At 39.5% G+C, this 114,415-nt stretch overlaps 1 protein-coding gene and 1 long non-coding RNA gene across 2 annotated transcripts; one reads left to right on the plus strand and one right to left on the minus strand.

Annotated features, from left to right (window-relative positions):
* Positions 1-22,320: 22,320 nt before the first annotated feature.
* Positions 22,321-42,639, minus strand: LOC148329563 (uncharacterized). Its single transcript, XR_015845605.1, has 4 exons — positions 42,581-42,639; positions 41,934-42,041; positions 39,903-40,003; positions 22,321-22,514 (listed from the first exon to the last, which is right to left on the minus strand). It is a non-coding gene; the product is annotated as an uncharacterized LOC148329563 (long non-coding RNA).
* Positions 42,640-44,122: 1,483 nt separating this feature from the next.
* On the plus strand, positions 44,123-107,240 carry rspo2 (R-spondin 2). Its single transcript, XM_088306915.1, has 6 exons — positions 44,123-44,642; positions 44,877-45,201; positions 73,687-73,875; positions 82,475-82,618; positions 82,846-83,034; positions 105,738-107,240. The coding sequence occupies exons 2-6, from the start codon at positions 45,102-45,104 to the stop codon at positions 105,851-105,853; spliced, it is 738 nt and encodes a 245-aa protein (XP_088163041.1). The 5' UTR covers positions 44,123-44,642; positions 44,877-45,101; the 3' UTR covers positions 105,854-107,240.
* The last annotated feature ends 7,175 nt before the right edge of the window (positions 107,241-114,415 follow it).

A 114,415-nucleotide genomic window follows, 5' to 3' on the forward strand; every position in this document is an offset into this window, starting at 1 on the left:
CCCGCTGCGATTTGATTTACCAATTTATACTCATCTGGTACGCCCCTTGGTTGGCCAAATGCATCCAAATAAGTCATATCACCATCCCTCCAGGAAGCACTTCGTCTTTTCCTGGCGTAATAATAGGGTTATTCGTCGGCTTCAACTGCCTTCCGAATATCCCTTGCTGTGGATGGAAAAATAGACACTGGTAAGAGAAGTGACACCAATGCACAAGTTCCAACTGCGTCCTTTAATGAATCAAATAATTTAGTACCCCGCACCACCACCACACATCGCTGCGTGGCAGTAGTGTACCTGCTTGGAGTACAGTTGTCTTACACCACTTGTGTTCCTGTGAGATTAACACAAGTAAAGTTAGCCACTGCCACATCGGTAGAAAAGATAGGCTTATCTTTCGTTGCCTTAATCGCAGCGTACACATCATTCCAAGCAATGCAGTCCGCATTAGGTGTTAATTTCATCATTACTTCTAAAAGGCATGTTGATGGAAGAGCTGTTGGAATTACTCATAGTAATGGTCTCGGACACATGCATGAAACACAGCTTTTAGTGCAACCAAAACTACACAACACAAAATCTCAATTTTATCCACGCGAAAGTCATATCGGCCGAGAGACCCCTAATAGGGTAGGGTGGCTTATAGTTCTTCACTGGCCTAAAATGTTTTCAGATCCTATTGATCTGCCCCCACCTAGTCACCAGGCTTGCCTACCTTCCCCTTGTCGAGTGTCTCGGTTGAGATGACCCTCTTACAATGCACAAGGTGTATGTTGCTTGGGGAAACTGTCCTCGTTTTGGGCTTATGTTTCCCTGACAATTGTGTCGAGCACAGATCATACAGGCTCTTCAAAAAATCTTTTGAGAAAAAATTAAAACCCATATGTTGTATAAAATTGGTTTGGTTTGTCTTACCATACCATCCCTCCTGTTTGACATGTGTGTCAACATGTGTCAATATTGCGAAAAATATTTTTTGGAAGAATTTTTTTTTTTTTTTTTTTTCCCCTCTGAACTGACATATATGCCATTAGTCAAAGTAGCTCCTTTTTCTAGCCATAGATTTTCTCTTGCATAAGACTTTGTTGTTGTATGTCTGCAATGATGTTGCCTCGCAGAACGTTATCTATCAGCGCACACACAGCCACACCTATGAATGGCTTGGTAGCTGCTTCTTCACCTCTTTTTTTTTTTTTTTTTTTTTTTTTTTTCTCTCTCTCCTCTCTTCGTTTTATTTTGTAAGTCGACTATTTTTTGTGTACTAAGCTGACCAGCGAATTTATATTTTGTTATCCATGAGTTTAAATGTTTTACTTTTTCCGGACATTGGCTTTCTATAAATTTCCAGTCCTTACACGTCAATTGTTGTTTCGGATCCTTTTTGCTAGCTTTTTTACTGTTTGATTTCCCCATGTTTCCCTAAACTGTTCTCCAATCCCTGAACAGGCTGACAATTACTCTGTTTTAGGTAATTCCCAAGCTTCTGCTTCCCAGACAGTTGTCAGTTAAATTTCCTGTTCCAAAATGAGGTTGCAAGCGTCCATGCACCCTTTTACATTCACACTATTTTTCCCCCTTCTTACTTTTTTCCCGTTTTCTCTTTCCCATATTTCTCTTCCCTTTTTTTTCCCTCTTCAAACGCGCGTGGAGGATACACCCCTGTTATCCTCTATCAGTTTTATAGACTATCTCTGTCTCTTCACGTAACATTGACTAGTATCCTTACGGTTTTACACAGTTTTAAAGACTTACTCTGTCTAGTCCCCACAATATCCCCACGGAATTTAACTACTTATTTGCAGAGGAGTCCGCCCTCCTGTTAATGCAGAATTTAACTACGTACCCCTTCAAATGCCCACATTTATCACACTCATTCATCACATTCGGACTTCACACACTCACCCAAGATGAGCTGAACGTCTCTCTCCGCAGCCTCCCTTCAACTTTCAGCATCCAGTAGCAAAGTCGAGGACCAGGTCCAAAAAAAGAAAGAATCCTTATCTTGTCGTGGCCACGATTGTCCCCGGTCGTCGGCTTCGCCCCTGGACGCCTCCAGTATGTTGGGTTCACGGCTCTGAAGGACCAATTGTATGTCAGGTTCGCCAATTTGACATATAGGGTTCATAGCTGAAAAGAGAGACACGCAGCCCAAGTGGAGACAGAAAGGTTAACAAAGTTTATTTGGCAACTTCATCTTCCTTCTGTTCCTCGATGCTTTTCACACATTCCCTTTTATAACATCGGGGAATCAGATTACACTCAAGGGTGGTACAGTTCGTCTTCTCAAAAGCTGGTTTGGTCCGGTTCATCATTGGTGTGTCGTCGTGGGTCGCAGCTGACTTTGACGTCAGCATCTCTTATCAGGACCTAGCACGATGTTGCTTGCTTCAGACTCACTTCTGAAGAAGTGCCACCGCCCTTCTTTTCAACATGATATGTGCACCATGTATTGAAATAAAGTTGCGTCATGGCAAATGTATAATAACCTCCAAATATTATTCTAACACAACTCAATTGTTGAACAGTGGCGCTAGAGATTCACTTACTGACCAAATTATTAAATAGTGCCTTTTTTGTATAAATGTGAACGTAAACTGAAGATTCTCGTTTGAGTGCATCGATAAATGCAAAAAACATGTTTGGTAAGTGCAAGATATACACAAACAAATAGTGAAATAGTTATGATTTTGGGACAGCTTCAGAAGCCATGGTTTGACTCTATTGTGAAGAATAAGAACTGGACACCTTGAGGTTGAATTGGCGCCGAATTATTATTATTTCACAGAGACAAACAACATTAAAAACAAACAATAATCATTTGGAACAAATAATTCAGTAGCTCGACTAAGTAATCTGCAATAGAGGTTGACCCTTAGTGCATCAGTTCACAGCTCCAAGAGTCCCTTGAGTTTTTTGGGTGATGTTCTATCTTTAAGCTGGGCCGGATATCGAGGCAAAGAGGTTGACAATTGGGCCAGTATACTTACACTACAGGTGTTGAAGAAATTGCAGGCATCTTCACGCAAGTATAGAGGAAGCGCAAAGAGAAAAAATGCACCGCCTCATGTTTACTTCACGTTACTACAAGAATTAAAAAGAATGGCCATTAGAGCAGTTATTACATGAATGCAGTGCATTGTTTTTGTTTAATCAAAGAGTTTAAGAGCTCCATGCTCTAATACTGGCCATTTGTAGAGATCATCACTTGGTATTGTGGGTCACCATTTCTTCATTCCAAAAATTTTCTAATCAAGAGAGAAGTTATAACTTGGCAAATTACAAAACCAATGGCAATTCTATAAGGAATGAGTCAAAGCCAAAAAATTGAAGATTAATTGTCAGAACTGCCTATTAAAAAAATAAATCAAACTAATATTTGCATGATACTTTGTTAACTGTGAATAAAAAATATCAGATGTAAATAGCTTGAAATGTTTTTTCCATAGTCAATTTATGTAAGATGGAATGGTGTACGACTGGTTAGCAGGTCCGCCACACAGTTCAGAGGTGCAGGGTTCGTCCCGGGGTCCAGCCAACCTGTGTGGCGTTTGCATGTCCTCCCCATGCCTGCGTGGGTTTTCTTCGGGTACTCAGATTTCCTCCCACATTAAAAAAACATTCATGGCTGGTTGATTGAACACTCTAAATTGTCCCTAGCTGAGAGTGCGAGCATGGGTGGTTGTTTGTATTTGCATGCCCGAAGACAGCTCAGATGGGCTCCAGCATGCCCGGCACCCTTGTGAGGATAAGAAGCTTGGATAATTGATGTTATGATAGCAGCATTAGTAGTACCGTTATGTACAGTATGCAATTTTATCAATAATAGTGATTGCTCAAGAATGCAACTTGAACTTTCTCACATTAATCACCATATTGTGGTGTATTTTAACCTAACCAATTCGTGGCTTTTCCCTGCAAGTATTATTGTTATTATATTATTTATTATTTGTTCCCTGCCTGTCGTCTACTCCTCTGCAATGCTGTTAAAATTCTTCACTCACTGTGGTACTCGTTGCTGTCTTTGCCTCAACTATGTTATTGAGGCATGCAATCATCATAATGTGGATTGATGCGTTAGAACCATAAGCATGGTGGTTAACACTATTGTCTCACAGCGAATAAGTTTGAGATTATGCCAGATCTAGTCTTTCTGTGGAGTTTGCATTTTCTCCCTGTGACTGGGTTCTCCCCACTGGTTCGTTCTGCAGTACATGTGAGAATGAATTTCTCATTGGTGTATATAGTACATGTATGTATGGCTGTCTGACTACATGCATCAACCTAGACCAGTCACTTCTCTTCTTATCGATACTCTTTAAAGTATTGCCCAATACACAAAATATAATGTCCAAATATTCATTGTGTGGTTAGGAAAAAAAGTATAGAAAGGCGATTAGTTTTCATCTTTTTCAGCCCTGTGGATGACTCGTACTGTGATGAGCATTTAGACAGTATTCAGTCAAGCGATCAGTATTTGTTTTTGATTGTTTTAGTCCCAACATTAAAATACCACAACAACAAAAAAACAAAAACAACAACACAATTGACATGATAAAAACCAACATACACAAAAACACAAACAGTCATATGTTTGTCCACCATGTTGGTGGTCCAGATACAGAGGATATGCTGCGCTGGAAATAAAAACATTAATAGACCGACTCATGTTTATTTTTGTTTGCTCAAAATAAAAATATGAAGTGCTGAACCTGGAATGCAATAAAACAAAAAACAATTAAATCTCCAAACTGCAATGAGTGAGTTTGAAGAAAATCCAGGTCTTGGACATTATTTATTTTAGCAAATATTTGGCTCTGCATTGTGTCAAAAAGATCAACCTTTTATCCTTTACGTTAAAGGAGAGATGTTGTGTATTTTTTTTAAGAATTAAAACATGTTTCATAATGTGTTACATTCACTTTGCACTTTAAGTTGCATTTCTGCACATGGTCTTGCATTTTTATGTATGGAAAGTACTATATAATCAATCAAATGTTCATTTTATTGATTGATTCATTCATTAAATGACTGATTTAATGACATGCTTTCATCATTTTTTGGGGGTGATGTCACATAACAATGGGGGCTCTATGTTGAGCATAAAAACAAAAAAAGTTCAGCTCTGCTTATCTTTTGCTTTGGACATAATGTTTAAGGAAGTGTAGTCAAGCCGTGGTTTTGAAAATAGCAGTTGGAAATCAGTTTATGATTGTGATAAAAGGTTTTTAAAAAAATACATTTTTTAAATTCCAAATAGCTATGATTTTTTTTTTGGACAAATGTGGAATAGGTAACTGAAACCAAAGCAGCAAAAAATATCATGTGGTAGTACTCCACCAAAGCAAGAGTGTACTAATGACCGATGTGGTGCTACCATGACATGGATCTGAATATTGTTTTTGGCACCAAAGTCAGAGAGAAAAGAGCAAGACAGTGATGAAGGCCAACAGTGATGTTCCATCAATTCTTGCTCAGGGCCCCTCACTTGGGATATGGGAGAGGTCAAAGGTGCACTAGACGGAGTCTCTAAGCGTGCTGAAAGCATCTGTACAGAGTTATTCGCGGTGAGGTGAAAGCAACTTGGTCAGACAGGGGACCAATCAGATTCCAATGTAAACATTATGGCGCTGGCTCCAGAGGGCTTAGTCCAAACATGGTTGCTAATTGCATTCATCGTCATTTTCCGCAACTCACTGTATAACACCGATGAAAATGAAATCTAGATGGAACAGGAACTATTTCAAAACCACAGGGAGCACCTCAGTCTTACCTCAAATTTTTAGTAACTGTTCATTTTAGAGATTGCCAACCCTGATTGCTTCTGTCAGAAATCAAAATATAATGCCTGTGAAGTGATTCCACTGGAACATTTTTTTCAGGGGCTGCAAAGCAAAATATACTTTATATATACGCTACACTTGTCCTGTGTGTGATAGGTGTGGAATCCTACTAAGTACCATTCAAGCAGGACAATTTTGATTTTTAGACGGCTATGAAAAAGTATTGACCCGCTTCTCAAATTCCTATTTTTTTCACATAGTTTCACTTGATGTTTGAAACAATCAAACAAATGTAAAGATGTTTTATAGAATCGGTAATTAGTCTTTCATATCTCTTCGGATGTGTTTTGGTCCACTCTTCCTTGCAGAATTTCATTAATTCAGCACCATTGAAGGGTTTTTGACCATGAGCGGCCTTTTTAAGCTGTTAGCATTTCAATCGGAATCAAATCCAGTCTTTGCCTGAGCTGGGCACTTGACCCTTTTTTGCCGGTCAGTCCCCGGCCCTCCGGCTGCCATCTGGTTAGTCTTCTGGCCTCGACCCTCCGGCCTTATTCATAAAAGATGTCGGCCCCGGACGCCTTTCCGCCTACGCCCCCTCCCAAATAAAAAAAGCATCCGTGCATGACGCCACAGAGTGAGAGATGCTAACGGCAGAAGTTTATTTAAAGATCATTAGCTGGCTAATTTACGATTCAAATGCGCTTACCTCATTATGGCCTTATTATGGTCTTATTCATCTCCTTCTTCTTCATCTCATTCTTCTTCTTTCTTCTTCTCCACGAACATACCCAATGTGTCAACTGTGCTGCTTATTCAACTTCTCTGGCACAACTACTCCGCATCTCACGTAGAACAACATTTCAATCACACCCCACAGCACAGAAAACATAAACTCAAATAATAGTACACGACGCAAGTAAGTACGCACAGTTGGTCGTGGCGCTTTTCACGCGTTCTGAGGCAATTTTTGTCAGGTTATGTTTGTTTCATATTTACATTTGTTTGCTCTTAAACATGAAAGTGAGGAAACTAAGAATATGAAAGGACATTAACTTAGTCTTTTACATCACTCCAATCTGCAATTTTGTGACGTTTCTCCAGCTCCAATCTACACAGGCACCTTATGTCCCGAGCCTTTTATTCTGCATGCCCTCTCCATTCTCAGCAAGATCTTAGACAACTTGTTCACAGAGCACTTGTACGTGAGGTCTGCCGGGAAGTGTTTATTACAGATTATTATTTATTGGGGCCTTCACCTTCAGACTCTCCTTGGCACCTTCCATCTTAAAGGTCAATGTAAGAATGTTTTAATATGATTACGTTGGTATTTGGTGTTCGACAATAAATTTAACTGCAATTCACTTACACTGCTCTATGTACTGATGTGAAATTACAAATTGCCAACAATATGAGTCATTCAAACTCTGCTAAAGATGTTATTCAGTGCTACGCTTGCACCTACAAGTGCGAGTGCACTTGCACATGCACTTGGCCATTACTGTTTATGATCAGATTTTTTACAGTATCCAGTAATACCCGGAAAACGATCTTCACCTCTCTCTCTCTTCATAGAGCATTGGACAAGTAAGCCGATGGAGAGGATATGATATGAGAGCACTAAAACTGGAATTGTACGCACAATTGTGGCGGAGTCCACATCAATATGTAATGTGGTAAGCAATAGATAAGGTCCTCAGAAGGTTTCAAATGGAAATCCCAATCAAATGGTGGACATTTGGACAACAATTATATGTTTTTGACTGATAAAAAAAGCATGTTCGTGGATGCATGGCAGGGCAACTGATTAACACATCTGCCTCACAGTGGTCATGGGGTCAAATCCGGGTTGGATTTCCACCCACATTTCAAAACCATGCACGGTAGGTAAATTAAAAATGCCAAGTCACCCGTAGGTTTTTTTCAACCATACATGATAATGCTGTCACAGTATTATTGAATATTGATTGTTTGAACAACATACCGTGAAATGGTTGAGACTTGAAGTTGGACTTAACTGATCAAACAGAATACTTACCTTTTACTGAACTTTATTCAAAACAAAAGTAAAGTAATGTAGTAGAGTATAGATTGGTTAAGATTTGAACATAAAATTAGAGTTTATTAAAGTAACAACCCAGTTTGAGAATTATATTTTCCAAACTAAATAATAGTTGAAAAGGAGATTGATAACAAAAAATTCACTTGACAGAAGAGGAGAAACATTTTCCTTAGGGTCAATTGTGTGTAAATTGTATGTCATTTGTATGTTAACTGTTATACACTAAATTAAGCCAGCAGTTCTATTATTATTATTATTCTATTTTCTGTGGTCATTTAATAGTCGAACTTAGTACTTGTCTATATTGTAGTTAACTGTAATCACTCTAGAAGTGTTACACTGGCACACACAATCAATAGTGTTGAAGGGAGTACTGCCTTGAGTGCTGAATTGTATGTCGAGGTCGCAAACGTATTTGATGACAAAGTGAAACGACCTGTGAAGATGCCTCATTCATTTGTTGTTTGGAGATGTAGCATCATGCCATGACTTATTCTTATTATTGTTATTATTATTATGGGAATGGTGGCGCCATGACTCATGAGATTAAAACTGGACAATTTATTTTTAATTGTATTACGTCATTCATGGCCACATCCAGATTATGCAGATTAAGTTCAGACAAAATTGGAATGATGAATGTCATATGGAGCGTCTCTCTTAATTGAGCGAACAGTGGCCGCTGTCGAGCATATGGAATATTTGACGTGTTCATGACACGATTTTTCTCTACTGAAGGAAAGAATATCCTTCTTGAAAATCTGAGATTCAGACGTACAGAGAGAAAGCTAGATAATCTATGTAGCACATGAAAGTTTATGGAGACCTGATACATAATGTCAGCAAATGAAACTATCAACCTCTAGTAGGAGGTAACACATTAAAATAGTGGACTGGTCAGGACAGAGCAGGAATCTCCTGAATTTCACCAATATTTGTATACAGTACATACAGCAATTATAATTAATGAAACCAGTTTATTCCCCTACATTCTTGTATTGTGTTTAAAAACAATCCATTGTTATTTCTTTCTTTTTTTTAAACATGCAACAAAAACGGTGGTCTTTTTTAGGGGCCTAGAACAGATTTATGGCATTCGGATGAGGAAACTAAGTTACATGTAAATTGAGTTACAAGCTTGGTCACAAAATGAATTCCACTCCTAAGTCACTGTACCACTAAAGTTGACTGTTGTATAACAAGTCACATAAGTGTTGAAATACAATCGGGATTATATTTTTAGATTAAAGTGTATTGATTAGATTATATCTTGGATGGCGCTAAGATAATCATATTCCCACTGTCTTTACACCAGATGAAAACACAATTGTAGTCGACCCAATCGCTTAAGAAATTGTATGCATTTTTATACAGCTCTCAGTTCAGCACAAGTGCGAAAAAGTATATGCATCATCCAGATTCAGTTTCCTCTACAATTGCAACTTCCCCGCCCCCAGAATCGAACAGATGTTGTCTGATTATTGGGCAGAAAAACACAATGTAGTTGGCCTGCCTTGCTGACTTCTCACTTCTTTACTGCATTTCCCATGGCTCTCATTTGACCCCGTGGTTGTTTTATGGCCACACACAGAAATGTCGGAATTACTTCCCAAACCCCTCAACTCATTTTGAGGATTTCTGTGTCTTGCACAAATTCTGTGGATATTTACATTCCGTGGTGAATTGTTAAGAATAAACACAAATCTGGGGGCCCGTAGACAGAGCCGCAAGAATGCTCAATTTTCTATTTTTAACTTGATGTTTGACTTTTTGCCTTCTCTTCAATGGTCTGCTCTCATTTCAATATCTTGTAGGTATTCTCTGTCTACCTCCGTGCAGCATTGTAGAGCAAATCATGATGAAATACAAAAAAGATTGTGTCACTCTGAGCGAATAGCGAATAGCAACCGGGATTCATTCATCAATCAACATCCATCCATCAATTCTCTGTACCGCTTCTCCTCACAAGGGTCGCCTGCGTACTGGAGCCAATCCCAGCTATCTTAGGGCAATAGGTACACCCTGAACTGGTTGCCAGCCAATCGCAGGGCGCACATTGATGAACAACCACCCACGCTCACACTCATACCTAGGGGTAATTTAGAGTGTCCAATCATCCTCCCATGCATGTTTTGAAATGCGGGAGAAAACCAGAGTACCCGGAGAAAACCCACGCATGCACGGGGTGAACATGCAAACTCCACACAGGAAGGCCAGAGCCGGAATCAAACCCACGACCTTTGCACTGTGAGGCCACCGTGCTAACCAGTCGTCCACTGTGCTGCCATCAATCAACATATCTTTAAAAATAATTTGGGGGGCGGGGGGGAATTTGATTTTTTTTTTCATCTTTTTGGGGAAAACTGTGGTTATTTCTTAGAGTTATATTGGCACAGACAAAACTATATATCACCAACAGAACACCTTACCTTACCGTACCTTATTTCTTGAACTGGAAATGGGGTCTCAGTTAATGAACAGTCCAAAATGCCAGACAGCAGTTGGCACAAAACATTCCAACATCATTTGACCTATATTTCAGGTTAATCAGAGGCACTTTAAATGGTGGCAGGTGTGAGTTGCCTTCCATTTCACATGAGTTTGAATCCGATTGGTTCATTCTGCACACAGCCCGAGGCCTTTGTGCATACTTTTGTAATCACATGATCTCATTTGTTTATTTCTTCTCGCAAATATGTTTCCCCCAATTGAAATGTATCCTACAGGTTATATATCAAATTAATCCTGGAAAGTGTTTTGTCTTGTCATTAGTTTAAATATATCAAAATGATATCAATTTGAACTGAGGTGTGTAGACTTTGCATATCCACTCTTTATGTAAAGTAAAGAAAGTGGCTGGAAATAATATCTTTATTCACCTTTAATTCACATGAACCACTTATTGGAAACCTCATTACAAACACCCACAAAAAAAAAAAAAAATCCTCTGCCAAAATACCACCAATAGTTGCGGTATACCACACACAGTCTAGTCTTTCTGAATTGATTGATTTGGTGCCCTAAACCTGAAACATGCATTGAAACAGAGTTTATTTTTGGGCTGCTGCATTCTTTTCCCAAGCTACAACCATATCCAAGTATTGTTGAACTAGAACACCACACATCTTCCCTAATAATGATATTGCTGCTGCTGTAGTGCAGGATTTTATTTTCCAGAAATAGTTGGACAAATAATCCAAGTCTCCGTATGGTTGTGAAGACTTCTCTGCTGCCGTCAAATACAGAACCCCGACTTATACTTGAGTTGCTAAGTATTGGTTGCAGTTGTGTTGATCAGAAATTGGCAGGAAACATCTCTCGCCAACTATCCACCTCAACTCAGGATTATTTCATCATATTTATCTGGGCATTCGAGTGTTTGCCAGATCACTTTAATTCTTTTGAAGGCCAGTGCATGCATAGAAAGGGAAAAGAACACTTAAACATGATTTAATGTTAAAAGCTCATGGCTTATTCAATTTCCTGCACATCTGTTGCATTATCAGGAGACTTCTGCTCTAGGACTACATGACTACTCGCTGGGTTTAGTGAGTTTTTGCCTGCCTGTGCTCTTCTCATGGACTGGCTTTATGTGGTTACTGAGGGGCAAGGGGTGGCAGGCATCATCTATACCAAATGCCATGCTACTCCCATTTCCACCCTTACTGTTGGCAATGATTCTATCAATAATAAATTCGCAATTTTATTATAAATATTGCTGATATTGTCTCCACAGTATATATAAACATTTTAATCACTGGATTAGAATTCAGCCCCTCCTGTCCCCCATTGAATAAAGAAACAAACCCACCGATTAAATTAGATAAAGCAAGCCATAAAAATGGGTACACGTTAGACTTGTGACTAACCTGAGGCTTAGCAACCTCAAATATAATCGTGGTACCGTACACCACTATGTTTGACCATAGGTATCAATAAGATTTTAATGATACTTGTCCTCTTCACGCTACTGCCAATCAATCCGGCAAAAGACCGAGTGTGAAGTAATTTCCAAAAATGTCAAATTAAATCAAAGTTAAGTAATTAAACATCAACAAAAAAAATAAAGCATGAATACATCATTTTTATTTTGTATATTCGACAAAGTAAAAATTTTCCGGAAGTAAGATTCTGTAAGCGACAAACCCGGAATGTGATGGCTGCGGTTATTGGGCTCTGGACAGTGGATAAGAGAATGTTGCATGTAGTTTTCCTCCTCTTGTCTGTCTTTACTGTCTGTTATGATAGTGGTCAGTTTTGACCGGGTGGAGGAGCTTTATTTTGAAAGTTTCAGCTGCTTTTATTAAACATGTCACATGGAAGTGTGACAGCTCTGACAAAGGCAAAAGTGAGAGCTGAAACTATCAGCCAGGTAAGAGATTTTGCTCTTCACTGTAAAGTAGTTATTTTGTCTGAAAACAAGAAACTCAAAACCTATTTTAAGGAAAAAGACAAGATGAACACTGTAAAACTATGAAACTGATCAATTTATGACTCCTATTCCCTAGTCTTTTAGCCACTCAAACAACTGTTGACCTGAATGAAAACAATGCATCTCACAGCATTTCACCCAAAAAACGTCGTAACAATGGCTAAGAGCAGTTCAATCCTGAGACAAAACTTTTTTTTCAACTTCAGGGTCAAACATTTTGTTCCTCTAAACCACAGGTGGCGAACTCCACTCCTGGAGGAACGCTTTCCTGCATGTTTTCCATCTCTCCCAGCTGCAACACACCTGATTCGAATGAGCAGGATACTTATCAGGCTTCTTCAGAGCTTGCTGATGAGGTGATCATTTGAATCAGGTGTGTTCCAGCCAGGTAGCGATTGAAAGCATGCAGGACAAGTTTGACACCTATGCTCTAAACCAGGTGTGGGCAAACTACGGCCCGGGGGCCACATGTGGCCCATTAAACATTTTAATCCGGCCCGCCGAACTTGAAAAAAATTTAATGAATAAACCTTGTCAATGTTTGATTTTCTAAATACTGTGGTTTTTCAAAGACATATAGATTGTTGTAAAGCTTTTTTTTAAAATGAAATGTATTTTTTTTTCTCCGATGAGGTGGGGTGACCAAAACACTCCATCAATCTGCTCCTGGTTTGGCCCCTCTGTCAAATTTTAGAACCCATTGTGGCCCACCAATAAAAATGTTTGCCCACCACCACAATTAAATATTACTTGTGTTCTCTGTGGCCCGTTTTTTCTATTTTGTATTTTTGCTCTTGGTCTTGTTGCTTTTTTTTTTTTAATTGCCAATTGAAATGGAAGGAAGGAATCTCTCCACACGTAGTTGGGATAGGTTCCACCACCACATGAATCAAATGTGTTTGGAACGCTCTTACATCTGTCTTAAATTCAGCATTTAATTTTCATAAACTGTAGGGCGTAATACCCATAGTCAGTTTTTGAGGTGCATTTCATCTCTTGATCCCATAAATAGGAAAATGTTGCCTATATTCTTATACATTTGATACTTCTTTTTTGGGTCCAAGCTAGTCCGCACATTTGTGGACCAATCATTTGAAATATTGAGAATGCAAGAGGCTTTTAAAAGAGGGAGTGTGATGGTGGAAAAAGGATTTCATTAGTGGAAGTCTGTCCACTTCACTCTGGTGGTCCCATCCTCACAGGCCCCTTGTCTGTGTCACCCTCCTGCAAGGGAAAGGTGAGTCTCCATCAACTCATTTAACGTGGGAAACCCAGTCAATTAAACGAAGGAATGAAAATCCATGCCACAGATCTTGTTACCAAGGACGAAAAGAGCTACTTATTTATATCGTCACTTAAGGCAGGGATTGGATGTTACGAATAAAGATCGGGTAACCCAACCAATCCCGAGCACAGTAAATTTATTGTTGCTGGTCACTCAGTGAAAATGTACCCATTTCACAAACCAATGGAAACTGAAGGTAAGTGCTGGAAAAAAAGCCAAGATATTGAAACTTTTCTCAGGTGCCCACCAGTGAAAGCCTCACAGTGAATGTGTAGAAAGCTGTTGTAATAACCAGGGGGGTCACCCCAATGCAGCATGCAGATACTTGAAATAAGGATAAAATAAGCTGAAGTGTGCAATTGCAGATAGTGGACTTGCAATAAATCTGACAGTTTTTTTTTTGTGGGGGGGGGTGTTGTATTTAATTTTGCTAATTTGGCGGGTCACAATGGAGAGCTGTTCTTTTTCTGTGTTTCCTTGCATATGCTGTGTCTCACTGTCGACTTCAGTGGCTGTTTCATGCGCTATGGGGGAGTGTGGTTAACATCTATGGATATTTGGTTGCTCAGCAGACACCCACTCTTACTTCCTGCTTGACTCATGTCACTGCGCCTGGAATTTGGTGTTATCATGTTAAGTTTCCCATGGGATCTTTGAGTGTAGTCCAATGTGATTGGCCTGCTGAACTTCAGAGACTTCCTCAACCTGTGTTTCATTACCTGAGTCTTTCTCTGTTTATGTTCTCTGTTGCAGAAATAAGAAACAGTAGCCATCTACAATGATTATCCTCACTAGCTTGCAACTTGTTAGCAACGGTTCAAATTTCAGGCTAATTACACTTGGATTACAACAGAATTGTGCACCGTTATTTAAAGTAATGGGTGGAAACAAAGGCAATTATCACTCCAATGATAACTCCTGAAACTGTCATCTTTCAAAAATTGTTTGAACATTACTTTCCTTCTCTCAGTAGTTGTCCTTGCACTACAGAGAGGGTCATGCAGGAATTTATATAAGGTAATTGTTGCCCAGTAATTGTGTAAAGTCAATTTGACAGTATCTTGTGAAACCATTTAATCTTAATGGAACCATCAATTTTCTTCGGCTTATTCAAATCACAGGGCAGCTATCTGAGTAGAGTTGGATTCCCTGTCTTCAGCCACCTCCTGTAGCTGCATCAGGGAGCCCGTCTGCTCCCAGACCCACTGACAAAGTTCCTCTGTCATGTCCCTGGTCTGTCATGAGGCTTCCTCTTGTCAGAAAAGTTGCCTGGATTTGGAGGAAGCGACACATTCAATACATTTAGGATTGAACTTTGGGTATCATACGACCGAGGGTGATATCAAAAGGGGTGGCATGGCTCAGTGATAGAATGGTCGTCTCTCAACCCGAAGGTTTTGGGTTTGATTCTGAACCCTTGTGAGCATGCCGAAGTTTACTATACTAAAACCCTCAGTTGCGCCTAATGCTGCGTCATCAGTAGGTAAAATGAGGGAACGGCGTTAAAGTGCTTTGAGTACCTAAGGTAGAAAAGTGCTATTCAAGTGAAAACCCATTTACCACAAACAATGTAAGTGATAAAGTAGAATATTTGTATCTGAAATGGTAGAATAGAATTGATAACTTTTTACCTCTTAGGATGTTAGTTTTACTTGTAATCTGTACTGATAAAAGTTCTCATAACAGCGGCACTTTGAGCCTGATTTGCCATGGAGGCGGAGCCGGGCTGTCAGGTCTCAAGCTGCCATGGAGCCGGAAAGTGGGCCTTGCGCTTGAGTGGATCAGACAAGGTAGGAATGAACAAGAGATACGGCGAAACAGATCATTCAAAAACCCATTCAACACATATTTGAGAACTGAAGAAAGCAGAAATGACCTGTTTCATTTTCCAAACCAAAGAGAAATAAAAATGCACATCATGACAGAAAAACATACACCATGACAGTTTTATTTTCGTTTACTGAAAGTCATGTGTTTTATCGGTAAAGTTATCTATAATTTTGCATTGGAGTATTGTTATATATTTTTATGTTTTTTTTAAATTTTTTTTATTCCACTCTACATGATTGAGGACATTGGCGGTTTGGCGGCAAGGGATGGCCGCTGACACCTCTAGCAAATAACTTTCTATTTCATCTATTTGTTTTGGAGAAATCTGTGAATAAATAATGAATTTTTTTTGTCCCATCAGAATCATTGTAAATACGTCGCCAATAATGTGAAAATAACCGTAATTTCACTTATGTTTTGCGCAACGAATGAGAGGCGCGGTGCTTTTTAAGTATTTTTTTTTAGGGCTATCACGAACAAATATTTTTAGAAGTAGAATGGATCACCCTATCAATTATCCTGTTGATTGTTTGAAAAGAGGACATCTTTGCTTTTTATCCATTCATCATTTTCATTGCGATCCAGATACCCAAACAGTTTGCATTAACTCAAACAGCAGTTATCAAAAAAATAAGGATCTCCATAAAGTGTTGGCAAGATTTGATGGGATCCGGTGAAGGTCAAGCAGCAACTGAGGATTTTTTTTCCTTTTTAATATTCAGAACAATTCAGAATTACATGGCATGGACATACCAAATTAATGTTTAATAATTTCCATACAATTTGGCAGCTCTGCGTTAGCGACAAATTTTGAAAACCGTCAAAACCGATCGGTTCAACCCAGACATTCCAAAAACATGCATGGAAGGTTGATTGTACCTTCTAAATTGCCCATAGGTATGAGTGTGAGCACGGATGGGTGTTTGTCTATGTGTATCCTGCGATTGGCTGGCATACCGTTCAGGGTGTAATCCCCACCCCCAAAAACGTATAACAGCCCTTAAAATCATGATATATAGTCTAAATAATACAGACCCCAGTCACCGATCTTTTTTGTCACTTTTCTTTCTTACTTTTTTTTTTTTTTAAAAAGCACATCTCCCCGCGGTACTACAAATGTCCTTTTATTGACCTTATGTACGCAACAAGGAGACCGAGCAAGCTGGGTGGTTCCAAAAATATTACACCACACTTTTAATACATTACCTGTAATGCCCTGCAATATTTTCCACAAAATTGTCCCATTTCAACCCAAGACATTTAGTTTCGTTTTAAGCTTCTCACAAAGCCTTATAAAAAACCTTGTGGTAACAGAGGTAAAGGGAAGTTTCACAAAACATAGAGGGATTGATGTAAAGTGATACTCCATTGGGATGCTCTTGTCTTGATGAACCCTTGAGAAGAGTGGCACCCATCTATTTACTGATTACTGTAATAGCAAGATATGGGTATTGTTTTCAAGAATGCTGTCTTCAATTCACTGGACCCTTCAAAGAGGTGGAAGCCAAGTTTGCTTTATATACATTTTCTTTTCCATCAAATCTAGAATTACTGGCAGATGTTAGACAGCTGTGTGTATTTTAAAGTATATGCCATCTATACCTGTAGTGGAAACATTTGATTCTGCATGAAAAAGGTTTTAAAGCTACAGTCACAATTTGTGTCTATTGGTCTGAATCCCCGATGACAGTAATTAGGGTAGTCAGCTGTTTATCAGTTTCAGTCCGATAAGCATTGTCATTGCCGAGAAGTGCGGTACCAGATAGTGTCATGTAGATCGGAGTTATTCATGCAGAACTGAGCAATTTGCATACTTGCGCAAACACAGAACTGGCTATCTTCAAACTTTTGAAGGTGAATGTCAGATGTGAGACGGTGTTCATTGAAGAATAGAACTTGGCATCGTAAGCATTTTTCACTCTATTATCTCTTCGGCTATGGCTGGTTCATGACCCAGTAAAATAATCGAATCAAGATGTATATACAGTACAGGTTTAAGTATGCAAAACATTTTAAAATAGGCCAAAATGGTGGATCCTTCTTCAGGGATGATTGTTTTAGCTACATATTTGTCAAACGTTGATGAAACTTAAATTATCTGGAAAATCATCCCAACGTCATGGTAGCATCCCAATCCATGCACATTGGCCAGGTAAAAAAAATGAAACATGATTTTCCCTCTTGCTTTGAGCCCTTTAGGTGTGTTGGCAAATACTATGTGGGCTGCTCTTGCCTTGTACTGAGGAATGGCAAAGGTTTGGTCATTACATCTTAAAGATCTGATGTGTGAAACTTGCCCAGCTCAATGAACAACACGTTGTAGCAATTTGAATTTACTGCAGGAGGACTTCAGTCAAGTTACAGAAACAGTTTAAGAATAATCACCAGGAACACCAAAACAAAATCTGGCAGTATTTTTGTACAATCTCTTTGTTGAGCAGATATTCACTACACTAGCAACTAATATTTGATTTACTCTACTATTTTTCACGGGTACAAGATCAACATATCGCAAGAGTCTTTTTTAGTCCTTCTGTCCATTTTCTTCTTCCGGGGTCAGGTTAATGCGGCACAATCTTAAGACTGACACTTTAAAGCCACTTTGACCAGCTCTTCCAGTGGCATCCTGAGACCATCCATCCATTATCTGTACCGCTTATCCTCACTAGGGTCGCGGGGGGTGCTGGTGCCTATCCCAGCTATCTTCGAGCAGTAGGCGGGGTACACCCTGAACTAGTTGCCAGCCAATTGCAGGGCACAAATAGACGAACAACCATCCGCGCACACACTCATACTAGGGGCAATTTAGAGTGTTCAATCGACCTGCCAAGCATGTTTTTGGAATGTGAGAGGAAACCGGAGTACCCGGAGGAAACCCACGCAGGCACGGGGGAGAACATGCAAACTCCACTCAGGAAGGCCGGAGCCGGGATCGAACCCACAACCTCTGCTTTGTCTCACTGTGAGGCCATCGTGCTAACCAATCGGCCCACCATGCCGCCCCATTCGGAGACCATTTGGGAGAAATGGTCTTTCCAGCGTGTTCTAAGTCATCCTCAGGGCCTTCTCCCTTGTGGGACAAGCCTGGAAAACATTACCAGTGATGCATACAGAAGGCATCCTAAACAGATACCCAAGCCACCTCATCTGGCTCCTCTCAATGTTGTAGGCCCCTTCAAGATGCCCAAGCCTCTAACCCCATCTCTAAACAAAAGACCGGACTCCCTGTGGACACTACTCATCCCGGCTACGTGTATCCGTGACCTTGTATTTTGGGTCACAACCCACAGCTAAGTGACAATCAGCGAAGGTGGGAATGAAGATTGACCAGTAAAATGAGAGCTTTGCCTTTGGGCTCAGCTCCTTCTTCACTAGGCTACAGAACCAAAAATACTTGAACCTCTCTACTTTGGACAGGATCTCATTACGACCGCTTCACTATTTCCAACTAAGTAACTGAGCCTTAACTTTGGGAGTGCTAATTCTCATCCCAACCGCTTCACGCTTAGCTGTGAACAACTTCAGTGAGACTTGCAGATTGCAGCTTGATGAAGCCAATAGAAACACAGAATCTGCAAAAGCATTACTGAGGCCACTGAACTGGACCCCCCCAACACCTTGGCAGTATCTAGAAATTCTGTCCATAAAGGTTATGGGCTGCCTTGACAGAGTCCCGCCCTCACTGGAAATGCACACCTGCGCCTGGCCTCACCTGCACCATGGTAATTTCTATTTAGGCATTATTTTTTTTATACTATTTTTATATTTTGAAATTATTCTTATATTATTTTTTGAGGGGTAACACCTCCTTTTAAGTCGGACCACTTTCTTTTTCTCGTTCTGTCCTGCCTGTCGTGTTTTTTTGTATGTTGCCAATTTAGGTCACCAAATAATATTGTATTTCTTGTTTCCATCACGCACATAAGCATATTGTCGTGATGATTCACCTTTTACAAAGCGTTGGTCTGCATTTCTCATTCATTTTCACGTACTGTAGAAGAATTTCTACAAAAACAATAGGGTACTTGAAGCCTTCGCTGCTCGTGACCTAATACATCACATACTGATGGCACGGCATTCTTTTTTTTTGTCGTCTTAGGTGGTACCTGTCTGAAACTATATTTCCCACGGGGTACATCAGTGAAAAATGGTTGAGAACCTGTGTTTTAGGGAATGACTTGGATCCCTTGGTGACCACCTGGATGAGTCGCCGCTGTGCTCTAGGGGTAATATTTGTAAGCTGGGCATTCCTGGGAAGGTTCACCACTGTTCCATCATGTTTTCTCCATTTGTGGATAATGACTCTTGCTGTGGTTCACTGGAGCAACAAGCCTAAATGCCTTTGTAATCTTTTCCAGATTGATGGATGTCAATTCCTTTATTTGTCATCTGTTCTGGAATTTTTTTTGAGCATGGCATTTTGTTGCGGCTTGTTGAAATCTTTATCCCGATTACATTTTGTCAAGCAACTTCTTGCCTGAAGATGTCAGACGGGTGTGGTCAGTAAAAATGAACTCAGCTTTCCAAAAGACACAATTTCCCACAGTTAATTCATATATATATATATATATATATATATATATATATATATATATATACATGGAACGTACACACACACACACACCAAGAGGAAACCACTAATTCTGGTCATTTTAATGAAAGAAAAAAATACCCAAAAATGTCTTTTAAGGTCTCTAACAAAAATGTTACTTGAAATGTGAATTATATATATATTTTTTGAATAAATCCCTCCGAAAATGCACACCACATGCACAAATCACAACTCGTGTTTGTCTGTTTATTGAACAAATGACCAATGGTAAACCTGAAACAAAACAAAGATTATTTCAAAATGATACCATATGTTATTTTCTAATGAATTACATATATTATAAAATATTGACTATTGTACAAGATATTTATAACTATTGCCAATTCATTGTCAATGCTGAATATGAATAGTATTGTCTTTATTTTAACACCACATTTTATTTTAATGACAAAATCGATTACCAACTTTAACTAACTACATTAACCATTATTCGTCGTACTATTGGCGCTCAGTCGGTAATCATAGATATGCGCTACTTTCAAGATTACTCACACAGACGTCAGTAAAACGTTGCAACAGCATCAGTTACAAAACTTCCGATACACCACTATTGGTACTGTAATCGAACGTAAAACATCTCAGTTGGGTTTTTTGTTACGATTGATCGCGTGAGCATCTCAATGCCGCCCATTGCTCAAGTGTCCGCGACATATTTGCGAGTTGCCAGTACTGACACGGACACACAATAGTAGACGCTAAAGCTAAGAACGTGCAAAAATAGAAAGAAATTGCATGGCAATCTGGGTTAGTTTCACAGGTTTATAAGAGGAATGAAACCACAAGCGAGTGCAGAAGTCTCACTTTTGATGTGAGACTGATGTTTTTGTCCTTCCATATGAGCTTGGTATTTGTCAAAGCAGCAGTCAGTTTGTGCAATTCTCGCAAGGACTTCCCGTTTGGATCCGTCATCGGACACGTATCATGGAATTCGTTTTTAATTAACAATTCTAATTATTAATGATTTAATTTATTTGCCTCAAACCTGATTTTTATTCTTTTAAATTCTTGTTTAACCATATTCAGCACCTGAAATATGACTTACCTACAAAAGAATAAATATTATTTATCTGCACAAACTGCTTTTCTGTTTTCTAAATAACTTTTTAATTTAAGTGCAAGTCCTCTGAAACCACATTTGCTCAGTCTTTTTTACAAAGTATGATACGATCCGAGGAATTAAAAGCCTTTATAAGGTCAACAAAAACACTTACAAAAATTGTTTCTCATCTAATGCAGCGAATATTTCTTCCGTTAATTCCATAAGTACCATTGATGTGGAGCGTGTAGTTCTAAATATTGTATCACTCTATGGATTTATAGAATCTAATTACAAACAATTTCTCGAATTTCTAAAATTGTGGATGCACAGAAATTGCCTGTAGTTTGAAAAGGAATCATATTTATCTCAATTTTTATATGTTAGAATTGCCTTGGCTATTTTAATTTCGCCTGGAAACAAACTCCAAAACAAATGATTGACCACAAATGTACGCAAATGGCTCAACAACCAGTTCAGTATCACTCGTTACCAATATCATCACTTGCACAACATTCAAAATTCTCCCCTGACACATCCCCCACCCATCCAACTGCTCCTGTCTCTTCCCCCCAGCCCCCTCTATGCACTACTTGCTTTGAGTTTATTTTTTCCTACAACCCCGTCGACCACCTCAGGGGCTCCCGACAGTCAACTCTCCTCCTCTTCGAGTCTTCGTGATGGGCTTCATATACTTTTCACCTCACATAAGCTCATCGCCAATCATCACCCAGAATTTTATAGCCAATCTGATTGTTACACACCAACAATTTCCCCATTTTAAATAAAAAATGACAACATTTGCAGCAAGCGGTACGGAAATCTCTCACACTCTTGTGCGATGTGTAAGATTTTATTCAGATATGTACGGGCAACTTACAACTTTTGTAAGATTTTGTTGGGTTTAATTGCTTTAAACGGAAGTTTACCCCAAAATATTCTCCTCAATAATATGTTCTATACAGGCCCACAAGTCAAAACATGGCATTCTGATTCATAATGTGTTTGTGGAATATGAGTTAAGCGGTGAAATTGACTAATAACGACTAGTCATGGCTCAGCTTCAGAAAACAGGTTAGCCGTGATTGGGTGTTACTGAAGCCCTGAGGGTTGACAGAAGTGACAGAATGGCATCCCACTCAGATGTTTGAAACAGGTGTATTTTGATGCTTAACACACATTCCACAAACGTATTACTAATCAGAATGCCATGTTTGAACTTGTGAAGGCACATAGAAAATACTGCAAATATTTTTTTTTATGTTCCCTTTAAGGATGAAATTATATGTGATAACTTGAATATATGCTTTGTGATTTCATTTGATTATTACTTGCAAATTAATAAACAACTGTGGCGGCACGGCGGACGACTGATTAGTACGATGGCCTCACAGTGCAGAGGTTGTGGGTTCGATTCCGGCTTCGGCCATTCTGTGTGGAGTTTACATCTTCTCCCCGTCCATCTGAGAAGACTCACCTATGAAAGCCCAAACGCATGAATCAAAATGCATGTTAAGACCAACAAGATAATATCCAAGTTAAATATTTTTCAAACACTGCATCTCTATTCTTTGCTCTTCTGTTTCAAGACCAAATGTTTAATTATTGGCCAGAAACACCGGATGACACTAATGTCTCACAGAGTGCTGTGAGTGATAACCCAGAGAACATCTTATCTTTTTCCACAGAAGAGGAATATCCCAACTGTGAAATGGTAATTGAAGATTTAATTATCTGACCAATGGCTGTGAAATTGAAAGCGAGTATTCACAAATTCTATTATTCTTTTACTTCAATAAGTTACTTTTTTTTTAATTTCAGAAAACTGTTCTGGAAATGTCAACTGAAGATCAACAGGAACTAGAAACAGAAGTGAAAAAGCCATCAATCCACCAAAACCAGCAATTAATCCAAGAAAGAGAAACTTTGACAAACCCTGCAGGCAGCGATTCATATCCCTCAACAAAAGGTGACAATCAAAGTGAAAATGTCCTCAAACACTGCACACCAGCGAGTGTATGGCAAGAAAAATGACTGCCTCTACTGTGAGAAATATTTTGTCAAAATTACAAGACACCTGCTACAAAATGATTCGAACAAAGCTGAAGTGGCTCACCATGACTTCTTTTCATTTGCCTGGTAAAAAATTGCATTCTTATTAGTGTAGACTGAGCCATGTAATACAGTATATTAGGGGAAAAGGCAGTCTGAAAAGTGTTTGTTTATTAAGCAATTACTTAAAAAAAACAAAGCTAAAATTAGTTTGTGCTGCATCCAATATCCCGTTAAACTTTGCAGTCTGAAACTCTGCCTTCGAAGTTCAGTCCGCTGCAGGCTTTGGCTCAGAGTGGGAGGGAGCACCAAACTCCTCAGACCTGCACTCAATTAACTTATACACGTCATACAACCTCCTTTGCACAATATAATCGTACTGTGTTACACTGAGGCGCCTCTAAATTGACTTTAACAAAGTTAAGCCACACTTGTGATCGGGGCCGGGTGCACCCGCGCAATGCGCACGTGTCAAACTTATTGAAGGCACTTCGTACATCTGACTATACTGGCTGTACGTTCATATCAACAACCAAAAAGAATTTTAACCCCCACATTTGGTGGGTGTTAATTTAGAATCCTGCTTATGACTTAGCTCATTCATGTTCTTCTCAGGACTGGTTTCATGATGAAAAGTAATTATATGATTTGGTGCTCGTATCCTCCAGTTTGTCCGTATGTTTGTGCGTCAGTTAGCCACATTAGCCCGCTAGCAATGGCCAAAAGCTGTTTGCACTTATTATGGGCACATAAGAGCGCGTTGTTGACTATTTGCATACTTTAGAGTCACCTAACCTTGTAATGATTGTTGCTCCTTGCAAAGTGACTGTGCGTAGGTGTTAAATTTGTAAAAATATACCTGAGCTTTTGTCAGCTAAGTGTAATTATTTGCAACTGCCACTAGATGGCGTCATTCCACTGGCTATTCTTAAAATTCCACATGTTTAGTGAATGCCAGTAGTGCAGCATACAGTACCTGTATTCAAGGCAGCCCCAACTTTATTTATACGTATGGCACATACCAAACTCAAGGTAACTCAATGTGCTTCACATAATTAAAAGTACAGCGTTTAAAAGCATTTAAAAACAAAATAGGAGTACTTTCAGGATTTGATGAATGAGGAAAATAAAACTCAGAATAGAAGGAATGAAGTGAGTAAAGCTTTGAAGAGGATGAAGCATGGAAAGGCTGTTGGTCCTGACTGTGGAGGTATGAAAGTGCATAGGGTAGATGGAAGTGTATTTTATTTATTTTTTTTACATGTAAAAGGGTGATGCACAGAATTGCAACAACCGTAGAGAAAATAATTACTTTTATTTGATTGATTGATTGATTGATTGATTGATCATACAATGACTACTTCAGAATAAGTGGTGAAAGCCCTGATGAGAAAAGTGGAAATTTGTGAGTGGCAGCAAGACTTCCATCTGCCACAGCCACTGCCAAACTGGAACGGTCAGACGTAGCTGCATCGTGTGTTTGAGGATATCAGAAAAACACATGTCAGGGTGTCCAGAGCTGTGCTACTGTATGAAGAAATCTGGAGTGGTGACATGAGTATGAGTACCGTTGGGACTGCATCAAGGATTGGCTATGAGATCCATCTGGATGGAAAGTCAATGTCTTAATCTCATCACAGAATGTACTATAAGAACAGTACATATTTCTTTTCCCATTTTACAGACTCCGATTCCAATGAATTTGGGATATTGTGTAATACGTAAATAGAAACAGAATACAATGATTTTCACGTCATTTTCAACCTATACTGGCCCGCAGGAAATACGCAGATAGACAGATTAAAAAAACAATTAAATAATGTGTTAATGTTTTTTAATATAGTTCACCAACAGAGGGAGTATCTTCAGAATCAACCACAACACAAATATGTACCCAAACGGTATGCAAAAAAGGTCACCGAGTGACCATCGTCTCTCCTTCTGCCAGTCTCAAAAAGATTGAACCGTATTTAATTATTAACTAAACAACATAGAGGCAATTGGCAAAGCACAGTAACCGTTTTCTCCCATTATAGTTAGTTGACTGTCCAATATTTATTTTCCTTCCACTGCAGTGAGAAACATTGAGTAGGGATCAAAACATCCTTAGTCTTTCCAACTGTCCATGGATCTGAGATTTTATCTGCAAGATTGGTTCCTATACTTACAAGGAATTTATTAAGAACATCAGCCACTTCATTCCTATGACAAATGACAATCATTTTTTATGATATAATCAGCGTGACCATTTAGTGGGGAACAAGGTCTTATGATACTGTTTAATATACTCCACATTTCTTTAATATCATTTCTGTGTACACCTAATATTTTCTTATAATATCCTTTCTTGTCCTCATTATATGAGTAAATTTATTTTCACATCTTTTACATTTATTTTCTGTTTCTTCAGTTTTCAGTCTCACAAATTCTTGGTATACCTTTTTTTTTTTAACAGTAAACAGTTTTTCTTTTTGCGTGCATTTTGCAATCCTCGGTGACAGTTACTATATTTATGATTTTAATTTGCATTCTTTTACTGGACAATGCTTACCATATATTTGTTTAAATATTATCATTAATGTTTCATATGCATTGCCCATCGTTTTTTTTTTCTTGATATTTTACTTCCCAATTTTGTGCCAGTAACTCTTTCCCAACTGTTTCCATTGCGTCTCTGCGTATCTGTGTGCCTGTTAATTTTAATTCCCATAAATTTGATCATAGATAGCAAAAAATGGTAGGTGGTCATTAATATCATTAATTAATATACCATTTATTCATTTTGTTTTAGATTTCATTTGTGTATACAATGTCAATTACAGTGGCACCATTGGATGTAATTCTGGTGGGTTGAGTTATTTTTGGAAAAAATATTAGACTGTACATTTTGTTGATGAATTCATCATTTTATGCTTATGTGGGTTTAATATATGAATGTTAAAATCTCCAAATATAAAAACAACGTTATCACTTCTATTTGAAAACATGCTCTCCATCCATTCCTTGAAGGTATCAATGTTTGTACCTGGTGCTCTGTATTTGCAACTGACAATAATATTCTTAATTTTTACCTTATGTATAGTTATGCATTCCATTATTATTTTGTGATGCCTTCTCATACTTTGGATTTCCGATTTATATATATATATATATATATATATATATATATATATATATATATATATATATATATATATATATATATATATATATATATATATATATATGTATAGATAGATATATATATAGATAGATAGATAGATAGAGGCCGGCCCGGCGGCCCGACTGGTTAGCACAATGGCCTCACAGTGGGAGACATCAGCGGTCGTGGGTTTGATCCCGGCTTCGGCCTTCCTATGTGGAGTTTGCATGTCCTCCGCGTACCTGCGTGGGTTTCCTCTAGGTACTCCGGCCGGTTTCCTCCCACATTCCAAAAACATGCATGGCAGGTCGATTGAACACTCTAAATTGCCCCTAAGTATGAGTGTGAGCGTGAATGGTTGTTTGTCTCTGTGTGCCCTGCAATTGGCTGGCAACCAGTTCAGGGTGTCCCCCGCCTACTGCCCAAAGATAGCTGGGATAGGCTCCAGACCCTAGTGAGGAGAAGCGTTACAGATAATGGATATATATATATATATATATATATATATATATATGTATTTTCCGGATCATAGGGCAGGGCAGGTCTTTGACGAGGGCTCTCAACATCGTCAAAGACAATACCCACCCAAACTCACACCTGTTCGACCTGTTGCCCTCTGGCAGGCGCTACAGATGCATCAAATCGAGGACCAATAGACTGAGGAACAGTTTCTTTCCGAGAGCCATCTCCATTCTGAACTCTCACACACACACGAGAACACCCTTACCTTGCAGAACAGCATCGTGATGTGTTTTTATATACCCTATTCAGTACTAAATTCCATTGCACTCTCAAGTCCCTAATCTTCCCCAAAATAATCAAAGCGCCTTGTAAAGCGACGCGCCTATTATATGGACTAAGCATCACTCACGACCATCAACTCTTTTACTCATCTGGCTGTCCGGAGTGCATGTTAGCACGCCCTGCTGGCCAAAGTCTGTGTCCTCTATGTTTCAAATTGACCGTGACTTATACATTATGTGACTATGGTGTAGGAGAAAGCTGGACAAAAGGGCAGCTGTCCACAATGTTGTAGTCTGTCTTATCATTTATGTTATTGCAAGCAAGAAACGTCCCAGGTTTAGACAACAGACTGCAAAAAGCCCAAAGCACAACAGCACATCTCTCTAAACAGCCATGTGATTGGCTGAATCTGAGTGGCTCCCAAGAAGCCATTGCTGTAATTGGCTAAGGCTGAGTGGCTCCCAAGAAGCCATTGCTATAATCTTTTTGTGTTATTTTTATTTCTTTTGGGTATATAGATGGCATGAGAGATACATGTTTTGTGTTAATCGTATTTCTTTGTTTCATTGTTTGCTTGTATGCTGAGTTTTTTTTTTTTGTTTTGATTTGAAACCATGACTCTAAGGAGTGTCGTGACCAGTGAAGTCCCTCCCCTGACGTTGTCTAGTAAACTAGACACCTTTTATTGGTTAGAGTTGTTGTTATTGGCAGTGATTCCTAATAGTTTCATGACATCTGTCATTGAAATGGAGTGATACCTCTGGCAACGATTTCTTAGGAGATTGAGTCCTGGTGAGCTGACATCAGCTAGTGTGAGCAGCTAAGCTAACGCGAGTAGCTGAGCTAACACAAGCAGCGGAGCTAGCTAGCGTGAGGCAGCTGAGCTAGCGCCTCGTAGTGCGGCGTGCCTAGTATATGCATTAAATGCAGAAATAGCACCCTCAACTGGTGTTGCGCCCTTTGATGCAGCGTGTCTTATGACCGTAAAAATATGGTATATATACTATAACTATCATTGAACTTAACAGCAGTGGTAAAAACTTACTTTCTATAAAAACATTCTTCCATTCTTGCCCGTCTGCTTGCAAGATACGCCAATTAATGGGTACAGTACAGTGGACAATAATCCCAGCAGATTCCGGAGCAAGCATGATCGCATGGAAAACATGGAATGGTTTCTCAGTAATAAGGACATTCAAGCAGAACAGATTGGAACTGGATGACGAACCATGACAAGACCTTTACTGTTCATCCTTCACATTATTATTTAATTATGCTACTTTTAGTCCGTAAACTTGGCACTCCTTGCTACCCAGATGCTAACAGAGGCATGTACCAATGCAAGCATGGTCACAGTAAAAAGATGGACTCGTTTTTCTGCTAATAAGGACATTTACATGTTTTTCTTCATTGGTTTGACTCATTTCTCAAAACAGCATGGACAAATTAATTTCCAAACCATTCTGCAACTGTTCACAACAGAATGACATTTCCCATTGATTTAATTAAATTAAAAATGTCTTTCTATATGTCTCAGTGCATATTTGCAAATGGCAATATAAAAGTAGCCTGCAGATAGCATAATGAACCCACATTTAGCTCATTTTCCAAATATATACATCTGGTTTATTTCAACATATTAGTTGATTATCAGTCCAACAGTTGTTTGCTCCGAAACAGCATGATGTCATTGTGTAAGTCGTCATATGCCCAAAAGTCTGTTCAATTGTCAAAATTAGTCAAGAACACAATACTATAGAACCAAATGAATTCCTTGGAACATTTGATTTGTGTTCATGGGAGAGAGCTACTACCACCGTACTCCCCTTACCTCAATCCGATTGTGGCTTTTTTTTTTTTGCCAGGAGCTTTTGAGTGTATGAACAAATATTTTACGGACATCACAGTAGATTACTGTACTGTACTGTATCAGAACAGAAAATATCCGCTGCAATGTGGACAAAAAAATCTATGGCCAAACTGATCGCAGCACGTATGGCCAAGAGGATGAGGGTGGTTGCCACGAGCGGCGGGATGACAACAGCAACCAGTGTGGTTATGAAACTTTATTTAAAGCACTGCAGGCTAGATATACATTTTGTTTTCTTTGTTTGCTTTCTTATATGTAAAAAGTACAAAATGCTGTGTAGTTTTTCTTGTATGTATTCTACTGTAATGTATGGAAGTTAAGTTACTTTGTGTGTGAATAAAAATGGTAACAATTATCTTGGCAGTGTGAGTGCAGTGAGTGGGGCATTAAACTTTAGCAACTGCTCTTACTGTGAACCCTGCTGAAAAAAAAAGAAAGAAAATCGCAAAATTCAAACCACTAAGACCAGCTGGTCAGCAGCTATGACCAGCTCTTGGCTGGGGCGTTCTGCTGTGCGGCTGTGGCTGAGTTAGAAGAGCGGGTTGCTCAGTGACAGTAGGTTTGGTTGTTCAAAATGTAACTGGTTTGTTTTGCTTTTGCTGCAACTGCTGTTTTGTTTGTTGAGCAACACAAAAACACAACAAAATCTGGTGTTTTTGGGAGGAAAACCATTTTTTTTATCTTTCAGTTTCATACATCATTGTGTTCTATTGACTGGACCGCTGCTGTAGTGACAAAACTGATAAACATTTTGTTTTGCAGTGCTTTCACAAAGCCAAGGGACGATACATTTTAGGGACCCTATTTCAACGTGAGAGGAATTTAGCTTTGACAAATTGGTAAACAGGTTAGGAAGAGATATGAGCGTTTGTTGTTGATCCATGGTGTGGTGATGAGCCATCCAGGTCATTTTTGGCAAAAGTACTAAATAACTGCAAAAGAGCCCTTAGGCAATTGAGAAGGATCTTTGCAATTTTGGTGGCACTGACTTATTAGATGAGAAAGTTATCATTTAATTTGGAAGCATATGTGAACAGTTTCACAAGAAATATGAGCTTTTGCTAATGAGCTGTATTGTTGCGAAAAACTGTAAGACTGACCAGTTTGAAATTTCATTTCTGTTTGAAGAAATGAGCCAAACCAACAGAGAATAACAGTAGTAGTTGATTTTCTATATGATGAAGTGGAATGGATTGATAGACTAGGAAGTAAAGGGAAACCCACAGATTTGATTATATTTACTTGAATAATGATGAGTTAGGTCAATGTTTATTTAATTTAATTTTCTGGGTACTTTAGATTGATTCTTCTCGCTTTTTGGTTAAAAATAAATAATATATTTTTTTAAAGTGCAAACAGATCATTTAAGGGAGGCTTAAGAACATTCTAGGGAGACTACTGGTGGGAGTTAATTTAGTTTACACTGATAGCTGTTATAAATATTAAAATGCACAGGTAATACATGTTTGAAAGTAGCGAAAAATTGACTTTTTAATGGATTCATTTCATTTCCATTGTTTCCTAAAGTAAAAAAAAATGGATAAATTGGTGGTCATTTATGATTAATGCTTATAAATTTGATGTTCAAGCACAATAACAACAAACACTATTGCAGTTGACATAGTCAATATTGCTCACAAAGAAGTAATGAATTCTCTTGACTTGAACATGATTCTTGCATTCGCTGTTATAGTCAAGGTTGAACTATGGAACATGATCAGGGACGTTCAAAATCTTTAAGCTGCATATTGTATGGAATTGATTCGGAGTCCTAGTTCTTTCTGGCACACTTATTGCAATTTGATCCATTTGCTTGTTGAGGGGCTCAAATATTAGTGGTAAACACTGGAAGAGGAAGTGACTTCAGAATGATCTTTTTTCATGTTTTTTTAATATAGCTCCAACCCTGTTTTTTTAGGTATGCAAAAAAAAAAAAAAAGCACAAGTTGTTTCATGGTTTAACCGTGCATTGTTTTGGAAAGTGTTACACAGCTACAGTAGCTGGATGGATGAATAGATAGCTGAGATGGCTAGATGATAAATGAGACAGAAAGCTGGATGGATGGATAGATGGAGAGACAGACGGATAGATATATGAATCCCATGAGGGAAATTAAGTTGAAATAATATTACAATAGAGAGAGCATTATGTTTTCAAGACTTCCAACAGCCAAAGCCTCCTGCAACCAAGCAAATACTATTGAATTTGATGACTGTTTTAATGTGGGTATTTTTACAGCTGTTGACTGTGATGGTTTCAAAGACGTTTAACCAGCTTTTGCCTGTAGCTCAAAATATTGTAGACCAGAAGTTCATGTGAACTTATTTTGTCCAGTAAAATACTACACCCACAAATACCCTTTGTCTAGACTTTGCCGTTGCCACCATGTGTTTCAAATTGGGCTTTGCATCCATCTTTGAAATCTAACATTAGTTTACACCAATTATATCATTGACAAGATCTTTCTGTGACCTCAAAGCACCCTTGTTGCCCCTTTGAACATTTTACTCTTTAAGGAAATGCTTCAGACCTAGTTATTATTTGTTCCAAAAAAACATCACAAGCAGTTTGAGAGATTGTCTCATGTATTTGGAAGTGACTCCGAAGATCTTTCCACCTCACATCTAAGTCATTAGAAAAAGACCGCATGATCATTTCAGTTTCCCTGAAAAATCAATTGTAACCCAAGCTAAAAGCAGGGTTGCTCCAAATGGCTTCACGTACTCCGAACAATATCATATGTTAGTGTTTATCAATGCATTAATTTCAGGCCAGGCGTGCTGAGGGGGGATTATTTTCAGATATGGATGATCCAAGTTCTTCTCTCTTTTAACAGAATTAGATCTCAATGTCTGACCCTTTTTTCTATGTGTGAGGTTGGCATTGAGACTCACTGGAGTCCCCTTGCCTGAAGTCAAAAGCTCTGGAGTGTTTAAGGGGTCGAAATGAAAATTATCTCCTCTCCCCTAAGGAACAGGATCATGCTTTTGTAAAATAAAACCAGTAATGGAGGCTGTCTGCATGGCTTAGGGCACATAGATGTCAATAGTGTACTTTCTTTACCATTCTCTACTCTCTTTAACAAGTTGCTCCTTTCCAGTCGTTACTTTTTCCTCAACTTGCTTGAGTTGTTTGTCGTTACTTTTTCCTCAACTTGCTTGAGTTGTTTTCTGTGAGGTCTGAGTCTAACAGGGACCGTTAGTACAGCTTTGTCTGAAACAATGACATGAAGTAACCCAGCACTAATACACAAAGTTCTTCCTGGGAGTGAAACATTGCCAGACTTCTTATAAATTAGATTACAGGAATATGTTTTGGTACAGGTCGAGGCCGAGGGCACTTTTGGGCATTCCGTGTTCAAGTCGTAGGCTTAAGAGCTCACATGTAGAGGGGTTAAGGGTGAGCTTGGACTCCCCAGTGAGGAAACCAGATCATGTTTGTTTTGATCATCGTATTTGACCTGGACTTGACTGACATGTGCCCCCACTTTACTAAATTGCCAAACAAAACACCCAGTACCACAGCTCCGCAATCATTTAATCGTGTGGCTTGAATCAGAGTCAGCAACACACATTAATCAAATGTAATAATAGAAATGAGTTGATAGTTCAATGAAATACAATATAATAATTATATTTGAGTTGTCATTGATTGTCAATGATTCTGATAGGTCATTTAACAGGATTTGTCATTGTGGATATAAAACAGCCGTGTAAAGTAAAGCCCAGTAAAGAACTACAATAAATGTTAAATACCTCCATTTTAACTAAATACCATAAAAGGGAACATTTCAAATTGTGTTGTGTGTCCTGCCCGTGTTTGATATGCTATGCTGTGAGCGATAGATGCAGCTCCACAAATAGGAGAGAGGGGAAAGCACATAGGATTCAGTCCTGAGGCCGGCTTGTACACAGTAGGTGACAACCGATTCAAATCCAATCGAAAGTTGTTTTTTAACATTCATAATGTTGTTAAAATGTGACATCTCAACCCCCCCCCCACACACACACACATGTGATGGGCCTCAAACAAGTTGTTTAAAATGCCAGCATCTGAGACTGTTGGGAAAAAAAAGAGTGACCTTGACATGTAACAAAACTTCTCCAGTCTTCATGGTGTTAATAGTGTCCTTTTAGTCAAACATGTGTTACCCATCACAACCTAAATCTGAGTCATTTGACAGCTGGTACATTTTCCGTTCTTGTTAAGTCCCCAATAATGATCCATTGTAGCTATTTTGTTGTCATACATCAGTTTCCACATGTTTTGATGCCCTGAGTTAACCAGCTGTAGGGCAGCTTATGTTAGTCACATTGATCAGTCTCGTTGGAAACTCATTCTGTAGTTGGCTTTTGGGCCACTAATGCTACAATTATACTATGTTCCTGGCAGCCACAACAATCAGAATTGAGGCCCCCGTTGATAAAATGGGATGGACGTGCGACAACGTTGCAGAATGGGATGGCCAAACAGGACATGCCGCGATTGCTGTGGATGCATGAAAACGTTTTTTAACTATCAAAAAATTTGTCATTGCAGTCACAGTGTGATGGGAAATCTAGTCGGCAGTAGTAAAACACAACAAAACGTGGCACGACATGACAGGGCATAGCAAAACTACGGACTGGCATGCGCAGTCTGGGCGGTGGTATAAAGCCGGGCCTGACAGGGGAACTTAATCTGAGGCCACAAACGTTTTCCAAAGCTGCCTGGCATTTACTTTTTCCTCCATAAAAAAGCCTTGACAGTACGTGAAAAACGTATCAGGCCTTGATTAGAATGTAAGAAATGTGACCCCATCAGAACGTGATGGGCTGGGAGAGAATGTACTGGCATTCGTGATAGTAGACCAGGGGCGAGCCATATTGTGCCTTGGAGCCTCAGGGAGTCTGCAACCCCTTTTCCCCACAGTGGTTCTGGGTGCCATGTGAGAAAACCTAGCAAGACTTACAGAGAAAAACTGGCCACAATCCCACAGTGCACAACATTTCAGCCAAATGGGGCTGTAGTGGCCACCGGGAACAGTGCAACAATTGCATTACATACAGTACAGGATGGCCATCATGGTTTATTTATGTACATAATTTACCAAATTATTCCATTATAAGTGTTTTGTTTGTATCTATACATCCATGCACTGACATAATTGCATGCTCCGTCTAATGTTTGTCTGGTGATAAATTTGAAAAATGTTAAACTTGTAAATAATCTAATATGTTTTATATATATATATATATATATATATATATATATATATATATATATATATATATATACATATATATATATATTAGAATATATAATGTTTAAAAAGCAGTGGCACTGTCCTATCTTGAGACATTATTTTGCTGAGAGGTACCATGTACTGACATAAAAATAGTGTCTAATATAAATAAAACCCATGACCATGGATGTCAATGGGAGTCAGATTTATGGTTGGTTGGACTTGAGATACTGCGTGAGAGCAGGTACACTGTTCCGGATAGTCCAACCTACACTCTGGCCTGATTCATTCAAACGTACTTTCACCAGATGTGATTAATGAACCAGTACAAGACCATTAGTAGGGGGAATCGTTTCATTATATGTACCCCTTATTATTTTGGATGAACACATAAGCAATATACTATATAATGATGTGTTTGTGTTTGTAAGATTTGTGGGTGTTTTTTTTCCCTGGGGTTGTAAAGTTAAGGGCTTGGTTTTGAGACTAGCGATATGATTGCTGCAGTAATTGTGGGCTGAGTGCAGTTGGATTTGGCATATTTATTGGGGCCCTTATATGAAATGTGGTAGGCGTGTTTGGGTGTTGGGGGTCAGTGAGAAGGAAAGGGCACAGGAAATGTGTGTGTTGTGGGGGATCTAGATGTGGTTAGTGAAGGAGTCTAGCTGTTTTGAAAGCCACAGGGGAAGCCAGCTGCATTAAAGTATGCCAACCACCTTTGTGTCTCACTCCTTCCGATGTGACACATTCATGTTTAGCTGTATTAGTGCTTCTAACCCTCGGCCAATGCCAGGTAACAATATTTTTGCATATTTATAAGGAAACAAGACAACAAAGCAGTTATTGTAAAGCATTATGTTATTATCTGTGTTTTTGTTTAGATTTGTATTTTGTTTCATGTTATGTCTTCTTGTGGTGCATGGTTTGCTTATTAGGTTTTTTTGTTTCCACCTGTGCTCATCAACCTGGTTTCTTGTGTCTACCAATCAGCTCCTTCAAACAATTGTTTCTTGTCCGTTGTCTCCTAAGTTTACTTTGACTTTAATTCATTGTTGCATCTCTTGATGCTCTTGTCAGCTCCTGTCACATTCCAATTTGCGAGTCCATTCCCAGTTTTAGTTGACTATTTTGAATCTTTCTTTTAGGTCTTTTATTTTTCAGGACAGTGCTGACACTGGTCCTTCATCAATGATTAAATGACATGCAACATCAATTCATTGGAAGAAAAACTTACAGGGCACCCACTAGCTGTAACTGCCTATTGTGTTAAGGCCAAGACACGGCCAATATCGATCCAAAGCAATGAAACATGTAACCTGAAACCTGCCTGTCTGCCAAGCGCCTGGTGGTCGAGCCTGCACCCATGGGGCCCAGCCTGGCTCAGCCTAAAGAGGCAACATGGGTCCGCCTTCCCATGGGCTCGGCACCTGTAGGAGGGGCCAAAGGGTGCTTTGCCCATGCACCAAACAGCAGCTCAGAGCACCCACCCTTTTTTGAGTACTTGGATGGTGTGCTGGCGAGCGCTCCTTCTGGGGAGTCCCTCATTCTGCTTTGGGACTTCAATTACCACATAGCCAATGACAGTGAGACCTAGAAGGGCCTGATTGGGACGAATGACACCCCTGATTAGAACCTGAATGGTGTTCTGTTATTGGACTTCTGTGCTCATCAAGGATTGATCATAACGAACACCATGTTCAAACATATGAATATTTCGAATACCTCCTCAATTCCATTGACAGACCTTCTTCAGAGGAAGCAGAGTCTGGGGACTCTGAAGTGGTCTTTCCTAACTGTGGGGTTGAGGACACCAAGGTGGTTGAAAAGTTCCTCGGTGGAAAAGTCCTGGGGGTGGATGAAATTTGTCCGGAGTCCCTAAAGGCTCTGGATGCTGTGGGCCTGTCCTGGTTGACACACCTCAACAACATTGAGTGGACATTGGGGAAGTGCCTATTGATTGGCAGACCAGGGTGGTGGTAAGCCTGAAAGATTTTAGGGAAAAATGATATTGCGTTTTTTCTGACAGATATTGTGATTTTCTTCACAATGTAAAATGCCATTTCCAAGCATGACAGAAAATGCCATTATACCATTAAAAACAATAAAAGTATAATAATAAATAAACTAAATAAAATATTACTGCAATAATGCAAGGACATTAAAGATTTGTGAGGGGCCAGTTCTTTCTCAATTTTTCAAAACTACTTGGCATCAAGTATAATTTTGATTTATTTGTGTATATGAAAATGCATTTTAGAAACCCCAAAATGTTTTACATTTCGGACTAATATACATCTTTTTACATAAATGTAATATTATTTGTCAATAAAAATCATTGTCCATTAGCAAAGATAAATTAATTAAAATATATAATTTTGAGACCTATTATTGTGTAGCTCTTAAAACTCAGTACTCTGTGGTTTGTGGCGCAAAATAGTGCAAATATTATTAATGAGATTATAAATATTTAATATACGTTCGACATCAAACCTCTTTGTTATGATGACGTCAGCTGTTTACGTGTTCTGGACTGAGAGTGTCTGCTAGATTGCTAATGCAGCCATTGTCTTATTTTGTCTAGATGTGCATTGATTGAAGTACAACATTTCTATTCATAGGTGCTGGCTCTCTACCCTAACATGGATGATAATCAGCAACTCTAAATCTGAGACCAAGGAAAGATTGGAGTTCCTTCTCCAGGTCAGGGACGAGATCTTGCCCCAATAGGAGGAGTTCAAGTATCCTCTCTTTTTCTTCGAAACTGAGGGGAGGATAGCGCGTGAGATCGAAAGGCAAATCAGGGCAGCGTCGTCATTGATCGAAACTTGCGAGGTGAAGAGTGAGCTGAGCCAGAAGGCGAATTTTTTGATTTACCAGTTGATGTACGTTCCTTTCCTCATCGATGGCCATGAGCTGTGGGTTGTGACCGAAAAAATAATCTCCCGGATACAAGTGGCCAAAATTAGTTTCCTCCACAGGCTATCCGGGCTCTCCCTTTGAGATAAGGTGAGAAGCTCTGTCATCCGGGAAGGGCTTAGATTCAAGCCCGTCCTCCTCCGCATTGAAAGGAGCCAGATGAGGTGGCTCAGGGATCAATGTGGCAGGAGAGAAGGAAGTCTGGGCTTTCCTGCATAGGTTGCTGCCCCCGCAACCTGACCTCAAATAATCATACATTTTCACCAAATTGGACTGGGCACCTTATAATGTGCCACTTCCAAAATCTGTAAATGTTCTTGTGTGACTTTTATGAGCACACCACTTGACTGACTGGGAGCATTTCCTACCGACACACTGCCTATGTAGAGGAAAGGTGGACGTGACTGAGGACAGCAATACGGACGTTAACGGGGGAAGGGTGTGCGTGAAAGAGGATGCTAAGCGTATGCCCCCAGGCTTGACGAAGAAAATCCAACCGCTGGGCATAGTTGTAAAAAGGGCGTTCACAGTCAAGTTGCGACCGGCAGCAATGGATGACAGATGGCGAACACAGCTTTACTAGGACCGGCAGGTGGATGCTTGCGTTAAAGGGGCTGCTTGCACTGTTGTTCGAGCTTTCGCAAAAGCCGGCATCATTTCTGAGGAGCCTCACAGCAACAAGACTGACTCTGACAATGACTAGAGGGAGCCTGACATATTAAATACTTCAATAAAGTACAATCAAACTCAGTTTTGCTCATGTTGCCTTTTTTTAACCGTATGTTTTACCATGCATGCATGCTACTGTATGTTTTAAGTTAGCGTTTGGTTTAGCATGCCTGCACCCAATAGAGCGGTGAGCTATTTATGTTAAATAAAGAAATTGCTCTCCATAACTGAGACAGCGCCTTTTAATAAGGTATGCCTTTGAATTGATGAAATGAAAAACTACATATAAACTCATCTAAGACCTTCATAGTTGCAATGAGAGGACTTGCAATCCCAATATCAAGTGTCCAAATTGATCAGGTCTTCAACCATTCTCGAATCATTGCCCATGTCTGAATTACTTGCAATATTTGGTCCATGCCTCTATGCGTTTGTTGTTCCACCTTCTCTGTAATTAGTATATCATAGCTCAGTCCTCACAATGACAGAATTATCTAGAAATGCCTGCAGTTTATGTGAGTTGGACGTTCGTTTACAGAAGGTTGTATTTGAGATTTTTTTTTGATCAAGAACATTTAGAAAGTGCATCTATTGTAAAAATAAATAGGTGAACTCCAACATACAGTATACATACTCTACATAATACCAGATTCTTTGCTCCGAGCTCACCACTAAAGGCTACTATCTATACCCTATCTATCTATACTCAAATGACTAGATCAACAAGAACTTTGTTCGAAGACTCATAAACAATCAGTTCAGAAGAACTAGGCTGAAGAATACTGATGAACCATCAACCAAAGCTCTCTTTGCACAAAATAAGCTATAGTAAGAGCAAGTTTAACAGCACTCGTGCTTTCATCCCACTGTTGCTCTTTCAAGGCCTAATGACAAGGGAGAATCCATCCATCCATCATTCGTACCACTTGCGACCGCAGCACAGTGACTAAGCTCTGAAAGGTAAATAAAGTGGACCCTCACATTGTCTTTTGGTGAACATTACTCAATGTGCCGAGTCCCCTGCACTTAGGACTTGTTGCAAATGGGTGGCTTGGAGTCCAGTCATACCATTTAAGTGTGTCTGTGATGTTGACCTTGTGATTTCTAGTGGTATGTAGACCAAGTACTACAACTATCCAGAATATCATAATCATGCACACACTCTGAACTTGACTTGTTACTTCAGACAGCTCCAACACAGAAAACAGGCATGTCTGTCAAAGTTGTTTGATGGGTTGTTGCTTTAGCAGACAGCATCAAGGTCATGTTCTCAACAGACATCTTAAATGTTAACTTTTAACTCTCCAGCTTTTAACCGTCTAAATTTTGATGTGCTCAATTAACCTCCTCCCTATTGTGCGAGTCACAATCACAGCAGCCATAACCCTGCCCTGCCTGCATATATACATATATATATATATATATATATATATATATATATATATATATATATATATATATATATACATATACATATATATATATATATATAACTGCTACAAAATAATTGTACCCTCATTACAGAGATTTTGCAATTAGATAGATAATACAGGCTGCAAACAACACACTGCACTCCATTATATCCCCATGTCCTTAAGGCAACAAATCACTTACACACTGTATAGAAAACATTTACAGCCTGCCATCTGGGCCAGCTGCTCAAGGTCCCTGTCAGCCCACAGCCACCCAGAGCTTACCAACAGAACACACACGTTACACACACACAAGGAAAATGTCTGCGCTTAACTGCTTGCACATTTGTTACTTATTGACATTTCCCACGATCAACAACCAAAACATGGGTTTGATCTCCAAATGGTCTAATTTGATGATTTGTTTTCTTCCAGACACCAAGTTGCCAGGTCAGGAAACCTTTAGTTGCTCAAAGATAAATGTTTCCTAATCAATGTGCTGCATTTAACCAAACCTCTCCACCTCCCAACCCTCCCTCATCCCGCTCTGTGTTTTGTTTCTGCACTTGTTTCAAATCACTGATTCGATTAAATCAACAAAGCCAGTTCACCAATGACTGTCCTATTTCTGGACATTTCTTTCTGCAGCTGAGGTTTGAGTGGTCAGGCTTTTTTACAACAGTTATACAGTACCTGATGAGAATTTAACGTGCATATTGAGTCATTGAGTGGACCGGTTAAAAGTCCTGTGTCTGATACACTTTGTACGTGTGAGCTGCAATGATGAATGTCTGTTTAGTCTATTGGTTTTATGGTGTTTAAGTGGTACTCTTACCGTCTGTGGCAGCCCCCTTGAATTGGATGTTCGCTGAAGGGGCACACAGAAGTGATGTACAGTGACCAGCGGTCACAATCTCTGCCAGTCATTCTGCCCATCTGAGGACATGAGGGAGCCATAAAGAACCATTAGCCAGACGGTCACAATCTTTTTAATGTCGCCCCCACCACCCCCACTTTTCCCTTCATGTGACCTTCTCATAACTCAGTCTTCTGCTACTCATTCCCTCTATCTTTATCACAATTTCCCTAAAACAGGCAATTCTTTCACATTCCTGCTTTTCCTGTGCTTTTCCCATGCATACTGTTTAAGCACTAAAAGATTTCAATTACATGTATATTACACCTGCTGAATGACTCTACATCAAGTCTGGGAATTGTAAATAATCTGTTTTGATGTTGAACCCAAAAGAAAAAAAAGATAGAAAATATTTATTTAGCCAAAGCCTGAAATTAAAAAAAAATATATTTATTTTATTTCATTTGATAAGATGGAATTGGCTAGTTATTGTTCCCCACTTTGGGGAGAAGGAAAGCACCACAACATTGCAGGTGTATAGCACAGGTGAATTTTGAGCAGCTGTGTTACTGTATCCATCCATTACCCAACTGCTTGTCCTCACGAGGGTCGTGGGCACGCTGGAGCCTAACTCAGCTGCCTTGGGCTGCAGTGGGCGAGATACACTCTGGACTGGTTGCCATCCAATCGCCGAAATACAGAGACCAACAACCACTCACCGAGGGACACTTTAGAGCAGAGGTATTCAATTAAAAGTCACAAAGGTCCACGACTAAAATTTCTTCCAATTAAAAGGTCCGAACCAAAGTCCAACTTCCCTTAATGTCTAGCCTATGTCTACATTTTTAGTTTCAATATTTCGTCATTTTCAACAGAGCGCACTCATATACGAAATATTTAGCAATGTTCACATTAAACACCTTTGCCAGTCAAACAAATATAAGGCGTTTATTTCACATTCAAGAAAATGTGGCTCCAGGAACTTAAGTTTGCCACTTCCAGAAAAAAACAGTCAAATATCTCCTGCAGAAATATATCAAGTGCTAAGCATTGAGTTAACATCTTTTACCTATTTTTTCCTCAAATCAAAGAGTTATCAGCCTAAAAAAAACGGAAAGCCTAATTATCCAAGTAAAACAGGTCAACATGTTCAGTACACAATCAATAAAAATGGCTGTCATCATGAAAAACTAATTCAAAATGAGCTTTGTCACTACCTTTTCTTTTAATATTTTTTTTAACATCTCTTAATGAGAAAAATGAGTTTGTGACTGCCCTGCCAGTGACTTAATTCTGGGTTGTAACGGAGTCAGGGCCATTGGGATTTGGTAGATTATTTCACACATCTGGCCTGTGTGTTTTCCTTTAAATAATGTTTGTGCAACCGCATTTAAGCATTTAAGCACTCCTTCACAACTTCCCCATCACTTGAACGTTTTTTTATGTTTCCCCAAAATCCATGATACTTTAATGAACATTCGTTTGCATGCTGCTGGGCTGTCAACAAAAATGTAAAAATCTCTTATACTGCACTCGAAGTTCGATGTTTTTGCGTGCGCTCACCTCAAACTTTCAGCGGATAACTTTGCAAAAAGGGCGGTGCTTTGTTTCGTAGTGGCGCTTCACAATGTTGCGACAGTTTCGGAGCATATGATGCACACTGGTTTTGAATCGGCTGCAGCCAGAACGAAACTAAATTTCTCCGTCCATTCATTTAAAACAACACGCATCGACCTTGCTAACTTTTTAGCAAGGCAAACTGTCAGCAGCACTCTTTTCCGGTCTGCTGCGCAATTGGCAGTGGATCAAACAACAAAACATTTGATTGGCTCAAATCAGTGACGCCTTTTCCATATTAACTAGAATTGCAGCGCCAACGTTTGCGAATGCGCCCTGAAAAAAATTCAGCGTAAAGCGGTCATGGGTCCGGTCCGAACCATCGCGCGGTCCGGATTCGGACCGCGGTCCGCCATTTGGTGATGCCTGCTTTAGAGTGTTCAATTAACTTACCATGCATGTTTTGGGGAAGTGGGAGGAAGGACACGGAGCAATCCCACGTAGGCACCGGCAGAACATGCAAACTCCACTCGGGAAGCCCAGAGCCTGGACTTGCATGCACTGTGCAGCAGATGTGGTCATAAGTCGTCCAACGTGTTACATTTGTTTTCTCTTAAGACTTTTGCAATAAACTTGACCGTTTTTTTTTTTTTTTTTTACTGTTAGTGATGATTAATTATGAACAGTCACCAATTATAAGACGGTGTGCACACTTGTGCAATCACATTTCCTTTCTAAAGTATTTCATTTTTGTTAGATTGAGTGGCAAAATTTGTGGGTATCATTAAGGGTAAAAAAGTTTGAAATCATTTTTCTTGGTCTCATTTTTTATATTGCAAAATCTAGCATTTGAACAGCGGTGTGTAGACATAATATCCATTGTATATGACTGAGTTTGCTGGGGGGGTTTCGAAAGACAATACCTCTTTTTTACAAATAAAATGTGTTGAAACTGAGTTCTCAATATGGCAACAGACAAAACTTCTCAGATACATCAATTTTACGATTGGCATTAAGATTTAATGACAACTTGCGCAAAATAGAAATAAAAAAACACACATTCAGTCTTTTTTTTCTGATGAAAGTATACAGCAGCTTACCTCATTGCTATTATGGCATTGAGGGCTTGGAGCCAGATCTTCCAAATGCTGACGTCATCTCGATTTATCTGTACACTGCAATGAGAGGGAGGGAGGTTGCAGCGCAAAGAAGGCAAAGGGAGACTAAAGTGATTGGCTCGCTATCCCCCCGTCTCAGTGACACATCATGAAAATAAAAAGTGTCTAAGGCATAAATTATCACATTCACCTTAACAATTCAGTCTCAGATGTTATTTTAGTGAGGACCCCAAACTAATCGCACTGCCTGCAGCTATAACATGCCTCCTAACCACAATGTCCATCAGTGCTCTCTGAACAAATAAATAAAAAATGGGACAAAGGTCACTATAGGTTTTGGCAAGAAATCATCTATGGGTCTTATTTTTAAAACAGTGTTCGAGGGTTTCAAGTTATTTTCATTCGTCCCAGTGAAGAAATAGAAACTCACTCGTGGTTTATTGCCGTAGGAGAAAAATCTCAATTAACTGGTTTTCTTGTTGTTTTACGTGCAAACATACTCAAATTTAATTTATTTTCAAATCACCTGTCAATATGTGCTGTCATTCAACTGCTCCTGTGAAAGTTTGTTTGTCATGAAAGTCCAAGTAATGGATGGAGCACTGAAAAACGCTTTTCATTCCTTGAAGTACATGAAAGATTAAGTGCCACACCTAGTGGCTGAATTTGGTAAAGCATCCTTTACCTGTGTCATCCATCAGTTTTCCAGTCTACTGTAATTGCTGGGTTTGCTTAAAACAGGACGGTGTGATTGTTTACTCATCTCCTCGTTTACAACCATGTAAACTGAAAGGTTCTTTTATTACCTTCCATTACACGAGTGCAACACACTACTCGTGAGTCACAATTTTTTCCTTGAAAGAGCTTCAAAGTTGACAGGTTGCCAGAGTTTGAATGTCATTGGAAAGCGGACGAGTGCCAGCGAGCATCGTGTCTTTCCCTCAGCAAGGTGGGTCTGACTGAAGGAGAAGCTGAACGCCCGAGGTTGTGCCCATTTATGAGGTCACACGGGTCAGCCTTAAATGCTTGAACTTAAGAAAACCCTTAAATTACTGAATGATTTATACACGCGCCACAACTACTTCAGCCTCTATAACGATTTACATTAATTTCGGGGACGGGTGGCGGATTTAGTCCTTGGCGTGCAATAAAACGACGTGGCGAGACTGGCAGACTCATCTTATTACGCACATTAGGCACATCCTTCGTACTTTTTTTTACCTCCAACTTCTAATTAACAGTGGAGCAGATTTTAGTCTGAACGTATGTCATTATTTCATTTTTGATCCGGCTAAACTTCTATGGAAAGTATTGGCTAAAACTTAGCATTGAGGAAGTGGGATCCTCTTTGGGATATGGGTGATTGTACAGGAAAAATGTAAATTGCTACCGCAGTCACTATGCCAAATCTAGACAGCCCCCAGATCGACTTTTTTTCTTGCCCTTAAACTGTTTTACATCAACAGGCTCAAAAGGCTCGTTTACGCCCACTAGCACCCAGAAGCAACCTCGCACCCACTAGTGAGCGTGCAAGACAAGGAGGTGGGGGTGGCTGGAGGAGAGCGAATATACGACATGTCATCTTCAGCATCATAAATAAGAAGAAACACCAAAACTTGAAGTCTCCGCGCGTGACATCAGCACGGCTCTATATGAGGAAGGAGGCAGAAAGCATCAGGACCAAACTGGAGGCAGTCACCGCTCAACCTCAGCAGCGCGCGGAAACGCACATGCGACTCATTTGCGGCTCTCAATCCGTCCAAGTACAACCACGCGTGCTTGTGTGCCCATTGTTCGAAGTGACAAACTTTGAAGAAACCCAGGTGGACGGAATCTAAGAATTTTATGGGAAGGGAAGAAATTCTGGTCTCACTCACTTCATGCACGCTGCGACGCGTCCCTGTCGGACCTCTGCTCTCTTCTTGGAAACCCAAGTTTTGTCACACAACGAGTGATGCTGCGTGTTCCCAAGCTGCACTTGCACTCCAGGGGATCCTAAAATAAAAGCGAAACCGGGACGGAGTAACATTTCGTCAAATGCAAGGTAATTTGACAACAAGTTTATGTCGCCGAGCGTTTTGTTTCGCTTTTACGCACAATGCGCGCAATGGGCGTTTTTTTCTGCTGGTCTACTTGTCACCGTTTCAACAAATTACCACACATACCATTTACTGTTGTGAATTTTAATCCAAATTGTGTCACTTCACGCGTCCTTGTTCGGTGTTGATTTTGTCACACTTCAATCACACTAATCTCGTTTGTGATTATATCTCCACAGCGCACCGACGAGGACACTCACACTCAACGGAGGATCATCTCAGTCCATAGAATGATCCCAATTGGTGACCTGATATGTCGCATCTCGTCTGATGTTTGACAAATTTGCAGCTCGACTAAAAGGAACTCCAGGAGAACATTTACAGAGTCAAAAACTTCATCGCAAGCCCACTTGGCACCCCCCCTTTTTTTAAATCGGGGTCCGGACAACTTAATAGCCGTCCAGATGCAGTTTCGACTCTTCTCATTTGCGCTGATAGTATTGAACTGTATGGAGTACAGCAACTGTCAGGCGCCGTCACAACGCTGGAGGAGAAACAAAAGAGGTAAAAGTTACAGCTTCATACCGCCGCATCGACAGAGTGACTATTGGGTTAAACGCATATGATGTTAAATCTTCATTTTCACAGTGCGGTACTGTATTTTACATGCGCCTTTTAAAATGGCGACATAAACAATTTAGCCCGACACTGATTTAATTTTTGGTTCTGACAACGCTCAAGGTGCGTTGAGGCATGACATCAAGGACCAGTCTATACTTTTAGAGCATATGGAAAGTGTGAATAAGTCAGACATTTAGTCTTCTGACATCATGAGATAATCTTACAAAAGAGTTGTGGAGGAGGTTAAGAGGCTGTGTATTTTTTTTTGCCGCTTTCGGTATGCGTAAAATGTGCGCAGATACGCCGGGCACGTGTAGTTGAAAACATGCTCATGTAAAGTGAAAGCATTCTTATTGTGTTTAAAGTATACAACAAAAATAAAAGGCGAACTAAAGGGTCGTGTCCCGTTGAGGACTAAAAGTGAATCCTTCCCAAAAGTTGCTGATGCGCATCGCTCCATAACGTAACATCTCATTGGATAAGAGCGGGCTTTTATGGTGAGAGCTATTTAATGAATGGATACGGAATCCCTTTACCCCGACATATGAATTGCACATCTCCACTCAAGCCCCCTAAGCTGGTTTTAATTGATCTCATAACCACTTTGAACAGTTGGTAGGAAACCAGCATAACAATCGCTCAGCGGAGGCGCAGTTGAGGAGGGGATCAGCCTCTTTGTAAACACTGCTCTATACTCTCAATGAACGAGGAGACAGTGGGATTAGGAGAGTTGGCCCCAGCCAAGTCCTCTTTAGACTTGTGACATAACTCGTCGGATCCTTCGGGCGCCCAATTGATGTTGGCTTGGTCTGTTTTTTTCTTCTATCCCTCTCTCTCTCTCTCCCTCACTCTTTCTCTCGTAACGCCAATTTTTGGGCAACCGGTCCGGTCCCTGCTGTGTGTTAATGTTGTAGAGAACTCATTCAAAGTCAGGGGAGGGGGCTGGTTCTTGTAAATTGTATGGCAATCACAGATTTAATCATATGCACTGCGTGCCAGGGGGAACCTCCACACTCTGAAAGCCCTCCACGGTCCATCTGCAAATAATCAGTGAAGCACTGCGGGGTACTGGCAAACACACACGTTTTTTCGCCCTTCTGTTTGTGTTCCTCTGTTCTTCTGTCTTGAATGACTCTGTTAGATAGCGTCTGGGAGTTATGTTTGTATTTTTGTCCTGTTCAAACATCCTAAATATGTTGGATGGCAACACACCATTGCTTCACTTGCTACTTGTGTGTGCAGTTGTACCGCCAGGAATTTGGGGCCCTGAAAAAAAAGGGATCTTGCTGCCTGAAAATACAATATTATCTGCCCCCCTGTCAGACATGGGCCCTTAGAATCTCATCATTTTTTTTTCCTGTTTACGGAGCCGGTGTGTGTGCGTGTGGGGCGTGCTTGTGCCTGTATGAGAAGTACTTGAACTGACTCTAATTTTATAAACGTATCCTTTGGAGGTCTCATGGCACAACACTGGGGCGGAAGCACCTTTGCGAAAATCACCCCAAATATTTGGTATTTGCCTGCTGTTTTTATTTATCACAACCACACAGCAAGGTGTTTACGGAGAAGAGGGAATATTTTATTTATTTTTTGTATGATTTAAGATTGCAAAATAATGCAATACTTCTCAACATAATGCAATGATTTATTACCGCATATAAACCTTTGCCTTTTTATACAATACCTCGTCCATTTTTATTACATTATTTCACAAAAAAAGATCATAATTACAAAAATATTATTTTAGGACGAGAACAAAATTCTTCCACCTCTGGGTCATGGCTTTAAGTGTACGGCAGCACAGGCAGGCGCATGAATGACAGTTTGGAGAGATTTTTTTTTTTAGATGTCCCAAGCAAGGACATAGTTTGCATACAAAGGGATAAGGTATGTACTAAATGTTAACAGTTAGTTAACAAAAGAAAATTGCTATCCAACTTATTCCTGCGCCCCATGAGCCTTTGCGTGACATAGGTGCGCCACTTCCTGTATTGTGAATCCGGCAATTTGTTTTTATGGAAACAGTCCGCTTTCTACAACAGTTAAAGGCTATTTTTAATGACCTGGAAGTGGAATCACTTGTTCCCGCACGAATAATTTGCAAAACTCATTGCATTCTATTGCAATAGTGTTGAGTTTTAACATAAATATTATTGTAATAAAACGGGTTATATCACAATCTTAAATATTATTGCGATGTCCCTTGGCGGGCTCCGTATGTAAAAAATCGTCCAGTCAAAAAATTCCCCAAGTATTTTTGGAGTCCTCAGCGTACTTCTGACAGGTTTATACACAGTCTGTCTGGCATGTACCAGGAGCTATCCAAATCGTTCAGCAGTGTTGAGTCCCAGACACGCTTGAAACTCAATTTGGCCACACTGTTCTTGCCGAGCACAACTGTTTTATGTGTAACAATAGCAACATTCATGCCTTTTGGAACACGCATGAAAATGTTTTGCCACTGATGTGATGCATGCATGTATCAACATAACCAAGTGCAAGAGATATGCAATCATGTTCGGATTTCATGGAGACAAGCTGAATGTTTTAAATTAAATAGTCAAGACTGTGATTGCAATCTTTTTGATGAAAAATATTTGGAGCCTGCATGCTGCATGACACAACCATGTTTGGTTATGTTACAATCACCAGATATCTCTTAAGGTAGACCAGACGAATCTATTACAAGTGTTATAAAAAAAAAAGTGACTTTTATGATTATGGTTATCAGACAACAAATCCCATCTGACAGGTTACGAATGGTAGATTTAGAATTTATCGTTTCAATCGACTAACCAATCAAGTAACTTAGCTGAGGTAAACTGAAGACTTAAACTCGTCCGTAGGTGTGAATGGTTGTTTGTCGATATCTGCTCTTGCCCAAACTTAGCTGGGATCGGCCCCAGCACACACACACAACCTGAGTGAGGATGAGCGTTACAAACGTATGGATGAATTTTCCAAATGTAAATATAGTGTTTTTTTAAAAAAAAACATTTTTATTGATGTTGTAGTTTTCACTGGTGTCAAAGAAAGTGCACTGTCACATACAGAGAGGTCTCTAGTGTATTCCACTCCTATAAATACGGCACATGAGGTAACAAAACAAATGCCTCTCAGCATGTTTCAGACACCACTGCCAAGCACAATCAGAACGGCAAACACATGAATAGGTCTAAATCTCTCTGACAGTGTCAATTGATATTGAGCATGATTAGCTTTTATTCCGACTGTTTAATACATTACATCTTGTCTCATTTTCAATTTTTTTAGTGATTGTTTTGTCAAGTTGATAACATACCTAATTCTAGAAAAGTGGTTCTTGACAAGACAACAGTTGTTATTTGTATTTGCTGGATAATGATGCCACCTGCTGACTACATAAAATCACACTTGAGTAGCACTGCCAGGAGCAACACAGATGTTATAATAGGTAATGAATATGTAGCAGTCAGAGTGGTGAAAAGTTGCCACGTGATACTGTTAACCCCTTCAAATCTGTTGCCCGGAATTGAATACCAAAACGTCTGCAGCTAATTTGCAATTATTTTATGGTCAATTCACAGTGATGTGTTGCTGAACTGCATCTCCAGATGTTTTAAAGAAAGAATGAAAGTGTTTAGATGAAACAACTGTGGCCTAGCACCGTGTAGGGAGAAATGCACGACATATTTGTACCATTAAGGACAGTCGGTACAAGGATTGCGGGATGTGGTTTGATGCCAAAATCCACAGAAAATAGCGATGACGTGAAGCCGATTATGCACTTATTTCAACAAAGAATAATAAGGCCAGACATTAGACAAGCATTAGAGTTGGAAACTGTTTCAACTTGAAAAACTTGCGTTTTACCCCCGTATGTTGTATTTTAAATTTTTGCCCATATAAGCGCTCATAAGAAGTTGTAGACGTATTGTACACAAACCTAATATAAAATCTCAGACGGTTCCTCTCCATCCTGGCCCTGAAAAGCAGGCCTATGTGTGATGAAAGTTTACACAAAATCCCCAGTTTGTGGTTGGCAGTGTTAATGTTGGAACCCGGCACTTCTGTGCAATATAATATGTTGATGAGCGAGGGAATGCTCCAAGTGGCTGCTTTATAACCCGCATCGCCACTGTAGCCGTTGGAAAAAGGGAAGGGAGCCCTTCAGATGGCTTGTCTGTTGACACTGCTCTCTCACATGATGCTCGTCTAATCCAGGTGATGTGAGAGCCCTGCATCCTGACCTTCTTCTTTCCATAAAACTGTCAAGATTTGTTGACTTTATTCTTGTGTGGCACCAGCTAACTGGCTCATTAATGGCCTTGCAGAAAGGATGAAAAATGATCTGAGCTTTCGATGGGTGAGGAAAAGCAGCAGCCCTCCCTCACTCTCATCACCCTTGCCGGTGAGAAAAGGGTGGGGGAGCTTTTACGGGGTGAGGAAGGCATTTTTAAGCAGATCAGCTGGAACGAGCTGAATGTGAACAGCATCACCTGAGAGGGATTACAGCGAGCAGAGTCTTGACCTGAACCCAAGCCCCAGCAACACAACTCTTGTCTTTTTTTTTCTCTCTTTTTCTCAGGCCCCTCCATTATCCAAATGTGTGTGGGTGTGTTTGTGCAAGAGTAGGAAGCAGTTGCGGAACAGCAGACAAATATAAGGTCATCTTGCAGGTGCATGTTCTTGGTGCTCGAATCAGTGTATCAGGCACAGAACAATGATGCACACTCTCTCTGACAAGCACTCTATTCACCTTCCCCTGACACCTCCTCACTCATTAGGCAATGATGACCACAGCCTATCTTGTGGATTATCACAGTCGATATGACGGACAATGAATCACTTTTGTGCTGTATTGATAAATCACATTAGTCTGACCCTGCCTCCGTACTCTGTCAAAAGACTAGCTCCTTGTTTGACCTACTAACCCGCAAATGTTGACCTTGTCTGTAGCGTCGGCTCCTGCTTGGAGTCACAGCGTATCAGATGAAACTGGTGAAAGGTTCCTCAGTGTGCGCATGCCATACTACGTGGCTGAAAGTTCCGGCAGAGGCCAAACTATGCAGCGGCATGAACTATTTATGAGCGATAGTAACACAGTTCTTTTTTTTTTTAATTATCCATTGTGCTGATTTTCTCAATAATTAAATTATGTCTAATCAAATTAAAGGGACAAAATACAAATTACTATAGGAGGATGGGATGGAGGATTCATATTGTATCTTTAACAATTGCCCCAAGTAAGGCCTACTGTCTTACTGACAAATAAAATGTAGTGTACTTAATTTTATCTGGATTTACAAAACGAAATCATCTGCATGCAGATCATTTATTAAAGTAGTGCTATATTCTACTATTACATTTTCTTCATTGATTGTCATCAAACAACCATATTAGAAGCACCTTTATTTATAATGCACTATACTTTTACACCACTGCAAAGTACAACCACCATAATAAACCAAATTGTTCAATTAATATTTTCTTCTTTACTAAATCATTTGAAATGGGAAAATATTACTATTTTGGCCTAGTATTTTTTTGTCTACCACTTACATTTTTATAGTGTAAGTTTTGAATTTCATTGGATTGTTCAGGTGTACTTAAAGTTATGTCCAGCGAGTTTGAAACAATAAACGGTAGTTGTCTTTGTTATCTTTTTTTGGGAGGGAGGGTGGAGGAGGTACGCAACAGGATCTTCTCCTCCACTCTCAATCATTTTCATGACAGGACTCCATATGCTGAATAAGCTGAGTGCCAAACAGATGTTTTTGTTTTAAGTGACACTATACCACAGTGTAAAACCATATTTTTCAGAACTATGAAATGAAATGAAAGTATTACGCAAACGCTTATGTGTCCCACATATTAATGTGGCTATTGGAAACTCTGTAACTGCTCACAAGAAGTTCAGTGTCCCTGTTGAATGCAAGGAAGATTTGCTTAAATCACACCTACTGTATACTTGCACCCTTAAGTGCGTGCTCCCTTGAGGCAATTACACCTCAATATGTTTCCTCATAAAGCTACTAAGTATGAGCAGCCAATTTGGTTCCAATGTCGCAAGTTTATTGGGCTGTAAAATTTCTAATGCGTGGATCATTACTAACGCATAAAAAAACAACACAAAAGACGTATTTTTGAAAAAAAAAAAAAAATGACTCATACAAGTGTTTCACAGGTAGGAGAACTGCCCAAAGCCCTCAGGCTTGGAGTGAAAGGCACTTCCAGACTACTTTCCTCTCACATTAGTAATACACAACTCGAAAAGAATTCAGGGACGAGCTGTGTTAACGTAATGGTGCGGATACAATAGGCTGCCATTGTGTTTTTCACCAATTAATCTGATCATGGGAATTGTTTAAATCGTCCAATTTCCACCATTTTGCTGTTCACTAAATACACACCTGGACCAAACTAATAACATAAATACATTTGTCTTCAAGCCAAGACAACGGTGTGTCAAGATAACCACTTTGTTTAACTGGAAAAAATGAGATGCAGCTGTAGTCGCTCTTATGCAAGGAAGGAAAAGTATTGCTCATTATAAGTTTTCTAATAGATGCTTGACAACTCCAGGAAGGAACAACCATATATGGGCATGATTACAGTCACGTATAGTATAGCTACATTGACTACATTATGAGCATACCATATCTTCAGGCACCATGGTTGAGTAGTGATTACAGTCAAGAGATATGTGTTCCAATCTTGGAGAGGGTGGGAAACAAAAAAGGAAAACATAGTGTTCATGTCAGCTGTAAAGATGTATTGATAGGTTATCTACGGTGTATTGAAGCGGTCTGAATAAAATGCACGTTTCACTCACCGTGAGGTGTCTTGGTTGAAAACTGCATTGGAATATCTTAGTGTGGAGTTTTCTTTGGGTACTCCTCCCACGTTCCCCCAAAATGCATGTAAGGTTAATTGAAGACTCTTAATCATCCACAGGTGAGCAGTCAAAACCCCCCATTGTCGGGGTTAAATTCCGGATAAGCAATATGCGTCCCAGATTTTTTTAATGTCTCTAAACACACTTTTAAAATAATGCATACACTTCTAAACATAATATATTGAGAGTGAGCATGCGCAATGGATAACAGAAAAATATTGTACAAACAGCCAAAAGTCGTTTCCAAACTGTATTTTACAAAGCACAGCCATCTATTGTGTATGTGGTGAGGGCCGGGGAGTGGGGAAAGACAGAATGGGGCATTGCTGGGTGGCATTGCATGGTAAAAGCACCTCAAATTTGAAAATGTTCGATTCGAGAGCAGCGCGTGTCGTAACGTCAGACATATGCCACCAATTGGATAAGAGGAGGTGGTGTGATTTAATGTTAATTTTGGTGGACTTATTCACAAGTAACAGCATGATTAAACTATCCAAGTTTCTGCCGAGCCATTAAGTTTTCTTTACCACTTGTGTCCACCTCCTCCTCTTTAAATTGATCACTGCTACGTCAGCAAATCCAAATATGGGCATGCTGAAAACCTGTCATTCGCATTGCCACGCGCATCTTTCATACTGAGCAAGTGCGGTGTGAAAAGGGCTTAACAGATGCATCTGTGAACAGCAAACACAATCATGTTTTCCTCAAATTTAAGATACTAACTTATCGGCTGACACCATACATCAGCAATCATGCCCAAAGATTTACATTTATAAAATTCATTTACAGCTGGCACTTTCTGTTGGCGTAAAAAGCAGGTTTAAAGAGGTTGTGACATTCCATAACCTTCAGAAAAAAACGAGGATGAGATGAAATATTTCCAATTGTCATTATTTTTCTTCCAAATGTCAAACCAAATTTGTATATATATATTTATATATATATATATATATATATATGCAGGTGGTATTGTGGACACGTGAATATTCTCTTCTGAAACTGTTTAGTGTCCTTTTAAAGTTGAAGATGTCAGCATTTCAGAAGAAGGAATCTACTGAATTTCATCATAGAGACTGAGTGCATCACTGTGGCAACTCTGCTCCACATTTCAAACGATGGCAATACTAGTAAATGAACGGTACAAGCACATGTGGCAAAGAATCTCCATAACCTGGAGCAATCCAGGCTATTCCTAATCTCCTTCCCAACGCACAAAGATGTTAGTATATTAGTCAGATGTATCACTTCAATCTACTTACTTGACAGGATTACTACCTTGGCACCCTCTCGTGGCATCTTGAAGTATTATTGAATGACCATAAACTGCTTGAAACGAATAGACGAATTTTCAGGAAATAGCTCCACAAGAATAAAACATATCCAATTCATTCAAACATTGGGTGAATTTGTGAGTAACAATTGGCAAAAAGATAGGTGTTCAATGTTTTAAATTACCATGTCACCTTGATCCAATCTAGTGAGCAGCAGCTGTATCTTGTAACTTTAGTGTCTAATGTTTCTAGAAAATGCAATGCATGCTATCTGCTGTTGTTTGCCATATCATTGTATTGTGTTCTTCCGTGCGCATGCAGATAACTACCCATTGCCCATTGATCTGCGAGGCATGGTAATTCTAAACTTCTCGAGGCCCCTTGAGACATTGCATCAACATGGACACACAGAGACGCGCACATCCACACTTTGGCGCTATGTGCTAGAATAATATCAGTTGAGTGGCTTCGGCCCTAAAAACAGTGAGCAATAGGACCCTGGTTGCTAAACCCTGTGCCCACCTCCCTAACACTTGACAGATGGACATGACTCCCTTTCGCCCCCATCTCCCTGCCTTTATGGGACCTCTAATTATGCTGACACACCACATCAAAATACAGCTCAGCATGCAATGCTTTTGTTATTGAGAGGAAGTTAGTTGGTCAGATGCAATAAAAGCATCTCTCTGCAGAGCTCGCCTGTAATTTTGTGACGCAAATATGGCTATTAAGAAAGGTAAGGGCGCATTAACCGCTGCTGCTGCCCACTTGCTGAGTGATGTAGCAGATCCTCATGTGGAGATGTGACAAATCTGTCCAATTAGGTGATACACTAAGTTAATTCTTAAATCTGTGTGGCTTGCTAGTGCCGTGAGTCTAAATTAATCTAAATGCTGGAAGAGTTTAATGTAAATAATAATACTAATCATCATCATAATAATAATAATATAGACTCGCCAGGATACTCCAGTCAGAGGCTGCAAGCAGTTGTGTGTTGTGTCTCGGTCATGATTCAGATAGAGTTTGAGGTTAATGTTGGTAACAGGGCACCTTTGGGCTCGCAGAAAGCTTGTCTGTGGAATTAGTGTTGGGCTAGTTGGTACAGGAGCAATGAATGAAATAGGGGGAGAGGTTTACACATCTATTTCAGCTGTGTTCTCAAAACTCTTGTGCCTTGTGTTGTGAGGGGGCCTCATGGCTGCCTGCGGAGTGCAGAAGCACCCGGCATGTTTCTAATCAGGACTAAGGCTGGGAGTCATTACTGGGCCTTGATGCTGAGCTCATTGTCTCTCTGAGAGTAAGTGGGGGTGGGCGGGTAACAGAAAGGGGAAACGTAGCGTGCTTGTCAGATGTAAAGAGGTCTTGGAGGGTCATTTGCTGTAGCTTTAAGTGGTCATAATAAAAGGCACATTGGGAACGTGCGTTATTATACAAAGGCCGTATCAGTGGGAGAGGCAACTGATGAGACATGCATCAGTCTGTTTAATGCACGGACCAGTCTCAAACTCAAGGCCTATTTTATGTGGCAGGCTATACAGCAAAATGTGCATCACTTTTAAAAAGATGAGAGATGAGCATTCGTTACGTTACAAAAACAGCATTTTAAAATGAAATGAACAAGAACTGTTTTCATTGACTTTTTAAAAAATATTTATCAAACAATTTTTTCGTGTGCATTCAATATTATGAGTCAATAATACATTTATGTTCTGCCTTTCAGGCAAGTTTAATCTTATTTGTTTTTTTAGTTTCACTCTTTCAATGGTGTCAAGATTTCCCATTAAAAGTGAAAAACAACCAGAGGACGTCTTGCATCATTCAATAGTTTAGCTTGCTGTCTAGCTTAGACTATGCTCACCCACGTCTTCGCGAGGACAGTACAATGTATATGCAGGAAGAATGAAACACAATGTTGCCTGAGACAAAATATGTTTGACACTCCTGGTTTGAAGAGGTACCGTGCAACATTGTTGGATCAATAATGTAATGAGACTGAGTAGCCTAAAGTGTATTCTGCCAGAGCACCTTGCCTGTCAATGCTTTGTTTTTACAACTCTGCTTTGAAAACAGCTTTCAGATATAGTGGATGTATTATATGGTGCATAATATTGTCCTTTTTCTCCCTTACAAAATTTCCACACAATCACAGCTATGAGTTCAGCTGCATCTTGTAAGCCAAAACAACTGACTGCTTGTCAAAAGAACTTTATATTAGCAGGAGCTCAGATGACTGACAATATGCCATGAGAGTTGTCCCTCGATTGTCGCTTGACTTGGCTCTTTTGTTTTGGATGTCTGTTATTAGTTTTAAAAAAAAAAAAAAGTGCCAATGAACTCACTGTCAGCTGGAAACCAAACAGCTAGCAAAGATCACAACCATCTGGTGAACATAAAATGGGTGAGTGCAGTTGGGTGAAAAGATTTTTAGGTAGCCAGAAACTCGACTCGAACCAAAGTTATTTTAAGGTATAAAATATGACATACATCTGTATGTCAAGGACTGTTTATATAGCCCGGGATAATGGCCCAAAGAAGTGACTCTCACACATTTTAGTAGTAGTGCAGTTGGAGTGCACAATTGAAATGCGTAACAGCTGCTTGGTAAAGGAAACAAATGTGGAGAGAGGATGACTTAATGAGTACCAAAGTGACACATCGTGTCCACGTGTCTTCTCATGTTTTGATCACCTCACCTTTGTTTTGTATTCAGCATTGACTTTCCATTTAAATGTCCTCAGTATGTGACACTGGTTAATCCCTCCAGATGAGATCCACACGTGGAAAAAAAAACTGCTTTGAAGTAGTTCTAGAGCACAGTGCCTCCACACCCAAAGATGGCACTAAAACAATGCTTTAAAAAATTTGATTAAGATCATCTCACTGTACTGTGATTGGCCCACTAAATGCACATTCTCATTGTTGTCTTTGTGAACACAGTACAGCCGATGAATACACTGCCGAGCTGTTGACATAAGCATGTGCGTGAGCTTGTGACAAGATTTACTGAAATGGAATTGTAAATGTTGCACTATGGAGACAATGCATTCTGATCCTGGACTTTGCAAAAAAAAAAAAAAAAAACTGTGATAAATGTTAAAGGCTTGTTTTATCCTTAATCCTTAAATAAAAGTGTGTTGAACTGAAAATAAATCCATTAAGATTTGTGAATCTCCACTCTTTTGCCTGCCGTATACACAGGTGCTACATGACTTCTTAACTGTATATTATTTTATTTGAATTGGGGCCAGCGAGCACAAGCACCAGTCCTGGTTAAGTAAACAGCTGTTTGCAGCCGGAGTTACATGGTTTGGCTATCTTCAGAAAGGTGTCGTGCAGTTTACATGTTTACTGGCTAATTACTTTCTAAGTGGGTACTGCTTTGTTGTGGTAGTGGACAGGAGTGAAGAGCAACAGACAATATGGGGCTGATTAGCTAGTGCGTGCGTGCATCAATATGCATGAGTAGAGAGGACTGTCTGTGATGATGTGAGAATAATCAACTGTGGTCTGAAGGCATAAGAGGGGCACAGTTTGTATCCGATCCTGTTGGGGATTTGTTATAAAACAAAACAAACCAAAAAAAAAATACTGAGTCACCTCATGCAAGTCAGGCATAAAGAGCCGCAGCTGCACTTGAATGTAAAAACTAGCGCACAGAGGGCGTTTCTTTTTACATGATCGAAATCTTCAACCTGCTGGAGCCCCGTCTAAGTTTAGGGGCATGTAACGCTAATGTGATTTTGGGTCATGCGTCACACACGGACACGAACAGTTGTGGTCAAAGGTGGTCTCCAAGTGTTGATTATACTTCTCAGATGGGTGATCTCCCTCGCCAACTTAACGTCATCCGCCTGTGGAGTCTGTTTGCAGGAACTTATACACTCACTTTGTCCGCCTCAACCTGCTGCCAGACGAGGGCTTATCAGTTTATTTGATATACACTTAAATACTCTTAAACTGAATGTTTTTCTCTCGTGTTTTAAACATCATACAGTCACAATCACCTAACCTCAATGATATACCACTTTATTAACATTTTTAGTTTAGTGTTTCTTCATCGTTGTACAAGTGCATTCTGTGGCAACATCTTGCTGAAAAATAGACTTATTTCCATGTCACATATATTGCTTGAATTCCACATTATTTATAATGACATTCTCACAAGAACATATTGTGTCTGCACACACCTTATGAAGCTTAAGCCGAATTATTTATCATGGCAGCGCTTTACATTTCTACACCCAGAATCACAGTACTTTCCTGAGAGGAAATTAACTTTGCACATCATTGTTTTCATTTTGCTTGATGTGATCCATTTGGACTTTTTTGGACACTCCTGCCTCATGGCGCTCATCCGAAGAGTCTATTCCCACATGGCACAGATGAAAAACACGCACACACACACACACGCACACACACACGGTCCTAGGGGCTGTGCTTGGAGCTCCAACTCAATTCATTTGCTGGTACAATGCCCGGGTAGTGCCAGCCATTATGGAGCAGTTTTGCGGTAATGAAATAACAGTGAAGCCAGATGACTGAACACCAAGCACTTGCTTGATGTGTGGATACAATTTATCTGTTTATCACAAGTGTTAAGGGAGATGTAATTGTGTGGTTTCAGTCATCCGTTTGCATTGTTACTGAGTTTGGCCAGTCTTGAATTAAGTACTGTACTTTGAATCTATACTTGAGTAAAAGTACAGGAGGTCCCCAACATATGAACACAATAGATTCTTGAGAATCATCTCAAATTTATTTGCATAACCTTTAACCACAGAAAAGTCTCCACATGTCCACAGGTGACAAATATTTACGACAACCCTGATTTTAGAAGCATTGGTATTGTAAAATACTCGTGGATAATCCTCGCGGCAAACATCCTGAATGCTATATATATATATATCAGGCGAAAACCTCTTATGTCCAATTATTGTCATATTAATTTTTTTCACAAATGGATGTGAATTAATCATTTTAATTCATAACAAATATTAATGAGTCAATTTTAACAAATTTTTTGCCAATTTAAAATGTGTGAAAGTAGCGTGAAAAACAATGCACTGTCGCTCTTGAACGCAATTTATATATTATTTATATTTATATTGAGAAGTGTTGCATAACTGCAAAACTAGTTTCTTAGTTCCGCGGCAGCTGTGTGGTGTAATTGTCACCTTTATTTAACTTCTTGATTTTTTTCTTAACATGTGGATATAGTAAGGTTCCCAACATTTAAGTTGGCTTGTTTGTTTAAAATGGATCCCTGTGATGCTTCGTTGCAGGACTCTTGTGTGTCACTTTGGTAAGTCTCCGTTTCATAGGAATATCCACTTAATAGACAGGGTGAGTTGCCTCAGTGTTTTATTCATTGGATAACTCATGGCTTTAGACCTGTAAGCGGTGTTGGGCTAGTTCCTTCAAAAATGTAATATATTACATATTACTAGTTACCTGCATTTGAAAGTCGTACATTTTTTGTGTTTACAATATTGCCGTCTGTGAAGAGTAATGAGTTACATTCCCATTAAGTTACTTTTCCCCCCAGTTAATTGTAATTCATTATATAGTCGGGCGGGGCACAATAAGATAAAGTCTAATGTGGTCTATGTTGCATTTGCAAATTGTGGTTGCTATGAATAGTTGAATTAACAATAATGTAAATATATTGAAAAAAAACATTACATGACACAACACAAATCTTTTTCCATGCCTCATTTATTTCACTCCTGAGGAACAAAGTGCAACCACACAAAGCCCAACAACAAAGACACATCTTTGTGTAATTAAACATGTTGATAGCTCATGCTAGTTCAATAATAAAAACAAAAAGTAAACTTCAGCAATGAGCTATAACAATTACAAAACATGCCATCTGGTTGCTAAGAATTTTGGAAACTGAGCAACAAACCTGCCCGAAAATAATAGAAAAGGGCAGCATAAATAACTTATGTTGAACATTTTAACATATAGTTTATTTCAGCCAGAAGCATTACCAGGAGCTTATGCTTATAGATTATTAATAGTTTGGTCTTAAAATTAACAGTCTGAACAGACAATATCGACGTATAGGCAAATAAAAGCTAATAAATAATCTTCCTAGTGATAATAATGAACTACTGAGTGCATTTAGCCTTGATCTAATCTTTCGGCTCTGCAGAACTACACCATACCACTGAAGTATTTGTCATAGCACAACAGGAGAAACCGCTGAAAGCGTTCATCACCAAGACGGTTTGGGGTGAACACTGAAAAGTCTTTCAACTGGTGCGCTGGATGGTGTTGCTGCGTTATAGCGGAGTGCCACTTTTTGAACTCTTGGAAAGTGGTGAAGGCTTTCCATTACAGGGGCAGATTTAAGATAATCTATCACTTGTGTTTCCACGGACATGGGTGCATTGGCGTCATCAACATGTGCATCAAAAGAAAAAAAGTCATCCTTACTGGGGCCGGCAGCGGCAGCTGGGTGAGGATCAGGCATCTGGGCTGAAGGCTCCTCTGGGAAGGAGCTGTACTCTGTAGTGAGCAGGAACTTAATGCAGTCTTTTCTTGTTTTCTCACTTACCCAGCGTAACTTAAACTTTGGCGGTGGAACGGCAGCCAGCAATGCAGCCTTCAAGTCGAGCGTTGCTGTAAAGCGGCTTTTGGTTGCTTTCACAATGATGTCAGTCAGTTAAGCGGTCATTTTTGATATTCTATTTTTAACTGCAAAGGTTTTGGCCATTAACTTTCCAAAGTAGGCTGAAGGGCACCGTAAAAAAAAAAATATCGTCCTCACCCTGGAAAAGGGTACAGTAATCTTTGAGAAATTGGTATTCCTCTTTGTTCATGTATTTAATCTGAAGCTGCGTTTTCATCTAATTGATGTTGGCACATGCACATTTCAATGATTTGTGCATAGGCATTAGTGAACGAGTTCCAACGAGCTCCCTCTGTTATGTCCCCTGTTACAACTGCATTGTATGTATTCCTGCCCCTGAATCGTTTGCAAGCTATTGCTGTAACGTACCAACATCAAACCAGTAAATAGTCACATCCATGATTCTTTTGTGATTGACACTCGAGATAGCAGCAGTTGCAGGCACATAATCTTGGGCATCAATTTTTTTCTTTAGCTCCTTTTCCATCACTTCATAGGCTTTGTCCACATCTTTGGCATTTTTTTTTCTGTCTGATAGAACACTGAAAAATAAAGGAGGACAACTCGGTATTAATTACCCTCATGGTATGCAGAGAATAAGGAGGTAAGACACTGTTAACATTGTCGACTCTTGCACAAATCAATTTTGAATTGCAAGCAATTTTGCTGTCAATGTAAATCTTTCATAAATGCAAATTTATGAATATGTAATATGACAGTCCATTAGTGTCGTTAAAAATAAAAGCAGACTCAAGTTGTACAGGATGTCTCACTGTGAATGTGTTAGTATTTGATTTGAGTTAAGCTTTTTAAATGTTTCACTTGTATTATTTCCATCTACATGTATATGAATTTGATATTATTTATTATATTATTATTTATTGTTTCACTGGACTGTAGCTTGAGGGTGCAGTGCCCTTGATTCAAGTGTTTCTTGAGGTTACGAGTACTATTTTTAGTGGTAGACAGTTCCCTCGGCCTCCCACCAGAGTATAAAGTGCACCGTGGAGTTAGATCCTTGTCCTTGTCGGTGAGAAATTCAAAATAGTGTGAATAAATCCATCGAGAAACCTTTGAATGACGTGTTTCAGTAATCGCACGATCGCCAAACCAAAGCGACTTCTTCTATTGTTGTAAAACGATTTTCTTCTATTGTTTAAAACACGTCTTCTTTTAAATCTGATGGGTTTGCAGTATTTATTCGAGACTCACGCCATTGTGACAGCTCGGATTTTTATGCGTTAGCAGACTCAGTAACTGAAATATTACGAAAACATAACGAGTACCGCGTTATTTTACCCAGTCATCGCCAAAACATAATATTGTTTGAATTTGAATAATATTTTGTTGAATTGTGCATGCAATAGCAATATAAGGTTTTATTTAACTTGAATGAAGCAGTTCCTGGGAACTCAAAAAGGCAGTGAAAAGTGAGTTTTTTTATTCTTCCTGTAATGTTTTTCATTTTCACAGTACGAGGATTCCACCCTACAGCAATGATATATATATATGTGTGTGTGTGTGTGTGTGTGTGTGCGTTTGTCATTTTGTCTCCCTGGCCACCCCACTAAAAAAGTTTGGACTTACGCCCCTGATCTTAGGAAAAAAAACACTTATAACACTTTTGTGAGGAACCTATTATCGGCATTAGTCATCTCTGATTTTGGGTGAGATAGCTAAAATTTTAATGTTTAGGTTTTTTTTGTTTTTTTTTTTGTAGCAGGCACCATGTGTGAAACTGAGACCAATACTTTGCCATCTGTCCCCCTGTGGTGCACTCCACTTTTGACCCTTGGTGATCACCTCAGATCTCCCTCCTGGCCTTGGTGGGAGAGGTGGGGTGTTAGGGTGTATCTTGTTAAAAGGTTAATGAGGTAGAAGTTTGTAGAAGCCATCATGTTGAGTCTTGTTGCCATATGTGTGCTAGAAGATGGTTGCTGCACATAACAGTGTGGTGAGGATGTGTTTCGCGTGGGCTTTTGTTTTTGTTGTTTATTCTTCAACACTTTGCACTTACTTCCAAGATTTTTGCATCAAATATTTGAATCTGCAATGTAATTTGGAAACAACCCAAGTTCAGTTATAAAATGCTTAAAAACAATGTGCTGTACACAAATCAAGAAAAAAAAACAACATAAGACATAGAACAATTTAATATAAAGCTATTAAAACATTTCAAGAATCAGTAAAACATTAAATCAGATGTGGAATATAATGCTGCGGTGAATGCTGAAGAATAAAAATGTGTTTGAAGATTTATTAAAATGTACGTTTATAACATAAGCAAAACACATTAAAACATATATAGTATTTAACTTTTAAGTTTTGGTTGACTTGTTACCATTGAAACATCTTAAGATAGTGACAACATGATTGGATAATGATCATTAACAAACTTTACTGTATCATGAAATGTTTTGGTGAACATCAGTGTTGGCTGTTGTTTTTTCTGCTTCAACTATTCAGCTTTTTTTTTACTTTTTAATAGAAGTACTTGTTTGTAAACATTTTCATCCATTGATATGTAGGTCTATGATACAATTTATTATTGAATGAATTTGGCTACGTCTGCTGGCACTGTCAATCAGTAAGAAACAATAACACACTGAAGGTACTTTTATGGATTCACCCATGCCCATTTTAAATGATTCACAATCTGATGTTGTGAGCCACCTGGTCAAAAGACATATATCTCCCATCTGGAGCTTACACTTTTTGGCCTGTAGGAATGATCCACATCCAACACCTTTTGGTTCTCAGATGTGAGATTTGGAAGTGGTGCTAAGTTTTGTCAGCGTTATGACAAATGGTACAGACTCTCTTTGGGTGAGAAAGAGAGCAAGGCTACATAGAGTGCAAATATTCAGAACATGCTCATCAGTTTACGGATCCTCTCCTGTGATGTACGTATTGTTGGCCGACATTGAAGCAAATCTACAGAGGAGACACATTCAACTATGAATGAGTGAGTGAGTGAGTGAATTACTAGCCTATTATTAGCCTATTACTCGACTATTATTATTAGAGCATGTTGAGCTGCAGGTGTGAAAATTAGGTGTGAGTTTTATGTGTTGTGAATTACCAACATGTGGCGTAATCAGAGCCACTCCACCCACCTATTTCTCCTCTCTCCTGTGAAGGGAAACACATTTCTCGCACAGCTTGAGCAGATTTCAGGGCGCATACTGGATCCCCTACTTCCTTTTGCATCACAATTATTTAGCAGAGCCATTAATTAATTACCGAGGTTGTATTCTAGACAAGACTAGAGTTTTAGTTTTGAAAAGCAAGCTGGATCCTATAGGATTTTTAAGGATTGTAAAAAAAAAAAATCTATATGTTCACAAAGACATCATCTCATTATTTTCTACGGTAACTTTCACGCTGAAGCCAAGTCAGCACTCACTATTTACAATATACCGGGAAACAATTTCTTAGTTTTCAGAAAGTATATGAACAGGTATAACTTTAAAACACTGTATATGCAACACTGTAATCACCTTTAAATAATCACTAATATAGAATAGACAAGAGTAAATCTTTATATGTCAGACAATGGAAGGATTCTGGATTTTTGTTAACCATTGGGTTTTTCTTTTGTGTGTGATGTTTTGTGGTGAATTATTTCAGGATGCTTTGGACAATTCCGTGCTACCAACTTTATGGGAACACTTAAAGGGAACCCTTTATTGTTCCAGAATGTGGCCGAGGTTAAGTTTGGTGTTGAAGAATTTGATAGTCCTGACCTGAATCCAATTAAACAACTTTCGGACATAGTGAACGAGATTGTGGGCAAGGCCTTCTAATGCAATCTGATATCACAAATGTTAAATTTGTGCGAACGGGATGAAAGTCTTCAGGTCCAAAATCTTGTGGCAAGCTCATTTCCCACTTCTTTGGTCTAAAATAAAGGTTGCTGCTCTCTGGCCACATCCTAAAGCACATACATCATCTACATGTACAGTGCAAAGAAAGGGCTTGATTTACTAAAAGTTTAAACATGCAAAAATGGATCCAAGCTTGATTTGTCATAAGAACAAATGGAAGTTCATCTACTAACCGGGCACAAATTAGCAAAATTCTAATGCAGTTAATTTTGCGTGTTCTGATAGGAGTAAATGAAGACTTGTTTAATTTAGTCCACAAAATATATTTAGTCCAACCTAAGATAAGTGCAATGGCGAGTTTTGCATCTTTCTATAATATGCCGAAAAGCCAAGTGCAAATGTCACCGTTGTGTGTCACCATGGTGAGGAAGCAAAGGTAAAATGAGAGGTGATGGGGTGAAACGGTCTTTTATGCTTGTGTAAAAATTTCCGAAATGCCAAAAACAAAAATTACCATGACATATCATCTACTGTATCCAATGGAATTTTGGAGTTTTTAAAAGGTTTAAGACCTGTCTTGGAGTCAATCACAAGAAGGCGGTTCGCCATATCACCTACAGTATGACTTCCTACTCTGCATCTCTTTGCATTTTGACAATTGCTGAGCAGTTTTGAAAAATGCAAATATCAACCATTTTAATGTTTAATGCAATGTCATGCAGAATGGGCAGCTACTGTAAAACTGAGTGGCAAGTACTTAAGTATGAGTCAAAGCAAACAAAACGCCTTTTTGAGGTTGTTGAAGTCACCAAAATTTTCAGTGATAGATTTATTTTTTGTTAATCATATATATGTTGGTTTGTCCTTTCCAATATCACTTCCAATCACGTTACTTCAATACTTTGTTTAACATTTGTGGTGCCCTCCAAATTGTTGATGTGGTACAATCATCTACTGCAAAACCGTCTTTTCACGACAGCAGTCACACCACTTTTAAACTTGTTGCAGTGTGAGCAATCTCTTAGAGTGCAATTTAAAACTTCCCATTTGGAATACTATATTAGTAAATCAGGCCCCTAATCTTTGCTCTTCTTGATAAATGAAGTCAAGTCACATCAAATTTAATTTCCTAACAAATTGACTTTATTTTGCAAACACCTACTGCACAGCTGAACTAATCATTTCCAAATGTAGCTTTCATGAGCTCTGGACTCGCCTTAAGGTGTTTTGGACACATTTCCACATTGAGTCGTAATATAAAATTTCATCCAGCGCAATAAGTTACGTTTGAAATGTATCATCTTTATTGACGAAAATGTGTTTTTTGTATTGACTCAATAGCTGATTTATAGGACTTGTGGGGTTTCAACTGGGGCAAATCACTGTAACATCTGTTTTCTTTTCTATAAGAAAGATTGAATAAAGATGTATGGGCAAAAGAAGGGAAGATTTGGCAAGAAGCAAACCACATGTTTGCTTCTACCCAGAAAGAGACAGTCCGCCATTGTAAGTCATCAGATAACTCCTACTGTGCTTCAATTCTTCAGTGTCATAAAGTGCTCCTACACCTGCTCTGTCCAAACACAATATATGTAGTGGATATCACTATCGCAAGGATAAAAGCACTTGCCGACTGATGGCATGTGCCTCTTGACAGGAAGATGTCGTAAAACAAAAGATGAATGAAAAAGAAGACATTTTGGGCTAATGGTATTTACAGGTAGTTTGGCTTAAAATTTCAGTCACAAATTGCATTAGTTGCTGTGAGAAAACAACCAAAAGAGAATCGACCCTTCCCCCTCAGTGATATTTTGGAAAAATGCTTTATGTCAAAATTTTCCTCATGACTTTTCTAATTCACTTACTGCATTGTTCAAAGATTGAAACACAATTCACTTTTTAATATAATTTTTGTGAAATTTAATTTTTAGCTCCCACACACAGTGCACTATAGTGAGCTGAGTGAACCACTACTCTCTCCGTGGGTCTGCACATGATTGGTAGCAACCTGGTGAATAAAACTAACCAACTTCCTTTGAGCTTCTGTGTTCCATAAATTGTAATTAAGTCACTTTTTGCAGTTGAGTGCCTGACTCAAATGTCACCCAGTGGATAACAGGACTCTGTTGGCCTGGCTAATATTTCTCACTCCAAATGTGTTTTTGCTGTATATTCTTGCTAAATTACTAAGAGCAGCAGAGCAGTCTGAAATTATGAACATGTGCAGACAATATGATCAGTTAAAAGTAAACAGGGAGAAAAGTCTAAGACCATAGAACCTGACTATTTCCAGCTGGAAAGGGGTGCAACATATTGTTCCCTAAATTGAAAGAGAAAATTGCCTTCATCACACATGCCTCACTCCTATAACTACTTTTTCGCCAACATTTTTTTAAACAGTAAATTTCTTGTAGCAGTTGTCAGATCAATGACTTTTTCTGCACATTTTCAGAAGTCTGTATGATGTTAATACAGTAAACCCCCGGTTATCGCGGTTAATGGGGACCGAGACCACCCGTGAAAACTGAAAATCCGCGAAGTAGCGGCGCACCTTCAAAAATGCTTAAAAAAAAAAAGTGCGAAGTAGCGGCGCACCTTCAAAAATGCTTAAAAAAAAAAAATATATATATATATATATACGGGTAGAGAGAGAGAGAGAGAGAGTGAAATTCATGTTATAACAAAAAAAACAAATTATTATTAAAACGTATTATTTTTTTATTCCCCAGCCATTCTTTTTGTATTTATTTAATTACTCCGACTTTTACCTGCTGGTACGCCATCCGGTGTGCCCTGTGAAATGAAAGGTGGCATTCTTTATTTATTTATTTATTTATTCATTCATAACTGACAGCCTCGCGCTCCGCTCGTGCCCGGGCGGAAGAGGTGCTCCTCTCCGGCTTAATTGTCACGCACGCCGGACCTGCTTCCCCGAAGCGCGTCTCCGTTCGGTTGAACTCGGTTTCATTTCACCCCGCCCGTCCGTGCCCGGGGAAGGTGCTCCTCTACGGCTTAACTGCCACGCACGCCGGCCGGAGCTCTGGTACGGTCCGAACCGCGCGAAACGTCGCCACCAATCGTGTCCGGGGGAACGTGCTCTTCTTCGTCCACTCTCTTCTTCGTCCACTCTCCTCTTCGGCGCACGCCGGCCGTCTAACCGCTCCAGCGCCCCCTCGTGCCGCTCGGCGAAACTACAATGCCCCCGAATATTTTTTAGACCCGCGAAGCACTGAACCCGCAAAAGGTGAACCGCGAAGTAGCGGGGTTTCACTGTAGTTAGTTTTGGAATGCTTTGGTTTGGTTCAGTCCATCTTCAGTGGCTGGGCGTGGTCTTGTTGTCTTTGGCAAACTCAAATTTTTCTCTCAACTGGAGCACTGGTGAATTTATACTAACACATTGGGCTAAGAAGATAGTTGGTCAAATAATAATTGAATTCAAGAAAGCTGTTGTTACTCAAAATCTGAAGCATGGCCATTCTACCAGATGCTGACTATCAAATATTAAGCAAATGTTAATAGTTTTGTTATATCAATTAATGATATCACTCTTTCTTCAGTCATGTTTTATTGTTGGCATTTAAAAGCAACTTATAGTGTGGATCCTGGTTAGCTGCATTCAGTTTGCATGATTCGATTTCCATTCCAGGTGTACAAGGAAAACATGAGAACAGGAACAAAAAGTTTTGGGTTCTTTATTTCAGTGGCGCCAAACCACCGTGCCATGGCTGAGTGCCGGTCCATGACTCACTATGGACTAGGCTGCGGCAGGCCGCACAGATTAACAAAAAAAATATATAATAAATAAAACTTGCAGTACTTCCGGTTCATCTATTGTTTGAGGCTGAAAAATATTAATTGTGATTAATCACATTTTCCAGCTACTATTTTTTGCGAAGTTTATTTATTCAAATAATATCTTGTAATTAATATAAAATCACCAAATATTAAGTGTATTTTAAATCAAAGACTGTTCTAATAGCTTTCTTTGATCCCTGAATACGATCTAAGCGGTGTCATCCTTACAGGCATTTTCCTTAGAAACAATTGTAAAAACTAAGACATCTGTTTGTTTGCAAGGCCCAGTGGTAACTTGAGCAGGGTGTAGATAATGTTCTTAAGATGTACAGTTAATATTTGAATTTGGTTTTGCAAAGTATGCAAATTATTTTCTCAGTAAATAAAACTGAGTTAAAATATTTTATTTCGTCAATTTAAAAAAAAAAAATCTTGAGTTCACGCTTCGAATTTGACAGCCCTATGATCCATCCATCCATTTTCTGAACTGCTTCTCCTCACAAGGGTCGCGGAGCCTATCCGAGCTGACAGCGGGCAGTAGGCGCAGTACACCCTGAACTGGTCGCCAGCCAATCACGGGGCACATGTAGACGGAAAGCCATCTGCACTCACACTAAAGCGTTCAATCAACCTGCCAAGCGGGTTTTTGGAATGTGGGAGGAAACCAGAGTACCTGTAGGAAACCCACCCAGGAACGGGGAGAACATACACACTCCACACAGAAAGGCCACAGCCGGAATCGAACCCTGCACCTCTGCGCTGTGAGGCCATCGTGCATCATGCTAACCAGTGGGCCACGTAGCACCACACCTAATATATATATATATATATATATATATATACGTATATATATATATATATATATATATACGTATATATATATATATATATACGTATATATATATATATATATATATATGTACGTATATATATATATATAATTGTTTATTTTTTTTGTGTTTTTTTTGGGTTAAATGTAAGGAAGGACTCTCTTTAAGGGACGAAGACGGACGGGGCGGAGGACTATTACTTTTATGAATAAGGATGAAAGTATAACGACAGAAGCGTGCCCAGGTTGACGGCAGGGGGCCGAAGACGGAACGGCAAAATGTTATAAAATGCCCATCCATGCATGTTAACATTCAAACAGTATAACAAATTTCCTATTAATGAGTACAAGGAAATACAATGAAAACTTAACTTGCTCGCATTTTATTTTTTTTCATTGCTCGTTTGAGGTATTCATGCAAGCTTGAGGAGTGCCACCGCTGAAGTGAATTTAGGAATTGGAGAAAACCACGGATACACAGTCTCTAATGTATGCTCACATGAAGAGTTAGAGGTCCTTCGCTTCGATTGGGTCTGTTTTCGCCTTAATTTGATATGGAAAACAGCTTTTCTCTGATTGATTAGTTCCCGATATGTGGGCGTCTTGTGGCCACCGTCTCTTCATTTTGTTGGCTCCGTTGGAATTCAGTGGGCCAGAATTGTGCTGTGTTTGGCACATTTCCTGGAAGATGGCTTCGTCAATGTAAGCTTTCACACAAACGACAAGTACATTTCCAGGTTTTAAGCGACACAGTCTCACACACACACACGCACACACATTTGTCAGTCGCCTCTGTAAGGTCACATAGCATTTCCATAGAAGTGATTTAAATAAGAAAATCAGTACAAACTGAGAACCAGCTATGACTTCGCAATGGTCAGTCTGGCTGTTAAGATGGGCAGACGCAAGGCCACTGGACATTTGTATGAACGCACCCCTGTTTTCATGTGAGCAAAAGTAATGCATCATATTCAGAAAAAAGACAACTTTTATTGTATTATAGTTTAACCAGGTGCACTGGACATATTAAATAGAGTTGTCAGTGGGTGATAAACAAGCAATTGTGAAACTGAGATAAGATGGAAAATCAATTAGAGCCATTGCCCAAAAATTGGCCAAAGCCAGTACCACCATTGGACCTGCCTGAAGAAGAAAGAAACCACTGGTGTACTAACTAACAAACATCAAATGTGAAATCCAAAGAAAACGGCATTGGTAACTGTGACAGTTAATAAACAACAGTTTGTGACATCAGCAACAACCTCTAGAGGGCAGAGGTGAACTTGCCCACCCCCAAAACATCAACAACTACAAGAAGTACAAATAAAAGCCAGAAGAAAAAAGAGAATGGCAAAGTTTGGTGATATCATAGGCTTGTGTTATTCTCTTTTGCCCAACAAAAATGTGATGTTTGGTTCCTAATAATGCTCCTATTCCAAGTTTTATATGAGATCCAGATGTAAATACCTGGAGCCGAAATGTTGATCTCTAACTGCATATCCATTTTTTGGTGTCAAACCCAAATGTATCAGTCTAGGATACAAATAAGGAATTCCTCACTGTTTCTTTTGTGTGTGTGCGTGGGGGTGTGTGTGCATTTATGCGTGTGTCTGTGTGAGTGTGTCTTTGTTCTTTGACCAATTTATTATAAAAAAGGCAAAATAAGACTAAAATTGCTGACCTGTTCTTTCCAAACATATTGTGCACATTGACTACATTTTCCTTTGAAAGTCCAAATCACATATAATATCCGTGTAGCACACCACATTAATTCATAATCTAGCTGTCACAATAGATGGTTGACGAGTTAGACAGGATATTTTCAAACTTTTTATTGTGGTTCCTGAAGACCAGTGGCCTTATAATACAAGTTATTTTGCCTTGCAGGCCTGTCAGACTGAGTAAGAAATGTTCACTAGGGGGTTCTTCATTGATGTTCACCCTGATGTGTGTTTGCCATGATGCCATGGACCCTGTCTTTCATAAATACAAAGCTTTAGGCTCAGTGGAATTTTCACTTTGAATGTTAGAAGTGGGTAATGTGGACTTGTTTTGCTTCCCATCATATGTATTCTGCGGCTGAAACCAAAAACGATCCACTTTATCGAATGCTGGGAGTGGCACCTCAAATATCGTGTGGGCCTATATCCAGTTTTGAACATATTCAATATGGTAAACCTCAAATACATAATCTCACACAAACACTTTCTTGCACACAATGTGTAGCTCTAAGTCACTTATATTTCAAAATGACTGTCAGAGGAAAACTAAAATAAAACAAACAACAAAAGATCAGTGGCATTACATGATGTCGACAAGACAGAGAGATGCATGTGTCAAAATATGAAAGACATTTAAAAAGATGGACTTTAATGTGTAGAATAGAAGACCATGTCCAGTCGTCAAAACATGAATCCATAGCACGACACAGTGAAGGATATATTTCTGCCAATTTAGGTCAGTCATGCTTGATGCATCATCGAGTTTCTCATCATCTCTCTACTCACAAATGTTGCAAAATTCTTCTAAATAAGTCTTTTCTACACTTTTTAGATTAGCTCCTAACTTAAATTTCAGTTTGGTTCTTCCATCAGTTTCACAAGTGGTTTGTATTTTTACAATTGCTGAAACCTGCTGGTGGATTTGTGCGCATGAGCTGGTGTTGTATGCGGAGAGTGCAGCTCCAGACATCGTGAAATATGGCCTGCTTTCTGACATACCTGTGGCCTGAACCTCAAAACCTTTCCACAGACAAATACAGGCTAATCTCTCAACATCAGCATTAACGGTTGTCTCCACTCTATCCAGCCATTCTTTTCCTTTGTTGCCCCAGTTACATGCTCAATCCAGGACGTGGGCTCTGCTGCCCAGTATCAAACATCTGATATTGTACAATTCAAATTCTCAAAGATAAGGCCCTTGCGAATGTCTTCTCAAAAGAAAGAGTGAAATTGATCCATCTGGAAAAGTTGTATTCTGTTGCGATGAATGTCCTTGTTGTCTGACCAACCAGTGATCTAAAATGATAAATTTTACTATTATTTTAATGATTCTATTGATAGCACACAGGCAATATTTGGAGGTTTGAGCCAGCCCAAAAGAAGCCAGAGAATTAGCTTTCCAGCCGCAAAGTTCATTACGTTTGCCAAGATGTCTTTCCTTTTCTGTCAGTGCAGGATTTTTAGCATGCACTAATGTAAATTCAGTTTTATTACTGCAGATTGACAATGTTAGAGAAGGAAATGTGTCAAATGGTAAAATAGCAGTATAAAATGCACTAAAACAGCTGAAAAGACTACTTGCTACAGCATTACAATACACCTGCACAACATGATGAAATCCAATAATGGAGTCATAAAATAGATGTGTTCTCAGTCTTGGCATTCTTAGCAAAATTTCCACATCATGACTTTGACATCATCATTAAATTGCAGATGTTTAAAGTGTTGCAGCTAAACGACCAATGAACATGAAAATATTTTACGACACAGTTTAGCAAGTATCTCCATTTGCTACCTGAACTCTCCTTCAAATCGGGTGCCGCTATAGACCCCAGCTCCTTCATTTGCTTTGTTTAATCTGTGCAGCTCTGAATCAGGTGGCCAAATTCAACATAAAACTTTGAATTACTGTCATTTTCCTAGGCCTCATATGAAGACACGTTGAGTTTTATCAACTTTAGTTGAAGGAAATTCTGTGTAAGATTATGGCACTAAGTATACCCCCCAAAGACTTTCTTCTCACATACAAAAGTAAATATTTTCTAGAATATTAACACAATAACAGCAGCACCAATTGACTGGCTTTCACATGATTATAAACCAATGCTTGTACTGGGCCATATGAGCTCTCACTTTAGTCTGGTTCAATCTGTCTAGCAAAATCTAATCTGATGATCCATGGCCAATAAAGTAGGCATGCTCTGTTCTGTCTTTTACAGTTTGTCCACTTTTTTGAGTGTGCAGTCTTTTATTAAGCATTATGGAAGAGCGCAGAGTTGGATCGGCAGTGTTGCGTGGTCACTGCCTTGGATAGTTAAGCGTTGGCGAGCATCAACAGACATTTCCCATATTTGAACGGACTGGATTTGCCCAAGGACTTTTTTCCGGTGAATGCAATGCTGAGGACATTACGCAGAAAATCACATATCGTGGAAAACGGCTGTCTCTACTGGACTCTTAGTCTTCCACAAGCAGCTTGATCTGAGTCAAGTCACTGTGGCTTTTTAGGTTTTCGACTAGTTTCTTAACTGAATCGTCATGGACGCCAGCTCTGACCACAATTATCACATTCACATCACATTCATAACTAATCAACATTTAGAAGGGGGAAACAAAGTTTGCATGAGTGACAAATTCCCGAATTGGATGCTTGCGTTGAATCCAGCTTGTACATGTTTTACGTTTTTGCTGAAAAATTCTTGTACTCTAGCCATCCACATTTGAATATACAAGATATTGTTGTTCTATTAGACATGCCCCATTCCTTTCATCACTCATTGGCCACTTTGAGTTGATGTAGCTAATGCATTGAAATAGAAAAGAGAAAAAGCCAAATACAACTAAAGACTTGGCAAATGGTTAATATGAAAACACAAAATGGTTTCACACTGTCATGCTTTAATTTTAATCAGACTCAAGTTATTTTTCGTTTTCTAGATGTGGTTTGTTTGGTTTGGCAGTATGTACTGGTTTGTACGTCTGCCTCACATAAGGAGTTCTGGGTTAGAATCTCATGCTTGTGTGTGTTTTCTCTTACATTGTAGACATGCATGTTTAGTTTACTAAAGACTAAATTGCCATCGGTGTCAATGCACAGTATGTCTGAGTGGCTGTTGGTTTCAAGTGTGAATGTACCACTGATGACATCCAGTTTGCGAGGATAGGCTGCGTCTCACCCGTGATTCCGATGAGGACAAGTGGTTTGTGTAGTCAGATGTGAACAGAGCGATCACATGTGCACCCAGTAAGAACAAAGATGATGGGAAAAGCAAGCACTCTGAGTTTGTTGCAAACATGCATTTTTACTCAGTGAAAAAAAAACGGAGCAAATGATATGTAGAGAGGTGAACCAAAGAGCATTTTTTTTCTATGGAAGCATCTGAAGACAAAGTAATTATTACAGTTTGTGCAATTTAAGGTCTTAAATATGTTTCCCCTTTTTGCTGATTGCCTCTTCTTTATGTCCTGCAGCTAGCTATGGAGCATACCCCATCTGTAAAGGCTGCTCAGTGTGCTCCAGAGACAACGGCTGTGTGAACTGCCAGCCCAAACTTTTCCTCTTTCTCCGGAGAGAAAGGATGAGACAGTATGGCGAATGTCTTCATGATTGTCCAGCTGGTTACTACGGCATGCGCAGCCCCGAACTCAATATGTGTTCAAGTAAGTGATACTACTACTATCCAGTGTTTTTTTGTACTTCATGACCTGAAAAAAACAGTCAGTAAACAGTCCCTCGACGACCACTGTACAAAAATCAACTTGGCCAAGAGGCAGCAGAAATTTTACAATACTTATAAATACTAAAAACAATACTAAACATTTGTACAATAAATGTAAAAATGGCATATATATATATATATATATATATATATATATATATATATATATATACATATATATATATATATATATATATATATATATATATATATATATATACAGTTCAGTTGTTTTCTCAGATTGATCCATAAAGAGTGAGAAGGAGCAAAGTTTTAACCATGTGATTGAATTTTTTTTATTTTTTTGCAAGCTTGCGGATTCAAGACTTTCACCAGACTGTTATTTATTGGCAATCATTTTGGACTTTGAACATTTAGCCAATTACAGCAACATTTTCCAGATTCCACACTGTCTAGTGTATTCTGACAACAGTTTGATAAAGCAATAACTTTTAAGAGTCATAATACTGTTTAAATATGAGTAATCTATATGAGTATTTATTTTAATTAAATGAAACTCTTTAAACTTTTCTCCAGTTACAAAGCATATGATACATGTACGAGTACTGTATAATATAACCATTATTCTACTTGAACATTAACTATACTGTCGTATTGTTTCTTGGAAACTATATTGAATGTAAAATTTAAAACCCTTCCACATGTATTGTATTTTAGCTCGGTAAAACCTTAACTCGCATAGATGACATTTGAAATGTTACTAATTTTTGTTTAAACTTAAACTCTAAAATGTATTCAGCTCTCTATACAGCTTATCCTCACTTTTGTTGTGTGCGAGATCTCGCTCCAGTTGACTTTGTGCGAGAGGCGGGGTGCACTATGGACTGGTCACCCGCCAACAATGGACTCCAAACACAATTAATGGAATGTCTCCCTCACCTCCACATATAGCACCCTGTTCAAATTACAAAAGAGAGAATGGAAGAAAGAGAGATTGAGCAAGAGTGTGAGAGCGATCCTTTATGGGTTTGCATGGGGCAGGAGGTGTTGGCTGAGTGTTTCTTATGGAAACAGAGAGGAACTTGAAGTCATGGTTCTCTGAGCCAAACCCCTGAAAATGAAGCCCAAGTGGAAGATGCCAAAACCTTTAGGCATAATATGAACATGTAGGACCTATTGGAAGGTTCTTCGATGTTTTCACCAAACCGTGCTGACCTAAAGTCACATTCCTGACATAGACAATAACCTTCAAAGGGCAGGAGAGAATGTATCACAATCATGACTTCGTGAACCAAAGTAAAATTATTGCATTTTTTTCTTTTTCTGGCAACATAGAGCAAATTGCAGTAAATAACATATTTGTATACAGAATATCATCAGCATATCCAATGTGCATGTTGCAGAAGGCCATAGGTGCTCGACTGCGTGTTGGACAAACAAAATACATCTTAATTTTAATTTCTTCACCTTAAAGGGCAAGGAGGCAGAACATATGCAGATATAGCTATGACATCTCAAACAATTAAAAAACTTCTTCTCTAAATGCTCAGGTCCCAAAACATGTAATTCAAAATGAAACTATAACAATAGCAGAAAATGCACATCACGAAGTAACAAGGAAAATAGCAAGACGTTGCTCAAGGTTGCAAGACAAGCTCCAAAAAATGTTTAAGCATTTTATGGAGAGGTAACATTAAGATCAAGCTTTTGGATGGGAAAAACTATTATCTGCTTCTGTTGATCTGTAAAACAGTGGAGGGAATAGTATATGGAAATGCTTCTTCTGAGACAAGCTCACTAATCTTCATTGATGATACAGTATATCACATAAAGACAGCTGGAAAGTGAACTCAGAAGGTCACTCATCATTCGGCATGATGTGACCCAAAACACATTCCCCAAAACAACAGAGAAGTTCAAAAGGAGAACGGAGTGGAATATTTAAGACTGCCAAGTAAAAATCCGGACTTAAACCTTATAGGACAAGCATTTTGCCTGCAAAAGAGGAGACTGAAGGGAGAAAATAAACCACAATTGAGGATAAGGATGTGATGACAAGCCTGGAAATCCTCGCAAAAGATGAGTAGGTCATCCACTTGATGCAGTTATTAAAATTAAATGAAAGATAGGCCATCTTTCGAGTTGTGCATAGAATCAAGTTGTTGGACCTGGAATTCTCATATCCATTTTTTGATGTCACACCCAAATGTTGTCAGTCTACTGGTGGGGGCCTGGGGGGGAAGCATTTGACCTAACGGTTCCAAAGCTCATATAGGTTACTGTATATAATTACACAGAATGATTTTTTACATTTTATGATCCGCATGTTTTGTCTCAGGTCATGTTTCCTTGTGGTTCATGTCCTGTCCTGCTCATTATTATTTTATGTATTTTTGTTGTTGTTGTTGTTTGTTTGTTTTCACCTTTTCTCGTCAAGCTGGTCTCTTGTGACTTCCAGTCAGCTCCCCCAGCCACTTATGTCTTGTCCAGGTGTTCCTCGTTGTCTTTGTCAGTTTGCTTGTATTTATTTCTCTGGCTTCTTTCCGTTTTTGTTGGTTCATTGATTCTGGTTCTGTCGAAGTGGTGTCCTGTATCCTGTTGCGGTGTGTGGTTTATGATTCTTTGTTACTTAAATCTTGTTTTGTTGGACTTTAGGGTAATTTTAGTATTCAGATTTCTCACGAGTCTTGTTTGCCTTTTATTTTTGGAAATAGATGACTTGTTTGAGTACATCCTGCAGCCTTCATGTCCCTACACTTTCTAATGGATGTCTTATGTTCTCGCTATGTGTTACAAATGTGTACTACATGAGTATGTCACAAAGTGAAACCATTATTCTACTTTATAAACCAGTTTTACCTCATGAAATTGTAATGATAGAGTAGGACCAAATTTTCTGTGTTCATGGCTTTAGTCATGTCTATCTGATCTAATTTTCTAGTTCCCCACACTCATCATCTGTACTTCATACAGTAAATGGATATTGTAACGTGATGAAACTGTTGCGCTTCTCTTTGCCAAAGTGGCCTGAAACGCTGCATTTAGGTCTCTGTTGTCATGAGCTTTTTGAACACTAGAGGGACAGCTGCTTATTAATAAACCAGATTTTTCCTTGGAGTATCATATCTAAGTAAGAATTGCCTGGATTAAGGAAAAAAATGTTCAAGAAAGTAGATGACTTTCTAGTGCATTACAAGACAAATTGCAAAAAGAATATAACGGTGCCCTTTATTATGTGGTGAATTATTTTCACAAGCCTGTGAATCTGTTAATTTGAATGGAATGTTTTTTTACTTTAAAATCACATCACTTTTCACATGAACAAACTTAAGTCAAACCCTTGGTTGTTAAGATGTAATTCATGACAAAATTGAGGATGTTGACATGCTACTGTTACTGTGGACTACGGTCACAAACACAGTACATGGTAAGATTTTTTGTTGTTTTTTTTTGTAAGCTGTTTGCTGCGCTGTTTACAATCATAAGAGATAACAGTGATGTCAACAGTGACTGCATTCTACCAGCTTCCCAAATTTCATGTGTGCTTGTATTGAGCTTTCCAAGACTTATTTGGATATTAGATGAAAAGCACGTAGTGATTTGTGAAACACTTATTTGAAATAGCTGAACACAAACCGGTCTGGTTTGCATTCCAAGAGGCCCAATACATGCCCCTACTAAATTACTTGTGATGCCTCATGCATAATGCAGTTTACCAGTCAACTGTATTTATTGTGGCCGCTTGCTTTGCAAAAGTGTCTTCTTAGCAGCTTCATCTGTGATACTAGTATTATCCAGACACACTCCAATGTTTATGGGTGTCAATTCACTGATCCTCAAGAAATGTGTACATTTTTAGCAATATTCACATAGTGGTTTTATGAACATCCAAATTTGTGTCACATTTCATGATAGCGTATATTCCCAAGCCAAAGTTAATTTTGCCATCGCAAACAAGCTCTTTGGCGGATGCAAAGTCATCAACATTCATACATTAGATGATGTCTTTTGAGGGTTAGCAATGAGAGTAATTTCCAGAAAGCCCTCCGCCCCCCCAAAACTCCCCGCCCCTGCTGCTATTCACATAAACATATAGGCTAGCCACGAACATTGTTGCTTTTACCCCTCTGCAGTATTCAGTAACCACACAAAAACCTCATATACTCACTGCCAACAAGCATCCAGTCTGATCAGGGCACAGGATTGTCAACATCTTGGAAGTATGGTGGAAATGAAATTGTCTTTTCTGTGGAAATGTACGGTGCCACGCTATGGTAATTCAGTTTCTCTCTCACTGCCTTTGTTGAAATATGTTTACAATCAGCATCCAACCTGATCAGGACACGGTGTCACCAACATCTTGGAAGTAGTTTAAATAAAACAAGACTTAGGCAATGTAAACCCAGAAATAAGTCTTTTCTTTTGGATATTTATCAATGCTTTGTATATTAAAAAGGATATTTTTAGGTCACTGTCGATCACAGGAGTTCAGTTATGGTATGTTTGTGGTGAAGGTCAGCCACGCGTCATGGGCCATCAGTGAAATGAATTCCGAAAGTGTAAAAAATGGATTGTTGGCTTCAATAGAAATGGCATTTCCTCTCTTTTCCAATAAAATTCTGAAGTTTGCGAGGATTTCCCTTGCATTGCCCGACCAACAAAGCGGCCGGTTGCTTTTGGCTTCTTTACTTTACCAAGGGATAGTTAATCACCACAGCTTTACTAACCACACTTTTAGATTTGGCAGATAATACAATGATCCCAACAAAGATAGCCCGGCTCCCAGGACGTAATAGCCAGACTTTGAAAACATTGAATATGCATACTGTTGTGTGACTATACTTTGACCACTGTCTGAACCTCAGACATGTTTGTGTCTGTGTGCTGTAGCTGGCAGTGAAGATACAGAAGCAGATATATCATTGACTACCTCTTTGCATGAAGCTAGTAGAGCCACTAAAATGCCTGCCATCGTCATTCCCTCTCTCGGGCTTTGTGATTGACAAGAACACCACCTTTGCTTCACCTAGTTTGACATTGGCATGTGGAGGTGCACCCATGTGGAAAAAAACAGCATGGGAAGAGTTGGAAGGAACATGGCAGCTCTGGCCTTTGTCATGAACTCTTGCCATCCAAAGCTCTGCATGTCATGGCTGAGTGGCAGTGAGCAAGCCAAAGCCTCCATGTCAGCCAAACCCCAGGACTAGAGAGTAGGTCAGAGCTGTTCTAGTCAGCTTGGAGACAAAGAATGGAAAAGGAGGGCTTGTTTTCCCTTTTGCATTGCCAGGTCTTTTAGGAAATGGACACTCTTGCTATGTTACATCAAGGCTGGTTGGCTTTCAGGAGGAGTCTGAGGTGAGTGGTGTGACAAACCATATCCTGCTCAGATATATAAAAGGCCCGGTTTGAAACTCAGGAGATTAATCAATCTTTTCCAGGATATTTTAGCACCCTTTCTCCAAGCGGTGCATATTCTTTTAAATAAACTGCATGATTACACTTGACGCTGCTGGCCAGCACAGGAACAAAATTTGCCTGAAGCTGACATGAGGTTTTGTGTGTCCTTGATACAATTGGTAGACTTCCTCCTCAGACCCAGGCGTCTGCCAAGCATGTACCACTGTGTGACAAGTGACTCTTGATGACTCATGTCGCAAGTTAAAATGCATCTGAATTCGAAAGTCATGTCGCACCAATGACATCGCAATAATCTCATTGCCTCGGCAGCGTTTGAATTTCCTCTCAGAGTGCCAACATCTTTCTGCCTTCATGTTATAACTCACAGGCAGAACCCGGGTGGAAGATAATGATGATAATATGTTTAAGTCCTTGGAACACCGGACCATCAGTGGGATCTGATGACCTCATTATTTCTCATTAGTTTCCCAGAGGCACCTAGATGAAGCCATTAAAGGTGGTCCAGAAGTTAATCCTACTGGGAGAATGAATCCGCTCCCCTGTATCTGTTTGTGGAGCTGCTGAACAATCCACTGACTCGGCCAGCAGTCTCACTGGTGGTCAATGTGGGAGAATCTCCAGTGTCGAAGATAGCCTACACTGTCCTAGATAGCCTTCCCCACCCATTCCATTCCTTGATGACCTCTGACCCTCAAGCTCTACCTTCTCTGCATTATAACTCCGTGGGAGCCTCATGGATATGCCATGCACCTCATCTATCTCCTGGGAGGACTTCTTTACTTATCTTTTATTTAGAAAACAATCTGTCCAAGCATTTTTATTTTACGTAGCTAAATTCAGTTGTTGTTGTTGTTTTAGTTCTATGTGCCATCTTGTTTAGTGCTGGTCCTCTAGCTTTTATTGTCTGTCGATACCTGAGGATTTCACAACAAGACTGTGAGTGCCAGAGAGTACTGCCAGATGTTCTCTCCCTTGTTATTATTCCTTTTTGTGTTTTAGGTATCTGAAAGTCTCCCTGGTGATGACAGGCCTGGGAAGTGTGTAGGGTAAAAGACAGTGTTGTGCTTTCTAATTGCTTTGTGATTTATTCGCTTCCTAAATAGTCCCTGAATTGTGCGCTCTTTGAATCAAAGATGCCTTGACGTAGTTTCATTCAGGCAGCAGTTGATGAGTAGCAAATAAGGAGAGATGCTTTCTTACTGCCTTTTCCATTCACACATTTTTACTCAAATCTGTGTTATTGTGCGGTTACACATAGTATTCGATTAAAAAAAAGTCACTGTATATGAGGAAATATTTAAAATAATTGGAGTGACAACAGAACATTATGGGAACATGAATTAACCAAAGATGTTTTTGATTTACCGTATGCTCGGGGTTGCAACACTGTTCAGTATGTTGTGAAACTTTGTCACACAAATCAATTGTCAAACCACATTTGATTGCTTTGTGTGTTTGCACATGTGTGTATCCATGGTTTGTTTAGACTGCTCTGGAAAACGTGAGACTAGAGTGAGTGGGCTGGAGCCATACTTTTAGGGTTCAAAGAAATGCGGGGAGGGACCCCCTCGTTTTGGAGATGCTGTAATTAATGGGTGTGATTATGAGAGCCTTCCTTTTCCTGGGCCCTGTAAGGGTCACAAATACATGTGCAACCGTCTGCGTCTGTTGCTTTCATATTTGGAAAATTACAGTTGCAAAGATTAAAAGCTCCAAAAAACTCAACTTTTTGGCCACCATTGTTATAAGATGGAAATAACTTGTCTGAGTACAATGCTCGAGAGATGCCGTTTAAACACATTGCAGTTCATTAGAAAAATAAATAAATAAATAAAAATCTTCATACTTTATACATTACATTCATACAATCAAATAATTAAAATAAAAAAATAAGATGCTGGACTTAACAACAGTGCTGAAAAGCTTACACAAAAAACTTTAATGTAAGCGTTAATATTACATTATAAATACTACCAAGGGGTGAAAACATATCACGTCTCCGAAGTGACCCGTGTGCGCAGAAGAGACGAAGTCACTCATGACATAGTGTTTAAGTTAATGTGGTCCAGCGCAACAAAACTTCTCTTCCTGCGCGCGCTGCCCAAAAATGGACATATGCCCAGGGGACAAAATGCCCATCTTTCTCCTCTCTCTCTCTCTTTTTCTGTCTCTCTCTCTCTTTCTGTCTCTCTCTCTCCCACATATAAAATTATATATATATATATATATATATATATATATATAGACGTCATAGTCAAAGTGTTAACTTTGGCGATTCATTTAAATTTTATAAAGCATTTAAAAAAGAAGTTCGCTCAGTTTTATTTACTTCCTGTGGCGGCTGACCTCTGTTCACTTTGCAGCCAAACTTCACTCTGGCGCAAAGACGAACTTTTGCATAGTTTTACTTGACATTTTACAAAATCCAAAATAATTTGTGCACTTTGCAAAGCCACACTTCTCACACTTAGTTCAATTTATTGTTGAATGAATGATTAATCATGATCAATTATGGAAACTGTTGCAATTAATTTGTTACAAAATTGTAATTGCTTGACAGTATATATATATATATATATATATATATATAAGAACTCAAATTTTGTTTCCCTAGACCAATTCAATTGTTGACGTTTTTTTCCAGTGCTATGTACCATTTCCTTGTTGAATGACTTGGCAGTTGACATAGTTTTGTTTGATGTTGAACTATTTACTGTAATCGATCATAATATGGCTCACATTCCCCATGAAGGATATGCAAGCCAGATGAATTTTACAGTTCTGAATTATACTGTTGCGATCTGAACTATACTGTTCTGTACTGAACTGCATCGTGGATTCTTCTTTTATGTCCAGACAGTTACAACACTGTAGATGCCGGTGTAATGCGCTGATGAACTTTAGCCAATCGGACATGCAGGACATCATTGGGGTTTCTGCTCATCTCTAAACCATTTGTTTGCTCTCTCAAAAGAAGATAAATAGCTCAATATTCACTGTGCATTGGTGGGAAATGATTCACGGGGAACTGGCAACTTTTTTTGAGGCATAGACTGTGTAATCCTTTCATGGACCCCACTCCCGAAACCTCAAAGCTCTCGATCAACTCCAGATGAGAGGACTGATCAGCTGGACACTGATGTCTCTCCTTCTCTCCCCAGGGTGCAGGATAGAGAACTGTGAGTCTTGCTTCAGTAAAGATTTCTGCACCAAATGCAAGTCAGGTTTTTACCTACACAAAGGGCGATGCTTTGACAAGTGCCCCGAGGGCTTTGCCCCACTGGAGGAGACCATGGAGTGTGGAGGTAACAACACACAAAAAAAAAACATGCACATTTTCACATAGAATGTTTAAATATAGTGTAAGGTATTTAATTTTCTTCCCTAAAGACTAAAAGCAATCATAGCACAAAAACTTTGTCATCCCAGTAATGTTCCTTCCGCCAGTACTAAACCTTGACCTGGGGTCGGTGGTTTGCGCTAAGTGACATTCTGCTGTGGTTTCCCTGCACCTCGCTGTGTATGTCTACAGAGGGCTGCGAGGTCGGGCAGTGGAGCGAATGGGGAGCATGCACCAGAAGAAACAAAACCTGTGGCTATAGGTGGGGTCTGGAGACCCGGACGCGGCACATTGTAAAGAAACCACCCAAGGACACAATACCATGTCCCACCATTGCTGAGTCCCGCAGGTGCAAAATGGCAATGAGACACTGCAGAAAAGGTAGGAATGTTACACAGCAATGTTGAAGGGTTTATATAGTGATTAGAATATTACAATTTAAATAATAAAAAAGAAAAAAAAAGTCAATTTCCAAACCCAGACACAGACCTTGTCCGCCCTCTCAGAGTTCCACCTGTCTCATGTAACCTCGACACACCACATTGTTTTTTTCTTCATCTCTGCTATGGAGGCATTCTGCGGCGTTTCCATGGATGAAATATCAGTTATTATCCATTGCGGGCTTCAAGGCAGTTTTCTCTCTGAGGTATAATTTTCCCCCCACACTCCCACCTCCCTTCTAAAGGGATATTTGATTGACCTTTGCGTTGTCACTTACATAATAAGTATACATGTGAAAATCACATCTCTAAAAACTAAAATCCACCCCCCTAAATGACTTATTCACGGGCTTTTTTTGTGGTGAGATTTACAACAAATTGGCCCACCCCCTTTTGGTGCTTGGCTTGTTATTTTTCCCTTCTCAGGTGTTTACGTCACAGCAGGGAGGCAAGTGTTGTAATATTGCCTGCTTTGTCAGCTCTGTTATCTAAAACGGCGACCGATCGCCACCAAAATTCTAAGGCACTTTACTACTCGTGTCCACTTCAACCTGTGAAAGTATAAAAGCGATCGGCACAATAGTTTGGATTTATCTACATCAGTCATGAGCTCATATGATCACCTCCACAAAATCATGTACTGCGCCGGTCTCCTCTCCCCTGACACAGGCTGAAGCGGACAAGAGCAAGAATGCGCACACAAACCCTGCCTGGTTATATTTGGGATATTTGGCCACACTAAAGTGTTGTTAAGTGTCAGGAGGCAGCCAGCAGCCAGGCATGGGTGTTTCAACCAAATAAAAATATTTAATTCACCAAATAAGAAGGCAATTATAGTGGCATATGTCATTTAGGCTGTCAAGTAAAGAAAGCAAAATGTTAGAGGAAAGTACTCCTGTGCATTGAATGCAAGCATGATAAAGTGAAGTGTTGAAAGAGTTAACAAACCTCAATAAACTCTGTTGGTTTCTCATATTTCAATGATACAGAAGCTGCTGCTCCTGCTCTTACTGCTGGAAACTGTGATTCCACCGCACATTTATTTCTTAAAGCCTGTCCTGTTTGTCAGGGAAATTCTCCCCCAACCCCCACATTCCTCCCAATTCATTTTGCCTTGCCTACTTGACCTTTTCAAGAGACTTGACTACTATCATAGATTCATATCTTCTTTTGTATGCATGGTTACTGAAATAAAACATGTCTGACATAAAGGTGCTGATGTAACATAACTGAATTGCAGCACTATTTTCATTCAGTTCCTAGGAACGAGCTGCAGGCTCTCTGTTCATCCCTCACAAAGCTACTTGTTCCCCACTAACGTGCTATCTGTAAGTCTCTCAGTATGATTCCTTACTGAGTAACATCTCTGTTGTCCAGGTTTCAAGTTGTGTGTAAAAATGTCACCGTACGTACATCCCAGGCAGTTCCTAATCTTGTGGCATGCCCTAATAGAGGTACTGTACATTTCAGACTCTGGCATGTGTTATTAATTCCCCACTGCTTAACTGCCTGTGAAAATCCCCACTTGACAAAAGCCAATGAAACTTAACACTCTTTCCTTTAAATAAATACGATGTAGAAAATGTAGGCAGCTGAAGCTGAATAAGACGAATAAGTTAAAAAAAAAATGACCAACAGACATTGACTTGGCATTGGAAAATAATTACTTTCAACAAGACATAGTGCTTTTGTAATATTGCATGAGAGGCCTGAAAAGCAGGTGACGGGTGACATGTTGCAGCCAGTTTGACCAGATTAAAAAAAACAACTCTCCATTCATCTCCAGACCTACTTGAAATGTCATCTCTTGAATCTATAAGAGGGATTTATAGTGGTTAAATGTGGAAAATAATCTAAAAATGAACATTTTTATCGCCATAATTCTCTAGACGGTATACACAAATGTGTTTGTTAAACACAGGATTATATAACCCCATATGGATTTTGTGGATTAAACAGAGAGGAATTAAAACAAAAGCAGCCGAGGTAAGTGTATATCACTTATGGGAATGCTTATCTGATCACCGTAGCTTGCATTTCTAGAAGCTGAATTACACTGAACATCATTGATGGATCTCTGTTTACAAGCTTTGTCAAGACATACAAGAACGATGTGGCCGATCAGATTCTTTTCCTTATATCTGGAATGATCTAATCCCTCTGAGAAACATGACACAAGCATGGAAGCTCAAGTGCCGATAATATCAAGAGGCAACTTGTTTTTACAGCAAATGTTAGAGCGGTGTAAACCGTGTCTGATGTGTTCCATATAAGTTGCAGGTCAGTGTCAACACCATACATCGCTAACACTGCTGGGATTGATGATCTGTTCTCAGATGGTGTTGCCACAATAACAGTGTCTTGATTCTTCACTCTGCCCTAAAGTAGGCGTTTCATCCTTTATGTGGAGGATGTATAAAATGTGGTGGTATCAACCATATGTTGTTTTCATATGACTGTCAAGCTGCATTTAAGTAAACTTTTGAAGTTTGACAATGTATTGTGCAAGCACCAGTTGGCTTAATCGTATTTAAGAATATATGCTGTATTATCAATGATTGTAATCTCTCCACCTGGATGGCAATGTAGACCAGTTTTTGATGATTTAGTAGGAAAAGTTTGATCAGCTTGCCAGAACGTTTGAGTCATGTGACATATAACTTGTATGGCTCAGGTGGTAGAACGTGTTGCCCAGTGACCAAAGGGCCATCTCTTCAAATAACAGTGTCCCTTGCCGAAGTCTTGTTTGGCAAGGCACAACACCCCGAGTATGTTATTATTAAATCACACCAGAATGTATATCTCACTGTTATGGCCTATATTACAACACATTTTTTCTGGGTATAAGGGTTTAAACAATAATATAAAAGCTTGAAAACTGCCAGTTTAAATTAAGAGCTTTGTAAACAGAGCCGGCTTAAAATACTACCTCATATATACAAAATACTAAGTCATTCCCATAATTGCAGTTTCTATGAAAGGCTGATGGGAAAAAATTTTTTGAATCAGTTTTATTCACAAAAATCCACCAAAATGTATTTGCACAAAACAAAGACCATGAACATTACGGCTCATTGCCCCCCAAATCTCCGTTCCCTCAATATGGGTGCATTCGTAAATACGTCCAGAGTGCACGGCTTCATTCAGTCTGTTCGGAATCGGAGAACTTTGTTCAATGCTCTTCTGTTATTTCTTGAATTTATTAAGCGATAGAAGTGTTTAGAAGGATGGGAATGCTGCGAGGGGGGTTGTAATTGCCATATAGAGTTGTAAATCAACAATAAAAATAATCAAATATGTATGTATGTATAAAGGCTTAGAGCATGGAAACACCAAACTGCAAAGATGTCATCAACCTTAAATTGTGGCTCAGGCATATTTGGACGTATGTTATGCATAAAACTGGAAAAATTGTATTATGATGGCAGGGACCTTTAAGGAATCTGGTGGAAACTGTTTTTTTTTCTGTTTGAAACAATCTCTTATGTTCTGATTTTGTTTACGTGTCTCTTATGTGGTCAATATGTGCATTGAAATGTGTCTTTGAACAGTTTGGAAACAAGGAATGAGCCTCAAAATTGTATCACAGAGCATTTAGCACTAATTACAGTTTACATGCCATAGTATTCATTTGTGCAAACAAAATGGTCTCTGGCTGCGTCTCAGCAGGAACTAAATATGCTGTTGTATCCTTTTTGTACCTCATGGTGTAGTTTTGAGTACTGGTACATTTTGCATTGCTTATTTTTAAGAACAAACGTAAATGTGATGAAGCACAGACACCCAGAATCCTATTCCAATTGAGGTTGGATGTACCTCACAGAGTGTTGTGAGTCATAAAAGGAGGTTTGATGCAAAATATGGAAGATATGATTAGTCAATGGATTTGATACCTGGACCTGAACATCAGGCACTTGTGAGATTTGATTTCTCATATGTGTAACCAGAGACACTCTTCTTGCTGTGGGCCTCAAAGGAGGCCAAGCATCCCCATATCCAATCGTCCGACATTTGAGCTCCAAGATGCGTCCACCACAAATGCTCTCTCATATCATGCATGTGTAAATGAACATGATAACTACCTCTGTTGTCATCAAGATCATGCCACTCTATTGGCCAGGCTTTTCCAATGTATTCTTGCAGTTTAGACAGTTAAGGCTGAAACATTTTGATGACTACCTCATCACCCCTCCAGAGGGCAACATAGAAAAACATATTTGACCATGTTGAAGCCGGTTGGATATAGAAAAGGGGCAGTTGTTTATTTACTTTAGTCTTTGTACTAGTCTGGCACCAGATCCAGACCCTGTGAGCATTTGCTTAACTAGTGGGATCCATTCCCGGGTCTGTCTGAAGCTGGTCTGGGGCGAATCTACAGTGCTGTGCCATGTGCACCCCAAGGTCATTACTGTCTGTGAACCATCTGCTTGAAAATATCTGCCCCTGATTTATTATTATTATTTTTTTTTTAAAGAGATCTGCCCCAATCCACTCTGCTGACAACAAAAAACTGTGTTAGTACCTGGCAGGCTGTGTATGAACTAGGGGTCGCACATTTTTTAAGTCAACACTAATGTAATCAAGTCAACTTTGACGAATGACATCATTGATGTAAACATTTTCCGGACAATACTATATTTAAAAAAAAAAAACTCACAGGTAGCTAATGCTCTGCAATAATCCAAACCAAACGACAATGGACATCTCATACACGCATACATTTGCACAGAACATACACGTTCAAACACAAGTTGTCAGGCGATGGTATTTTGCAGATACCGTTAGTGGCAAACGGTGGAGCATGTTGGCGGTGGATGTTCTTGAATCAGAGTCTCATGGTCGTGAAGTCAACTTGTCTTCTCGTTCTTAGTATGGAAAAACTCTAGTCTAGTCTACACTAGTCTTGAGAGTCAAACTGCGCATGTTTGTCTTATCTCAACCAAAGAGGTGATTGTGCAGTTAGTCCATAAATGTGACATTTGGATTAGAGCAAGCACTGTGGTCTCTTTTCAAAGATTAACACCACTGTCTGTGCTAACCTTATTCCTATCAATGATCCTTTGATCTATTTTACAGAATGTTGAGACATGGGAGGCCTAATACATGAATAATGAGCCCTGCTCTGATTTCTGCGTCAATGGAATGCCGCGTGATGATTAAGGGTTATCTCTGGCCGGGCTAATATCGCGGGCAATCTGGATCAGTTCTTTCTCCCAGCGGGAGCCGAGTGAGAATTGCTTTCCCAAGACAGCAAGGGAGCACTAATTGGCCGTTGCCCTGTCATAGTGATTATGTGTGGCCCACGTTGTGGCCTGTTGTGACTGGGGGAGCCATGGCTTAATCTTCATTTAATAAGAACGCTCCTTATTAGCAGACAGGAGCTAGTTAGAAGGCCTCAAAAGTATCCCGTCTTGTCAGGTCAGTTTGGATCCGGTTACGGACCGTCCCAGTGTGGCTCCTTGCCCTTTTTATCACCACCACACCTTGAAAGATTGCTAGGTTTTAAAATGGGTGGTTAATATAAAGATCTCTGCACAAAACAGAATCAACAAATATGTCCCCATACTTCATACAAATAATGTAGTTCTTTGTGCCTTGCTCTTGGGTTACCTCAAAAGCAATCAGGATACATCTCTCCAACTGTTGCAATGTATTTTGTCCAAAGCACGACGCAAATTGTGACCGTCTGGTTCCAATGTTTAAGTCAGTACAAGTGACTTTGTTTTCTTGTAGAACCTCTCATTAACATTGTATAAAGTGCCCCTGCTGCTATACCTATTTAAATACTAGTCTGGTCTGATTTTGACATACATTGTCTCCCGAAATGTTATATGAAATACCCCATGATGCTGGTTGCTTTATACTGTATGGAGCGCCCATCACCATACCACACGCATGAGCCATAAACGTGGATGTTTTTCAAAGATTTAGGGGAGGAGGGATGGAAAGTGGGAGTTGAAAGGGTTAGCAATGCTCTTGGCACCTAACTCTAGAATATTGTCATCTGGTCATTTCAAGGCAGATGACAGAGGATGGTTGTCTGTTTTTTTGTTCCACATTCTTCACACTCCTGCTGAGTTATGGTTCTGCTAAACTGCCTTTTGAAGACGCATGTAGGCAAACAAGATTATACTTTGCAATAAATCTAATGTTGGTAGTTATGTTTTGGACAGATGCTAAATCCTGATTATGTTGGACGACTGATTTTGTCACCTGTGAACTCGAGGATCATATTGTCATCGTGTCTGCGCTTAAAAGGGAAGTCAACCCCAAATTTTCTTAACAAGAATATGTTCAATGCAGACCCACAAGTAGGAACATGGCATTGTGATTAATATTGTGTTTGCGGAATATGAGTTAAGCACTAAAAACATGATCACGATCCATCATGGCTCAGCTTCCAAAAACAGATGAGCTGTATTGGTCATTAACTGAGCTCTGAGCAACTGTGATGTCATTTTTAGTCGACAGAAGTAACAAAATGGCTAAAAACTGGTGGATTTTGCCGTTTGTGTTGACTACTGAAGGCGCAGAAAACATTTTATTGCAAAGAATTTTTTGGGGTTGACTTCCTCCTTAAGTAAATTCTTTATGCGGCTTTCTTACGTTACGCACAAGATATGGCAATTCTCCCGTCCAGGGTTCAGTGAAGTCTGAGGGTGGTCCTAATTTCCGGATCGTGGAGTTTTAATGAAACATGAGAATTCCTTGGATATCCATTTTGAAAATACGGCACACTTTGATTGTGAAATAAACTTACGTCATGGATAGTTATCGCCAGATTGTGTGCACTGCTCATCTTAAGGCAATTTTGTTGGAGCATGTGTTTTTGTATTCACTTTTTAATAAATCCTACAATTTCCGATTTACATCCCATTATTATGATGACAGGATTGTTTGTGATCAGCGACTGCAAGTTCCATCAGTATGTGAAAATGCTTTTTTTTTTTTTAAACCATTCAATACAAAATAATGTCAACATTCAGCCATCATCGTAGGGTCACATAAACAGCAGTGAGCGTATATGGGACAGATGCCATTAACACCCCCATGTTATATGCAAACAAAGTAGCAAAAAACCCATCTAGAGAAGAAGACACCAAGAACTACACTGAACAAGTAGAATGTTTCCCATGATCCCATGTGCCACAAATGGGAGCTATTTCCCCCTGCTGAGCAGTATATGGGCTGATATTACCCATGACATGTTTAAGGCTGTGAAGCGGACCTTGGAGACTATTCCACTTGATGGACAGTTTAAGATGCTTTTTACACCCTGTAACACATATGTCAAACTCAAGCCTGCCGGGCAAATTCTGCCCTCCACATCACATGTTCAGCGAGACCTGGAAGCTACATTTTTATGATTTTAAAGACAGTTATATGCCACTTTTTACAGGGGCATATTCCAATTCCCACAATACAGCTCTATATCTGTTATACACTAAAAGTAAAGATTCTTAACTCTAATTCAATGCTGTGATGTTACTAGAGGAGAGGTTCAGCCATATGCTATTATTTAGTGTAACCCCCCCAAAATCTCTCTCTCTCTCTCTCTCACTATGTGTATATATATATATATATATATATATATATATATATCAGTGATGATTTGTTTTTCCAAAATGCCTCAATAATTTATACACTATCTTACCGCGGCAATAGTTTGAATTTTTGTTTCTTTAACATAGTCCTGCCTGGTTTTAATGATAAAATTAATAGCAAAAGTGGAAGTGATAAGTAGTGTTTTGATGAAGTTTTCTGATGATAAAAAACAATTCTGAAAATGTTGTACAAATTGAAAATGCTGATGCACACAAAAATGATTTTATTATGAAACATGTTTGGCCAATATGCCTGTGTAGTTGTAACTGTTGCTCAAGTAGCATAATCAAGACTGAGTTATGTAATCATTTGATAACCAAACATTACATGAACAAGAGATTTAAAAAAAAAAAGTCTCATCCAATAACTGAAAGTCTCCACTAATTCGTAACAAAGGACTAAACGTGAATAAATTAGTTCAGGAACAAAGGCAGATAGTTTGAAATAGAACATTGACCGCTTAATGGCATTTGAACTAAATTTAATTGGGACACTTTGGATCAACTTTAAAGACGGTACTCTCCACCACCAAATAAGGAAATATCTTGGGAACAATGGTTTTGTATTGCTCCCGTGGAATTCCAGAAACTTGTAGAATCATTGCAAAAGCTGTTCTGGCCGCTTGCTCTAATTTGTCACCCGACTGTATATCGATATAACCCTTGTTTTAAATAGGCCCGGTGTCAGGGTTTTTTCACCTCATATTTAGATAACCCAAGCTCGTCAGAGGCTGCCAGACCTCCACTACAGTGCTGCTGACAATTCTCCAGTCTGCCACAAAACTTTCATCATATCCCACACCATACAGATGAGGAATCATGTGCATACATTCTCAAACAGACTGTGAGAAACAAGTAAAAGTCACTAAGAAACGATAAAATCGACCTCACAGGCAGAATAAGTCACCACATTAGCGGCACGTTTTCTTGGTCTTGTTTCCACTCCTTTCCTGTCTCCGATAGGAATTACAGTACACTGGCTTGCTTCTTACATTTCACTCAGCGAGGCTGCCTGGGGAACAAACATGCATGTCATGGAGGAGGATGTGGCGCACATAGCTGAGAGCAGCTCTGCATGCTGTCTGCTTCCAGTGATCTGGCTGGAGGAGGAAAGAAGGAAATCTGAACAAGGGTGCCCGAAAACATCTGGTGCACAGTTGCAGCAACTCAGACTCAGGCACCAGAAGCGCATTCTCAGCTTTCCTCCTCTTTCCACCCTCCTTCGCTGTCTATCTCTATATGTGGCCGTCAGTTTTATAGAGACATTACAGCTTTTAATTACATCTAGTGATTCAGAACGAGACTTTGGCTTTTGACCCAATCTTGTCCGTGAGCAATGAGCCAGGGTGGAGGCTTTGAGACACGACAAAGTGACAAGTACAGACCTGCTCCCGTTGGTTATATGCTCATCTTTGGGATTTTCTCGCTTTTTTAAGTGTGTGTGTGCGCGTGGTGGGTCAACAACACAGTAACAAAAACAGGGGGCAACTAAAAGTCGACAATTTATGGTGGTAAGTAGAGAGCACGCAGCAGAGCCCTTCACTCCCACCATCTGTAAAGCTGAACACTAAGGTGATGTCACACATGAGCAATGTAAGCTTTAAAGAGTGACTTTTACTGGCTTTCTGATGACAAACCTCAAGGGCCAACCTGTATCCATGAGGTTGTTGGAGATGATAAACTTCCTCTGTTTGACTTGGAAGAAACGTCCCTTTGTTTTGGTGCCAGTGACCACAAAAATGAGATTTGTACTCTAAGAATCGGGGATGAACTCAGAGAGCCTAAAGATTGCCAAGACCAATGTAAAACTAAAACAAAAACATGTCTTTATTTATTTATATATGTATTTATTTATTGTGAAAAAGATTAGACAAATCAACGAGCTTCTTGCTTGACCCATGGGGTACCTTTCCATAAGTACAAGCTGCAGTCAAAGATTTTGGTAAATTGAGGAGAGCAAATGCTTAAAACACAGCCATATTACTACCTTAAAATATTGGTGATAAATGGAAACACAGCACATTATTTGGCTAACACGCCCGCCTCGCAGCCAAAGGTTCTCTGTTAAATTTTCATATTGCACATTTCTGCGTGGCGTTATCAATGTACTTGTATTTGATTTCCTCTGGGTAATCGGATTTCCTACCACTTTTTAAAAACATGCATTTCAGGTTAACTGAAGATTTTAAATTGATCGTGTTTTTTTTTTTTTTTTTTTCTTTCAAAAACTCTTTCCCACAAATTAATGTGATCTGTATCCAGAGCAACATACTTGGGGGGGAAATATCTCAAGGAGGGGAGGTAAGTAAATAGTTAATTTGGTTGCACAAGGGTCAGCAACTTCTCAACAATAATAATAACTGTTGGTGTGGCCTTCAGAATTAAATTATTTACAAAAAAAGAGCAGATCACATTATACCACCAAAACCTTAAAAGCTAATACTTTGTGAGGGACACAAGACTTTTGTCACGTTTGCTGACCTTGTTCAATAAAGTAAGAAGTCCAAAATGAATCCAAGTATTTGAACATTGACACTAATTGCATATTTATTTAACTACTAATTTGCTGTTCGTAGCTGGTTGCTCTCCACTTTAATATGGTTGCAGCCAAGCACCTTTTCTGGTGTTTGGGAATACCACATTAACATAGCAATTAGTGTTGTTTCTTTTCCTGTTCTCTGGCTTGCCGTTGCACGCATAGGCAACTTCTCAACTGTCTTCAGTGTGAACGATGCTAAGAAAAAATGTATCTTACACGGAGGATAGGATTAGTTACTTAAAGGAGAGGATCTACCAACAAGAGGATAATGTTGAGCCACGCCAGCTAGCAAATGCAGCTCGCAAGCTTGTTCCTCAGTGTGGCGCATGTTAATGCCAACTGCCAAGGATTCCCTGCAATTCGCAAGTAACTGCTTAGAGCTTTTTGGTTTGTACTTGTATGTCCCGTCGTTTAAGATCTATGTGTAAGCTAGTTGATAAAACAGATTCTGGGTGGGTCAGGAGCGGCGCAAGGAAAACAACAACGACAAAAAAAATTAAGCGTTGGTGATCACGTGATCGACTTGTCAAGAATCCGTGTCATTGGCCCATAACACATTTTCCCATACGCGTTTGGGAGATTTCAAATATTTTTTTTAATATATTTATGTGTTTCTCTTGCCACTAAACCCCATAGCCCAGACAAATGAAGACTGGAGATTGTTTCACATGTACTATACAGCCTGTACAAGTGTTTGAAATTTCTGCAGATCATTCAATGTCACTGTCGGCTTCTTGCACCCGGCTAGTTTTATTTTGTACGTATTGCTGTATTGTCTCCACTTGATGATGACTGTCTTCTCTGTGTTCCGCTGCTGGTATATGTAATGCCTCAGACGTTCTTCTTTACCCTAATCCTGGCTGATAACTTTGGATAATGCAATCGCTTTGAGGCATTGGAAGCTCTCTGGGTCATGGCTTCTGCTCTAAGACGCAACTACAAAAATGCGACAAAAAGCCTATACTAGAACAATTGAATGTTATTTGGGGTTAATCAGAGGAACTTTAAAATGTATCGCGTGTGTGCGGATTCCCATTTACCATGAATGTGAAATTAATGGAGAAAAATGTTTTGAAATGAGCAACCTTGGTGTCATTTTTTTTTCTTTTTTACAAAAAAACATGGCTTTTGAACAGGGATGTGTGACTTAAGCCAACCATCCATTCATCAGCCAAAGCGTTTGTCTTCACTGGGGTCACGGGCATGCTGGAGCACAGCTGTCATCGAGCAATAGACGGGGTACACTCCGAACTAGACAAACAACCACAATCAGCCACTGTATGTTAAAACAATATGCAATATAATGGCTTCGTATAGCTACCTAAACTGATGGATTGATTCAAGGTGAAGAATGCCAGTGGCCCTTGCATACTCTATTTCATTTCCCTATGACCCTTCGATGAAAAAGCTTGGACACCGCTGTCATTGACACTGGTGGTCCATAGAGGTGGGCAGACTGCATAACTGAATGATAAACAAAATTCAAGACGTAATTTGGTGGTTACTGTCAAGAAAGCACACTCTTCCCGGGCACGACATCCAACCTCTTTAAAATATAAATATCTTATCTTGCTGGGTGGCAAGGTTCAGGTCCGTGATCCCAATAAACCTTGGACATCTCTCTTGGATTAGTGGGATCTTGGATCTCTCATTGATTTGATTCCTTTCACCTTCCTGTGCTGTAACTCTGGCGTACTCAAACCTCCGTAAGGTGAGACCTTGAAATGACCGTTGAAATTGCCCTGGAATCATCCACATCTAAAACCAACAAGAAAATGTCTGCCATATGGCCCAAAGCCCTCTGTTTGTATTTGAGTGAGACGCAAGGGGGATTATTGACAAGAGTTTTGAGAGCCATGTCTGGATAGATGAGCTGAGCAGCAGTGATTCTTGTTGGCCCGTTCCTGTGATCCAATCTGTCGTAGCCACTCAGCTGTCCATCTGCCTGGTGTTTGACAAGTGTTTGATGCAGCGCAGGCCTTAGAGAGGATCAGACCCTTCCTGGACGGGCTTTTCCTTTTACCCTGTGCTGCAGCAGCTCTGGTAATACATCAAACACAGGCTCTCCTTCCTTCCAAAAACTCTGTGAACTATTGATCTATTTTTATCAAACAATATGTGCAGGATCACCAAAGGAGACTGAACAGAGCCTTCCAGAGTTAGTACAACAATCAGAGACAACAAAAATAATCAGCCTGCATGTATTCCCTCATCACCAGCTATCACTGAGCGGTCTCTGCGGGATCCTGATGGCCCGTCTCCGTTTTAGTGCCTAAGCCTGCCCGTCTTAGTTTGGCTCCCCTCTCGTTAAGGTCTGGTCCAGTTTAGGGACAGTTGCGCTCCATGTCCTAACATGTGAGGGATTTCCTCATGAAATCTCCCAGTCGAGAAAAGGAGGGATGAAAGGCCTTGTGCAGAAATTAGAATGAATCCTGCTGGACAATTTCCTCCTGTATTGTGCTCCATTCTGTTACAAGGCCCACGGAAACTAGGGGGATGTAGACCAGGTGGAATTAGAGAAACAATGTGCGCACGCACATGAATGAGCAACACTTTGGCATGAAGGAAAATTCTACGTTGGTGGGAACATCCATGGTGGCTGTTTCACGTCTTTGTCACTATTGCTGTATATTAATTTATTGTTACAAAGACAGTTATAATAAACAGCTGAAGGTAGTAATTTCAGTGGCTATTAGGAAGGCATCATCATTTTTGTCATCCCAAGTCAGTGGTTTTACTATAGTGACATGTAAAATTGGCAAAATACTGTCAGATAACGCCAAATGGCAGGACCTAATCAAAAAGCCACAGTACAGTGGAAGAGTGCATACCATTTATGAAGTAATGAAATCCTAGAATCTAGGACCTAGATGTATTTCAAATAACTTGTTTTTTTAAAACGGTTTAGAATAAGAACATAAATGTCAAAAGTGAGGAAGGGAAATCCTGCATTCCTTTTATACACAAACAAAAAGCCATAGAAGGGAAAATTACTCTTGTCAGGCTAGTTTGGTAATTTTACTCGAAACCCTCTTATGTAACACCCTCAGGTTTGGAATGTAGCACTTTCATACTGTACATTTATATACACATGTAATTACATACATACATATAAATATGTAAATTGTAACAGAACAACCCAAGTCAAGTAGCGTACCCGTGATGAATTAACGGGGATTTTGGTTGCAAAGGGCTCTAGAGCGCGTTTGGAAATAGTGCGCACTGCTTCACTCCGACCTTTTGGAAACTCATAACGTCGTTCAAATGTGCCATTCTGTTATTTGGAGCGGACCAAAAATGGAGTGTCGGTGCACGCTCGAGGCACTCCATTGGGGGACACGGTGCGTCAAGCCGTCCAGATGGAAACAGTTCAAGCACAAGATGCTGATTGGTTTAGAACATAGGCTGTGTTCGGAAATTAATGAGAAGGGAGCGCACCGCCGCTCTGAACCCACACACTCTCTCAGTAGTGCACGGGCAGTAAATAAATTGCTAATGTTCATCGTCTCGGTTTTAAACCCCCCCCCCCAAAAAAAAAGTTCCTACTTAGAAAGAAGAAAAAAGCAAGAATACCCGCAAAATAGCAAGGTATAACAGTAATTGATGAAGTTTGGATTACAAACGAAAACCTGCAATATAGTAAAGCATCAATTACCGTATCGAAAAGTAGTGAGGGAACACAGCTTACATTTGATATGATTTTTTTCCCCCTTTCAGGAACGCTTATCGTAGATATGACATTGCAGTTAAATAAAAGCAGGATATTTTACCTGTTCAATATGATTAATGGAATCGGAAAGGAATTGCAATCCACTTTCTCAGTAAAAATATAATTTCAGGAGTCTATTAAATCTAAAATCATTAAGCATATGTGCAAAAAAGGGGTGGGGGGTTAGTGAATTATAAGGGCTTATATATTGGGGTTTAAAATGGAAAATGTATTGCACGCATTCATTTGGATACATTCAAATAACTGTATTTAAAAAAAAATATATATATATATATATATATATGTATTTTTTATACTTTCTCCTCCACCTTGTGAACATGTAATTTGTGCCAAAGTATGTGATGTCTTTTCCTTATTATTTTATTCTCTTGTTTTAGTGATTAAACAATTACTCTGGGATTGCTTGTATTTTATATATCATATAAACTGTAATCTGAATCAGAATCCTCTTCACTAAGGAATTTGTCTGTGGTAGTTGGAGCGGCCATCGTATAACAGCAAACAAACCTTTGAACAAAATATATATATTTAGCACGCAATCACAAATGATGCAATTGAACAATGTAAAATATCCAGGAGTGAGGTAATACTGTTACGTCATCAAATGTGCAGAGGATACAGAGTCATGAGGCAATAAAACGTTTAATAAGATGATCAGGCTCTTCCGTCATATTGATCTAAAGTATAAGAAATCCAAATGGAGTGTTGTAGCGTTCACTGTGTCCTTGAGTAGTGACAGAGTTCACATCTGTACTAACTTTCCAGAGAGAATGATCAATTTGCTACCGTGTGTCCCAGTGTGTTCGCAATCTTTAAATCTGTGGTCACATTGTAACCACTCCCTCGTGTGCTGCTGCTATCTTCAGCTCACTTTGCCTTGACCCCATCTATACAACAATTACAAAATGTTTAGCCCACAAGAGCAACACGCCTTCAGGAGCCTTCCCTTTGATAAGTGCTGAGCTTTATATATTTTTTCTCATCTGAAATGAAACACAACATTAAGCCATTCATTAAAGTCAACTAAGCCTAATTATCCCTCATTTACCCAAGTGCCCGTGCAGCATGAGAGCCACATGTACTTAAGTCCAGATGTGTCGATGAGTCAGTCGAGAGATAGCAAACCACAGCGGGGGCTTCGCTCGTCTCGGGAGTTCTGTGGTTTCCAGGCGCATCAGGCTGAGCGGGCTTGTCGTTAATGGCTGTTCACTGCCTGGCTGCTTACCCTCATCCTACAATTGGCAGTGTGAAATCACTGCTACTTAGCTTACAAAAAATAATGAATTCAAAGTGGAAAATAAGAAAGTAGCTTTACACACTAACCAGCCAGACAGAAAAGAGTAAATATTGAAGGTATTTATTGCTTGGCTGAATTAGAACAACAACAATATCTTATTGGCAAGTCATGGACCCATTCTACTCTTTTTCTCCCTCTGTGTCTGATATTGCACATCAACATGCAATTTACCAATGTCTAAACAACTGCTTGCATTAGAAGCATTTTGATTTGACTTAAATTTGAATGACTCTCCATTCAATCTAAACTTTCTATATTGGACAGTTACTGTGTAGACACTTGTGCAGTAGTCCTACTACAATGTTGTGGAATTAGATTCTTTTTATTATCATTATTATTATTATTAGATGAAAAAACAGGTGTATTTTGAAGAGTAAATCTTGCAGAAAGTAGCTTTAAGCTTTTAAACCTTGCATCGGTTGGTAAGAAACCATCTGGTCCTGTGTGGGGCTCTTGTTAACTTCGTCCAACTGAGTAAGAATTACAATGGGTGACAGCACATGGTGCAGCTGAAGTCAATGTATTTTCTTTTTCAACTTAACTTTCAACTGATGCAATGAAAGACTTACAGACATTCATCATATCAATCAACAAGCTCTGTCTGTTTGTTTGTTGTCGTTAAGACCATATGACATCAGGAAAACAGACGTACTTTTTATATCAGGTCTGCGGGACTTCAGTGCTCACAAAATGATTGTGTCCTCAGTGGGAGCGCTCTCCGCCTCCACCCCTAAGTACTCCAAGTAGGGTTGGTACTCTGAACTGATATTTGGTGACATAGGCACAACCAACAGTCAGTACCCATCCATCTGCTTTCTCAGCCATCGTTTTGACATTAAGGGGCAATAAGTCTACCCATACCTGTTTGGCGCCTCTGATTGGGGGCAACTCCAGAGTGGATGCGTATCCAACCCCTCTCTTGAGTCCAGGCTATGTCTGGAAGTCAGTCCGACTGTCTAGTCTGAGCCTTTGAAAAAAAAAAAAAAAAAGACCTGTACGTGCGTCGCATGCATGTTGAACTTGATCTCTGATGGTTGTCGGTTGTGTGCAGCTATCGTTGACTTCTGTTTACATGTCTCAGAAATCGATAGTATGTGGCTATTTGAGCCATGTAAAACAAAAATTCACCCGTGCAAAGGATGAATTTGGCCGTCTGTTTCGAACCAAAAGAAAGCCAAAAGATGTTTAACAATTAGACACCGCTGAGGCTTAGTCATTATTGAATACATATGATATATTACGTCATAAGTAGGTATTATCTTAGTTTTCCTACTGGTTGGCGTGTGTGATGTTATTTTAACTGAAGATCGGGAAAACTTTAATGTATGTTTTATATATTTATCTAAACTATATTATAAGCTCAGTAAGTGATTTAAATATCATGTTTCAGGAAATGAAGTGACATGTAAAGAGTGGTGGAGCCACTATTTTTTTTTTTATTGGTCTATATGAGAAGTTGAAGAAATTTACATACCGTGTCATGTTTCATGAAACAAAGTGATATGTAGGAAATTGTAAAACTACTGATTTGTTTGCAATTGCATTGTTGTAAACAGCACTTGAATTTGGACCGCTACAGTATAGTATATACTATATTTAAGTTTACATCATACTTTTGTGTGACAGAATTATGCTGTCTTGGTAATAGGTTACCACATTGCACATTGAAATCTTAAACGTCAAAATATTAAACCTGTAATTGTAGCCAATAAACTTTCTTTCCTGTTAATTAATGCTTCATTTGCCTTCACGTCAGTATTCTATAATGCATAGCATAACTGACATTGTTTGTTGTTGTGAAGATTAATTGTTGAAAAATATATCTAAAAATACATTAAAAAAGGACCTTGAAAAAAACCTTTGCAAACCAAATCACAATTTAAAAAAGAAATTGCGATTGGATAATTTTCCACAATCATTCAGCTTTACCCGTAAGTGGCTTTTGGGAAGATGAGGAAGCATGCCCCAGTGTTTCCAAGATTAATCATCCGATCAGACAAATCACTGAATTACAGCTTTCCTTGTCCAGTTGGAAACGATATTTCCAATGAATCTGTTAAGGACAGTAGAAATATGTAAGGGAAAACATAGAAGAAAACTTTCAGAGTCTCCGATCATAATAATACTTATTAAGCCACCTTTATACTCTGGAGCCAGTGGTGGTAACCCAAACAGCACAAGGGATCTGTTAACATATTGTGAAAGGCAGTAAAGTGTCATGTTAAACTTTGAGCAGACTGATGGATACTTTAATGTGCAGGGTCATCCTCTGTTCTTTGGCCCTAGTGGACCATTTGCGGCTGATTCTTGCTGCTATGACAGACTCTCTCAGAGGGGGAAAAAACATGCTGTCTGTACTGACTATTGGCCATATTAATCACCTTGTCATTCATGCATGTTTAGCTGGGACTTTTCCGCTTAGAGATGTTAATCTCCAAGTCGCTTTTCACTTTAACTTATTGTCAGTAAGAAAGAGCATCAAAGAGCGAATGGGTGAACTAAAATGCATTAATCCCTCCGCATATCCTGCACCAGGTTTTAGATGAGAAAATAATGACCAAACTAATCCTAACATTAGCTTTTTGAATTGGAATGTGTATGTTTTAAATCATTTGAGCCCAGCAGTACTGTGATAGGAAGCAGAACATGGGAGGGGGAAGAGAAGCACAAAGTGTAAGAGTGAATGAAAGAGTGCGATACACAGTAACCTTGTTAGAGCTCAGTGACACTGTGCAGAAAACCTCTTGTCAGTTGGTTGGCAAGATGAGCGTTCTTGTAAATGATTGTTCTCCATGTCATTTCTTTTTCCCAGCATTTGTTTGCATCAGTAATTCTAAAATATTGCACTTTTCCTGCATTTTTATCTGGAAATAATATCCAACTCTGAAATGAAGCAAAACTTTGAACCTTACTTGAGCGTTTGGGCCAAGCTTTGGACTCCGTCTTATTGAACTTTTGCTCACCTGATGTCATCCGGCCGAGTACCACCTATAAATCAGATGAAACATTTGGAGATGCATCAGTGTACAGAATATGTAACCTTTTTCCAGACAGCTGCGAGTGTGTAAGTAAAGAGAGCTCCTTTTTCCTTCACAGCGTGACAAATGTATGTGTGAGGAGGCCCTTAATGGCTGATAATCCAATTCCTCCCACTGAAATCAAATCTCACTGGCGCCAGCAGTTTTCTCTTTCCCCTCACAAACGATGGCCTGCACTACGGCCTGCTTATGCAAGAGATGAGCCTCTCAATATGAATTTACCTTCCTTATGTCCACTACTTCAAATTTGTTGATTGACAGCATGCCAACTCCTCCCTTAGTGCTGTGAAGTATATTAATTAGCGGGCTGCACTGAGAGGAGCACTTGGGTAAGAGAAGGGGATGTTTTTTTATCTATTTATTTTTTTAACAGCAGAATCGGATCCCATTTACCGTATGTCTTAATGCCTTCTTGAGTTCAGTCATCGATTTCTCTCAAACCACAAGCAATAGAGGTAAGATTAGGCCTTTGACTTATGCAGTACTGCCAGCGCTGTTAGTGGATGAAATCATTTGGACTCTGCCTACAGTCAGTGCATTTCTATTTGTTCACAGTTGAAGAGTAATATTAGTAATATTTATTGGAAAATTCAGGAAGTCTGAAATACAATGTAGACTTATTTAACCATGAACGATGAAATGAAACTGAAGTTCATCAAAAATGTATCACTGTCAAATGTAAACGTAACGTCTGTCATTCACAATTTACGATTTATTTCTGTGCATGATGAGGAGTTAAATGGCAGAGATTTCATAATTCATAAATATTATTCAAAGCTGGTTAGTTTCCCAATAACATCTGTAAAAAAGACCATAATTTCCGGACTACAAAACACACACCTGATCAAAAGCCACAAGAGCTAACTGCATACATAAAAATAGATTATTAGCTGCTTCAGATGAATAGCCGTAGGTCTCAATGTTATTAAATGGGGTATTATCTATATTATAAACACCGCAAGATGCTTTTACCCCCAAAACAACTCAAAATCTTTCTTAGACTCTTGTTGTCGTATTAGGCAAATTCACAGAAGTGCTCGTACCGGAGTGGCACTGTAGAGATGGCTGTATTTATTGCACTTCATCCCTTTGCTCAGTTAGTCATTTATTGTGCTTATTTTGGCTCTCAATTGATTCTTTACACAGGTGCGTGTTTCATTTCCGTGTTTCTCTCTCTCTCTCTCTCGCTGAGTTGCACACACCATTACAGAATTACAAGATTTAATTCTGCTCTGAGTGTAAATATGATTCGTTGATCAGTATGTCCCTTTTTTAACATCACTAGTCCTCCATCATCTGTTCCAAGAATGGCCATCCATCCAGGATGGACGGACAGACGGACCATTCCATCCCTGGCACAAAATGCTCATTGCTATTTCTCTTGATTATTGCCGAGAGCCTTGGAAGGGGGCAAAAAAAGCTGAATATTTTTCCAAAGTACTTCTGAAGTTCATACAGATGACACAGGAGCTTACACTCAGTGGGATACAAGGAATTACAGGCATGTGTTTGTTTCAAACACGCACAGACCAAGGCACATGAACATAAAAGAATTCCACGAAAGGTCGTTTCTGACAGCAATAAACAACCGTCCCACCGCAAGCTCTGCTTCTGATTTTGAATACAAAACATTTTGATTTGTACTTGAGATATTTTTTTGTTGTTTATTTGTTTGATTTACATTCATTTCCAGCTCAAATACAAATGTCAAGCTGGCAGAAAAAGATTGTATCTGTAAAGGAAAACTAAACATTGGTGAGTTATGCTTCTGCTGTGGTGTGTAAGTGCAGCCAGAACGGAAATAAATAGCATGTGAGGGATCATTATATTCTGATAAAAGCGGTTCTCCTTTCATTCAATCCTTCATGTTCCACTGACAATGTAAAAAAACAAAGCCGGCAAATGGTTTTAAACTTTTTTTGCCTCCTATAATAAAACTCATCTTTACATTCCACCAGATTTATAAATATGTTCTAACATTTCAATGGAATGATCAAGTTGAGTAAATAATTAGTTTCCAGGAAAATGAATGAGCCTCTTCTATTACTTTAGATTCTAAAGTAATTAATTAAACACGGGATGCATGGTGCCTTGAGGAAAAACTAAACAGGGTTCTTGGATTATCACTTGATTGTGACAAAATCTGGAGGAAGAGTTTTATGTGGGGATTGATTGCCCTCTAGCTGCCAACAATGAGAAGTTTGAGTTTAACAGGCTGCCTCATATGCTTGTATATTGTGTTTGTCACTTTGGAGAGTTTGGGCCAATAAATATAGCACAATAATATGATGTAATTAGTATAATCTGACCTGATTAACCGTATGAATACAAATGGATGTAAGGTTAAACTTGATGACAGTGAAATTTCAAAGATAACCTTATAGAGTGCATTTGCTTTCATAGCTTCCTCTTATATGAATTATTTTTTTAATTCCTTGTAAAAGTTTTATTTCAATTGTTATGGATCTGTGAACTTGATAAGGACTAATATTCTATAATGGCTGAGAAATAAATCAATACAGAATAGCAAACTAAACAAGCAGTAGTGTTTAGAAAACAAACTTTTTAAAGCTGGGAAATGGTGTAATTTCTCAATGTTTGTATGAAATGATTTGCACATGACAGATCTGGAAGGCAGAAGCTTGATGTGCATATTAAACACAAGTATAAACACGTAACGCTTCATCGTAGAAGTTCCCAACCCGAACACGAGAAGTATTTTTTAACTCTCGTCTTTATTTACATTTCCAACAGTTGCTGTAAATGCTTGAATGTAACCTCGTGTCCAAGGAATCGAGCTTTCCGTGTTACAGGAGTTTAATGGCGCACCAGTTTCTTTATAGCTGTCAAATATAATTTACGTTGAGTTGATTCACTGAAAGTGTTGTTTATCAGGCACCTAGCAACGCTGTTTTGAATGAAAATTGCCTATTTAAAAGGCTAGGAAAACTCTGCCATAAGCCAAATGTCTTTCAGGTCCAGGTTTGCTTTAACAAACATTCTCGTGCTGTAAGCTGTGCTAAAAATCTAAAGTGGCATCAGTTAAGCAAGTGTACAAAGTTTTCCGCTCGCATTCTTCCATGTCAGGGCAAACGATTGCGATGGAAGTGATGTGAAAGTTGTTCTCACAGGGTAAGCTGTGTGTGAGAAGCTTTATGGCCGTGGCTTAAATTGGCAATGTGGCTCAAAATAACCAATTGGGATTAATTGCAGGAAATAGCTCTGAGATGGTTTGATGTTTGCATGCATCTGTATTATTCATCGAGAGAGCCTATTAGCAGAGCAATATCTCGCCTTCTCATGCGTGTCAGCTTAAACAAGTGCAAGTTTTACTCCAGGAACGGGCACGGGGTGTGTTCTTGGGGTGCTTTAAAGGCCAAGTGCAAGCACATATGAGAAGGCAATTACAGATAATGCCATTTTACACACACTTACCTATTTTTTTGTGAGAAAGAGTTGAACAAGTGCAATAATGAGAGCCAGAAGCTATTGAAATTGTTCCAAAAACGTATTTATTTTTCTCTAGCATCCCTCCCACACCCCTACCGACTCCCACAAGAACCATGGCGAGGAGTGTGCTATGTTTTCGACATCAGGACCAGCTTTGGTCTCATCATCCAAGTCTCCCCCCCAACCCATTAGACTTTCTTTTACCTTAAATTCCCTCACACTCACTCTGTCTTCCATAAATCTCTCTCACGCACACACATACACCTCGTTATCTTATTTGTGGCCTTGGCAGTCAGATTGTTGCCTTGCGGTTTAGTAGCCAGCGTTTTCCCTGTCACAGAGAGTTGAGGGTGCAAAACCTTCACCACACATGCTTCCATGAGACCAGCATGTCAGTTTCCAGCATGTCTTGTCCCTGCGGGAAAACCTGGGACGGATTAACCTCGGGCTGAGGGACGAAGTTGGGAAGAGTTGAGTTTCACAAGTTTCGGCACTTCTCTCCCCTCTGTTCCATTGGCACGGGAAAGTGTAGGGGTGAACGCGTAGTTCAAACCTCATGTTCAGACCCGTTTATTGGACCTTCCAACATATACGACTGACTCGTTTTGTGTTTCATGTGTATTTGGTATCATGTCATAGTGAGGAGAAAACTTTTCAAAAGACTCCATGGAAAGTCTTTGAAACGGCAAGCGCTGTGAATCTTGGCAGATGATCGGAAAAAGTCAGGTCCACAAATTGGCTTGTCCTGCTGAATGTACTGCCTGCTTGATAAGCACAAGTAACACAAATGTCAGTTTGGAGAAAAGAGAGATTTTTTGGGGGGTTATATCTAGAAAAACATGCCAGCTGCAGCCCATGTAGTCAACAGACGTTGGAACTTCACTTTTCAGATTGAAGGCCCACGAGCTTCATGGTAGTTTATGACCATAAAAAAAAAGAATGGAGCTGATTTATGAGCTAACATTTTTTCCTCCTTTTTTCCACAGGAGGCTCAGGGAAGCATCGATCCAAAGAATCAAAGAAGAAGGGCAAGCAGAGGCTGCGATTTTGGGCCCAGAACCAGCACAGCGACCACTTGGCCTCTGCACGATCCAGCCAGTGAGGACTGAGAAGATGATGGACTCACCGTTGAACAAAGAACCTACGCAAAGCTGCTAGCTGCAACCATGCTCTGACTGACAAACATCACGAAACACCGTCAACCTTGCCTGCGTCTTAGACCTCCGATAACATACTACACCCCACCGACCAGAACATCACCACAATTCATAAATCTGTCACTGAAAAGTGTTTGTCCACTCTACGATATCAGTACCAACACACTCAAAACCTACTTCACGAACCTGCCTCTTGCTACTTCCTCTAGGCTGCGCTGTTCAGCTAGTTGACTCAATTCCTGCAATTCCACCCCACGCCTTGCCTTGTGGACCTTTACAGTTGACATTTCTGAACTCATTTCCCCTCAATAACAATGTCATTAACTGTCTAGGGTGATAAAGATGGAGTGGGCAACCAGAGACCGGAAAGGCGGGCAAGCCAAATAGAGAGAGGTGTAAAAGAAAGGTGGGGAGACCTTAGCCAAACTGTATTATCAAGGGGGGCATTGGTAAGGGGGGTTCATTAAACAGCTCCCAAAGAGGAGCGCAAACTAGGAAGCAGGGCAAAAGATAGAGGATGAAAAAGAGATACGAGACTGGGCTGAGGAAAGTGAGGTTGACGGCCAAGAAGATGGCACCTTGAGCTGAAAGAGACTGTTTTTCTTTTTTTTAAATTTGTTTTGTTTCTATATTTATGTCAAAGCTACCCTCACCTTTCTGTCTGAATGGATATGGACTGTTCCCACGTGTGGCCTTTATGTTGTGTACATTTTTGAGAGTAATATTAAATAAATTACCATGCATAGTTGCAAAGTATTTGAATTCTCAGCACAAACTGTTTACGTTCAGTCCGCTGTATGCTCTAACTGTATAGTGTGCATAAGAAAGAAAGAAAACTAAGAAGTTTAGTTGTTTGACTAGCATGACAGAGACACACATGTACATAGTTTATCTAATTATGAAGGCTTATTGCTGTATTTTCAGTCTTGACTTGTTCATCATTCTAAATGTAGAGATAAAAGGCTGTAATACCAAGCTGCAGATTAAAATGATTAAAAACAATAACATAGCCATCAAATAGCTATTTCATTTATATGGTAGGTATATATTTGATTTATTTATTGATTCTATTTGTACTTTTTTTGTTTCAACGACAATTTCTTTTTGCATCATACTGTTACTCTTATATGCTTTAATATTTTTGGGGGGAGTTTGACATAATGTGCATATCGGCAAGAATTTCTGTTGTAATGTCATGCATTGCTTAGTGTTGTATTCCATCCATTCAACCACATCTACTGATTTCACTGTTTCAAAGAATAAGCAAAAATGACATATACAACTCTGCTTTGATATATTCTGAGTTTTAACAATTAGACGCCAGCAAATGTATGGTCATAGGACTGCATATGTGTACATTGTGTTTTATTAAACATTTCATGTGACTGTATGAAAATTGTTTGTCATTGTCTAGATTACTAATATATGAAGTTGCACTCACTTTCACTATCATTTGATTTCAAAAACATTTGTGGAATTCATCATGTCGCGCCAGTGCAGTATGAAGCCAAAGTTTTTTATCAGGACAATCTGGTCTAAATTGTGTAAGAGTATTGTGAACATTCAGTATTACACAATCATGTTTTTAAATTTTCAAGCAGAACATTTGAGCACCTTCATGGGCTGCGTAGTGCACTGAATAAAGGATTATAATAGTCAACAGAAAATTGCAATCAGAGACATGACAAACTTGCATATCAGGTTTTTGAGATATTAAAAAAAACAATAAATAAATAAAGTTTGAGCTCTAAAAGCTTGGGCAATATGGATTTTACCGTGAGTTGTAATGTTGCTAAACCCAAGCCTTAATTCAGAAATATTAAGAAACATGGTAATATATTACACATTGTCAATATGATGAAAACCGTATTTGCTAGAGAAGATCAAGGGCATATTCAGAATCAGTGCTAAACAATTAGCTTGCTTTGTAAAACCAAAAAATAAACAAATAAATGATGACCAGTGTTATGGTTCTCATATTATCATATAAATGAATAAATCTAATGTAAAAGTGAAATCATTATCAGACACTAATGCCGGTAGCAGTGTTTGTTAAGGCTAAGCGATCACCACTCGGCAGCTGCCCTTTAACATGATTGTACTTGGCAGCTTCAAAGCGACTCTTTTGCTTTGAAACTTCGGCAAGTCGAGCATTCACGTGATTGGCTGAGAAACATGTCGTGAGGGTTGTTAACAAATTTACTAACTCTACCGCGGGGGCATAATTGCAGAACAGTTTACTCAAAGACGTCTTCATATATAACAAAAATTTTTACCAGGTTGTTTATTTTGATGGCAAGAACCAACTGTTTATATACAACCATTAAAAAAGTGAACGTTTCAAATGAACCTTTTAAAATCTACACTGTGTAGTAGTGCAGTATTTACCTTTGAGAACTTCACAACATCCACAGAAGCCAAGAATAATCTGGAGAAGGTAGGTGTATAATTGTCAGAATTTACCTTGAACCAAGAGAAAACTTTCGTGAATTTAATACAGAAGCTTCACAACAAGGTACGAAAACTGATACATTTCAAGGGCTATTTTGTTTGCATTCAGTCAAATTATGTCGTACCAATAGGATGGTGCATCACAGTGCTGCTTGTTAATGACCCTAAACATACTCTGAAAGCAATTTGAGGCTTTTTTTTCAGGCAAATCGTTTGGACTAGGAAATATTATTCTTCAATGGCCAAATCAGTGGTCTGATCTCAATCCAATGCTTTTCACATTCTGAAGTCAGCGAGACCCACAGACAAGACCTGAGTGAAAGTGTCTGCAGTGAAGGGCTGCCAAAGTGTCTACTGGGAGGAAAATAAATACCGGTGATGTCCAAAAACTATGGTTATTATGTAAATTTGGTCAATTGACCAAAATAATGCCAGTGTCTGAAAAAAGAGGTACTTTGCAAAAAATAATAATAGTGTAATTGCTGAATGGAAAATAACATTTTTGTCTCCACTTTAATCATAGATTTTGGACCTAACTGTATAGTGTACTTTTCCACCGTTAGCAAAGTACATCAAAGCACTTTTAAAGAGTGAATACATTCTTACAATCATTAATTACACAGCAGCAAGTACCTGATTTATGACAGAAACTGGGAAGAGTGGTACAGCTTCCCAAGAGTGGTCAACCAACCAAGATTACTTCAAGAGTGGGACGACAATTCATCCAGGAAGTCACAAAACAACCGAGTAAAGGATCCAAAGGACTCCAGTCCTCGTTGGTCTCAGTCAAGGTCAGTGTTCATGACTCCACTTCAAGAGAGGTACTGGTCAAAACTGGCGTCCATGGAGGGGTTCCCAGGCAAAAACCACTGCTGTCGCAAAAGAACAAAAGCTTCGGCTCACATTTGCGACAAAGCATCCTGGTTTTCCTAAAGACTTTTGGAGGAATATTCTGAGGACTGTTGAGTCAAAAATGGAACATTTGGGAGAGTGTGCAGTCCGTTACGTGTGGCGTAAAAATGACACAGTATCTAATAAAAAGAACATGATGCCAACAGTAAAGCATGGTGGTGGCAGTGTGATAGTCTGGGGCTGCTTTGTTACCTCAGGACCAGGACAATTTACGGTGACAGTCAAAAAAAATAATTCTGCTGTTTACCACATGATCCTGAAGGAGAACGTCCGGCCATCAGTTTTTTTGCCCTCACACTTGGATCGTGTAGTAGGACAACAATCCAAAACAGCCAACAGGTCCGCCCCAAAAGGGCTCAAAAAGAATAAAATTGACATTTTAAAGTCCAGATTTAAATCCACTTGAGATGGTGTGGTGTGACATTCAGCGGGCAGTTCATGTTAGAATAACCCTCCAATATGGCAGTGTTGAAACTATTCGGCAAAGAAGAGTTGTCCAAAATCCCTCCACATCAGCGTGAAAGACTCATCACCAATTACTGCATACGTTAATTTAGTTATTCCTGCTAAAGGTGGCAGAAGTCGCTATTATGTTGAGGGGACAATTACTTTTTCATATAGGGCCAGTTTGGTTTGTATTGTTTTCCCCTCTTGGTAAATAAAATCATCATTTAGAAACTGCAGTTTATATATCCTTGGGTTGTTTCTTTGTTAAATCAAAATTGGTTTGATGGAACCATTATCAGTGATGAATATGCAAAAAAACACATAAATCAGCAAGGGGGCAATTACTTTTTCACAGCACTGTATACCTGTATATCTATTATACTGCCCCCAGATTGTCATGACCCGTGTCGGTCATGTCAGGTGGTTTTGTTATTATTTGTCACCTTCCTGCCATGTCTTCGTTTTGTTACTTTGTCAGCTGAGTGGGGCGTTTTCCCCTCAGCACTCCGTCCCCACCAGCCACACACCTGTTCCCCGTTACCCTCGCACACCTGACTCCCATCTGCTCCCATAATTACCGGACTATTTAACCACCCCATGCCGACAGCTCAGCGTCGGTGCATTGCCTTCCTTTCCCGACATCGCTGCCCTCGCTTTAGCGATTCTGCACGCCTCTAATATCCTTGCCTCGTTCATGCCCCCAGCTCTTGTCACCTGTCCCGTTTCATATCCCCACTTAGTTCGTTCCCGTCTTGTTTTGTTCTTTGTCCGTGGTTCAGTTTAGTCACGTTTAGTTTGCCTCTGTTATTTTGCACCCTGCTACGTTGGTTATCCTTGTTTTGATTCCCTTAATAAATTCTCTTTAAGTTACCCATTTCCCTGCTTCCTCGCCTTTTGGGTCCACCTCCAACTCGCCTCCCGGCGGATCGTGACACAGATGGCCAAGGTACACACACAATGTCCACGTTCAGGGTTATCAAATAAGTTAGGGTTTCCTGCAAGGGCTGTTATGACCAAATAAATGTATTAAACCCTCATCTTACATATCCATCCATTTTCAACCCCGCTTATCATGTTTAGCAAATGAATAACTAACTTTGAAATCAGAGGCCAGTAAAATCTGTTCGTTCATATATTTTAAAGGGGGATTGGTAGGAAAAAAATGCTTACAATATCTCAGAGTTTTTATAATTAAAGTCAATTTACAATTTTGGTATTTTGGCAAGGAGCCGAAAGTCGATGCACATGATTTGCTTTGGCGGGCTACGTAAAATGATGTGGCGAGCCAGATCTTACCCCTCGGCCTGGAGTTTGACACATGTAATTTAATTGAATCCCAAAGTGTGATGTATGATTAAATGCTATTTAATAGCTTACATTCACTTGAATTACATCATAGCTATGTTTTTTTTAATAAAGTACATTATTATAGATGGAGCGGCATGGTAGATGACTGGTTAGCACGTGCGCCTCACAGTTCAGAAGTGCAGAGTTTGTTTCCTACTGGCCTTTCTGTTTGGAGTTTGCATGTTCTCCCCATGCCTGTGTGAATTTCCTCCCACAGTCCAAAGACATGCAAGGTTGTCAGCGTTGTGAGGGCTACAGGATTCAAATGCAGAAACTAAGAAGTGAAGGTTGGCGGTCAAAACAAAATGTTTATTGGGAAGTCAAGTGTGACGGAGGTGGAGAGGATTCCTGACGGGGTGACAAGCAGGTCACAGGTGTTGGGCTCGAGCAGTGAGGAAAGGCAGGCAGGTAGTAGGTGTTCACGGACGTAGTGGCAGCAACAAAGGATCGGTGGGCAGAAAAGGCAATGTCATATAAAACAAAGTAGGCTCTAAGAAGAATGCAATATGGCTGCAAACTTGGTTACAAGCGAAAAAAATCTGGCGATGTGTTGGTGTCCCAGAGCTTCTTAAATAGCGTCAGTGATTAGGAGGGTTGAATTCAGCTGCTAACAACTCCAACGCACCAAAGCTGAAAAGTTTCCAGGTACATACACACACACCCACACCCACGCAAACACACCCCCACACATACTTGCACAGACCTCAGGGTACTGAGGCAGCACACCTGACAATGGTAGGTTGATTACACACTCTGAATTGCCCCTCGGTGTCCCGGATGGGGGCGGCACGGTGGTCGACTGGTTAGCACGATGGCCTCACAGTGAGAGACAGCATCGGGCGTGGCTTCAATCCCGGCTCCGGCCATCCTGTGTGGAGTTTGCATGTTCTCCCCGTGCCTGCGTGGGTTTCCTCCGGGTACTCCGGTTTCCTCTCACATTCCAAAAACATGCATGACAGGCCGATTCAACACTCTAAATTGCCCCTAGGTATGAGTGTGAGCGCGTATGGTTGTTCGTCTCTGTGTGCCCTGCAATTGGCTGGCAACCAGTTCAGGGTGTCCCCCGCCTACTGCCTGAAGATAGCTGGGATAGGCTCCAGCATCCCCCGCGACCCTAGTGAGGAGAAGCGGTACAGAAGATGGATGGATGTCCCGGATGGTTGTTTGTCTTTGTGTGCCCTGCGATTGTCTGGCGACAAGTCCAGGGTGTACCCTTCCTACTGCCCGAAGATAGCTGGGTTAGGCTCAGAACGCCTGCGACCCTCGTGACGAGAAGCATCTCGGATAACGGATGGATGAATATTATAGACTGCTATTTTTTTTTTTTAATTTTCAAAACAAATGTTTGATTTTAGGGGACTGAAAAAGATTACTGGCCCTTTTATTCATTTCAATAGGAAAATAAATTTGAAATACATGTTTTGAGTTAAGTGTGTGGTCACGGAATGAATTAAAATGAGCCTTTTAAGGAATCACTGTAGGTGAAAATCTGCAACCTTCGTGTTGACAGACAATGATTCTCCCATTGATCTCAAACAGCCCACTTTGTGGCTTTCATGGAAACTTAGGCTGCCCAATATTTAATTTAATATTAGTAACTAAGTATTTGGCTACCAGGACTATGGCATCACTATAAAGACATATAAAAGTAAGAAAATGTATCAAACATTTTTTTGCTGGCATACGTAATTTGTTTTGACTGTGAGTCATTTGACATTTGCTCTAAAAAGAAATAAAGAAAAGGAAATAATTTTTACCAGTTCCTAACACTTCACGGCCCAACAGAAACTGTTGCTTGTGGAAAATTTTCATTTAGCTCTCTGGCCCCAAAAATGCAAAAAATAAGGGAACTGCAAATTAAATGAGGCTATAAAAATAAACGGAGTTTAATTATTGGTAAAATAGGAAAATGACTTGGATTCTACTCCCTTCTGTTTTTTTTCTTTCCAGCTTTGCTCCTCAATATCCATCCATTCATTTTCTATACAGCTTGTCCTCATTAGGGTCAGGGGTGAACTGGAGCCTATCCCAGATCACTTTGGACAAGCAGCGGGCTTCACCAGGGACTGCTCGTCTGCTTATGGACATATAGACATTTTGGAGTTGTCAATGAACCTAATATGCATGTTTTGGGATTTTGGTACAAAGCCGGATTACCCGCATAAAATCCATGCAAGCATGGGGAGAACATGCAAACGGCACAGAGAAAGCTGAAACCAAAATTGGAATCTTGAAATTGAGTACTCTGGGGTAGATGTGCTAAAGTAATTCATTATGCTGCCCTGAGCTTCACTATTACTCTACACAATTGTTAGATTTTTTTTTATTTCTTTCTTTCAAGAACTGCATCATAAGCAAACAACACATATTGGTGAAAAAGATAATTTAGCAACATTTAAAGACATCTGTTACCTGTTTTAGGTTAATTAAGAGCGATTACCAGACGCCAGCTCCTGGGCCACACAATAACAACTCCTCTAAAATGGTTAAACCTTAAAGGCTTATGAAGAAAAATTGCACTGAAGTGGATGCGATAAACAAGACCACCACTAAAGCATTAATTACATAGTTAACAGTATGAAGAAAAATTAAAGGGGCAACAAATAAGCAACTCACAAATAAATTCATCCTCTATGAAAAGGATTACTTTACCGGCACTGTTGTACTTTGACATTGTTTTGCGCATGTATTAGAAATGGGACACTTGATAAGCGGGTTAGCAATCATCCCCACATCTGAGGGAATGGTTCTCTCTTGGTAAACCACATCTGTGAACTGTGTGTGTGTGTGTGCATGCATGCATGTTTGCGTTTCAGTGTTTGTTCCAAATGTGTTTAGTTGGCTGAGATTGAAGCACTCTTTTAATCTGACTGGGAGAGTTTTCTTTAGTCGTGTTGAGTCCTTTTATTAAAGCCTGGTTCAAAGGCCCAACAAGTGCAACCACTAGAAGGAAACAACCCACTCGGCTCCGCAGTGATGGCAATCTATGCTTTACAACAAGTTACTAGTGGCGTCACGCTTCGACAACATGCACTCGACTTTACCACGCAGTATCCAACAGTAAATTTGAAGTTGGGGCACAAGTGACACATTTGTTCCAATAGCAACTAAATTTGCACTGGATGTGACATGTTTTTATAATTTACTGTTATAATGAATCACCTCTTGGCCTTTGAGTTGAAGGAAATCTGGAATCACATTGGTTAACCACGGAGTTTGGCCAAAACGTGATGTTGGAATACTAAAAAAGAAATAAATACAAAAAAAGAAAAACCTAATCTAAAAAATTAAAGTTTTTTTTTAAATCACCCAACTCTAAAGTGTCAGTGTAGTCTAAATTAACTAATATG

Source organism: Idiotropiscis lumnitzeri, chromosome 10 (genome assembly GCF_059441095.1).
Source record: "Idiotropiscis lumnitzeri isolate Australia: NSW breed Sydney's pygmy pipehorse chromosome 10, RoL_Ilum_1.0, whole genome shotgun sequence".
NCBI lineage: Eukaryota > Metazoa > Chordata > Actinopteri > Syngnathiformes > Syngnathidae > Idiotropiscis > Idiotropiscis lumnitzeri.

Coding starts and splice junctions, on each gene's coding strand:
- rspo2 (XM_088306915.1), top strand. CDS start 45,102: ATGCAGTTTCGACTCTTCTCATTTGCGCTGATAGTATTGAACTGTATG. Junction 45,202..73,686: donor CTGGAGGAGAAACAAAAGAG/GTAAAAGTTACA, acceptor TATGTCCTGCAG/CTAGCTATGGAGCATACCCC. Junction 83,035..105,737: donor AATGAGACACTGCAGAAAAG/GTAGGAATGTTA, acceptor TTTTTTCCACAG/GAGGCTCAGGGAAGCATCGA.